The sequence below is a fragment of the Halichoerus grypus genome, chromosome 1, assembly GCF_964656455.1.
Source record: "Halichoerus grypus chromosome 1, mHalGry1.hap1.1, whole genome shotgun sequence".
NCBI classification, from domain to species: Eukaryota; Metazoa; Chordata; class Mammalia; order Carnivora; family Phocidae; genus Halichoerus; species Halichoerus grypus.
This window is the reverse complement of record NC_135712.1, coordinates 28,447,994-28,592,172: the sequence shown is the minus strand read 5'-3', so window position 1 is coordinate 28,592,172 and position 144,179 is coordinate 28,447,994. Positions and strand designations below refer to the sequence as shown.

General features: G+C 37.0%; 1 protein-coding gene, 1 long non-coding RNA gene and 2 other non-coding genes across 9 annotated transcripts; 2 read left to right on the top strand and 2 right to left on the bottom strand.

The window, feature by feature from the left end:
* Positions 1-36,399: 36,399 nt before the first annotated feature.
* Positions 36,400-133,904, bottom strand: NRIP1 (nuclear receptor interacting protein 1). 6 transcript variants are annotated; one of them, XM_078057755.1, is made up of 4 exons: positions 133,616-133,904; positions 114,631-114,712; positions 85,026-85,148; positions 36,400-43,711 (listed from the first exon to the last, which is right to left on the bottom strand). In XM_078057755.1, exon 4 carries the CDS (start codon positions 43,358-43,360, stop codon positions 39,890-39,892), a length of 3,471 nt encoding a protein of 1,156 aa, XP_077913881.1. In that variant the 5' UTR covers positions 43,361-43,711; positions 85,026-85,148; positions 114,631-114,712; positions 133,616-133,904; the 3' UTR covers positions 36,400-39,889. The 6 variants fall into 6 exon arrangements, with proteins under 6 accessions (XP_077913881.1, XP_077913924.1, XP_035948554.2 ...); XM_078057798.1 differs by having other exon boundaries at positions 133,755-133,898; XM_036092661.2 differs by lacking the exon at positions 133,616-133,904 and adding an exon at positions 133,479-133,613.
* LOC118535997 (U6 spliceosomal RNA) lies at positions 91,647-91,753 on the top strand. The gene has a single exon (XR_004917455.1). It is a non-coding gene; the product is annotated as a U6 spliceosomal RNA (small nuclear RNA).
* On the bottom strand, positions 108,880-109,032 carry LOC118535998 (small nucleolar RNA SNORA62/SNORA6 family). The gene has a single exon (XR_004917456.1). It is a non-coding gene; the product is annotated as a small nucleolar RNA SNORA62/SNORA6 family (small nucleolar RNA).
* Positions 132,606-137,383, top strand: LOC144379416 (uncharacterized). Its single transcript, XR_013442341.1, has 2 exons — positions 132,606-133,213; positions 133,556-137,383. It is a non-coding gene; the product is annotated as an uncharacterized LOC144379416 (long non-coding RNA).
* Positions 137,384-144,179: the final 6,796 nt, after the last annotated feature.

Sequence of the window (144,179 nt, the reverse complement as noted above, 5' to 3'; positions counted from 1 at the left end):
ATATTTGTACATTTTCCCCCTATGATCGATATGGGAAATTTTTGACACCAAATACAGTAAAATAATGTTTTACTATAAATTCTAGAACTTGAATTCGATATAAAATCATTCTACTAGCCTTTAAATTATATCAACTCAACCAAACTTATTTATGCAAAATGTTTCTCCCTACCACTGTGCTCATTGGCAAACACTGCTAAGTTGGGTGTTTTGTAGCTTCTAAAATAATTATTCAATATGATATTAGGTTATGGAATGTGGGTCACAAATCCCTGACACCTAGAGAGGCCCTAGGAGGTGCTTTCCACTGTCTTTCAACTTTACCATGCTCATGCTTGAATCTTATGTCTTTCCTACATACAGGAATATATGTTTTCTCAAATACAGAATATAAGTTTCAAAAGGCAAGCTGTACCAGAGTCAAAAGTGGGAGGAATACCATAACTGCAATACAGTGAAAACAGGCAGTGGAGGAAGAGGTCAAAGGCTAGCCCAAAAAATAGACATGGCTACAATACCGTAGTGGACTTACAGGCTAAGTTCTCTTTCTTTCATCATTGAATGAAATTTAATCTAGTGATTTTGCCAAAAGACATAAAAGGATATCATTTCTGTGAGATGTAGTCTCTAGAGCACGGGTGCTTTACTTCAGCACTATCAGCATTTGGGGCCAGATAATTCTTTCCTGAGGGTGGAGTGGATTCTGTGCTGGGCACGGTAAGATGTTTAGCAATACCCTGGCCTTTGCCCGCTAGATGCCATTAACATCCCTATTCCCAAAAATGACAGCCAGAAATGATTCCAGACATAGCTAAGTGCCCCCCAGGGGACGAAATCCTCTTTCCCCACCACTCCTAAGTGAGAACCACCCCTTCAGAGCAACTGTTTTAGATATTTAGAAGACGTTTCTGACAGTAAGTTATAGAAGGTTTACATCATGTCGTTTATTATTCATGTTAGTTTAGTGTTTTGCCACACATAACTTAAGGGTCAAGAAAATACATCCTGATCCATGTAATATAAATTCTCACCAACTATGTTCCCGTGTTCTTAAGTTCTTTTTAAACTGAGAACCTGTGTTTAAACCTACGTTTCCTGCAGTCGTCCCAAATGGTCACACGTCAGAAGAAAAGTGTACTGTTAAGACAATAAAACATTTAATATGGCCGAAGATAGCACATGCTAGCCTTGTAAAGTGTATCTCAAATATTGGCAGCATTTCATGCAACAAAAGTCGCTGTAGAGTAAGTGGGTCAGAATTACCATCAGCGAAGTGGTACCCGAAATACCTTTGGGTTATTATAGGCCAGGCCAAAGCAAGCAGGGCTCGTTAGATTTGAGAGGCAGCCCTTGGAGGCAGTTAAAACATCCCCAATCAGACAGCATCTGCAAGAAACATAGGTCTGAGTTAACCAAGTGGGCGCCTGGTAAGACTTCAAATACTCTGAGAACAAGCCTGATTCTGTATGTTATACCAGCAGAAGCTTCAGGTCTATTCTTGCCCAGCCCCAGGAGCTTAGTAGGCAAGTGACAAAAAAAGACAAACTTCAAATTTCAGTCCAAGAAGTAGCAGGCTTTATGGAACATAAAACTAACTCGGGAGCAAAGTAAGCACTTGAATAATGTACAGACTCTCATAGCAAGTGAATTAAGGCACCCAGAGTGGCCTTCCAATTTCCTTGGCAACCAGATAAAAGAGCAGAAAGGATCAATGAGTTTTAAAATGCATGTGCACTACACCTGAAACTAAAATACACTGTATGTTCACTAACTGGAATTTGAGACACCTGGGTGTCTCACCTTTAGCGTCTCCCTTTGGCTCAGGTCATGATCCCGGGGTCCTGGGATCAAGTCCCACATCGGGCTCCCTGCTGGGCGGGGAGCCTGCTTCTCCCTCTGCTGCCGCTTCCCTGCTTGTGCTCTCTCTCTCTCTCTGACAAATGAATAAATAAAATCTTAAAAAAAAAAAAAAAACTAACTGGAATTTAAATAAAAATTTAAAGAAACAACAATAACCAAAAGAAAGGTTTAAAAACCATATGACTATCTCAATAGATGCAGAAAAATCATTTGACAAAGTACAACATCCGTTCAGGATAAAAACTCTCAACAACGGAGTAGCAGAAAGAAATTAAGAAAACAATCCCATTTACAATTGCACCAGAAAGAATAAAATACTGAGGAATAAACTTCACCGAAGAGGTGAACGACCTGGAATCTGAAAACTGTAAAACATTGATGAAAGACATTGAAGACGACTTGGAGAGTTTTTTCACGAATCGAAAGTATGGAGATCAAAGTAGACATGGAGCTATAGAAATGTACGATGCCATCTTATTAATAAAATGGAATAATAAAAGTAAACAAATAAAAACCAATCAATAAATAAAACGCAGATGCATGCACACTTGATGCTCACAAATACCTGAATCATGATGATGGTAATCCTACTGAGTGACAAAGTACAGATACACTCACTCCACTTTGCAAATACAAAACCGGTTATTCTACTCTTGATGTTTCAATAAAGTAGGGCTTCTCATGTATAATAAAGGCCACCTTGAACTGTGTGAAAGTTTACAGTGCCTGGGGAGGGGGAAACTGGCCGAAGATTGGAGTCAACTGAAGAGTTGACCCCCTGACAAACTCCTAAGTTTCTGAGAAGACGGCTTTACCAAAGGTTCGAAATACGGAACTGTGGTGTGTGTGAATGCAAGCTATGTGATGCGTGTTGCTTTTACATTCCAGCTGTTGCCAAAGCCAGCTGGGAGATGCAGGTCACACAGCGAGCTGAAGAAGCACAGAAAACCTGGGCTGTTTGAATCACCACATCCTTAAGTTGTTTACTCAGTTCCATCTGAATCACATCTTATTTGCATCTGAGACCTGGAAATCTTTCTCAATGGCCTAATATTTCTTTTCGAAACAATCTTTATTTTCCTGTGGCATTACTCTTTTTTATCATTTTTTGGGTGCTGCGTATTTTGTAACCATTTGATCCAAAACTGAGCATTACACATAGTTATAATCGTACACATCAAAAAGGTAGGAAGTAAGAGTGAACTGAAAAACATGCAGGAGTTGGAGAAGGAGGGAGAGAGGGAGAGGGAGATAGAAGAGATTGAGAAACCTGTGCTGATTATCCTCACTCCTTCATAGAGATTCTGAAACTGTAGGCATTAAACGTGGCATTAAAACTACATACAAATTCCTTTCCTCAGAAGTAAATTACATTGTTTTATTACTACAATATGTGGCTCAAGAGGCAAGTAATTATTTTTAGTGGCTGGGAAGAAATTAGCTCCACAATAAGGGGTAGTTTGAAAAAATTAGAATCATACTACAGCCAACAGCAAGATTATGATTCTCTGGGCTTCCATGTAGAAATAAATCCTAAAAAACAGGCCTAAGCTCTCAGAACCAGTCTGCAAATTTTGCACTCTTTCTGTGCATTCTTACTAATATCACCCTTCACACACATCTTTTTCCCCCTCCTCCTCTGGGCACTTCAAATATCTCCAGGACAAGAAACTGTAAACAGATGCCTGAAGCCAAAAGCACAAAGTTTTATGGATAAATGTTCCTGCACTCAAGCAAATGGAACAAAAGAGAGGCAGAAATGTATATTTTATATTTAACAGCTGTAGTCTTTCAAATTGCAGTTATGCATAAATTATTTTGTGATTAAATCCTAATCTGGTCATTTAAAAAAAAAAAAAGCAGAGACCCAGCTCAACCTCATCACAATCCCACCTTAAAAATGTAGTATCTTGGGGTGCCTGAGTGGCTCAGTTGGTTAAGGGTTTATCTTCAGCTCAGGTCATGATCTCAGGGTCCTGGGATTGAGTCCCGCATCGGGCTCCCTGCTCCCTGGGAAGCCTGCTTCTCCCTCTCCCACTCCCCCTGCTTGTGCTCTCTCTGTTTGACAAATACAATAAATAAAATCTTTTAAAAAAATGTAATCTCTTTACCTGACTGTCTTCAAGTACTAATTTCATTTTCTGAAAATTCTGCCACATGTTGCTATTTGTCTGACATTTAATATATTTTAGTTAGAATTCCTATCCTGGGTAAGTGGTATCTTTAAATCATATGTGTAGGATTTCTTAAAAAGTTTTCACAACTATCCATATAAAGCATGGATATTCATTTTAAGACACAGTTTGAAAGTTTAGGTGGTAATTTGATAAGTAACAGTTATTGGATAGCTGAAGAGAATAAACACATACAAGTCTTCCCTTTGTGTTTGATTTAAAAAATATTAACATTTCTTTCATGGTGTCTTCTTATATTACATTTCTTGGGGTCAACAGATCTCGATGCTAAAAGGGCAGAGGAAAGAGAGAGAGGAGACGAGCTCTGAACCGATAGTGAAAACATATGGTGTCCATCTTGCAAGCAGAAGGCTCCCTGGTATTATTGTGACTCTCCCTGTGTTCAGAAAAGCTGGAATAAGCCAGTAGGCAATCTGCTGTCTAGTCAGAAGAGTGCCAGAAACAGGTGGTGCCGACCTAACCTTTTCCTTCCACCTTAGCAAATACTCTTAGCAAATCCTGCACTGGTCACCATAGTCTTGCTTTAAAACATTTATTAGATGAAAATCAAGTGTTTTAAAAAAAATGACAGTTCATAGGGAGTCATGATACCTGAAATTGCTGTTGCTTTTTCCCTTTTATCTTTTACACTTTTACAAATTATGTAATTTTAAAATTCAAAAAATGCACATATTTCAAGTGTTCACTTGTGTGAGTTTTGATAATTGATGTATATACCAAGGTAATACCACCCAAAAACAAGATACAGGGGCGCCGGGGTGGCTCAGTGGGTTAAGCGTCTGCCTTCAGCTCAGCTCATGATCCCAGGGGCCTGGGATCAAGCCCCACATCGGGCTCCCTGCTGAGTGGGGAGCCTGCTTCTCCCTCTGCCCCTTCCCCCTGCTCATGCTCTTGCTTGCTCTTCCTCTCTCTCAAATGAATAAATAAAAAATCTTTTAAAAAAACAAACAAACAAAAACAAGATACAAAACATTTCAGTTACTCCAGAAATTTTCCTCCTGCCCCTTTTCAGGCAGACCCCACTGGACTGATTTCTATCGCCATAGGTCAATTTTGCCTGTCCTTGAGGTAAGACACCATATGCATTGTTTTGTATCTGGCTTCTTTTGCTCAGTGTTATGTTTTTGATTCATTCATGTTGTGGCAGATACTACTAGGTCATTCCTTTTCACTGCTGAGTAATATTTCATTGTATGAATGTACTACAATGTGCTCATCCATTTTCCTGAATATAGATACTTAACATCCAGGTTTTCTCCGATCATTTTTTACAAGCATTTTTGTGGACATCTATTTTTATATCACTTGGACAAATATCTAGGAATGTAACTCCTGGTACATAAATGTTTAATTTTTAACCAACTGGAAGGTCATTCTCCAAAATAGTTGTAACATTTTCTGCTACTGGTAACAATGTGTATTTAAGTTGCTCTATATTCTTGCTTGTATTTGGTGTTGTCAATATTTTAGCCATTCCCATGGGTATGAAATGCTGTCTCATTATATTTAAATTGAACCTTCCTGATGACTTATTATGTTGCGTATCTTTTCATGTGGTCACTGGCCTCATTCCTATGTGGGATGGCTCATTCTTATAATTTCTTTCATGAAGTATGTGTTCAGGTCTCTTCCCATTTTTTATTAGTCTGTTTAACTTTTTACTGTTGACTTGTAAGAGTTCTTTATATGTTCTGGATCTTATTTATTCATGAAAAAGAAATGATAAGAATATATTTCCCAGTCTGTTGCTTGCCTATTCCTTTTGTTTTTTCATGAGCAGAAATTTTTAATTTTCATGAAACCCAATTATTCTTTTATAGGTGATATCTTTTCAATTCTGTCTAATAAATCTTTGCATACCCCAGGAAGGCAAAGATATTCTTACTTGTTTTCTTCTAGAAGATTTTTTGTTATGGCTTTTATATTTAAGGTCGTGTAGGAGAGGCAAAACTTTACCTCTACCTTCTTAGGGTCTCTGGCTAGTTCTGAGAATTAAATTGACATAAGACATATTAACAGGAGAAAATCAGCATAGAGAGTTTTACATATATGGGGGAGCCCCATAGGAAAATGAAGACCCAGAGAATTGGTTAGGCCTAAGTGTTTATATACAAGGTTGAACAAAGAGAGACAATTGTAGAAAAGTAAATGTATAGGGAGAATAAAGGAAGATAAGAGTTATTTTAACAAGGTCTGTTTGTGCATATTTCTCTTGGGCTCAAGCCCTTGTCTCTGGTTATAAGAATATTTCTTTCCTCCTGGTGTAGAAGGGCATCTTTCACATGGAAATTTCACCTCTTACTTTTAGATAGAAAAAGGGAGGTCAGAGTGTTCTTCTTGCATCTGCTGTTTTTCAAGCGTCTTTAACTCAAAATAATCCTTATGCCAACATGGGGTGGCATATTTTGGGGTAGCATATTCTGCCACCCTTCATTTATGATCCATCGCCAAATAACATTTTTGTGTATGGAGTGAGGTCGGGTCAACAAATTTTTTTCAAATGGATATCCAGTTGTTTCTACATCATGTTTACAAGAATTATCTCTTCCTCATCATTGATTTGACTTGCCACTTTGGTCAGATACCAAATATTTGTGTATGTAGATATCATATATATGTGTGTGTGTGTCCCATAATGTATATATATCACATATTTGTGTATGTGCCTATTTTTGGATTTTTAAATTCTGATCCATCAATCTATTTATCTATTGTTATGCCAATACCATACTGACTTGATTACTGAGACATTGTATTAAGTCCTGAAATCAAGTAGTATAAACGCATCACCTGGGATGCCTGGGTGGCTCAGTCGGTTAAGTGTCTGCCTTCGGCTCAGGTCATGATCCCAGGGTCCTAGGATGGAGTCCCACATCGGGCTCCCTGCTCAGCGGGGAGCCTGCTTCTCCCTCTGCCTGTGGCTTTCCCTGCTTGTGTGCTCTCTCTCTCACACACAAATAAATAAATAAAATCTTTAAAAAATAAAAAAAATAAACGCATCACCTTTGTTCTTCTTTATCAATATTGTTTTGGCTACTTCAGGTTCTTTGCATTTTTAGACTAACTTGTAATTTCTTCAAAAAGGCCTGCTGATATTTGCATTGAAATTATATCATATCTATAAAATATTTGGGGGAAGATGGACATCTTAACACTATTGAGCTTTCCAATTCATGAATATGGTATTATTTAAATTCATTAAACTTTCTTTCAGTAATGTTTTGAAATTTGCTCCATCTTTTGTTAGATTTCTAGGTATTTATAGTTTTTTGAGGGTATTTAAATGGTATTTTTATATTTCATTTTACAGCTTTTAATGATACAATGCAATAATAATACAATTGATTTTTGAATATTGAACCTGTGTCTGAGACTTTGCTAAATTTACTTATTAGTTTCAGTAGTTATTATTATGTATGGTGGATTCCATGGAGTTTTATACACACACTATTATGTCATCTGTGAAATATGACAGTTTCACTTGTTCCTTTTTAATCTTTATGTCTCTCTCTCTTTTTTCTGGCTTTGTCGCAGTAAGTAGGACTTCTGATACAATATGGAATAGAAGTAGTGACAGCCATTCCAATATTTATCCATGTATTTCTCTTTCTGGTGCTCTTACTTCTTTTCTGCATATCCTAGCTTTCACATGGCATAATTTTTCTTCATTCCAAAAAACTTCTTTAAATATGTGTCATGGTACAGATCTGCTGCAGATGAATTCAACCTTTTTCCTCTCGGAAACTGTCTTAATTTCATCTTCATTTTTGAAGGCTATCTTTATAGGATACAAATTACAGGTGAATAACTTTTTTATTTTAGAATTAAATGTAATTATTTTCTCTTCTAGCCTTCACTGTTTGTGATAAGAGGGCAGCCGTTATTCTTATCATTGTTCCCGTTTGTTATTGTCTCTTTTATTTTTCTATTTTAAAAATATTTAAAAATATGACTTAGGTGGAGATTTCTTTGTATACAATGCACTTAGGATTTTTTGTACTTCTTTGATGTTTTTTACTAATTTTGGAAAATTCTCATTATATCCCTAAATATTTCTTCTGCCTCATTCTTTCTCTCCTCTCCTGGGATAGCAATTACACATATGTTAAATCGTTATATTATAGATCTCAGATACTCTACTTCATTACTTTCATTGTTGGTTTTCTTTTCTCTCCATTTCATTTTGGATAATTTCTACTGACTCCTTTTTAAGTTCACCAGTTCTTTTCTGTGCCCAGTCCAGTTGTCAATAAATCCACTGAATGAATTCTTAATTTCCTATATATTTCATTTCTAGCATTTCCATTTGCCTTTTTAAAAATGTTCACATCTCTAATAAAATTCCCATCTGTTCACCCATGTCATCCATCCTTTCCACATATTGATCATAGTTTCCCTAAAGTCCCTGCCTGGTAATTCCAACACTGAAACATCCCGGTATTTGCTTCTATTGACTGTGTCCTCTCTTTAACATGCATTATGTCTCCTTTCACCACTTGCCTCATAATTTCATTTTTTTTTTTTTATTGTATTCTGGACACAGTGCATAAAAGAACAGTAAAGACTAAAGTAAAACATTATTTTCCCACAGAAAAATCATACCCTTTCCTCTGTAGGAGTGTTAAGTGTGGTGTGCTGGGTCAATCTAATCTATAATCTAGTTATGTTTGGACATTTTTATAGGTTTAGTTAGACTCAGTTTACCACTGGCTTCAAATTATTTGAGAATGGGATCAAAAATTTCCCTTCATTTGTGCTTGGGAATCTCAGTACCAATGATACTCTGGAGAGTATTTGTAATTTTCATCCAACCTCCAGCTTTTCTGAACCATGGGCCATCTCTTTTTTGATTTATAGACTTGTTCCTAGATTTTTGAGTCATTGGAAAATTCTCTTTGCATTTCTGCCAGAATTCCTGAAATTTAACCTTGGACCTACCAATGACTGAGTGTATGACTTGGGTGAACTTACTGAACTTTTCCAATCTCATTGCTAAAATAGAATAAGAATCATTATTCCCATGTATATTAAGGAGTGACTTAACATTGAAGAACTAACATGCATATAAAAAAGGCCAATGTGTTCTGGTTGAACTGAATATGAAAGTCAAAGTCAATTTTGCTATAGAAAAACAAAAATATTCTTTTTAGATCAATCTCTATCATTCATATTTTGAATCTGATAGTGTTGCATCAATTGCTAAATCAGCAAGTAGGCACATCTCCTTACAAATAAGAAAGTATTGAGTCAGTTTGAGTTACTAGAAGAGATGGTAGAAGCACCCAATCAAACTAAAGACTATATGGAGTCCTGAAACTTTTCTTATTATTGGTAATTTTCTAGTGATCTCCCAAACTTTAGAAAATGTGATATGTTAGTGCAGAAACATGCTGAAAGACACACAACATGGATATTCACAATCTGCTGTGAGAAAGAAGTAAATAAAAAGAAGGAAAGGAGATTACTCTAGAGTTAATATTCAGCATTATTTTATCAACCATCTGCAATGCCTTCTCATTCATCACTCTACGATTATAGCCACATAGAGTAGCACAGAGGGTTTCTGAGCTCTCTATCTGTAACTGCAATTTAAAATAAGAAGTTTGCATTGTTGAAATTAGCCCATATCCACTGCCAAAAGTACATGATCTAGTGGCTAACATGTAATGATACTATTTCTGAAAACTGTGTTGTAATTAAATGTCACAGTCTTGCATATATTTTAGACAACTCAGCACTGAAGTCAAGTCAGGTCACTGATAGAAAGTTATTGGTCAATGATCCCATTAAGCAAGTTAAAGGATGCTCTATATTCAAAATGACTTCATCTTCTCTAAGGATAAAACCACCACATGATCCCAAAGGATGTCTCCTTGTCCTCATGAGAACTCCATTAAAAATTAATATCTCCACCAATTACAATAAACTGTAAGGAGATTTCACATTTATTGTGGTGAAACTTTAGTGTGATGAGAACATTGCTAGGAAAAAATATCCCCAAATAGCAGGGTATAAGGTCAAAAAAATAATTGAAAGAACCTTGTCTTCACCTTATTGTCTCACAAAAAGACCTAAGAAAATATTTTGATCCAAGATTGCTTGTGGTATATAATTTACCATGCCCATATTTGGAAAGTCCTGTACTGAAGAGCAAATAAACTCTTGAATTGAAGTAATTCCTCTGAACTTGAGGAAAATAATTTTACTTTTGTAATCTGTTCTTGTAAGAATGATTTCTTATATAGGATAGACTTAGCATACCTCTATTACCCCACCCCTACTCCAAAACACATGAAACAATAGCAAAAAAGTAAAAGTATAGAAAATATTTTTTAAAAGTATTAAAAGTAGAATCAATGAACCACAGATTTTTTGGAATTTCTGAGATTTAGAAAGCATATACAAGCAGATCTTCAGCAAAACAGAACTGGAGGAAACTATAGGCTTCCAACACAGTTAGGAGAAGCCTGCTGTGGAGGTAAGAGGTTTGAAAGTCTCTAAGCCCAGGGTCAACAATTCCAAGAATTAAGGGAAAACCCTGGGCATTTAAAAGGAGACTTAATTGGAAAGCCGCATTTGGAGCAGCAGGCTAGTTAGTTTCTTCCTGTCTCCTTCTTTTGTGCTATTTTGGCTTTAACAACTGGCTGCAGAAGGGTATTGGGGTTGGAGAAGTCTTGCAGTGGTCAAGTCGTTACTGACTTCCAGGAGTGATGGAAACTCACACTTGGAAGACAAGCTTCCATTCCAAATGCTTCCTCCCTATACACTGAAGCAGGTCATAGAGATGCAAAGGGCACATGAGTGATGAGTCTCAAATTCAAAGCTACAGGCAGCCAAGAAGCACTAAACATTTTAAGAAAATCAATAATATAGAAGCTAGGCAATAACAAAAAGAATAAACCCCCCAGGAAAGAGTTAATAAAGCTAACAGACACACCTAGAAAGTAGAAAGATTTGAAAGTACATTGCATCTATGAAATGTATTTCCTAGAGCTCTTAGAATAAAAAAGAAACAGAAATGAAAATCTCAATACAGAGGCAACAAGAACAGTGGTCCGTACTGTATAGTGCAATACTGGGTTGAAAAACTGAGCTGAGACATTCTCACACAGAGCAGAACATATGGATAAAAAGAGGGAAAATGTAAGTGTAGAGTTCAGTAATATGAAGAGTAGATCCAGAAATTTGAAAATCTAGATTATAGAAATTACAGAATAAGAAAAAAGAGAAAATGCAGAGAATATGATCAAATCAATACAAACCAAAAAATTCTCAGGTCTGAAGAAAGGCTGGATCTTTAAATCGGAAGTGCTAAGCCAGAGTTTATTTTTTATTTTATTTTATTTTTTATTTAACAGAGAGAGAATGAGAGAGGGAGCATGAGAGGGGGGAGGGTCAGAGGGAGAAGCAGACTCCCCGCTGAGCAGGGAGCCCAACATGGGACTCCATCCCAGGACTCCAGGATCATGACCTGAGCCGAAGGCAGTCGCTCAACCAACTCAGCCACCCAGGTGCCCCTAAGCCAGAGTTTAAAAGAGCCAAAGCCACATGCATCATTGTGAAATTTCAGAATTGCAAGGATTAATAAAATCCTAAGTCTTTTTAAAGAAAAAAAGAGAAAAACAAGCAACCTAAAAAAAAAAAAATCTGAAAAACCAGCCTGCCATCAGCATAACTTCGCACGAGCATAATTCAATACTAGAAGATAGAGATTACGATCTTCCAAATTAAAGGGAAGAATTCTTTCAAAACTATAATCCTATATTCAGCCAAGCTGGCATTAAAGTGAAAAATAATATAAACAAATATTCAGAAAATCAAAGCCTCCGAGTGTTTACCAAGCTAATCAATCTCTGAAAAAATTAGTTGAGGATACACAGCAACAAATAAGCAATGAGTCACAAAAAAGGGCATGATATAGTCCCAAATATACAAAAGAGTAGTAGCACATTCCTAGTAATACCTAAATAATTGTTGATGTGCAATGCAAAACCCAAAGCATAATAAACACTTGGAGCAAAAATTTCAGTTAAATTGAATATGAGAGTGCTGGAGTTGGTGAAGAAGAAAATGAAAATGAAGTAAGATTCTCATCCTTTTGGGGGAGCAGATACAGGTAGTTTTAATCCTAAATATCAAATAGAAAAAATAACCTTTAAAAAGTGTCCCAAAATTGTAAGAGAGTATTGGATGAATAGGATTTATAGCTTCTAACTCCTAATGCAAAAATAAATGGATCTTAGAAAAAGTACTAATTTGAAAATACCATGCTTTCAATCTTCCTCTTGTACCTTTGAGGTTAATGCCAAATGTAGTCACTTCTGCCAAGAATGCACTACCTTTGCTGAAATGTTTTCTAGCTATTTGTCTATTAGTGTATTATTTTACAATATATGCTACATCATGTCATGATGCCAAGAATTCCCTGACAACTAACAATTCTCTGGAACTAAAGGCTGCCACGTGCCTTCAACTTTCTTCAGACTGACTCAGTGTAATCAGTGGCTCCCCTGGATGCACTGGAGAAATGACTAAAAGAACTCTTATTCCAGGCCTTAGAGGAGTATTGGGCTCTAGCACGTCATCTTGATTTTGCAAAGGTCCGGTTCATGCGCTCTGGAATAATAAACTCCAATCTGAAAAGTATCTCATGCTTCTCATAGATGAAGCATGTATCCTGATATGTAGAAATTAGTCTTCCCTTAAGTCCATTTAGATATAAGAAAAAGAAATTCAGAAAGGGAAAGTCAGAGACAGGTTCAGTAGCCTCACATCATAAAATGCAGCCATTTACAAAAGGAGCTCCAGCGAAGGATCCGAGGAAGGTGGGAAAAAAGTGAACTTGAAAGAAAAACTAACGGTACCCAGAGGTACTATTCACGTAAGTACATCATACCTGAGGGCTTTCTTGACACAGTGACACATTTCAAGGTCATGTTTTTGTTTTTTTAAAGATTTGTTTATTTATTTGAGAGAGAGAGAGAGTGCACGAGCATATGAGAGCGAGTGGGGGGAGGGGCGGGGGGCGAGGGATAGAAATCCTCAAGAGTCAGACGTTCAGCCGACTGAGCCGCCCAGACACCCCTCAAGGTCATGTTTTTAAAGTTTTGAGAGATGGTTGCTGTTTCACAGATGTATACTTTTGAAGTTATCACCAGACCATTATTTGATATTTTAGTAAATTTAGCTTTTCATTAGCTGAATATTCATGGGTACCATTCATGCGCACACTGTGAATGGCAAAATTATATGTTCCAATTTCTCTATAATTTGCATCATTTGTTTATGAAATCCATGTACAGCAAAATACAAAAGCTCCCCAGTGGATTTAATCTAGAAATCTAAGGAATATGTTGTGATTTGCTTCAGACATGTGTTGAAGAAATCCACTTAACATTTAGTTCTAGCTATTATGAGGGCTGGAAATTACTTCAATAAAACAGGCAGTATGGAGTTTGCAAGAATGAGCAAGTACTCAGCTTAGTCCAACAGCACACAGAAACCCTCTATAATAGAAGATTCTTCAGATATTGAATCCAGTCCTTGGAAAAGAAGAGGTACGACTAGAAACCTGGTTATTGACACTTCAGCCAAGCCTCACTCCTAAGCCCAAACTCTTCTAGGACAGCAGGAAACAATTTCATCGGAGAGCAAGAGCGCATAGGCAGGTGGTAATGACTGACTGGGGTGACATGGGGACTTAGGTGTGTACTTCCCATGTGAAAACCACAGGGGCCGGGGGATCCAGCATGTGATCTTACCCAGTACCAAACTGTGAGCCCTCTTGCTGTGCGTGGAAGAAAAACAGAAATTCTGCATTTAATAGCACCACATACGGTGCTTGAAACACCTTGCTACTTTGTTTTTGTTTTGTTTGTTTGTTTTGGTGGGGGGTGGGTAGTTGGTTTGGTTTTGGTTTTGGTTCTTTAATAAAGCAAAAGAATTATGTAAGGCCCATTAACTTGTGAAAGTAGGCCAATGGTACACAGTAAACATTTGCTTTTTCACAGTTCTCTGATGGAAAAGTGAGCAGTTTAAATTCAGAAAAAAAAATGAATATTTTGGGAGTCTACTTTGGAGGGTTTTGCTTTGTCTCGAGCACTGGATCTGCTACGCACATGCACACAGACACACACACAGTGTGATGTTGCCTCACTGGATCTATCTGGAGCTCCAGTCCATATTGCACAAATGCTGGTGGTGACTCCCCAAACAGCAATTATTTAGATCTTCCTAGGTGCCAGACACTATTCTAAGTGATTTCAGCATACTAACTCAATCTTCAGAACAGCTGTATTATTTTCCCTATTTTTTTGCAATAAAACTAAGGCTCAGGGGCACCTGGGTGGAACAGTCTGTTAAGCATCTGACTTTTGGTTTCAGCTCAGGTCAAGATCTCAAGATCATGAGATCGAGCCCCAGGTCGAGCTCCTCACGCAGTGGGGAGTCTGCTTGAGGTTCTCTCTCCCTCTCGCTCTGCTCCTCCTGCTTGTGCTCTCTCTCTCGCTCGCTCACTCTCAAATAAATAATCTTCAAAAACAAAACAAGAACTAAGGCTAAGAGGTTAAGGCACTTATTCAAGTTCACATAACTAGTAAGTGGAAAGCCAAACCTTAAACTCAGAAGACAGGTCTACAGTCTTGCCACTATACTATCTCTCACTGTGCTGAACAGCTTCTCAGCAAGACTGTGGAACACATACTCCATAATTTAGTCCCTAAGCAGTAGACAAGAACTAAGACTCGTATTTTCCCACCATGGGAACCAGTTCAGCGCCACAAAAGCAGCCATAATGTGGATTTTTATTTTTACCTTGTGTCTTAGAGTAAGGACAGAGTACAAGCTCTTCAGTACTGAAACGTGTCCAGATGGGACTCACATTATTTATGTGGGGTTGCACCATTAAACCAGGTCCTCAAATAAGGTGGGTCAGTTCCAAGATTTAAACTTTTATATATTCATTGGATTTAATCCTTAAAATTGTATTTTTCCTGCTGGGAAATTAGCCAATTAATTTAAAAGATCTCTCCTATCTTCCCCGGTGATCCACTCCTCCCAAACAACTGTAAGTCTATGGTGGCGTGTGGAGCACAGAAGGTTGACAAGCCTGGATCCTCTCTCTAGCTCTGCTGCTACCTGATGGAGGCCACGTCCTTTAACCATTTTGTGCCTCAGCTTCATCATCTGTAAGTTGTAATAATTTCTCCCGCATCTAAAACTGATATTCTAGCTCACTACATCCTGTGTGGACATTTCCATAAATTCCACGAGCATTCGAATAGAATAAAAATTTCTTGAGAAGAGGGATCATGTTCATCTTAGTCATCATTGCATGTGTGGTTCTTGACACTCAGTAGTCTTTAAATATCTGTTGGGTATTTGGAAATGTGAAAATATTTCACATACGTAATAAACTAAAACAAAAATAAAAACCAAGCTTCTTTACAGAAAGAAGCTTTGTACTGAGAACACTAACTAGGGAATAGCCAGAAGTATTTAATTTACAATTTATGCATTTTCTGAGAAAGATCTGATAGGGTTCAGGACATGCTATCCTAAAATATGGCACCTTGATATATTGAATATCTTAAGCTGAAGGAGTTTGAGAAAATGGCAGAAGGAGGAAGGTCACTCTGACATGCCCCCAATGTCCTTCTTGCCTAAAACAGGTCATAAAACTCCCATGTGAAAGGTAACCTCCTTGTACCAGGAGGAAGGAAGACATTCTTATGACCAGAGACAGGGAATTGGAGGCCAAGAAATCTATATAAACAAACTTGTTAAACTAACCCTTATTTTCCTAGTTACTTCTTCACCATTTACTACTCCTAGCACAAACCCCCTCTGTCTTATCAGTTGTTTGCAAATTTAGTGTTTCTTTGTCTAAAGTGTATAAAAGTTTTCTGCTCTGGTCACTTCTTTAGCTTTTCATTCTTTTGTGAAGCCTCCCATGTACATGTACACATTTAATAAAATTTGTAGGCTTTTCCTGTTAATCTGTCTCTGTTAATTTAATTTTCAGACCCTGTCAGGGACTCTGAGAGGGTTGAGAAAAAACTGTTTCTCCCTTACAGATCTAATAATAAGTCCTTCTTCTCAGAGACTTAACTCTAAAAAGCTTGCAAATGCCTTTGCTTCTCCTGCAGTTTTTATTTAATTCATTATAGCTTGAGAGTTGCCAATAAATATATCCCATACATATAAGAAAAGTGCTATTACATCACTGTCCTTCCTCTTACAGCCAAAGTTCATAGAAGACAAAGGACAACTAGAATGCTGTCTAGACATATGCATTGTCTTTTCAACAAGCACCCACGTCTCACCAGTACCTACGCTTTGTAGATAGCTCACCCAATTTGATTTGTCAACATTAAACTTGGAAACACACACATACACACACACACACACATCATTATTACCTTGAAGATCCAAGATGACCAATGATTGGATGCTAAGAAATGTTCAAAGTTTTTCTGCAAAATTTCTTTCTTTCTTTTTTATTTTTTTTTTTTGTTCTGCAAAGTTTCTAGCTCAAATCCAAACCACTACCACCTACTTTCTGGCAGGTGTTTTGCCCTGAAATTATGAATTTGAGTTCTTCCATTTTTCTCCACACATCTTGTCTAAAAAAATTGCTGTTGCCACTAAAAGTTGACTTAGGTTCAGTCAAATTAGTTTTAAGAAACTAGCAAAAGGGGGCTGGGGGTTAATTTTATGCTGTTGTATTTATGAATTGTTCCTTAATAAGTGAAGTCTTTTTTTTTTTTAAGATTTTATTTATTTATTTGAGAGAGAGAATGAGAGAGAGAGAGAGCAGGAGATGGGGGAAGGTCAGAGGGAGAAGCAGACTCCCCGCTGAGCAGGGAGTCCGAAGCGGGACTCAATCCTGGGACTCCAGGATCATGACCTGAGCTGAAGGCAGTCGCTTAACCAACTGGGCCACCCTGGCGCCCCAGTAAGTGAAGTTTTATGTATGTGAAGTTCCTATGCCTACTCAGGAAGAAATTTTGATAGGATTAAAAGAGAAGAATGGGATAACTTCTTTAAAAATCAATAAACATTGTGAGACAGGAATCCATCATAATCCTTTAGCAGAACACAGACAGCAACCTCTTCTACCTCAGCTGCTGCAACTTCTTCCTAGAAACATCGCCAGAGGCAAAGGAAGCAAGGGCAAAAATGAACTATTGGGACTTCATCAAGATAAAAAGCTTTTGCACAGCAAAGGAAACAGTCAACAAAACCAAAAGACAACAGACAGAATGGGAGAAGATATTTGCAAATGACATATCAGATAAAGGGCTAGTATCTAAAATCTATGAAGAACTTATCAAACTCAACACCCAAAAAACAAATAATCCAATCAAGAAATGGGCAGAAGACATGAACAGACATTTCTGCAAAGAAGACATCCAAATGGCCAACAGACACATGAAAAAGTGCTTAACATCACTCAGCATCAGGGAACTACAAATCAAAACCACAGCGAGATACCACCTCACACCAGTCAGAATGGCTAAAATTAACAAGTCAGGAAATGACAGATGTTGGCGAGGATGCGGAGAAAGGGGAACCCTCCTACACTGTTGGTGGGAATGCAAACTGGTGCAGCCACTCTGGAAAACAGTGTGGAGGTTCCTCAAAAAGTTGAAAATAGAGCTACCCTACAACCCAGCAATTACACTACTGGGTATTTACCCCAAAGATACAAATGTAGTGATCCGAAGGGGCACGTGCACCCCAATGTTTATAGCAGCAATGTCCACGATAGCCAAACTATAGAAAGAGCCTAGATGTCCATCGACAGATGAATGGATAAAGAAGATATGGTATATATACACAATGGAATATTATGCAGCCATCAAAAAAAAAAGAAATCTTGCCATTCACAACGATGTGGATGAACTAGAGGATATTATGCTAAGTGAAATAAGTCAGTTAGAGAAAGAATTATCATATGATATCACTCATAAGTGGAATCTGAGAAACAAGGCAGAGGATCGAAACCAGAGAGGGAGACAAACCATAAAAGACTCTTAATCTCAGGAAAAAAACTGAGGGCAGCTGAAGTGGAGGAGGGTGGGAGGGATGGGGTGGCTAGGGGATGGACACTGGGGAGGGTATGTGCTATGGTGAGCACTGTGAATTGTGTAAGACTGATGAATCACAGACCTGTACCCCTGAAACAAATAATACATCATATGTTAATAAAAAAAATCAATAAACATTGTTTGGCTATAGGGTATTGCCTGCTATGTTACATTTCCATGTTAGATGAAACCTTTTTCCATAACTGATTGTTAAAGTTCCAATTAGTTGACTTGGATTAAAAACTAGAATTTTATATTTATTGATGTTTATTCTACGTTAACATGTATTTATTATCCTAAAATGATAAGGCTTGATCACTTTCACTCAAATTCATTAGGAAATTGTGTTCCTGCCTTTAAAATACATTTAGAAGATGAAAACTTTCTCCACTTCATTTTTGTTGGTACTTTCCTAACCCAAGCAAGAACCATTTATCTTCTGGATTATCATAATAATCTCCTTGCCCTTCTCCCTACTCCCTCCCTTGATTTCCCCTGTATTTATTTTCACCAGAGCCGATCAGGTAATCTTGTTAAATGCAAGCCAGACCATACTATAATTCTTTTTTTTTTTTTTAAGATTTTATTTATTTATTTGATAGAGAGAGAGACAGCTAGAGAGGGAACACAAGCGGGGGGAGTGGGAGATGGAGAAGCAGGCTCTGCAGACTCCCGGCTGAGCAGGAAGCCTGATTCAGGGCTTGAACCCAGGACCCTGGGATCATGACCTGAGCCAAAGGCAGACGCTTAACAACTGAGCCACCCAGGAGTTCTGGGACCATACTATAATTCTGTTCAAACCCTTCAAGTGGCTACTCATTTCACCCAGAAAAAAAGGCTGTCTTTACAGTAACCACATGATTCCGCAAGATGCACGGCACACACGCACACATGGTCCCATCTATCTCCCTCACTTCACACCAGCCACACTGGTCTCCTTGCAGTTCTTTGGGCAGACTTCGCTTGCTCTTGCCTTCCAATCTTTGTACTGATTACACTGAATGTCTGAATTGTTCTTCCCCCTGACTGTTGCAGGATTTTTTCTCAATTGGTGCCCGTGGTTCTTGATCACGCCACTTCAAAGAATGAAGAGGTAGACTAGACAGTGGTGGGCAGCAAAGCAAGGTTTATTGAGTGATAGCGAAGCAATAGTACAAAGCTCCCGAGGAGGGAGGGGACCCGAAGGGGTTGCCATCGGGGTTTCTAAATCTAGGGGGTTTTATGGGCTTGTTGGTGGGCTGTTCTAATCTGATTAACTCTCCCTGAACCTGTCATCCATTCTGATTTTTGTCACCTATCTATTATATGGTAAAGGGTGGAGGGCTCCTTCCAGGGTGTTGTAAAATCCTTTTAAGGGTGGTTTCCTCTTAGGGCCTTGTCCCTGCCTGCGTGCCTTCCAACCATCCTTCATCAAGACCATACGATTAAATCTCTCACCTCCTTCAAGTCTGTGCTCAAATGTTACTTTCTCAAGTTCCTACTACCCTGTTTGAAATCACATCTGACTCCCCCAGTGTGGACTTCCTAGTCCACATATCCTGCTCTTTCTTTTCTCCATAACATGTAGCATTTTCCAAATTGTATATGTGGGAAAATGTGAGGTTATATTCAAATCAGAAAGACATGAGGGTATTTATTATAGCTACTGCTAATTTTCTGTCTCTTCTCCCCTCCTAGAATGTAAACTCTGTGAGAGTATGAACTTTTTGTATTTTGTTTACTAATGTGTTTCATGCACTATGATTGGGATATGACAGGTTCATCATCAATATTTGTTGAATGAATGAATGAATTTAAAATTCTAACCATTAATTAAATAAAAGTTTCTCAAAAAGCGAAATTCCAGAGGTACATTGATGTCATTGGTTTTGTCATTTAACAAAGTCAGGGCCCTATGTCTCTGAGATTTCCTTGGTCTTTTCCTCATCTTGGTTGCCTCAATAGTTGCCATATGGCTGTTGCTATTCAGGGCATTTTATCTGTGGTCAAGGCAGGAAGAATGAGAAAGCAAAAAAGGATAGTTCTCCTCAAGAGAACAAAAGCTTTCTTTCCCTTAATCTCCCCTGTGGACTTCTACTAGCTTATATCTCACTGATCAGAACTAGGTCATAGGCTCAAGTTCAGCAGTAGAGAACCTGAGAAAGGGGAACAGGATTTCCATAATTGATTTAGACCAATCATGACTCTCCAGTTTTAGATAAGAACATAGCCAGAGGATCCATTCAGTTGTGCCTAAGGGGAAGAGATAGGGGGAGGCAACTAAGAGGTTGCCACGGTCAAGCTCACGTGAAATCTGCAATCTACTTGCTGAGTCTAGAGTTAACACAGAGAGAGAATAAAACTATATAAAAGAAGACACAAAGTGTTTATTTCATTGAAGTTCAGGGAAATCAAACAATTTATATGAGTTGGTAAATCAATAAAGTTATGGTAAAAGAGGGAGTTCTTGGAGTTTGTCCTTGGATTGGAGAAGCCTCATCAGAAAGACGTGAGGTTGACAGTGGGAATGGAGTTGGGGCATGGAAGTCAGAAGATCAACTCCATCATAAACAGTGACAAAATTCAAACTAATCAGTTATATATATATATATATATATATATATATATATATATATATATACATGACATATATATTAAAGTAAAATTATGGCAAAGTTTTATGCCAGTTTTTACAGAAACGTGTGGCAAAAAGAGAAAAACCACAGAAAAAACAAACCATATGGCACTTAACATCTCCTGAAAGGCTTTGGGGCTTTTAGGAAAATGGTTGAACACCAGTGATCTAATCCAATGATTTCATTATAATCATGAAGAAACTGAGGCCCAGAGATGTTCATTGATTTCTCTAAGGTCATGTGGTAGCTTTAATGGCCAAGACAGGACTGCAACAGGATCTTTCTATTACATCATTACATTTCCTGAATTTAATTTTAGCATGAATATCTTCCCTTGACAAACATCACCAAATAGCAATTTGTTATCAACAAATAACAAGATCCTATTATTCTCATCCTGGTCTTACTGTGTCCAGCTCTAGCTGAGTTGCTAGTAAATAACAAAAATTTGTTCAAGATTTGGATGGGCCATTGTAAAGAAGAGTGCTTAGATGTGTATCAACAAACTCAGGGGGAAAATTGGATAAGAAAAGGTCAGTGTTTACACAACTGAGTATAGCTTTCACTGTTGACTGGACATCTGTTAAATCTAGAGCTTTGTATCCCAGAAAAATATTCAATTATCAAAAGGGCATTCACTCACCAGCTACACATTGTTAAGATTTTCTAATATTTAGAAGTCATAAAGGTTACCATACTTAAAAAGATATTATTGAATGTTACTGTTCCTTCACAGAAACTGATCCTTTTACTATTTATTCAAGTATTCATTCAGGTGAACTTGCGGAGGAGAACTGTACTGCAAATATTTAAATGGCTTTTGTTAGACACAGAGTGTATCAGCCCCCAGTAGGCTGGGGGGCTCCACTGGCACAGTCCGAAAACAAATATTCAGAATAAAGAGCCCAATTTCACATCCAGGACACCAGCCTCAAGCAGTTCTATTATCAACAAGTCTCTCTAAGTGCTCGTTGTTTAGTGAATTCAAGACATGGAAAAGTCCCATTTTAAACTTAACAACTACAAGTAAAGTATTAAGAAACTGGTGAGGGGAGGGCAGGGGCAAACCCTAAGTCTGAAGCATTAGGAACAGCCCAGTTTTCCTTCCTGACCTCAGGCACACGGTTGACTTTGGAGCGGACAATGACCTGCTGATGTTCAGAGCGTCAAGTGCTACCTGGTTTCATGTCACTGAACACTTAACAAAGCACAGGAACAGAAAGGCTAATGTATTGGGGGAAAGGCACATATCCAATTACATTCTGAAATCTCCATCTTTCTCAAGCAAATGTAAATATTTAGATGCATCTGAATCATTCATTTTGAAAACCCAGCAGAGCCTTTCCTGCGCAAGTGGGACACATTAGGGCAACAATAACTCCTGCTTTGTTCAACTGATCTTTAAGATTGAGCTGACCAAACTGCTCTTGCAGAAACCCCACTTGCTTCCTTTCACCTAGAGAATTAAAATGTCCCTCTTGGTTACAGTGCCAGAGAACCACAGCAGAAGGGCTGGAGGAATCCTTGTAGAGGTGAAGAACCCAGAGCTGCAAAGTCTGATTGAAGTCTGATGATCATTTTCATATTGAACTAATCATCTGCCAATGTCCAACGTCACCTGTAACTGTGGCTCATCATCACATTGCCACCAGCCCATTTAGCCTTCATGTGGTTACACATGTAGAATTAAAGGGCTCAGGTTTTCTTCAATTGTATTGACACATTCACTTGTTCACTCACTTAATTTCTTACTCCCTCTTCCTTCCCTCATTTATCCACCCAACAAACTTGTATGACTAAAACAGGCAGGCATGATGGTAACTGTTGGAGATGTGAAAGAAAACATATTTTACACAACAAGGTAGTACGTGTGCTTACCATATGTGGAAACAGAGACAGTGGTGCAGGCTGAAATTTTGCCTGGGAGAGTTGAGAAGACTCCACTGGATCACTGACTTTGAGAAGTGGTGGCAAGAAAGAAAGGAATTAACCAGGAGGAAAAGGCATTCTAAGTAGGGGGAATGGTAAGTGTAAAGGAAAATTAGCACATGTCTTGCTACGCTCAAAGAAGAGTTGAAAATTTCAATATGTCTGGGAAGTAGAACGCATAGGCAAGATTGAAAGGGAAGAGAGAAAAAGTAACCAGGAAGCTGGAGGAAACAGACCAGTAATGTAGGTCACTGTCCAAATTGCTTCTCTACCTAGAGGTTCTTCAGCCCAATGTAAAATGGCTTCACCCCCCACCACTCCTCTGAAACTATGTTTGCCAAGGTCACCGATGACTTTCTTATGACTGAATACATGTGTAATTTTCAGGTCTCATTTTTCTTATTATCTAGGCCAGTAATGTACCAAAGGCTGGGCAGTGAGAATAGAGACCATCTTGGGTATAGGCAATAAGGGGAAACAGTAAAAACTTAAAAGTGTGTCATTTTTTATTATCATCACAATGCACCAGCAATTCCAAACAATGTAAACAATAAAATACTCCTTGCCAGAATTCTTTTGTTGATCTAAGTTCTATGCAATTGTCAGTTGCTGCTTCGTTTTAATAATATATTACTATACATGTATATTATCATATGGTATATTGTATGTATAAATGTGTATATGTGCAAAATTAAAATAAGCATGCTTTTATTAATTATCCTTTAACAAATATCATATTCAGGAGTCTGCAGCAGTTACACAGCTCACCTCAGATGCATATGGACTCAGCTACATATATTTATTTCAAGGGTAAATCCATAATGATTCAGAATCATTCAGGCTTGCTTTGGGCATGGTTTTTGTCTCTAGCCATACGGTCTACATATTCCCATGTTTAATCAGTAGCTTCAAAATAAGCCATGACAACACAGGGATTGTAAAGACAAAGAAACAGAAATTGAGTTATTTTAATTCTGTCATTTTATGTTACCACATGTTAGGAGTTTTTATTTGTATTTAAAATTGGGGACTACTTGGCTGGCTCACTCAGTAGAACATGCAACTCTGGATCTCAGTGTTGTGAGTTCCAGACCCACACTGGGTGTAGAGATTACTTAAAAAAAAAAAAAAAAAACTTTAAATAAATAAATAAATAAATAAATAAATTGAAAACAGCAAAACAGTGTGTGAACTTTGAGGTGTTACTTGCTTTGTAAGTACAAATTTTAATCCATATATGAAATAGTTTACTGAGGTTTTTTTTTTTTTAAACTTTCTTTCTTTCTTTCTTTCTTTCTTTCTTTCTTTCTTTCTTTCTTTCTTTCTTTCTTCCTTCCTTCCTTCCTTCCTTCCTTCTTCCCTCCCTCCCTCCTTCCTTCCCTCCCTCCCTCCCTCCTTCCTTCCCTCCCTCCCTCCCTTCCTCCCTTCCTTCCTTTCTTTCTTAAGGCTCCCTAAGGAGCAGGGAGCCTGATGTGGGGCTCCATCCCAGGACCCTGGGATCATGACCTGAGCCGAAGGCAGATGCTTAAGCGACTGAGCCACCCAGGGGCCACTATTTATTTATTTATTTATTCATTTATTTTTAATTTTAACTTTGTTTTTATTTCTGAGTTTGAATAGTACCTTTAAAATTAAAATGTATTCTTTTAAAATTGTGCTCATTTTAAACTTATCAAGAAAATAAAGATGATTATGATCTTACATTATGATGACTACAAATAATTTTGCCATATGAAACAGGGACTCTGCCCTGGTATTAAGTACACTGGATACTGATCAAGGCAACAGTCAGCATTTGTGACCATGGCATCCTTCTTCAAAAACTCTTCTTTTTGGCCTCCATGATATATACTCCCCCCAGTTTTTCTCTGACCTAGTAGTTTCTTCTGCAGGATTCTCTTCCTCTCATCCCATGAAACATCGTATTTCTCATGTTCTGTCCCAGGTGTTCATCTCTTCTTAACCTATAAGGTTCCCTGAGCATCCTCTTTGGCTCCAGTAGCTTCAGTTATCCACTGTATGCTGACAACTCCCAAATCCATACCTTTGGCCTGAATCTCCTGAAATAGCTCGCTTATCCAACTCTCTGCTGAACATCTTTCCTTGAACATAACTTAGACATCTCCAATCCATTCGTCTGAAACTGAGCCCATTAGCTTCACCTGCTGCTTGGTGAAGTCTGGAAAACTAGGAGTTGTCCTTGATTTAGCCTTCTCCTGTTGCACCTCATGCCTACTCAATCACCAAGGTTGACAAATTTATCTCTCCTAAGTATCTCTTGGATCATCCACTTCTCTGCTTCCTCACCACCACGACCGCTGCCTAGGCTGCCATCACCTTGCCCTGAAATAGCTCTGGCAGCCATCTTGTACATTGTAGATACAGAGCTATTTCTTAAGGGTAAATTGGATCACATCCCTAACTTGTCTTTATTTACAAGATCCTTTTGAGGGGATCTCACTGTCCCTTCAGAGCTTCATCTTCCAGCCACTGTGATCCTACTTAAGTATTTTAATATATTTCAAGTTATCTCCTACCTCCAAGCCACTGCTCATGATGTTTCCATCCTTGAAGTTCCAAGGAAAATATTATTTCCTCTGCAAAGCCTTATGACCAGTCAAGTTGGAATTAGATGCTTTCCTTCTGCACTGGATCAGGGAACCCAGTGGTGACTGCAGTTTGTCTCTCCTGTTAGTTTTGAAAATAATTAGACTTTAAATTCCTTAAGAGCAGACACAAGATCAGTCTTATTCTTCATTGTGTTTCTAGGAGCTTCCCCAATGATGTTATAGAGTGGGCACTAATAAATGTTTTGTTAAATGAATAAATATATGCATGAACCATTTTTCCCCTAACGAGAATTTCTTTATACTCTGGATCATGGCTGCTTTGTCTATGGCTTTACAGTATCTGTAGTTCCATTTTGACTTATTTCATTCCTAGAAAACTTTTCCTATGCTTTATTATTTATAATCACATTAATGATTTATTTCAGAATATATTATAGTATAAAAAATGATACATGCTAAATGAATGCTGGCAGGTGTTTTTTTTTTCACCCTCAGGGAGGAAATGTGGATGATAAATACATTGAAAATCCACCATGTGGGGATGGAATGCAAGGCTTCTGGCCAACTTTAGAATTGTCCTTTCACTTTTAAATCCATGTACCAACAGAGATGATCATTTTAAGTCTCTCTTGGTTGTGGGCTTCAAGGGAGAATGTTGTAGAGACAATCTTTTCTGATTTCAAATGAAGAGATACACAAAAACTACTGAAGTCAAGGCACGTCATCAAGAAAGAGGTGATGCTTTCATCACTGTAGAGGCCCATCTAAAGTCTAATGCCAAGGAAGAGGAAGAGAGGGGCCTCGTCCTATTCCCCAGCCAGCACAACTTTCCCTTCACGTTTATATCAACAGCAGTGGCTGTCTCCTGGTCTGGTGTTTACATAAAGATGAGAGGCAACTGGATACGCTGGCTCCATGCTGGTCCAAGGCAGAGCTGGAAGCAGCAGGTAACAGGCACCTGGACGGGTCTCCCCACGGGCCATCAGGGGTTCTAATCAGCTTCTCTTAGCTGGCAGATTTTGAACAGTGGGTATGTTCCAAATGTGTCAGGGCATATTTTTCAAACATCACTGCAGATTCATTTGTTACGTCTTGCCTTTTTTTAGACCTTGACAAAAAAGGGACATTTTTAACCAAGGAAGGGAAAGAGAAGCTAGTGCACATTGATGTTTTATGACATGCTAGGATCCACAGTGAGATTAACCTATTTCTTTGAGATCTTCGGGGCCCTATTATCTGTGACTCCTTGTTATTTTCCTCCCCACGACTGCAATTATATCTCCAGAGGGGGAGGATTCAAACTACACTTTCATGTTTATGTGCTCTGAATTCTGACATATTTCAAAGTGTGTACCTCAAGGTGGACTTTGAGAAAACACAGGGCTCTGTACTCTGCTCCAGGTGTGTGTGTGTGTGTGTGTGTGTGTGTGTGTGTGTGTGTGTCCTACTTAGAATATATATACCTCAAGCACAAGAACCTGATCTTTGCTTTATTACTCTCCACAGGACAGTAAATACTTGATATTTAAGTTTTTGCACACACATGAGAAAGACAGAGATCTCTAATGTAGTTTGTGCATGTTTACTGGAGCCTGCATCTACCCTGGGAAGATATTTGCGGAACATTAAAATGGATTCCTTTGTCTTTCATTCATTTCCTACGCAGTAGCCCGGGATATCTAAATTTCCTAGGGCTGCTATGACAGATCACCACAAACTTGGGGATTTCAAACAACAGTAACTGATTCTCTCATTGCTCTGGAGACCAGAAGTTCGAAATCAGTTTCACTGGGCCAAAATTAAATTAGCGGGGCCACCCTCCCTTCAGAGGCTCTAGGGAAGAATCTGTTTCTCCCTTCCTCCGGCTCCTGGTGGCTGCTCACACGCCTTGGTTTGTGGCAGCAGCACGCCTGCTTCTGACTCTATGGTCACATTGCCTTCTGTTCTTCTGCCTGTGTCAAACGTCCCCTCCGCTTCTCACCTATAAGAACTCTTGCGATTGTATTTCATACCTGCCTGGATCATCTGCGATAATCTTCTCATTTCCAAATCCTAAACTTCATCCCAAGAAGTTTCTGTAAGGAAGAGGAGAAGTTTCTGGGGATGGACTGGTAAAGGAGTACTCAATTCCAGGAGCTGTTCATAAATAAAGGATTTTCGTAAGGTAGGTGCTGGTAAGTCAGAAATTGTCAGCAAATCCTGAAAACAAGCAAACAAAATAGGTATCTACTTAAGAATTCAAGAGCAATTACATAAATTTGCAGTGACCTAAACCAAAACTTTTTTGAGATGAAATTTGCTTCAAGATGTGTTTAGGTTCAAATGGAATATCCCATTTTGGAAAGAGAAGAGAAGATTTAATCATACAAACTGAAAAATAAAATAAAATATTTTTAAAAATTTTAAAAAGGAGCACCTGCTTGGCCCAGTCAGTTGAATGTCTGACTCTTGATCTCAGCTCAGGTCTGGACCTCAGGGTTGTGAGTTCAAGCCCCTCATTGGGCTCCACATTGGGCATGGAGCCTACTTAAAAAAAATAAGTGAATAAAATAAAAAAATCATATACACTGAAATAATAAGATCGATCAATGTCTATGAATAGACAGTTATGTGATACCACAAGTGAACATCTCTCTGTTGTTACACTGAGCCTAGGTGAAAAGAACTCATCCTCATTCATGTTGAGTCCTATGTCTGCAGTGCCGAATCTATCAGTCATGCTCAGACTCCTGCTGTCTTCCTTACAGTAAGCCTTTAGAAGCTTGTGTTACAACGAGAACACTTCCCCTTGAAGTAATAAATATTGTTTGAGCCCTTAAGGCTAATTAATTTTAGCTTCTAGCCTATTGCCTATAGCCTGCAGAGGGAAGGTAAACATTAAAATATAATCAAATTAAATTTAGTGATCAAAAGATTATTGTTCTATGCTCACACAAATTGAAAAATAAAAGTTGATATTGCTGAATGCTCATCAATATTTCTGATTCTTCTTCTAGGTACAGGATGCAACTATATTTCCTATACCCCTGAAGTTAAGCTGACCGAAGCTTTGTTTCATGTAATGTGAAGTGTTAGGTCTTTTAAAAGTCAGTGCTCAGTTCACCATGTTCTTTAGCTCTGCCATGGCAACCATTGACCTTTCCGGATAGTGAAGGCTCCACCACCCTGGGTACCACAGTAAGCATCATCACAAACAAAGCCCTGTGCCAACTCAAGTCAGGCATGTAGCAAGAATATGAAATAAATTTTGTAGTTTTCAGTCACTGAGAGTTTAGGTTGTGTGATACTGCAATATAATTCAGCCTATCCAGTTGATACATCCAATGAAACTGACGGGCTTGGAATTGATGGTTAAGTACTTTTGGTGCACAGGAATGGTGGGAAATTTGAATTACTGAAAGATAAGCTCTATCTCTGAAAACACATACCAAAAACAAAAGAAAAAGAACTTAAGTGCACACAAAAACCTGTGCATTGATGTTTATTGCAGCTTTATTCATAATTGTTAAAACTTTGGAAACACCCAAGATGCCCTTCAATAGGTGACTGGATAAACAAATGGTGATACATACATACGACAGAATATTATTCAGTGATAAAAAGAAATGAGCTATCAAGCTGCAAAAAAGACATAAAGGAAACTGAAATGCATATCGCTAAGTGAAAGAAGCCAATCCAGAAAGGCTATATACTATATGATTCCAATTTTACGACATTCTGGAAAAGGCAAAACCATGGAGACAGTGAAGTGATTATTGGTTGCCAGGGGCTGGGGAGAGGAGAGGATGGAAGCAAAGGTAGACGAGAGGGGCAAAGGAGGATAGGGAATGTTTAAGGCAGTGAAACTGGTCTGTATGTTACTATTATAGTGGCTACATGTCATTATACATTTGTCAAAACCCATAGAAGGTATGATAGAGTGAACGCCAATGAAAACTATGAAATGTAATTAATAATATATCAGTATTAGTTCATCAGTTGTAAAAATGTACTGTACTAATGCAAGGTATTAATAATAAGGGAAACTGAGTGAGGGAGTGTGGTATGTTGGTATGGGGGAATATTTGTACTTTCTGATCTATTCTGTAAACCTGAAACTGCTTAGAAGATTAAGCAAGGGGAAAAAAAGAAAAATTAAGAATAATTTTACTGAGTTAAATTCCAAAGAGCCATTTAAATTATTATAAGTTGAATATGTAAGTGTTGGCAGGTTGTTGCATTGAGGTTGGTCTGGTGGATTCAATTGTGGAACATTTGATGGGCAAGAAAAGTTATGAATCTGAATATTGTCCTGGCAGGATATGAAAAAAAAAAAAAATGAAATGAAATTCTTGGAGAAAAGAGAATAGATTTAGGTAAATTATGGATAATGAGAATGAAGAAAAAGAGTCTTTCAAAACAGTATGTGCCAGAAATGTGCCATCTTATGGACAGAAATAAAGCTGTAGCACAATGTTGCTTAAGCAGGTAACTCTGAAGGAATGTTGCTTTGAATAATTTGGTGATTAGAAATAGGATAAGTAGGAAGGATCCACTTCAAAAATGGAAGCACAAGGCTCTCTACAGACCCAATCTTCAGCAAAACAACATAAACTGATGATTTTTTTTTTGGAAAAATACTCTGAAAATTTTCCTAAGGGCAGTGAGCAAATGAAGAAGACATTTGTGCAAGAAAATCTCTGTTAAATCTTCATAAGAACAGTGAGAGTCTATGGCATTTGAGCCATGACCTGAGCCTTTTCCTCTGCCACAGTTTAGTGTGATGCAAACCCCCCTCAAGTTCGGTGTGGCTGAGAAGATGAGAATCCTCTCCCGAGCTCCTCGTTTAAAGTGTATCTCTTGGAAGGCCCAGGTCACCAGCATTTCTCATCTCCTGCAATTCTCTGTGTTAGTTACAGAAGCGAAATTTCAGGCAAGTGCCAAAAGTCCAGCACCAGTCCTTGACTCTACACAATCCTTCCTCTACACAGCTTCCACTCTAAGGGAAGATAGTCTACCCTCAGTGCGGCAGGCCAGCAATGGTTGGCTTTGGTTGCCCTAACCCTAGCTCGCTCACAGGGTAGGAGTTTCCCACCAGAAATGTTGACCCGAGAACACTAGACACTATCATCTCCACCCAGTACCCTGCTTCCAAAGCAGGACTGTTAACGGAGAGAAGCAGGCCACTATCTCTGCCCCAGTAATGGAACAATGGCTCAGAAATTTCGCCCAGGGGAAGAGGCAAGCCCTAAGCACAGAGAGTTCTGAATGTCTCCCTTCCTTTAGAACAGAGTTGAAAAAGTTCAAGCCTAATGAGTTCTTGAAAACAATGAGGACCTTGGCGGTAGGCAATCGATGGGAGGCTGGTAGCTCCATGAGAACAAGAAGCTAAGCCATTGGCCAGCTATTTACCATAGAGAACCAGGGAAAGAGACGGCTAGGAAGAGCCCTCCTGGGAACAGAACGAATCTCAAAGACTGGCCTCAAAAACTACTCTTGCAAAAGGACACAAATTTAATTAGATCAGACAATGGAGCTATTGATGCCCCAGGGCATTGTCAAAAACAATAGAGCAAGGATCAGGCAATTAGTGGAGCCTAACAGCTGGGTGTGACACCAAAAGAAGCAGACAGTTTAACAGATCAGGGAAAGAGACAAAGAGAGCCCTACTCAAGCCATCATCCTAGGGTGCCGATGTTGAAAGAAATTAAACACTGCAATATATGCAAACACACCCCATGTTCGTGGACGGGATGAATTAATCTTGTTAGGATTAACAGTTCTCCCAAAACTAATCTACAAATTCAATACAATCCGAATTCCACCAATCATTTTTGCAGAAATTGACAGTCTTACTCTAAAATTCGGGTATAGGGGCGCCTGGGTGGCTCAGTCGTTAAGCGTCTGCCTTCGGCTCAGGTCATGATCCCAGGGTCCTGGGATCGAGCCCCGCATCGGGCTCCCTGCTCGGCGGGAAGCCTGCTTCTCCCTCTCCCACTCCCCCTGCTTGTGTTCCCTCTCTTGCTATGTCTCTGTCTGTCAAATAAATAAATAAAATCTTAAAAAAAAAAAAATTCAAAAAAAAAAATTCGGGTATATAAATTTACAAAACCAACAATAGCCAAAACGATATTGAAAAAGAAGAACAAATTTGGGGAACTCATACTTCCTGGTTTCAAAAATGACTACAAAGCTATAGTAATCAAGATGGTGTGTTACTGCAGAGGAAAATCATATAAATCCACGGAATAGAACTACAGTCAATTAACTTTATACTGTAACAATGCGCATATGTGGCAATATCCAAACCAAATTTTAGTTGGTTGTCCATTTTCTTTTTGAAGAGTGACTACTACAACAAAGATCATAGCACAATTATTCATAATAGCTAAAAATGAAAACAACCCAAATGTCCATTAACTGGTAGATAAGTAAAATGTGGCATACATAAAATGGGAAATTATTCAGCAATAAAAAATATTGATGTGCTGATACATGCAACAACATGGATAAACCTTGAAAACATTAAGCTAAGTGAAAGAAGCCATTCACAAAAGATCATATATGATTCCATTTATATGAAATTCCATTTATATCGTATATGATTACATTTATATGAAATATATATATCCAGGATATATAAAATCTACAGAGACAGAAACTAGATTTAGTAGTTATCTAACACAATGGGAAGAAATAGAGTTTCTTTTGGGGGTGAGGAAAATGTGTCTAGAGATTGTAGTGACTATGAATATACTCAAAATCATTAAATTATATACTTCAAACCGGTCAATTATACAGTATTTGATTATACAGTATGTATTATATTTTAGAAAGAGAGAGAGAGGGAGAGAGAGATTGAGAAAGCAATTTGATAAATATAAATAGGATGCTCTGGCCTATATTCCTGCTTGAGTGAGTTCACTTGGCGATCAGAAGCTGCCTCTAAGTACTATATGATCCCATTCACTTACTGCCATCAATGTCATCATTATTGTAGAAAGCTGCACTTTGATTAGTGCAAGACCCTGGGCTTCTTGGAACCTTCCTCAGATTACTATCAGTTACAATTTGGAGCAAAAGAAAGCCCTGGAGTATAACTTTAGTCTGATCGCCTCATCTTTAAGACTCTTTTGCTAATCCTTGAGGCCATTTGGACATATAACAAGCATGATTTCAACTAAGACCTTATTTCTTTTCTTGGGGCTGGGAACAGGAAATGCAGTTTTTCTGAATAAAATGCAGTAATTAAAAATTAAAATGTTTATTACATTAATTTTATATCAGAATAAAAGGAAATTACATCTGTCTGTCCAGTTCCACACGAGATGAATTTCTGCTTTCGTATCTATTTAACACACTTTTATTCAGCACCTAACAAATCACTGAACGTATGTATTACTTTTCTAATACTCTTAAAACCTGGCGATTTGGTCTTATAGCTAAGTTGCCACCATCAAAGCCCTCTGCTGAATGCATATTCATTTTAGCGGACTAGTTCGTAAGTGGCGCTGGCTTCTTGCATTTCCACAGCACAGGGACCCAGACTTCCTTGAGAATCTGAAATAGCTTAATGCTAATTCAGCTCCTACCCTGGTAAGGGTCTTATCATCAAGGAGTTAGTCGTACCACACTCCTCAAGACAGCACGTTCTGCCTGGGTTTGATTTTGGATAGTTCGGACAAATGTAGCCCTCTGGAACATAAACATATTCACGACCGGCAGGAGAGGCCATGAATTCTTGCCTCAGGCCTATCTCAGCACAGTGGTGTTTGGAAGGGCTGACAGCTTCTTTGCTAAAGGGCAAAACTTCTAAGATGCTCACTGCTATTTGTAAGAAGATGTGGTACAACAGGTAATTAGACTTTTCCTGGCAAAACCCCCAGTTTCCATTCTGCTTTCAAGAACCAGCTCCTCAAATCAGGAATTTCCTGGCAGGTCGCATTTCTGTGGATTAGGGAAGGCAGAAGGGAGAATGCGTGGTTGGAGCACAGAGATCACGAGCTCTAGGGCTACAGGTGGCTGAGGAGGCTGGCCATTCCTTCAGAGAAATGGATGTGTCCCTGCCACATGAATTACTTTGTTCATGTCCCGGACTGGTGAGGGGAGGCAGCCTTTCATTTTTCTTGTGTGTGTATGGCAAAAAATGTATTCGTGTATTTCATTCGTTTTCTGACTAGGCATACATTTATTGAATTAACTGCTTTGTATCAGGATTTGGACTTGCTACCGAATGTCAGATTTAGAAGACACATTTCTTGCCTTCGGAAGGAATACAAGGTATGTTGGTAACTACCCTAATGACTGCAACAAGGGAGGTCCTCACAAAGCCTTACGGGATTACAGAGGGCTGACCAGGCTCTGCCCAGAGGAATCGCAGACGAAGGGCTTCTTTGAGGAGGTAATCTTCGTTAAGTTTAAGACAAGTGTAAGTTTACAAAGCTGGGAATGGGGACAAGAGGGCAAAGGAAGGAGGTATTTTAGGCAATGTTATATGATTGAAGCACTGATGCCAAGAAGGCAGATGTGCTCCGTAAACAGTGAATTCTTCTTGGGAAGGTATGAACATTGGAATGTTCTGTGATGATGGGCAGAAAGGTGTTAGGTGGTGGGAGAATGAGCTAAAAATGGGAAAACGAAGGCAGGGCCAGAAGTCGGAAGGCACACCACCAGATGTGACAAGGCTGGCTGGCACACCCAATGGGGTGTTGACAGTCTTACAAGGATTTGCAGCTTGCTTATAAAAAGATTAGCTATAATGGCTGCCACAGCAACCCTTTTAGTCTTTAGAGAAAGCTGTGGTTTTCTAAGAAAACCATCTAACTGTTGTATCCCTAAGTTATTTCATATTAATTAGCTAAGGGAAAGTAAAATCTTAGCGTATTCACACTTCGGCTCTCCTCTGTGGTCCTGTTGGTGGTTTTTGAAAAATAGAGGATACGACATCCACACGGGTTACGCCACTTCCTTTTGCAGAAGTGATCTCACAGGGGAATGCTGTATCCGCAAAAATCAGTAAAACAGACTGTCCAAAATGGTCATAAATTTTTCTCAAAGTTTAGAGCATCTACCAACGAAACTTGGTAAAAGCCAAACTGGAAAATAGAATTTGTCTAGGTATTTGTGTCACTGAAAAGGCTGCAAGACTGCTTGGCATGGTTCAAAAATCCTCTTGCTCTGATGCAGAAATACACTATTTTTTTAAAAAAGATTTTATTTATTTGACAGAAAGAGAGAGAGAGCACAAGTAGACAGAGCGGCAGACAGAGGGAGAAGCAGGCTCCCCCTGAGCAGGGATCCCGACGTGGGGCTCAATCCCAGGATCCTGGGATCATGACCCGAGCCGAAGGCAGACGCCTAACTGACTGAGCCACCCAGATGCCCCAGAAATACACTATTTTAAAGCTCAGGTTTATAGATTTACTCTTAGACACTCGGAGGAGCTCTTAAGTACAGCAGCGCTTCCTCAGGACTGACATTTATGAGATTTGGATTTTATTTCCAATTATTCTGCTAAAACTAAAGAGTACATTAACTCTGGTTTTTTAGAGCGGGAATCTTTAACTTACCGATAAAGACGGCATCCTTAAAAGGCTGTAAATATTACTGTACCAACCACTGAGAGAAATGTAGTTCATGCTAAATGCCAATAGATCCCTCCACCAACCCTTACAAGGTGCATGTTAGATGCTCCCCTAAGCTTCATGGAATAAACAAAAAGTGACTTGCTTAATAACATTTAAAACCTACTTTTTAAAAAAAATATAACCAAATAGATCACGGTTTAGTGATATCAGTGGTAGAAAAAAATTCTGATTATTATTTAAGTCATTGGCCCTATGTTGTAGTCAAGAATTACTGACTAGTTCTCTTCTTAAAAATCCCTTGGGGCACCTGGCTGGCTCAGTTGGAAGAGCATGCAGACTCTTGATCTTGGGGTTGTGGAGTTCAAGCCCCACGCTGGATGTAGAGATTAAGTAAATAAACTAAAAAAAAAAAAAAAACAAAAAACCCCAAACTCTTACTAGGCAATTACTCAGTACACTTATTATGCATTTTCACAATATAAATCAATAAACAAAACATGGCCATGCTTCTGATTCTAATGATGGTGTCTATACATTATAGCAAAGTGTAACTTCAATATTTTAATGATGTAGAATAGCTGAATGTGTTTCTGCTACTCGGTTATTTTTTAGACAATGCTTATAAACTTGTTAGGAGAGTAGCTGCAACATTTTCATTATTGTAGCAGACCTATTTTAGTGCCAGAAAACAGACACTCATTTTGGGAAAATGGCTTCCTCCTAAATTATCATTAATAAGATTTATGCAAAATAAAAGTTCCCAGGCCATCAGTTCACAAGAATTGGTTTTTTCCTTAATAAACTGGTCTCCATTACTTACTATATATTTTGCTTATCATTGTCATCTACTCATTACCTATATACATACAGTATATATTTACATACGGATGTGTGTGCACACATTATATACATTTAGTTTTGGAAGATGACTGAAGACCTTTATTTATTATTTATTTAAATATTTATGTATTTTGAGAGAGAGAGAGAGAGAGAGAGAGATATCAAGTGGGCAGGGGGAGGGGCAAAGGGTGAGGAAGAGAATCTGAAGCAGAGTCCCGGCTGAGCACAGAGCCCCACAGGGGGCTTGATCCCATGACCCTGAGGATTAGGACCTGAGCCAAAATCAAGAATCGGACACTTAACAGACTGAATCACCCAGGCACCCTGACCTTTTTTAAATTTAAAATGAACATAACACTCACTGAAAATTGGATAAAAAACCTAATAAAATCTTATCTTAAAACAAATGTTTATCAAATCTTTATTTCTGAACACTGTACAAATTCTTTCCCACTTTGAAAATCTACAGTGATCATTCAGTTACACACCAAATAACAGAATCGAGGAGAGGTAGGCTGACTGTCTCTTTGAGCTATGCTTCAATTGCCCTGCCTCTAGATACATTAACTCATGGGCCACCTTCTTCTTCTTCGCTGTTCTTTTTTTTCTTTTTTTTTCTGAGAAGGGTAAAGCATCCTTGAAGACTTGCTATTTTCATGACCAGAGAGTTTTATATTTATGGAAAACCTAAAAACCAGAGAAAGCCCCCAAAATAACAGTCATTTGAAACCAAAGACAATGCATTTTTTCTCATTTATTCAAATTCACTGCAGGAAGTAAACACTAAAAGATTAAAAAACAAAACAAAAAAATTCACACTGCAGTATGTACAGTTTCATGACATCACATGAAGAAATGAAATCTCTAATAAAAATGACAAATTATATTACTAAGCAGATCGCATCAAAATTGGTTGTGTAAACCCCAGAATTCATATCATGAATGGTAATGTGCCGTATTCCAGTATCCTGGGATACGCCTGGTATAATAGTACATTTCCAATGGGATTAAAAAATTCATGAAAGTAGTTGTGTGAACTCGTTATGTTGAAAAGTGGTTGACTTGATTTTAAAAAGTTTTAAGACCCTTGGATTCAAAGCACATTCTTTCACAAAGCTTAAACCACAGAAGTCATATCCAGAAATGGAATACTGTCATGTTGGGATAAACATCTGATCTGACTTGTTAAGACATTTTGCCAAATGCACAGATGCACAGGGTCCCCCATGCACTTTTCATGCAGCAGGTAATCACAACTTAAATAAAAGGTTTATTCTATACATTTGTCCAGACTTGCAACTGTATACATACATGCACAATTTTTAAACCTGTCTGATTATATTTACACTTATACATGGAATATACAGAAACCAAAGAGATTAAAAGGCTTTTCTGTTGCATTAGAACAATACAAAATATGTATTTTTCATTAAGGAAATCACTATTTACATCACCTTTAAAAACTGATTTTAACATCTTCATGTAACAAGTCAATATATATATATATACATATTATATATATATATATATATATATATATAAAATATATACTCTCACCAGTTTACTCTTCTGTAACATGTACCAGAGAATAAACAGGTAATGCTACCTTACTGATGTCAATGAGAGCTGCAGTACCCTTTCACAAATGACTTCATTAGGAAGAAATTGTCTAGATATCTAAAATAGTCCTTGAAAATGTGTATATGTGCATCCTCATATCTACATATGCATAAACAAAGTGAATTCATGGATGTATGCCCTTTCTCACTGGTTTTTCTTTAAAATCACCCTAAACTCAAATTGGGGACATTCTCTAGTAAATCAGAACGTCATTCTTCTGGTCATGTTTATCTACGTATTATATATCCTCATTCCTTTAACTGTGAACGATGACAACAACAAAAACAACCAACCAACTGAAGAAACAAACAAAAATATAGCGATGCCGGCCCTTGATGTTCTTTTCCCTGACCTAAATTTCACTCCCTTGTGAAAGCCCATTTTCCCCTGACCAAAGGGGAATACCAACAATTTTTTTAGCATATCTCTAAGGCTCCAGACCTTTCATAATGGCAGGAAAAAAAATGACTTGCTTAAAAGCTTATTTATATAGTGTAGACAAGAAGATTGTCACAGAATCAATATGGGATGAAGTAGAATATATTCACTGGCCAGTGGGATTTTCACTTCAGAATAAGCGTACACCTTCATCTCTCCATGATATAGCATAATATTCACTCCTGACTATTGTTTTATAATATATCCAGTAACTATTTACAAATCATTTCGAGAGAAAAATAATCATTTAGGGTTTTAGATCGTATTAGGAAATAACGCCCATTTTTAATATAAAAATCTTAGAAACGACTTCAAGTAGAACAACTTCAAACAGATTTCCTTCTAATTAATAGTTGATTATATAACAATTTTTTGATAGGTCAGTTGCAAACCTGGCTCACTTTTAAAAAGAAAAATATTATCTGGTCAATGAACTGTGGACTGTGAAAGCTGAACTTAAACATATGGACTTGTTTCAAGATCAAAACCTCATGTGGCTCAATAATAAGTTCTTCCAAGATAACATCAATGTTTACTTCTAATTACAATTTTAAAATAATAGGTCCAATGGAGTGACCGTGTACAACTCTGTCATGTATATGTGCCCTTTGTATTTTTCTGTTTAGTCAATCTGAGTTTAGTGCCTTTCTTGGGTTTGAAATAAATGTTTTCATCTTTGTCAGCAATGTTCTTAGGACAATGATTTTAATGGAAACTAAGGATGTATTCAGGAGAAATTTCCAAACCATCCTGGAATCACCTGAGTTTGGTAAGTGGCCCTGTTATTCCATCCCTAAGGCTAATTAAGTAGATGTTACTCATTAGAACACATAAATAATCACAGATTTTCCTGAGATGTTGAGCCAGATATGAAAGTTGTCCCCTCCACCCAATTTTTTTTTTTGTCATAAAAAGTATTCTGAACCCGATTTTCCAAAGACATAACGGTTATATATGAACTATAATATTGCAAATTTTGAGTTGATGTATAACTGTACTTGGGAAAATATAGGCATCAAATAGTTTTTTTTTACAATCCTGTGTTCTGAGAAAAGTCATAAGCAATGGTTCTCAAACTTGAGCGTGCAGAAGAAACATCTAGGGAGTGTGTTTAGATGCAGATGGAAGATTCTCAGGTCCACTTAGCAGAGATTCTTGATCTGTAGATCTGAGATGCTGCCTAGGAATCTGCATTCTAAAACAAGGGCTCCAGATGATTCTAATGCAGGTGGTCTGAGTCCAGCTTTTAAGAAACCCTGGTCATAAGACTCACAGGTACCACAGAAATGGTGAGAAGTAACTTTTACAAGAGATGGTGAAAATTGTCCAAAGAAAAGCCATTTTGCTTCTGTTAAAAACAACTTCTTAAATATTCAACTGTTCAGGAAACCACCTGAAGGTAAATGGTTAACTTTCCTAATTCTGTAAAAGGAGGAATATTAATTTAGTAAAGTAGCTAAAATACAAAAATGGAAATCTGCCTTTTTTTAAGGATCTATCAAACTTCCATCAATTGTAATCAATTTTTACTAAGTAGTACAAGGTTTAAAGAAATATATATTGAAAAGGACTGGGGTGGGGGAGACACGTTGGGAACCACAAAACCCCTTCCAAGAGTTAAAAATAAATATGTTTTTTAGCAAAAGTGAAAAATGTAAGCATATTTTTTTTCTAATTTATTTTTGAATCAGATAATGAGAAGTGAATTAGGTTTTTTTTTTAATCCAATAATTAACATTTAAAGAGTTATTTAACAATTTGGATTTAAAAACAAATGTGTTATGTAGGCTGACTTCTGAAAAGCAAAATAAAGTACCCTAATAAAGGCAGCAAAATGCGTTAATCCACTATGGATGGAGGTTTACATTTTCATTTATGCCTATTATCTGATTATAAAAGAATTTCATTCATAGGCTACTCACAGTTGTTGTCTGATGCATACAGAGTGTTAAACAACCAATTGCTAGTTCGGTAGTTTCCTCATGACATCTAACGTAAAGCAAAAAGTAGTATGCATATTTAAACATCACCAGTAACCAAGACTTTTCAAAATGAAAAAAGTTTCAATTTTATCATGCTTTGCTCAAATCATGCTTTTATTTATACAGATCTCAAGTTCATACTAAGTAGTTTTAAAAAGATCCAAAGCTGTATGGCAGGTACATTTTATTCTGATTCCTTTTTTATTGTTAGCACGTTTCCCAGAAGTCCATAAACTTCTCCATTTGCGCTGTGTGGGCGAGAGACGTTACTTCCCATATGGCTATTATAAGGGCTTCTTAGATTAAAGAAAGAAGCTTTAGTTTCTGCAGCAGGAAGTAACTCTTCTTTGATTGTAACCTGTGAGACACTTTCAGCAGATGAGGGCTCCCTCCAAATGTCCTTGTCCTGTGTTTCTCGACTGGTAACAGCATTGCCTCCTTTCTGAAGCATGTAATACAGTATTGGGTTAGTTTTGGTCAGCCTTGGACAGTCTTTTTCATACTCATTCTTATCCGCATCTGTGATAACCCACTTAATGGGTCCTTTCTCACTGGTCACGGAACACCCATTCAAAAGCCCAGATTCTGGTCTAGACCCTGCACAGCCCAAGTGCTCAGAAAAAGGAGGACTCATGGGATCTTTTACCACTCCTGGGTATGGAAATGTCCTGTTCTCCATGCAACCGCTGGGCTGAGCGGAACTGTACATCAGTCCATTTAAAGAAGAAATGCTGAATTCAGGTTTGCTATTGGTCACATTATTTTTGTGTCCTTTCTTTTTACTCTCGACGACGGAGTTACTCCTGTGCTGGGACAAATCTCTTACACAGTTTTCTGAGAGAAGCAGCTGCTTCAGAACATTGAAGCTTTTGCTCTCTCTGGCCCAACTCCTATGTTCACTTTCGCTGGCTGAACCATGACTGGCAGGGTGTTTAAATTCAAGATCATTTTTGCTAAATTTCAGCTCTTGCTGGTTAAGCAAGGACCCATACAGTCCTTCCGGAGCACTGTGACTGTTTGCAGCATCAACTATGTTATTTTTCATCTTTTTAAAAGGGCTTTCTAAAGGCTCAGTATAAAGCTTCCTTTTCTTAGGGACCATGCAAAGGTTCTTTGATTCTAGAACTGTCAGTTCACTGTTTCTGTGACTGTTGTCCAGATCATCCGCCAGGTAAGTCTCTTGATTTTGTCTGAGCAGTCGACTCAACAGACCGTTCTTTGAGAAAGAAAAATCCTGAGGTGAAACGGGCTCCGATTTAAAGTCCTCGGACACTGGTAAGGCAGCTGCGCTTCTCTGCACGGGAGGCGCCAGACCTAAGAACGGGGCACCCTTGGCATCATGGCTCAAGTGCACATTCGAACTGTGAATATGTAAGTCATCGCAAGGCTCAGATTTTATTTTTACCATCAGTATTTGTTCACTTAAAGCTCTATCTGTATGTTCCTGAGTACTTTCATCTCTTAAAGAAATCTTCTCTTTCTTTTCACTCTTCCCTTTGTTGGGGTTTCCCAGGAGCAGCTGGAGGACAGTGCGCCTTTCAAGCAGATTTTCTATTTCAGAACCAGAAAGTCCTGATTCGGGACCCGTTGCTTGACTGCTAAATGCCTTGTTTTCCTCCACTGAGTTTGCTTTATTTGTGAGCAGAGGACTATTTAATCTATCAACCATGCCTACAGGTCTATCTGTGTTGACACTTAGCAGCTGTTTGCTAGGTCTCTGCTCTTCTCCTGAGGGGGACGACTGCATTCCACACTGAGCTAAATTCTGTAACAGTTTACTGGCACTGAAAGTCGCAGAGTTTTGGGCGCCTTCGTTCTGGACTGGTTTCTCTCCTTGCGATTCCTTGCTCTTTGTAAGGTCCATCAAGTGGTTAGATGCAGTATTTGCGGGCTTTTCAGCCTGAGAGCCACAGGCATATGGTGGGGACTTCCATCTGATGACCACAGAGTGTTGGGAAAGATTGATGGGGGACTCTGCTTTTGTGGATCCAAGGAATGGAGGAGTGCTCACTGGGGTAGTCCTGTTTGTACTGGGGCTTTCTATTACAGAAGTCCTCGTGTAATTCTGGGTACTGAACTTGGTCACATCGCTGTGTACTTCCTGAGGACTGTTTCTTTCTACGTTTTCTTCATTCTTATGGCCAAGTAGCAATTGAAGAAGTGTTACTTTCTGGTGTGAATTTAGCTTAGAATTCCTTGAGGTATCTTGATCTTCTTTGATGTCTACAGTGGTGGGGACTTTGGGATCCCAGGTGTTTAGCAAGGACTGAGTTAAATTATCGAGAGAAACAGGCTGGTCAGGTTCTGGTTTCTCGATTCGATGTTTGCAAGACAAGTCTATGGGAACACAGTTGGAATAAGAACTTTCATCGCCACTGCTATCATCTGTAAAACTAGGATTGTTATCTGAGTACTCATCGATAGTTGTAGGTGTACTACTATCCTCAAAAATGCTTCCTCTCTCACTATGATTATGTCCATTCATTGGCTTTGGTATGGTCTGGCTTTTAAGAAGATGTAAAAGCAAACTATTATTAGCAGCTTGTTTGATACTGTTTCTTTCCAGTGAGTTCTTACAACTTGCATTTTTGGGGGAAGAAGGAACGACACCCATTGGACTCTGAAAGGTGGTATTTTTGCTTGCCATTAGTTTGCTTGATGGTGTTCTTGCTTGACCATTGAGATGGCTTGACATTCCTTTCGAGAGCTGGAAACTGCCAACATCCTTTTGGCCATTTTCTTGTAATCTGGCCATGGCAGCAAGTCTTTCACTTGCCGCTTGATTTGCATTTTGTGTTTTTAAAGCATGTTCTCGAGAATACTGCTGCAAATGGGCTTCACTTGAAAGGAGTAATGCTAACTGGCTACAAGCGACACTAGGTTTGGGTGAAGTGGCCGGACTAGCCCTTTTTTCCACCATGCTTGCAACGGCCTGTAACCTGGCAGCGCACGACAAGGGTTCACTCATGACCTTTGTTCCACTTTGTCCAACATGATGTGGTGACTCTACGAACCTGTCTCTGATGAGGTTTTTAGTTACGTCAGGAAGATTGGTATCAGGCTTTTGATCTTTAGCTTTGCTTTTCTTCAACAGAGTTTTTAAGTGACTCGATGCAACACCGTAGCACCTTAAATCTTTCTCCACTTTTAAAGAATCATGACTGAGTGCGTATCCTTGCTCCTTGAGGCTCTGCCTAATTTGTTGAGACAGAGCAACGGTCTGCAGCCTAGAGCTGAATGACTGAAGCAAAGAGGCCAGTAATGTGCTGTCTTGTTTGCCTTTAGGCACATTGTCAACCATGCCAGCTAGCAAAGCTTCCTTCTTCACGTTTAAATTTACGATGGAATCAGACAGCCTCTTCCGCTTCGCGGCATTCCAGTCCTCAGAAGACTGCAAGAGTCGGGCTTTTTTGAGATGCAGCATGCCAGATCCCTGATATGAATGTGTATTGAGAACTGGACCATTACTTTGACAGGTGGGAAATGCATTTCCAGAAATGTTAAAGTTCTGATCTTCTTCATTATGCCCAGCAGACTTTTTGTCAACGGCAGTACCTGATCCCTCTGCTGCCTGATGCATTAGTAATCCTTCTAGGTAAGTTAAAACAATAGAATCCTGGTGCACATCAGAGCCAAGCTCTTCTCCATGAGTCATGTTCAATAGAAGTGTTCACAAGGGCTTGGTTTCTATTCACGTTAAAGAATGGTTTTCTGTGGGTGAGTGAGATGTAACTTTAATAAGTGAGTGTCAGTTTATCACCTTCCATAGTAATCAGATGGAGATGTCCTGTTACATTCCAACCAGGATTTCTCTGGCAATGACAAGATGAAAGACAGGCAAATTCCAAAGTAGTATGACCACAGAGCTGATCAACTCCTACGCAAGAAGAAGCAAAAGAATTCCTTAATACATAGGTCTGCAGCAGCAAGCAGATAGACTCCTTAGCGAATATACTGCTTCTCCTTCTTCATCTTTTGTTTCCAATTAAATGCAAATAGCAGTGTTCTAAAAAAAAAAATAAATAAAAAAGTTAAGAAGGGACAGAACTAGCATTATGCTATGATACCGATAAGCAAAAGAATCTAGTATTTCTATGTAGGTGTGTGTGTATATATATATATACACATATGTAAAACATAATGTACATACACATACATATATGCATTATAGATACTTCTTTAGTAACATATTTTGCCATTCCTATTAAACTGGAAATTGCTACTGGAAATCCTATAAATTAATCCATATTGCAAATCAATTAGAGAAAATACTTTGGCGTTATGTAACTGTCTTCCAAAGCACACCAAGTTTCTGAATTTTCATGAGCACTTTACGCAGAGTAATATGAATGCTAAGTCTCTTTTATAATGATGTAGCTCTATAAGGGAGCTAGAATTAGCTTTCTTATATTAATGGAAGCTTATGAAGGAACAAAAACAGATGTGCAGGAAAAAAAAAAGAGATGCATATGACATGGACTCATCTGATGAGCTGTGTGTAGGGTTGAGTACTACAGAGCAGATTCACTTCTGATAGCATCCTTGAAACATCACACATTCCATAAGTAATTTGTAGGATTTCTGTTTTCAAAGAAATGGAAGACTGACAAATATCTTGTAGGTCTATGCAAAGTGTGACAGTCTTAGTCATATTCATAAACACTGAAGTATAAAACTTCATTTCTACCATGACCTATTAAAAACAGAAGACAGTGATTCTCTAGATGCTGATCAAGTCTATCAGAGGTTTAATGTATCCATTTTTAAATCTTCACTCATTTGCTCTATGTAGAAATTTTAATGTGAGGTCCATTCCTAACAGATGAAGAAGACAGGTTATGGGTAAACCTGTAACTCTAAGTTTCTAGGATGTTCCTCATAGAAAATACTCTTTTCCCCACCCATGCTATTTCTTTTTGTGTGACTTCGCTATCAGTATAAAGTATAAATAAATTAAACTATTATATGTGACTTGAAAAAATTTTATGATTTTAAAAGAAAAATCATTAATTTAGAAAAATGTGTTAAGGTACTTGTACCAATTTTTGGTTTAGAAAATGTGGTTACCATAATATGTACAAATATAACTATGTGTATACAACAGGCAATCACATCACCCTGTAGAAAAGTGGGCAGGAAACAAATTTAGAATTGACCTGACAGGAAGATGAATAATTGCTTCCAGAAAATTCTAAGTCCATGTGGTTATTTTTCATTAATTTTTTTGAAAAAAATTGTATAAACAGCACCATTATGAATCAGGGAGGAGAGACCTTCTTTTAATAGGAAACCTGTTTTTTTTAAATAAGATGAATCTGTAAATCAAAGGCTGTATTTCCTGAGATGCTGCTTCAGGAGGCACTCAGTGGCAATACCTACCATCGTGCTAGCAAAAAATGAAATGCTGAAAAAAGTAGGAATTCTGAGACTACTTAAGGCTTGAAGTCACTCAGATCCTACTAGTAAAAGCTCTTCAGGGAACTGAGTGAGCCAAATTTCTTCAGATAACTTCCTTCTCTTTCCTTTAAATAACTGAAGCAGGAGAAATCATTAACAATCCCTTCCTACCTTTCCCAAACCTTGCCTTTTCACATTTCTAGAATAAAGAACAGAACTTAATTGAGAAATTTAGAAAAAAAACAAAAGGAGACAAGGTGATTGGATACAGTACAGCTCACTGAGACTACAGATATTAGGGTACAATGTAAAATATTACCATCACCAAAATAGACTTCTTAAAGTTAAAATTATTTAGAGTTAGTATTATTAGCCTGACTCATTTTCTTTTAGCAAAAAGACAACCACATTATTTTTGAATCACCGACATACAGTTTGCTTCCTTTTTCATTTTATATACATATTACTTAAGAATGTTGCCAGATGCTTAACACTACTTGAGTATATTTGGCAAAAAAATATCTAAATGTCAACATACTATTAAGAATTAGGCTTCTTGAGAGATTGGCAAGCAGTATATTTTAAAACTGGAATATTTTACAAAATACTGTGATTTAATGCCTTATCAGTGGATCTACTTGCATGTTCAAAACTTCGACAATGATTTTATTAGAGCCTGTGTCTATTTAAAGATACTCAACGGGCTCCTCATAAACGCAGTAAGGAAGAGACTTTACTTATATGGCATACACTTGCTAAGTGATTTTGCAAAGGGAACAGAATTATCCACAACATTTGGTTTATGGGGGGTAAAAGAAAACAAAGAGAGTAAAAGTAAGGAGGGGGGCAGGAAAAAAAAGGTAGAAAAAAAATTACAAATGAACAAATGAAATAAGTTTTGTAACTCTGAGATTTTTTTTTTTTAAAGATTTATTTATTTATTTATTTGACAGAGAGAGACACAGCGAGACAGGGAACACAAGCAGGGGGAGTGGGAGAGAGAGAAGCAGGCTTCCCGCCGAAGCAGGGAGCCCAATGTGGGGCTCGATCCCAGGACCCTGGGACCATGACCCGAGCCGAAGGCAGACGCCTAACGACTGAGACACCCAGGTGCCCCACTCTCATGAGATTTTATAAGAAAAATTTTAGTTCAGAAACTAAAATAGGTTATATTAATATCCTATCTTTAAACGTTAGGTTGGTAGATATGACAGGCAAACCCAAGAAAGATTTAACGAACCCTAAAAATACATATATATGAAGGAAAAAAAAATAAAACCTGATTGAACAATATTTGTTTCAACTCAGTTGTCATTTTTATAAGGTGGTTCCATAAAATTTTTAGAAAAACTGATTTTAACAAAAAGTTTAGTGTAACCTTTAATAATATATCAAGAGGTGACTTAATCTTGATTTTAGATTTATCATTCTAAATCAAAATCAGCTCTGTAATTTTAATGGATTTGTTTTAACCCTCAGTATACCAAGAAAAACAGGCATCACCATTACCATCTGGGTCCAACGAACATTTTAATATTTAAGTCAATTTATGAATAATTAACAAAGTAAGAATGAAGGGATAACATAAAACAACATCAGAATTTTAAGCAAGAATTTACATAATTTACACCAAGCCCATTCTTAATTCCTTATCTTCCTGGTTTTGAAAGATAATGGGCAACTGACAGCTCATCAACTGTCATGCAAGAACCTGGAAACATCCTTTAAGTACCAATTCCAGATTGGTACATGTCTAAGAGGTAAGCTTTATCATCACGTCTGGGTCTTCTTTTTGTACTTGTATAATTCAAAATGTGTTACTTTGGAAAACTCTGACAGCTCATAATTATGCTGAAGAGAGGAGGGAAATCTTCCTTGTTCCATAATTGCAAAATATATATTTTTTATTTTTAGATTTACTAACACCAATTATAATGATCAACCCAATGGATTATTTCATATCCGTGTCTCTGTTTTCTTCCAATCTCTTTTATTACACACCAGCCTTCAATATTTGCCCTTATGAACCATTTCAAATAAATTTGGATGTGCCAACATCATAAAAGAAAGAATACTGTCATATTTCCTTTGAGCAAAACAGGACAGCTGAGCTTCTTGTCACAAAATAGTGAGTGATGAAGCCCTTCTTATTGAGCAACTGACTAGATGAAAGAAATACTGTATTTCCTTTTTGTCTTTAGAACTATATTGTTATGGGAACAATGTGAGGTGATGAGTGTATTAACTAACTTTATTATAGTAATCATTTTCCTATATATGTGCATTATCAAATCATCACACTGTAGACCTTAAACTCTCACAATGTTACTTGTCATTTATACCTCAATAAACCTGGAAAAAAATAAAAGAACTATAATGTTGAACTATATTGTTCACTCATTGATTCCTGAGTTTGAAAAAATTCGTTTAGGATGTTGTCATCTGAAGACAACAGTCAGAGATGTTGCTTTATAAAGTCAATGTCACCATCATCATTCATGTCTAGAGTACTACCATCATTCTCTTGCAGTCATCCTCTGATTCATCTAATTGAAGCATCTTCCTATGCCAACTTTCTTTTCTTTGATGTTACAGATGGAAAATGAGAAATACTGAATTCTCTATTGCGTTTACTAAAAACTTAAAACAGACTAGGAAGACTACAAAGACAGTGTCTCCAGACTTTTTAAACCTTCATGAAAGATGATATAGAATTAATGGGCTATGCAATAAGGAAATTGAAGATTATATAATGATGACTTATTTCACTACTGCATCACCCTTCTAGGCACTTCCATTATTTTCTCTTTGCTTATTCTTTTCAGTATTTGGCACAGTTGGAAATAAATAATGAATTAATTATCAAGATCAGAAAATGGCAAAATACTTAACGATATGGGAAAATTAAGATCACTAACGTTCCATAATGTATTTTTGATTTACAAAAGGTTCCATTGGGCACATATAGTAATAGCAAGATAACTGTTCTTTTCCTATTAAAAACACATTGATTAAAACTTTTAAAACGAATAAAAGTCATGTAACATAATCCTTCCAACTAGTTAGAAATATTTAAAAAAAAAAAGAAAAAGGTTTCAAAAACTAACACCAGGTCCAATGAACCCTGCTTGACAGTATATCAAGGGTTAATGCATTTCATGACAATTTAATAAAATTCGTGTACAACTGTTATAATGTTAAAATTATAAACTGAATCTTCTTTTTATTGATTTAAAATTGTTTATAAGCATGAAAATCTTTTAAATTTTATAAAATTGACATTTTACTGCTCTAGCTAGCATACAGTAAAAAAATTATTGTTAGATCTAAAAAAACAATAAAATCAAACTAAACCATTGAAGGATTCCATGGAATCTTGACCATATGCATAGATTTGGGGAAGGATCTAAGTTTCAACACATAGGCTAGTTTAGTTAAATATTTAGTAAAATGCGTGAATTCAGAGTGTATTTTTTTTAAAGCTACATTTTCTTTTTTTTTAAGTACCTGAAAAATATGAAATTATGTTGAAGTCTAAGTTTTTTTTTTTTTAGAACTTTAGTCAATAAGATAGTTGTAAATAATTTGCACGTTAACAGATGGCTTCACTGGTGTTATACTGATTCTTTGAAGTAAACTATTTTCATTGCAATGTGTTTTGCACTTTCTATTTGGAAATGGCTTATTAAGCAAAGGGAAAATCTACTGAATTTTTAAACAATCTTTGAAATGGCAAAATAAAATTGTACTTGGATAAATGAAGGATGAATCTAATAGAATTCTTGTATGTGGGACTACTTTTGGTTGACAATAAATAAACAATGAGAAAGGTCTTCCTCCAGCTGTTTTTAAGGAAAGGATTCAGTATCTTACTTAAGATCAAATTCTCCATTAGAAACACATTTCAGTGATTAAACATCTATGAAGTCACTTTGTATGGTATTTAAATTATGTCTAGTAAATACCTCATGACTTCCAATTGTTTCCATGAAATCCCTTCTACTTTCTTCTCCATTATCAAGTAATACCTGCTTGAGTATTGAATTTAAAGGTATTTCTCCGATACCACTCTCATGAGCATTTTAATTTTGGGCTCTGCTTCCTCAAAATGCAAAAGTAACTGAAAGTCTACTTAATTGTGACATTCAAGAATAACTCCTATTGGACACTATTACCTAATTTCCACTGTAGATTATTTTAGGGATGCTTTTTACACAAAAGGCTAAGAAAAATATTAAGATGTTTCATTAAGGATTAAAAGAAAAATATCTAAGTACTAGGAAGATTCTGAAGTCCTAATTACTGAAACTTTTATTAAAGCAATACAAATCGAGGTAAATAATTTAGAAAACTCTCGGTGTTCTCTAAGGTGAGACTCTGAAAGGAAGTTTTAAAGTTGAAAAGGAAACAAAAATCCAAGAAAAATTTATCAAGAGGGCGTAACACCATTTTATCCAAATGTATGAGATTAAGCTTTCCAAACAAGGGCCAATGAAAAGTTGCAATACTTGAAACTCAACACTAAATTTCACAGAACAGGAAAGAAAAAGTAACATTTCAGATTAAGGGTCCTAGGGCTTCCTTAAGAAGTGAAGACTATAGTGAACCCCCTATTATAAATTAAAAATTATTTTTTACCCAAGTCAACAAAAATTATAAATAAAAAAAGGAGACATTACCATTACTAATACCATATAAATGAAAAGGATCATAAGAAATTATTATGAACAACTATACTCCACAAACTAGACAACCTGTAAGAAATGGAAAATTTTCTAGAAACATACAACTTTCAAAGACTGAATCAGGAAAAAACCAGAAAATCTGAATAGACAATTACTAGTAAGGAGTTTGAATTAGTACTCAAAAATCTCTCAATGAAGAAAACCCCAGGGCCAGATGGCTTCACTGGTGAATTTCACTGAACTTTGAAGAAGAATTAACACCAATCCTTTTCAAACCCTTCCAAAAAAATCAAAGAGGAGGGAACACTCCCAAACCCATTTTATGAGGCCAGCATTATCTGGATACCAAAACCAGAAAAGGGACACTACTAGAAAACAAAACAAAACAAAACCCAAAAAACTACCAGTCAATATCCTTGATGAATACAGAGACAAAAATTCTCAATAAAATAGTGGTAGGGGCGCCTGGGTGGCTCAGTCGTTAAGCGCCTGCCTTCGGCTCAGGTCATGATCCCAGCGTCCTGGGATCGAGCCCCGCATCGGGCTCCCTGCTCAGCGGGAAGCCTGCTTCTCCCTCTCCCACTCCCTCTGCTTGTGTTCCCTCTCTCGCTGTGTCTCTCTCTGTCAAATAAATAAATAAAATCTTTAAAAAAAAAAAAAAAAAATAGTGGTAAACCAAATTTAGCAGCATATTAAAAGAAACATTTACCATGATCAAATGGGACTAATCCCTGAGATGCACAGATACAATTCAACACCAGCAAATCAATCAATGTAATCCATCACATTAAGGGAATGAAAGAATGATGATCATATCTCACTAGATACAGAAAAGCATTTGACAAAATTCAGCATTTATTTGTGACAAAAACTCTTAACAAATTTGGCAAAAACTCTTAACAAATTTGGCAACATAATAAAGGCCGTATATGACAAGCCCACAGCTAACATTACATTCAATGGTGAAAAGTTCAAAGTTTTTGCTCTTAGATCAGGAACAAGACAATGGTGTCCAAACTTGCCACTCCTATTAAACATGGTACTAGAAGTCATAACTAGAGCAATCAGGCAAGAAAAAGAAATAAAAGGTATCAGAATTAGAAAGGAAGAAGCAAAAATTGTCCCTATATGCAGACGAAATGATTTTATATATAGAAAATCCTAAAGACTCAACCAACCAAAAAACTGTTAGATGTAATCAATAAATTCAGTAAGGCTGCAAGATACAAAATCAACATACAAAAATCAGTAGCATTTCTACGCACTAGCAACAAATTTTCTAAAAAAGAAATTGATCCTGTTTACAATAGCATCAAAAACAAAATACTTAGAAATAAATTTAAGGAAGTGAATCATCTCTACTCTGAAAACTACACTGATAGAAAGAAAAGAAGACAAATAAATGAAAAGGTATCCTGTGTTCATGGACTGGAACAATTAATACTGTTAAAATGTCAATTCTACCAAAAGCCATCTATAGATTCAATGCAATCCCTATCAAGATTCCAATGGCTTTTTTTTTTATAGAAGTATATAAATTTTAAATTTATATGGAACCATAAAAGACACCGAATAACCAAAAAAAAAAAAAAAAAAAAAAAATGCTAGGAAAGAAGAATAAACTGGAGGAAGGTGGTTTAAAGGTACAAACTTCCAGCTATACAATAAATAAGTCCTAGGGATGTAACATGCAGCATGATGACTACAGCTAACACTGCTGTATGCTACCTAGGAAAGTTAAGAGAGTAAATCCTAAGAGTTTTCATCATGAGAAGAATTTTTTTTCCTTTTTTTTTTTTTTAAATTGTATTTATATGAGAAGATGGGAGTGAGCGAAATCTATTGTGGTAATCATTTCACAATATACATAAATCAAGCCACTATGCTGTACACTTTAAACTTATAGTAATGTATGTCAATTATTTCTCAAACTGGAAAAACAAAAGAATTCTAAGTATTTGTAAACATTTGAAAAACTGAGCTATTTTGTCTAAAAAACTGTAAATATCATTTGTTACTCTCTTAATTATTGTAACTATTGTTTTATTAAAACTAAATCTAACAGACTGATCACTGCTACAACAGAAGCATAATAAATCAGTGACAGAAATGGGAAAAAGTCAGTTTTTGAAAAAAAATTAGGAAAAAAAAATAAAAGAAACATTCAATTGCTGCCATTTCAAGGGGAATAACAAGGGCATGGTAAAAGAGGAAGCCTGAAATTTCATTTCTTAGAATATATTTCTTATTGAAAAAAAGGAATATTCGTTATCCTTTAATATAATTTGAATTCCAAGATAGTACTTTTCTTTGCAGTATTATTGTTATCAAAAGATGGATGTGTGGTTGTACAATTTGATGGGTGCCAGGAAAATAAACTTATCTAAAAATATTTTGCTCAACTGGGGGCCTCAACATTAAACTAGAACATAAGAGCTTTTTGCCCTCTCCCAGGGGTTCTCACTTGAGATGTAAATAGTCTTCTAAGATTGGTAACAGAAGCCCCTGACACGGTAGTGAGTAAAACGGTTGCCCAGATGCTCTCCATTGCAGCCCAAGGGACTTTCTGCCCAAGGCCAAATTTGCTCCTAACTTCAGGTCCCTCAGCTTTAACTTGCTGTCAGCTGCTTCCATAGGACTAAACAGTGTCACTCACATACCCTATTAAAAGCGACTCACTAGGACACACTAGTATTTGACTTACTAATGTCTTCAATAGAAGGACATGTATCTGAAGACCTCTTCAACTCTATAATTTTATTTCTGTGATTCCAAGTAATTTATCAAATTGTAGTTGATAAAATGATAATAAGCATTTTAATCAGAAAGATGACAATGCTATCATAAAGTTGTGGAAACAGTCCTGACCAATATGCGTTACAGTCTTTTTAGCGAATTCTGAGGGAAGGAAGTGGTTTTGAAACAGCCATATACCCTGCCCATCCAATACCCCCCAAATTATTTATCTTCACTGCTTTCTTTAAGGGGGAGGGTGTCACGGAATTTCAAACATGTTTATTTAAAAGCTAAATATGAGCTAATATTCAAACTGGAGCTTTGGCTTAACTCACAATGACTACCTACTAAATAAAGTGCAACAGTAAAGATTTAGGATCCTTGATAACATAGATAAATGCATATGAGAGAGAGGACAATTATTTGTCCTGGCAACAGAAACAAATATCCCCTATAACTGATATAGCAAAATAAAAAAGAGCTTCTTTGTTCTGAAGGCTGATATATACTGAGAAGGCTTATGTATATGACTCAGATTCAATAAAATCCACTATCCATTTTACTCTGCCTCTACAGTTTACAAAAAAATTAATTTTAAATAAAAATTAAGATGAAAAAGTTGGAGATTTTTAAGTTAAAAAAGGCTCACAGAATGAAAGAAGCTAGAGAAAGAGCTCAATTGCCCAACAATTTCTATTCCAAAAATGTAATGCTTTCCTGGATGCTGTGTTGCATTAGCTTGAAAACACAGAATACTAGAATATTGTTAGCTAAAATGAATTCTAACTACAGCTTTTAAAAACCTAGAAGAGAATCATTATATGATAATACATACGACGTTTATTTAGCATTAATATTAATGTCCGTTCACTGCCTCCTACTGTTCTTGAAGAAACTACAGTTTCTCTGAAGAAACACAAAATATTCATTAACAGATTATTTTGGTAGCACATAAATGTGGGAAAAAAGGGTTTAAATATAAAATAAACAGAAGGTATAGGTTCTCTTAACCTTTTTCAATAGCTCTTCAAAGTACCGGTGCTTGCTTTCTATCAGTTTTCAAAAGCATAGTATTTTCCAATCCCTACCAAAATATAAAGTATAATGAAAAATGCTGCTTTCTTCTCCTGGAATTGAGGGCTTACAGTGTGTGTATGTATATGTATATAAATAATATATACATGTATATGTGTGTACATGTATATGTATATATATGTACATGTGTATGTATATGCTTCATCCTTTGAGATTGGAGCATAAATCCTATTAAACTCAACTACGGTCTCCCCAACCCGAGAATAGATTTGACATACAGATACAAGCACAAGGTCAAGGTCACAGACCTGTAAGAAAGATTACCAAACAGAACTGATACAACAGCTGGTATTTGATCAAAGCTCCTGGGGGTTTAAGTACACTTACCAGATACTCTGCATTTACTCACAGGGTACACTCTGTTTTAAAAATGTTCCCCATCTTTGAAGACAAGATCTTCATGAACTTTTTGTTATAAAGCATTGTATTTCAGAACTGTAAGTTTTTAATGTGTGTATGTGCATATGGATGCTTGCATATTAATTTGTTTGTTATTACTGATCTTTGCTATGTGACAATTTGAAATCAATTTAACTTGCAGGTCCCCCAACCCTCCATGTCTTTGTACCAGCTGAAATGGAAATTAATTGTATATTCCTTAATATCTTGGGCCACTTCTTCCCAAATACACAGATTTAACTGCTAAAAATTGGTTCAACCAGGAAAATTTTAGAATGTATCCACAGTCTTCCATAACTTCCAAATTATACTTATAAGAAAGTTTTGTTACTGACAACAGCAATAAAAGTGATTCTTAATGGAATATATTATTGAACAGTGCAATTATCTAACAAAACCATGCCTTTTGTTTTAGCTGTTCAAACAAAGTATTGAATTTACCTTACATTACATTTATGAACCAAGGGTTATGTGATGAGTGTTCTTTCTAAAAGTGTTCTGATCAAGAAATCATCATTTTTAAGGATACATAATGCTGTTGGGGTAAATTTATAATATCAAAGTTTTCCTTGTTAAATCAAGTATCACCTGCTATAGCTTTATATAATTTGCAACTTATGATATATGTACATGTAAATGTTCTCAATTATCAGATTTTCATTTTGCAAAATTATTTTTGATATTTAAATAGGTTTAAATGAAAATACCAGAATTGTACTATCCTAGAAAGACTGGGGTTTCTCTCAGGGGCGCCTGGGTGGCTCAGTTGGTTAAGTGGCTGCCTTCTGCTCAGGTTAATGATCCCAGGGTCCTGGGATCGAGCCCCACGTCAGGCTCCCTGCTCAGCAGGGAGCATGCTTCTCCCTGTCCCTCTGCCTGCCTCTCTGCCTACTTGTGCTCTCTATCTCTCTGTCAAATAAATAAATAAAATCTTAAAAAAAAAAAAAAAAAAGACGAGTTTCTCAGTAACAAAGTAAAAAGAAAAAAAATATGTATCAAATTAAATACCACAAAAAGTGGAACTTCCTGTACTAGGCAGAAAAATAATGTGGGTATAGTAAAATTACCAGTAATGGATACTAATTTGTACATCAAAATTTGATCACAAAAATCTACTGACATTTATTTTCTTTTAAAACAAACAGAGTTCCTTATAAAATACATGATTAAAGTCTATTTGGAGGAATCATTTATCAATTAAATAACCAGTTATTCAATTAACATTCTTCTTAATGTGCTGCCTGGATGAAAGTGCTGCTTTGCCATGAAAGGTCCATGAACTCTGACTTGATTTTCCAGAAATGGTAAATAAACATCACAATATCATTCTTGCCCGTACTGGCCCAGAATACAAAGCTTTCCAGATTGAAGGTTTTAGTCAGCCTGAGGAAGAGAAACACCACTACTGACACAATCCCTGGGCAGACAGACATAATGACGGCATCTGTAAAAAGAAGACGTCAATAACCTGACAGGGTCCCACCCCAGGGGATTAATAAACAAAAAACGAGAGTATGCACAATGTACCTGGAGAATTTCTGCCTTTAAATATTGAAGGGTAACATTAAAATATGTTCTTCAACTAGGAAGATGAAGCTACTGGCCTACCATCCGTCAAAAGGCTATTTATTTAAATGGTTTCATTTTTATTGAAGAAACTGCCACCCGAACTTTCCCCTGACCTGTCTTTTGCTCATCTGGGCATGTAAGCAAATGTCTGCAGTCACCATCTCAGTGACTTTGGCAGTCACTACCAATATGAGGCCCAGCTCTGCTGCTATCCAGGTCTTGGGTCTGTTCAGTCCGTTCAGGGACAGCCTGCTTGTGGCCCTTGCTGGGGCACCTGACACTCAGACATGAATACAGACCTAGGTGGGGGGCGGGGTAGGAAGGAGGCTTTCGAAGAGGCTCCTCTTGAGCTGGAGAAGAAACGAGAAGGACAGCAGTAAAAGAAGTCAGGGCTTCTGACTGAAATCCTTACATCAATATTTCCTACTATTTATATTTTGCTTTGTTGTTTTGGTCCTTTTCGTGCTTTCAATTATAGCATTTATAAAAATAATTGGTTTTATATTTAAATTCTTGTCATTACACATAAGACAGAACAGTGGGAGAAATAATGTATAGAACGTAAAGAACCTTCTGCTCAGTGCCCTTTCCCCCATTCACCCACACAGTCCCTACAATCATCCTCATTTCATAAAATAGATCAGACATAAAAATGCATCAGGTAATGCATTTTTAAAACATAAAATAAGCCCTGCTTGCCTACAATCAAGCTAAAGGAATAAGACATCTCTTTTATTCTGTAAGCTTCAGCGGAGGACTTACCCCTTGCTTAGACAGCCTTCCCTGAACCCCACAGGCTGAGGATACTTTTTCATGGCTGGGACTCCACAGCACTCAGTAGACCTTTCAATCATCTCATTGCAAAATTGTATTTTGGTTTGTTTATGTCTGGTCCTCAGCTAGAGGGTAAACAACTTATAGGCAAGGATTACATCTTTGTCATCCTTACATCCCAGCACCTGGCAGAGGTAGGGGTCCCAGCAGAACATGCAACAGGTCAAACTCTCAGAGCCTGAGACTGTAAAATGAGGGGTAGACTGTCATAATTCTAAGGTACTTTAAGATTTAAGATGATATGGGCGCCTGGGTGGCTCAGTGGGTTAAAAGTCTGCCTTTGGCTCGGGTCATGATCCCAGGGTCCTGGGATTGAGTTCCGCATCAGGCTCCCTGCTCAGCAGGTAGCTTGCTTCTCCCTCTGCCTGCCGCCCCCCCCCCACCCCACTTGTGCTCGCACTCTCTCTCTCTGACAAATAAATAAATAAAATCCTAAAAAAAAAAAAAAGATTTAAGATGATATGATGCTATTTATAATGTTTGGTTTTGAATTCAAGATATCCTTTTTTTTCCTTCACTCTGAACGTTACCAAAAAAAAATCACAAAATTAAAGAGTAACAAAGTATTTTGTCCTATGCAGGAAGTTCTGTGTTTGGAAGACAGTGTGACTAGTATTCTGTTAGAAAAATACAACATTTAAACATTTTAGAAATATATATATATATATAGAAGATTTTAGTTTTCATAAGAAGATCTTTATTTTCAACATCTGTTTCTATTAAAAAAACTGATCATAGTCATTGAATTTCCTTTAATTAGTGTCTCCCCAGTTAAGGTTTATAAGATCTAATATACCCACGGACTTTATCTAGAATGGGAAAACGTTTCAGAATACTGGTATCATAAAGCTTTTTATCACTTTTCCCCTCTCAAACTACACACTCTATAGAAAATTGAATAAAACCTATTTAACATTAAAATATTACTTTGTTAAATTTTCATATGATGATGTGTTAAGAAATGAAGTTAATACATTGATTTATTCCCCAAAACCAGACAAATCAAATCCTAAAAAACAGTTATGATAAAATGGGGAAAGAAAGGCTTTATGAATTAACCTTATACTGTATCAACCACAATTGAGAAACTGTTTCTCTATCCCCATTTTAAAAATCAATCACTGAAGTAGATAATCATCATATAGTAAAGAACTTGAACCCTTTAAATTATGTGATAAAGATTAAATCAAATTGGTCAAAGCTATTCTTAGGATAATCTTTTTCATTTGAACCTTTAGAGCTTTAAGTGTGAGCTTTCACTGTGTCTGGCTCAATAAAAACAATATCCTACCAAAGTGATTCAATTAGAGTATGTAAAAGTAATCAAATTACTTTTTGAAGACCTAAACCTGAAAAACTAAAAACCAGTTCAATAAAAACAAACATTATCCAAGCAGGTCTTGAATACTGATGCAGGGAGAATCAACGTGTTGCTGCTGTGCCTTTTCTATTTTTCACCCTATCTGCCTGGTGCTGTTGGTAGTGATATAAAATCAGGACATTCACTCCTCTGACCCATGCCGAAGGGGTAAACTTCAGGTCTCTTCTTGCTTCCTGGCATGGTGTTAAAGCTAAATAACGTTTCTCAGGTCCGAGGAGGCTAAGAAGTCACGTGGGTCCAAAAGGTATCTAACTTTGATGTAGAAGGGTAAGATTCTGAAAACCCACGTTTCCTAAAATGAACAGTAAACCACTCTTTAATATATATTTAAAACGAAACGTATCTTACTGTATTCCAAAAGCTATTCAGTCATTTGTCTTAAAGATAATTGAACTTTCTAATCAAATTTCCTAGTCATTCATTATAAAATGTGTTTCCCCCCACCCCCGGCACTTTATTCACTTGGACTAATGACTTCTTTTTAGAGCTAAAATGACCAACATCATAGTCTGCATAATAGTGGGAAAACAAATTTATAGAACTTGTATAAATTGGCAGTGGAGTTAATTTTCAGAAACCTATTTTCCTATAATGACTCTACCACCAGCTATCATTTTCCTAACAGTCTGTCTTGCAAATTGATTCTACATACACAACAGGATTAGAATTTAAAGGTTAAAAGAGAAGTGAAAGGTCATCTGCCTAACCAATCATCCCATAGAATGCTTAAACCCCTTTCTAACCTATTTGCTAACTCTGGTTGTCTAGTTTTTTTTCCAAAGACCTCCAGTGACCATGGACTGTCTTCCAAGGTGGTATCTTTTGGAATCACACAGCTCTGGGTTCAATTTCTAGCTCTTCCACTTACCAAACTGTTCTTACCAATTAGTAAACTGTTTGACCTTGAGTAAGTTAACTACTCTTGAAAGTTTTATTTATAAATGTACAAAAACCTGTCACAGAGCCTCTGTGAGGGACAAATGTGCCAGTGTTCATAGAGTGCTCAGCACAGTGCCCGGGCACAAAGCAGGCACTCAGTAAAGGTGATCCATTATTCAGAGAATTCGTTCCACATTGGCACAAGTGCAATAGCATAAAAATTCTTTCCTGCACTGGGCTATCATCTGTCTCCTTTTAGTCTGATGGCTGGTCCTTTAGAGGCCTCAGAAAACAAGGCTAATCCTTCAATTATCCCTCAAACACGAGAAAAGAGCTGCCATATTCCACTGACTAAGTCTATCACCTTGTTAAGTTCTAGATAAGATAGTTAAATTCCATTGCTGACAGGAATCTAACAAAGGACAAACAGAAGAAGACAAATGTTCTGGGGCTCTAGTCTGTGGTGGGTGCTACAAAGATGCAATTTTTTTTTTTTAAGATTTTATTTATTTATTTGAGAGAGGGAGAGGGAGAGAGAGAGAGAGCATGAGCAGGGGGGAGGGAAAAGCAGACTCCCTGCGGAGCTGGGAGCCTGATGGATGCGGGGCTAGAATCCAGGACCCTGAGATCATGACCTGAGCCGAAGGCAGACACTCAACTGAGCCACCCAGCTGCCCCAAAGATGCAATTCTTTACAAATTCCTGGCTGGCCAAAGCAGTGTCTAAAAAGCTCCTGGGAGCTTTCTGCCACAGACTGTGGACTCCTGCATTGTTTACTGTAAATTAAAAAGGCCCTGCTTTTCCCCAAGTGCTTTAAGCCGTATCTCCTCCTCAAATGAAATACCAAGATATATTTCCTTCATTTCTCCTTACGGAGTTGGTTAATAATATATTATCCTCATTCACATTTTAACGAACAAAGGTACTAAATCTAAGAGTAATTGAGTGAGTGGTTAAACAGGCCACTAAGTAGCTCATCCAAACCTAAGTCAGGTCTTCTAGGTTCTAGCCTTTCCTATTAGTATGTAAAACTGCCAAAGAGTAAAGCAAAAGTGAATTTGGAAACATTTGGTAAGGCAAATACATTTATATCACTGAAAACTTTGGGTTCCTTTTTCTACTCCAAAATCTTGTCTCTGCTGTCCTAAGTCTCCTGTTTTTATTAGAAAAGCCACAAAGCACAGTGGTTCAGAGAACAGTCTGTGCATTCCTGACTCTGTCATTCATCAGCAGGTGACTCTGGTCAGTCACCTATCCATCCTGGGGCTCAGGTTCTTTAGCTGTAAAATAGGAATGACAGTATCTACCTCATAAAGATGCTGTCAGGTTCCCAACGTTCATAAAGCTGTTGTCTTAAATGAAATATGTATGTAAAACACTTAGTATAACATCTGGTATTTTTTAAGCACTTGATTAATGTTAACTATTCTATTAGTCATGGCCATAGCACCAGACTTTTGCAAAAAAAAAAATAAATAAATTTTTTTTCTTCATTTGCCAGTCACCGCACATAAAGCTCCTTGAGAACTGAGATTGTCTTTTGTTTGTATTCTTGTGCCTGCTAGATTAGAGGCACTCAAAATTATCTGTTGAATGCTTTAACATATTCTCTATAAATCCTGGAAAGCTAAAAAAAAATACTTTGGATCTATAAAATAATTTAATAACCTAGCTAATTAATTCTTTAATTTTGTAGTATTTTATAAGACATGTTTCCATAAAACAAAGAGTAATTTTAGGTACAAAAGATAGCTATCATTTCTTTCTTCCCTAGACCTTTTTCTTAAAGAATCTGTTCCCAGTCCACTAAACACAGGGGAATGTGGGAACATTGGGAACCTGACTAAACTGGATCAATTCATTTCTTCTCTTGGGATCTGAAATTCAATGAGATGGAAAACCTTCATTTTGGGTCGCTTTAACGAGGCCACATCGCACAGATGACAATACCAGGCAGTCAGTATGCTGAAAGAAAGGAATGAAGTAGGCACATACAGAGAAGCAAAGATGAGGAAAGCAAAAGGAAGAAAGAAGAGACAGTCAGGAGTTGTTGAATGGTTTTCCAGTTTATGGAGGTGCTACACACTCTTATCACTGGGTTCCTGAAGAGCTTACTGCATGTCTCTAGTGAATCCCCCGTACGTGAGCTCTGTTGTGTGGGCCTCTGTTCTGTGCAATCACAGCATCCTTATGATATTATAATAATACTATATAAGACAAACTGTACCTTTTATTGACAGTCTTAAAGAGCCCTGCAAATATCAACACTCTCCCTTACTGTTCCTACAGTGCCTTCACTTCATGTATGGTCTAAGAGCAACACGTTATCTCCAATTTTCAAATGGGGAAATCTAATAACACAAAGAGGTAAATAAGTTGTCCAAGGTCACACTTAGAGTTTGTAGGGGCAGAGCTGATAACAGAATTTCAAATTCTTATTCCCAGGAGCTTGAACTAACCAATAAACCAGCTGCCTCCCTTGACGGAACTAAAGTATGCCAATTATCCAAACTGTGTAGGAAACATTGACCAAAACAGGGGTTAATTGGACATTGGTTGTTTTAATTCCATAATCAGCTCTTTCCCTGAGCTACCCTGGGAGTGAATAACATATCTTTTGCAGGAATGGGAAGGAGGCCAGCACAGGCCATCTGGCTGAACATGTCCTTTCGTCAAGTTATCCCTGCAGCTGTGTGAAACTTACTGATGTTGAAGAACTTTACAGTTTAATTTGTGTTATCATTTTCCCCTCTACTCTATTAAATTTGAAAGTAGATAAATCTCTATTTTCATATTAGCCAAGCAGTTTAACTGACTCTGAAGTTACTGAATCTACATGAACTTATGTATTGTGTGTGTGCGTGCGTGTATGCGGGCAAAGAGGATTGAAATTTTCTGACGTTAAAAATGACTTCTCATATTCAAAATGAGAGCAATTCATTTAAAAAATGGCCACTAGAAAGAAAATAAAGACTCACTGTTCTTTTCACGTGCAAAGTGAAACAGAATATTCATCTTCCACTCAATCAAGAAAAAAGGGAACCATGATAGAGCACATGCAGCCTACACTTCCTCGTCCACGTTCCTGACTTCTTCTACTTTGTCATTTTGCTAAGATGACCACAAATCTGGACTATTAAACTCAAGAGCAGTTCCTAAGACCTCAGAGTCAGATTCACATCCATCAAGTGGGTTCCAATCATGAGTCTAGTGTCACCAGCCTAAGGCAATATGTAGGAGCTGCTCCAGCTCTTAGGCATGTAGTTTTTTCCTCCCATTCCTTCTTTCTTCTTGCCTCCTCCACCTCTTCCCTCTTCTCAAGTGGTTTAGTCTCTCTTCTTTTTTTCTGTTAATTCTCAAGTCTTAAATTACTTCTACTTGTTTTACTCATTAATGCTGCTGGTATTCACAACTCCAACGGCTGCTGGTATTGACAGGAAAGTCACATTCTCTATGCTGGGGACTGGATATGGGAGCGGGACAGGGTGGATTATTAATACTTAATGCAGGTATTAATGCCTAACTGTGACTCAGACTAGGGTTGTCCAGGCCCTAGATGCTGAGCCTTGAACAAGGTTCAAGGCCTTGAGAACGGATGTTTGAAAAAAAGGCAAGCTTAGAGGAAATGTCTTTACCCAGTATACAATCTGGGTATTTTCTCTCAATTTGAAGGGTAAGGGCCCATGCCAGGGAATTACAGTAGGAATCAGACAAGAGGTGATAAAATCTTAAGGAAGACACTTGTATTCAAGCTATATGTGTGAGTAGATGTGGAAAATGAATTCCTAAAGTAGAACCAAGCACTAAGGGTGGGTAGATGGGTTATTTTGAAGTTGGCAAGCAAATAAAGACCAGATGGTTCTTGCTCAGAGGGCTAGATAGCAAAATATTAGATAAGGGGATGTTGATTCAGCTAACCTCTACCATCTCTAGAAAAATATGCCCCCTTTTCTAATAGGAAATAGGTATGGCATCTCACAGTGAGCGGCATCACACCGTGGTAGTGCCTGCCGTCACACTTCATCAGTGAAGTTGGGTGAGAAGCAGGGTCACCCTGGGTCAGGCGAGGCCAGGTTGGACCTAAGGGCTCCAGATGCTTCTCTTGTTTCACTTGCTGCTGTCAACTATTGGATTTCCACCTGTCTCCAATTCTTAAATAAACTGTGGTGGCTCCTGATCCTAAATTACAGCCTCGGCCAAAATGTTTTGACAATAACTGCCCAAAGGAAGAGTCAGAAATAACAATTATTTCATGGTGGGATAAATAAGAAAAGAGGCAGAAGGTTCCGCTCTGACAGTTCTCCAACTACTTCTCACTCAATTCCTTCCTGCATATCATGTGGAATGCCTCTTCTTGTTAACAGGACCAGGGCAGGATCAACAGAGGGGGATACTGAATTTGGCCATCTGGACCAATTCCTGGAACTCTGGAGCTACAACAGACACTGAAGGGGGAAAAAAAAGTGACCTTGTGTTATTCTCTTTTTGTGCCTCACTTTACTCATTTAAAAGGAGAAGGCTCAACAAGATCCTCTTTAAGATTCTATCATATCTCCCCAGGCTCTAGCTATTTTAGCTCCTTATTTTAAAGTTCTCCTTGAGAATGTTCTTAGTACAGCTAAGCCTAACCACTCTGCCTTTCTTTCTCTTCTCCATCTTTTAGAACTGATGCTCCTTTCAGGGGGTAAACATGTATTCCCACTCTAGAAGGAAAAAAATGCCTTCTTTCATCTTCGTTCTTCCTCACAAAAGGGAGGCTTTTCTAAGTGTCACTCTAATTTTTTTGCAGTTGAGTTTTATAGATAATTACCATGGATATCAAAAGGAAATACAAATACTTGCATAAATGATACCAAATTTTCAAAAAGTGACCAGAATAAAAAAATAATATACTCTTTTATGCGTATCATAATCAGAGGAAACATGGTACCCATTGCTCCATTTACTTTCCCCACAACATACTCTAAAGCCCAGGCATGTGACTAAGATTCCCAGTATTAAAGTGGAAGAAACTATAAATATTGTCCATTTACATCTGAGATGGTAAGAAACCACATCTAGAATTCTTTTCCTTTAAGAATTTTTCCTCCTCTCTCTTACTTGCCCCGCTTCTCTGACGAATGTTTTCTCCTCTATTTTGAATGTCTTACAGTACTTAAAGAAACCCAGTCTATTTTTGAAATAAATTCCAGAGGCAAGGATAACGCGTAAACAATTTAACTTACAAATTCAGCTCAAGTGAGTACAGTGGTTTAGGATATACTCACAGAAATGGCTGATAAGTTTCTGTATCCATTTACATAAGGATACCATTCAAACTTTTAAAAGAAAAGACTTAGTGTTTAAAAAAAAAAAGTTTAACCGCAAACATGGGTTTGCTATAAAATAGTTACCAAAGTTGTCTTAGTAAGTACGGTGTCCCCTCACCCGCCCAAAAGGTATGCACTATAGGAATACTCTCAAGAAGAGTGACACAAAGCGGGGAGTGGGGTGGGGGGACTCCTTCAATATACTAAAAACATTGGAGCACCTGGGTGGCTCAGTTGGTTAAGCGTCTGCCTTCGGCTCAGGTCATGATCCCAGGGTCCTGGGATCAGCCCAGCGTCGGGCTCCCTGCTCAGCGGGGAGTCTGCTTTTCCCTCTCCCTCTGCTGCTCCCCCTGCTTGTGCTCTCTCTCTCTCTCTGTTAAATAAATTAAAAAAAAAAATCTTAAAAAAAAATACTAAAAACATCTTCAGTGTACTAAAAAAAGTCCCCAAATTTAACAATATTTTTGTTCTAAATATTTTACTCAACAGCATAAACATTATGAAGTAAAACTGGTTGGAATACAAGTCAGAATAAAAGGGCTATGTGGAGTTGTGTATAACCAGCAAAATGGAAGAACAAAATTATACATTAAAGGCTACATACTGGAAAAAAACTAAGTAAGAATGTGCCCTGAATTTCTACTTTTAACTACATAATCAAGAAAAATGGTCATCAGATAGTTGATACTAGTCAAATCTTCTTAGTACAATTATGACTGAAAAGGGGTAAAAATGATTAAACCTCCTTAAAATCTGTTCAATACCGGTTTTTAGTTACAAAAAAAAAAAAAAGCCAACAGGAGAAACACTTCTACAATTGCAGAAGATAATCTTTGTATTTTGCATTGTTAAGTATTTATACCTTTGCGTTAACTGTGATGGGCCCGGGGACAAAAGAGGATTGGAAGTAACCCACAAAAATCAAGACCAGTAACAAGAAAAAATCAGGACTGAGAAACTAAACTCCATGAACTATTCTACTGTATTGGCTACTCACAGGACTAGACATCACTCTAATCCTACCAGCTTTCAATGCCAATAATTATGAAAAAAATCTAAGAGTCAGATTTTCCACAGTTCACTTCGGAAAGAGCTTCTTTCACACCTTCAAACAATTCGTATCATCAAAAATTCCTTCCAGTTTTCATTTATAAAACATACTGTGAGCTTCAAACACAGTAGCACTGGGGCTCATCCACTAGCTCTGCAACTCTGGGTACATCTGTCTGAGCCTCAGTTTAATATGTAGGATATCAACTTATCTAAAGGGACAGTTGTGAAGACTGAATAACGCATATATAACATCTAACACAGCAAGTCCTTCAGAGATGTTAATTTAGTTTCCTTCTTTGTGCTACTTATCTCTCTAGGAGATACTGCTGATAATTTACATAATTGTTTTAATATAATTTTATATTAATTAGGCAAAACCTATCCTTTCCAAAATCAATCACTGTAATAGAAACTAAAGTAAGTTAGTACTGTATTGCAAATGTTTTGGATACTCAAGCATTTTCAACAACCTTTGATATAACACCACATAGCTAACAGAATAGCTATCTAACTAACAGAATCTGAAATCTAAAGTAGAACCATATAATATGTATTTACTGTGACTTGGTACGTTAAATTATAGGACAGTGCTTAATCACGGTACTGGGCCTATTGATTCCATTATCCTATTGTTTATAAGATCATCCATTAAAAGCAAACTGCTAGATTTTTATGCTGTACAGGGAGAACTTAAGTGTCACCTGATTTACCCTCCTTTATTTTCATTTAATTAAAGGAAAAAAAACTATTAGTTTACTGAAAAGTATCAGCCTTGTCAGTGATAACCCTGGATCAACTTTAATTTTGCTAAAGAAATGTGATTTTTTAAAAAGATTTTATTTATTTATTCGATAGAGAGTGAGTGAGTGAGAAGGCACAAGCAGGGGGAAGGGCAGAGGGAGAGGGAGAAGCAGGCTCCCCGCTGAGCAGGAAGCCTAATGTGGGGCTCGGTCCCAGGACTCCTGGATCATGACCTGAGTCGAAGGCAGACGCTTAACTGACTGAGCCATCCAGGTGCCCCCAAGAAATGTGATTTTTAAAAAGTTAATGTTTAAATGACCTTTGCTTTTTACAGTGAAAAATTCTGTTGACAGTGTAAATGCTCCCTAACAGGGATACTGAGAAGGTAATTGTTTCAAATATACCTAAAGAAGTGGGTAACATACCAAAGCTAAGAATTTGGGCTTTGAATCTTAGTTTTCTGGGATTCTGGGAATAATGTTACCTATTTAATAAGGCTGTAAAAAGGATTTAATGACATAAAACAAGCAAAATACATAGTATTGTGGCTGGTATCCTCTAAGTACTCATAAGTGGAAACAGATTCTATAGTAAATAAACTGTATTTTTCCCCCTAAAGCAAAAACAAAAACAAAACAAACCCAAAAAACAAAAAAAAAAAACCCAAACTATATTGACATATCTTACATTTTTTTTCAGTACTACGAAAAATAATCTAAAACCTGTACCATCAGAGAATAACAGTAAAAAGCCAAAGTTATGAATCATTCTGATGTTATATAAATTAAATAGTGGTCCTACAAATACAGCTTCTGAGCCAAATAAAATGAATGACAAATCTAACTCACATTTATACACACAAATACACACACTACAGAAAAGGAGCAATCAGGTAAGAGGAAATCACAACACCTATCTGAATGATCTGAGTTTTAGCCCGGGGTTTGTCACTTACTACCTTATAACCTTGGCAGCTTGCTTAATTGCTCTAAGTCTCAAGTTTCTTCATGCACGAGAGAAGGAGAAAAAGCTCTACCAAGAGAATAGTTGGGAGGATTAAAGGCCGTGCAGTCTGATGAAGCTTCTTAAGTTTGAGATCCGAGGCTGCACAGACAGACCTGCAGGATCCGTGATGTCAGCAGCTCCCACCAAATCATCAAGTAATTACTTGAACCCCAAAGTATTAAGAAATGTTTCAGGTTTGTCAAAACTCTTAAAAATCTTTAAAGCTATTCATGGTTTGAGGTATTACTATTTCCACGAATTAGGGTGCTCTGGGAAGCTGGCAGAGATTTAATTTTGTAAGAATTTTAATATTCCATGAACACGAGGAAGGAAAATTCTTACACCTGTAAACCTAAACCAATGCCTACATCCATAGCTTAAGAAATTCCATCAGTAAGACTGAGCAACTCATTTATGATTACAGAGGCTATTTTTTATATAACGTTATCTGACAGCTGTTGGGATAACTGCTTTAGCTGTGTGTGTGTGTGTGTGTGTGTGTGTGTGTGTGTGTGTGTGTGTGTCCGTCCTACTGTAGGAGCTTCCTAATTGGCCCCCCTCCAATACATTCTCCACATTGTAGCCAATGCTCTTTGTGAAAGGTAAATCCCCTTGGCTAAAAACCCATAATGGTTTCCTATTTCACTTCAAATAAAGTCTGAATTCCTCTCTGTGGTCCGCAAGGCCCTGTATAATCTGACTCCGGTGAATCTAACCAATTTTATCTCAAATCATTTAGCCCCTTGCTCATTACACTCTGCTAAGCTGCGGTCCAACAGAAATATAATGAGAACCAAAAATGTGATTTAAAATTTTCTAGTAGCCATATTTTTCAAAAGTTAAAAAAAGGTAAACCTAATCTGAATAGATTTTACTTAACCTAATATATCCAAAATATTGTGATACCAATATAAAAATCTTAAGATATTTTATAGTCTTTTCATCACACCAAGTCTTCTAAATTAGTATATATTTTACACTTAGAGCCCATCTCGATTCAGACAAACCCTGTGTGGCCCACGGCTACCATACTGGACAGCATCACTTGCGCTACACGGACTTCCTTCGGTGCCAGAACAGTTCTTTCCAGCCCTCTAGCCACTGCACATGAGGTTCCCTCTTCCTACAAGGCTCTTCCTTTGACTGCTCCTTTGCCTCCTTCCCCAACTCAGCCTGTGTGTCACCTCCTTTCCCACAAGCCTTTCCCAATGGCTTCACGCCCTAGCAAAGCACCCAGAAGAACACAATTGTCTTAGGACTTCTCTCTTTCCATGATTTCTTTTTTCTTGCTTGCTTTTCCTTGCTTTTTAAGTATTTGTTTAACGGCTGCCTGTCTTCTACCACTATGCTGTAATTATTGCTCCACAACGACAAGGATTAGTTTTATTCTGTTTGCCACAGGCATGTCTGAGACACTGAATTTTTCCTGGGTAAGTGGGTATCTACATATTCTTAGTTTCTCTCTGACCACATAACTCTCATACTGAAAAGCAACTTGCGGCATAAAAAATACATATACAATCACTTAAATTTATCATGTAAGACAAATCAAGATGTTTAAAAGGTATAACTTTAAGAAATTCTTTGATTTTTGTGCTGTTATAAAGATCAAAAGAAATAATCATTTCATTTAAAATTACAAGTACTACCCAATGAAAAAGTTAAATTTTAAACTCAGATCAATCATGAAGTATTTCTAATATTTCTCTTTTCTGTGCCTTCCAGAGAAAGTATTGTGTTAATTGCAATTTATTTGGCATCCACGTTTGTACACTTAGATCCCCTAAAGATCTACAAAATCTTATAATTGCTAAGTAATTCCTACGACTAAAGGGAGAAAAGAAGAGTCTGGAAACTATAAGTGTCACTGGACGAAAACTAAACTTTTTAGCTAAGATTTAAACAAATTAAACTTTAACTTATCTCTTCTACCTTCTCATTTTCCAAATTACTTCCTATAATTCTAAACTGAGATCCATGATTTACTTCAGCATTTTACACTGTTACATGGAAAGGTGGTCATTGAAAATTACTTACAGTTTTTATACATATTTTAATATAATCAATGCAAATAAATATCACATAACTGACCTAGTATGTACTTTTGAGAGGGAATGATATTAAAATTACAGACTTTTTTTTTTTTTTAATGTTGAAATCTGAGACTAAATTGACAGGTAAAAAAAAATCGGAATAAGAGTTTATATCTAACTTCACTATGCTGCATATAAAAGACTGTGTCATTCATTTTGAAATAGCTGAAAGTTCTATTGCCTCATATTATGTTTACCTCGTCAGGTCCTCTGTTATCAATAGTAGCATAAAGAATACATCTGCACAGGATATGGCTGTCTTACATCGAGACACACAAACCCCATACACAAAAAACTATCAAATATTTATATAATGGTCCAAGCACTATACATGTGTCCTTTCATTTAATCTTCATAATAACCTCAAAAGGTAGATATATAATAGAGCCCATTCTGAAGATGGGCAGACTGAGGTTTAGAGATGTGAAACAGTTTGCTGGTAAACTTTGTTCTGCCCAACTGTTGAATCAAAGAGCTAGGAATGGAGATTTTTTTTTCTCCCACAAACAGGAGAGAAAGGCTTAGAAACAGTTTACTGCAATTCCTATGACTTGTAAGCTTTATAAACTTGAATTCTGAGCATGAGACATCCAAGTCCCCAAACCACAACTCCAATGCCTACTAGTTTCCCATGTTTGGTCAATTTGGTTTCCCATCAGTTCCCTAGTTCCTCGTTCATTTCTCTGCTAGAAATAAAATGAGGTTATGAATCTCAGCCTAGATGAAGGTGAGTATACTCTTGTCAGGCACGGATTTTTGGATAGACCTTCTCATTCTTTATGCACTGCTGGGACCTATCTGCAAACCCCAACTCCATCCCCAGGAGTCTAATGCTTCCCAGAACAATTAGAATATTTCTCAAATTTGTCAATTCAGCATTTAATTATGCTTCAAGGAGGCCACGCCTGGCTGGTATTTCCCCTTGGAGGTTCCTACTACCCAGCAAGAGTCTCTGTTAGCTGTTCTCTTTCTCTGCTCAGCCATTATTACACTATTAAGGAAAACACTGCCATAAAATATTAAATATCAATAGACTATTATGTGTTTATTTGTGATTGTACCATTCACAGATTTATTCTAATACAGACATGATAATTTTATATAAAGATTTTTCCCTAGCTTTTAATATCTTTTTTAGTGATATCAGTATTTTCTCACTCTTTCTGGTATAAAAATACACTGGGTCCACATTCATGGGGAGCATACAATTGCTGTGTGTATAAAATGATACATCAGTTTGCTTTAATTTATATCCTACTTGGATATGAATTCAATTTTGTTGTGGCTATAAGATTTCTCATTTGTTAAATGTACTTTTTATATTAACTGATTTCTAAGGTTCCTACTACTCAAAAACCCTGGTCTAAGCCTAGCTAATGGACACCAAATAATAAAAACATTAACTCATTAACTGAGCTTAGACAACTGTCACCCACATATTTAAAGTTGTCCTCATGAATGACTTCCATTTTATGGCCTAAATTAATAGTCATGATAACATGCTAAACGTTTTGTCTTCTCCATATGTTTCATGCACCTAGAAATCTCTGACCAAAGTTAACATGCAGTTTTCTTGGATGTTCAAAGTAATTTGTTGATATTGGTTAATAAGCGTAATGTACCTAGATTCACAAAATGAATCTAAATAAGAAACAGATTTCATAGCTTTAAAAAAATTCAACATCATAGATCAGTAGATGAGGAAAAAAGATGGAGTCAGTTTGAAATGAAGAATGCTAAGTATGTTTGTACCTCCCTGTCCAGTGTTCAGAGGAAGAACAACGTAGTCACCTGAATTACTCTGACTATAAGAGAATTCTATAAACATGGTCCCTAGGTTGGTTCTAAAACAATGAACCCCTATTCCTTCAACACAGAATACTTTCAGAAGAGAAGCTGATACTAAGGACTCACTATAGTCAGCACAGCAAAAATTGAAACTGTAAATAGACAAGAGAGAAAAAACAAAGTGTGTGTGTTGGGGGGGTGGTAGATTGGTTGAGCATTCTTTATTCATCTGACCAAGAAATATTTACTGAGCAGTTGTTATGTGCCAGGCACAATAAGAACTGTGGGTACTTTGGTAAACAAAAACAACCTCCCACTCCACCAGGAGAAGAAGAATGACAACAATGACAACAAAAGAAAATATAAATATCAATTTCTTTTATTTGGTATTCCCTTCTCTATCTTCCCATTCTGAGTTGGCTGAACATTATATATATGCATGTCATGCATTTCTTTTGAGAAGGTGAAAGATCCTGAAATTTTCAAAGTTTGTAAAGTAATTACAAAACTAAACACTAAAATTAAAACTAGAAAAAGTTTAAAACACGTTTTATTCTGGAAAATATTCTGGTTCTTAGTTCCATGGTTTATTTTTCTTCTACATTATCTCAATTTACATTTTTTCAATAAGAAAAAACTACAAAACTAAGTATATAAGAATAGAGCAGTAATCATTTTGATGGCTTATATTCAACTTTGAAAACATCTCTGATAGTCTTAATTTTGCCATCGAGTTTAAAAGTTCCTTGAAAACAGCCCTTCCCTTTATGGATAATAAAACCTTAAATTTTAATCACATCAGGATTTGGTATATTTGTATTTGTTATTTAACAAATGCTTAAAAATGTTTCTCCATTCACCCATTTTCTATAAAAGTATCTGAGAGCAAGTGGTAGACCAACGTCCATGACCTCTGATTACACTGATCTTCTGTATCAGGATGTTTTTGTGGTATAAATTAAAATTAGTATATGCAGAACAATTACACTTTTAAATGGAAGTGAAATGCAGTCTAAAAACTGTAAAGCTATATACTAATTTCAGGAATGTAGAAGTAAACAATGGAAAACAACTTTAATTCCATCAGTGAGCTATTCTGCTTCCTCTCTTTCCGAAATCAAGGTTCTGATTATAATCGAAGGATCAGAATGGGGACAGAGGAGGCAAAGGGCACTTGCAGTTCACATGTGGCAAGAGGCTTAGACAAGAGGAATTTCTCCTCTCCTTTTCACAGTACAGATTTATACGTAACCTCAAAAGTGCAGCTACAACATTTCAAGAATGCCTGAAAATGGCAAGGGGTCAAATCCCAATCACAGGTATTTCAACCATTTTGTGAAATACTTACACATTTATTTAATTCATACCAAGCAATCCTAAATTTTACACTATAAGTATCTGACAAACATTCACATCATTGAAAAAAAAAAAAAACAACTTGAAAAAAATGTTTCAATTTCCTACAACAGAATCAAACAGTACAATGTTTATACAAATGAATGAAATCAGTAAAAGAATAAAGCAAATAAAACATTTCTTAATTTACTTAATATAGTTTAAGGTGGTACAGCGGCTACCTCTTTTTTTTTTAATGAAAATCTCATTTCTTATTCTCTGCACCACCTTATGTAGGACCTTTAACAATGTAATCTACTGAAAAATAATTAAAAATCATTTCCTAAACCAACCAGGTCCTCCATGACTTCTCTCATTCATTTTGTGGTTAAAATCTTACAATATTAGCTTGAATTTCATCTCTGCCTGACACGTTTCAAGCAGTGAAGCAGATTAGTGCCTCAGAACACTTTATAGGGTTTCGTTATCAATCAGGTTATGTTCCTAGTGACGCTTTCAGCAAAATTATCTTATTCTAATGAAATCCCATGGATTGAAGTAAACAAAGCTGTAGCCCACTGCTCTCGCACACTTTCCATTCATTTATTTCCTTTTTCTTTACTTAGACTTAAAGCACGTGCCATAGAAAGAGCGCATGTTAAATATTCCTGGAGTGTCACAATATGTAATACAATAAAACAAATTACAACCCTACCTTTCTTTCATAGCAGTGGTGCCAAGCTCAGGTACACCGGAGCAATCAATCTGTTCTGCAGACAGTAAGGCTTTCATAGAATACTAATGTAAAATCTCTTTTCTTTCTCCTTTGCCTTGACTCCCCAATGCCCGGGTCCCGACCAATACTAGGAGGAGGGCGGTATGTCTTCTGCTGAGATAACCACAACTACTAATCAAGTCTACGTGTACAAGGGCACAGGATTAAACCTCCACCAAGCTTGAGTCAGGGTTTGAGAGCAGCTAACACATGCACAGCACGGTCAAAATTAAACACACACACACACACACACACACACACACCCATGCACATGCCATGAAAATACAGATGTGTCTACTTCAGTGAACTAATTCATCACACTTTACCACTGATAGTTTTTTTTTTTCTTTTTCTTTTCTTTTTTTTTTTTTTAATTTCAGGATCACAAAATTACCTCCTGTTGGACTGGGGGCTTAGATCCAACAGTACCCAACAATAATTATGTTTTCCCAGAAATGAGAATCATGATCAGTACTCTCTGCATTACACTGTTTAGTTTTTTTAAACGGCATTTTTCTAAATTGGACTATCCAATACTGTTTACATGGATTTATACTTTCAAGTATTAACATAGGGTTAATGGACTCAGCAAAGATTCTTAAGATTTTGCACTTAAAAAGGTAATATAGTAGCTCACGACCACTTCTTCAAGAAAAGCATGTGCATTACCAATAGTGAAAAGATGTCCAAAAGATTTTCATTTATCTTAAAGTTTTCATACTAAGTATAACCACAAGCTATTTAAAAAAATATTTTCAGGTCTCAAAATTATTTAAAAAACATCTTTAACACTTTATAATTATGGTAGCATAGTGGTAATTTTGAACTCATAAATTCAAAATACTGAGGCTCCTTTCTATGAGGCATTTTTACTTGGCTTATTCTTCTTTTATCCAAAATGTGAAAAGGTATGCCAAATCATTGAGTAGGGTGATGACAGAAGTTGATAAATTTTTTTTTAACAACACATATTACCTCATTTTAATTTGCCTGCCTTAATTTTCAAATAACTCCTTAAAAGTACTGATAGTCAAGGGGCTGCAAACTAAGCAATAATTAAGGACAAAACACTCTAGATGATCAAATAAACTTAACAGGAAAGGCTTCCTAAACCAGTTCTATTTTCATGTACACAGATACTTTAACACTGCTAAAAGACATGTCGTATTTTGCACTCTTCTTAAAAAAAAAAAAACCCAAAAAACAAAAAAAAAACGCAGCTGGAACAATTAAGAAATACTAGCACCTCCAATGAAGTATTGCAATAATGTTTAATCGATACTGATGCATTTGTCCTTGACACACTGACCATGTCATCAGGCTACTGTCATGTGATATCATGTCATTTCCCCACCTGGCTCATGACCTTGTCCTCTAAATGACCTAAAGCTTCCCTCAAGTTGCAGGAGGCCCCTCCCCGCTGTCTCAGCAAGGTCGAATGGGTCAGCGTGTCCTCATCTATAATCCACCACCATTTGTCAGCAGGGAGGCTGGAGGAGGCAGGCTTGCTACAAGGGGAGAATGCCCAATTAGGCAGCTGTCACACAAAACATAGGCTGCAAAATTATCCCCTGTCAAAAGAAAGAGCAGCTGCGGGTGCCAATTACAGCAACCTTTCAACCCTTTAGGTACTGGAAACTACACAGAAGTAAATGAAGAACAATTAGCGATAACAAATCGATGAATTAGGACAGTGAATTAGAAATTACTAGCAGGTGAGCCTGGGTCATACATGACATAAGGGCATCCCAGACTCCAGGCAAGGGCAGGGATGCACAGAGTCACACTAACTGTTTTCTTGCATATAGATTTTTCCCTCTGGCATTTTCTTTTTGCAAACCTAAAATCCTTTAAAATACCCAGGACCTCAAAGTACACATACCTTTTTACTTTTCATGGAAGACCCAAATAAATTGTTTCTTGACTAGAAGAAAATCCTTCAGAACAGTAAGTCTAGTTAAGTCTAAATGGTTCTTATACAATCTATCATGCTATTCCCTCAAACTTAAATTTAAGTGTGGCCCACAGAATCTAAAATATCAGTTCAAATAGTCGCACTTAAAATATTGTCCATCTTCCCCAAGTACTTGCCTGATTCTACTTTAATCACACTCACAGGGAAACATCTCCAAGAAAGTAACCGGATATGAATTCTGAGAAAACTGTGATGCTGATATCATTATGTCGATGTTAAATTTCTGTACATGGTGTGATTCTGTGTGTAGCGAAATAACTGCAAGTGTGCTTCTGTATATGACATGTATTTAAAAAATCAACTATAAATTACTCAGGTTATTCTGCTCCTACAGAGGTGATAAGCATAGGAAGCCAATTCACTTGGACTCTACCCAACGAATGTCTTTGGTCGTTAGCACTGGGAGGCAACAAAGGAGGAACAAAATGGGCAAACAAGCCCCACAATGGAAAGGAATCCAATATGGCTTAGTCTTTAGGGACATGGTTTCATTGTGCCTCAAAAAAGTTACGTATATTCAGAAACAACTTTCTGAAAGTCCACTTTAAACTAACACTACTTTTATTTTTCCTTAGGAAAGAAGCACGTATCTTCCTATACTGATTCTTTGAGAGTTGAGAAACCTGAATGATCTGTGCTATAATTTCTAAAGAAGCAGGGATAAATTGCTCAACTAGAATTCTAAATCACAAATGGGCAAAAATGAAGGAGACAAGGTGAGGCAATAAAAAGCCCTTTGCTCATCCCCTACAACACATTATAAATAAATCACAGTTGCCAGAGGGAAAAGTTCATAATTCCTAGCTCCTAAAACAAGTCATTTGATGAAATTCCCAGAAGAGAACTGTCACAGGAAGAAAACTTCTCCATTAAAAGTTTATCTAAGAATTTGATTCATAAATTATGTTTCACCTTGTTAAAAAATGGGCATTTACACATTTTCTTTAGTTTAGAATGTAAGTCAAACATAAGAATTCAAAGAAAAAAATGGCAAGTAGACCGGAATGAAGGAGTTAATGCCTTTAGAATTCAGCTTCCATCATACATGGGTGACTATCTCTTTAAATAATTTAAATCCTCTCCATCAACTACAAAGCTGTTTTGAAGCCATTTAGCTTTGTTCTTTACATGTGTTCTAATTAAGAAATGACCTTGTCATCACACACACCATAAATCCGGGATTATTTCCTACAGCAAAAAATTCACAGAGTCCCCAAAAAAAGAAAAAGAGGGGAAAAGAAAGACTTCTTCCTCAGTTCCTCACTAAAGGAAGTTGTTGGTTGGCTAAACGCTGAAGCAGTTTCACCGCATAATTTTTTGTTGTTGTTGAATGTCACAGGGCGGGTTAGTGTGACCTTGAGCTGCATCAGCAGCACAGCAAGGGTCGAGATGCCTGCAGGCGCCCTTGTACTGGATTTGCAAGACAAAAACCTTCAAACTGGCTGAAGGACATCTTAAATCTCTTCAAAGGTTTTCCGAACTAATCTGGGCTGCTCTTAGCAGGATCTGTGCCAGTGTGAGAGGCAAAATTAAAAACAAGGTCTTTGACAGGATGTTGTCTCCTCTTAACCCTTCCCAAGCAGAACAGAACAAATCACAAGCTTTCTGGAGAGATAGTTTACCTAGAAGCATTCTTTCATAACAAATTATGTAAGCAAGCAATCACAAAGGATGGGGCAGCTATTAGTCCTCAAAACTAAACCTCCCATTGCACTTATTAAGAATTTGGGTCAATTTTCTTCTTGCCCAGGCCCATATTTTAGTGTAGTGAATGTAAAACTTAAAGCTCTATTTGTTAGCTCTTAGATTTGCAGGACAGTCATAGGTTAAGAATAAGGAAACATTTCTATCAACGTTAATCTCTAGAATTTTCTTTCTTTCTTTTTTAAGAATAAGCTTCTAGTTGGTTAAGTCACAAACTTCATGCATATTACCTACAGCTTACTAAAATTACAACAGGTAAAGAAAATTACATCATACGTTTACAAATTTCTTATATCTAACATGATGGATACACTGCTAAGAGAGGAAAAAATCAGAATAGGAAAAAACAGAAAATGAACATACATAAAACAAAGCCATGTCAGGCTTGTTACAAAAAATCAGTGTGACATGCTGTTACTGTGTTGTAGTACTTCCAATGCATGAATCAAGAGAACAGTATCGGTGCCAGCAGAGGGTGTGAGTCTTCCCTGGCAATGCTCTCGAAGTTTAATTTAGTAGCTATGCTCCCAATAGTCTAAGGGAACAAACACTGTAACACTGATTGTAGGATACTGCATTTTAAGTATCTCTCCATCTATAACATGTTAGTTTGTCATCATCAGATATAAGGTATATCATAATTAGTTGTAAAGAGTATTTAGTAAAAGGCACAGAATTTATTAATAGGTTTCAAATTACGCCCTTAAAAAAAAAAGACTAAGTAAATTCAAGATTATGCTGAGTAACAACCATACTTTCACTTACTTGAATTCTGATACGCTTTCCTAAATGGGACAGGAAAAGGGTAAAGTAATACCTCGTAAGTAGATAATGCATGAGAGTGAACCATACATGTGAATTTCTTCTTTAGTCCCTGTGCAAAAGAAGACAAGAGTATATACTGTGCTAAATGCTATGTTGAAGTCTGTAAAAAAAGTACTCTAGGAACGCAGAGTGAACAGTAACTAGGTTTTCAGTTCACAGGTACATGTGCCCTAGGTGGTCAGTGATGGTTAAAAAACAAGGGCTGGCCAGGGAGAAGAGAATGGCGCCACCCTAGGTTACATAAATAGGCAGGGAAGAGCTGAGTGTGATACAGGAAGGGGGTGGTCCAATGTGACTAGAGATTAGGCTGAAAACAAAATTGGGACCAAGGACTTTGAATCAAGGCCATGCCAAGGAGCTAGCCTTTATCTGGTGGGCAGTGGAAGGTTTACAGGCAATGGTATGATTAAATGCATGTCAAAAACAAAAACAGAAGTTGTAGAGTTGTTGATGGCTTGAAGGGGAGAAATTGAGATGAATTAGTGCAGAGAAGAAAACATGGTCAAAATAAGGCAGGGGCAGGAATGTTGAAGAAAAAGATAACTGAAAAAACAATAAAGGCTGGTCTGAATGTTTAGAAAGCAATTTGTAGAACATAAAGAGTGCTGTAAAAAAAGTTTTTTTTTAAAGATTTCATTTATTTATTTGACACAGAGAGACACAGCGAGAGAGGGAACACAATCAGGGGGAGTGGGAGAGGGGGAAGCAGGCTCCCCGCTGAGCAGGGAGCCGGATATACAGGGCTCCATTCCAGGACTCTGGGATCATGACCTGAGCTGAAGGCAGACGCTTAATGACTGAACCACCCAGGTGACCCCCAAAAGGGTATTTTTAATAGCAAATTCATTGTCAAAAAAATAATGAAAATAATTATTGTATCTCAAGCCCAGGTTTGTAAATCACCTTGTTGACATGATTTGTACAAAGTTTCAAGAAAACTAAGAACTCCTACAGAGGTATGTAACAAAGAGTCAAAATCAGAATCTGTTGTAGATTTGAATTTTCTACATTTCAAGTAACAATCTTCATTAAGTATCAGGTAAGGATTTTTGCTTATTAAGGCAGCAATGTGTACCTTTTCAGAATAGTGTGAAGGCATATTTCCCTTGGCTATAAGAGAGAGATGTCTGGCTTAAATCATAATGTGGTTGATGAGGCTACCACATTATGAAGAGTTTCATCAACACTAATGAGCATAAAATTAATTCAGCAAACATTTATTGAGTATGTACTATGTTTATAACTCAGAATTAAAAAATAAAAAATCCCCAACATCCTATCAGCTTTGTGCTTTTAGTGTGTCACTTATAATGATAAGTCCCTAAATTATAGTTCACACCATGACACCATTACACAATAAAAAGCCTATTAGTAAAAACAATATTGAGTTGTCAGGGGATTAGGTCTCAACTAGCAGCCATCTTGGTGTTCCCATGCAGCTGACAAGGTACACAAAGAAATCCCAGAACTCTCTGGGAAGACCCAGTACCCATGCAATTTGAAGACAGTCGTCAAATACTCTAGAGACTGACTGTCCTGCTAAGACCTCAGAAAGAATTTAACAGAGTATCAGCCAAGGTAAGAGGGTAGGGAGTAAAAAAGAACAGGACTCACCAGGGCCAAGAAACTATCTGCCAGAGAGCAGACTGTACTCTCAGGAAAGGAAAGCCAGCCTCAGGGATCAGGTTGAGGCAAGTGGAGGGGAAGGTCAAACCAAGGAGAGAAGAAGAAAGATTCCGAAGGGAGTATTTCTCACTTCCCTGAAGAAGTAAACTTTACTCTGTGAACTCATTAAGAAATGACCAAATCTCCAAGCCCTCTGGAGGAAGAATCATCATCACAGGAGATGTATTTGGAGGTTCACAAGTCATAAAAAGGTCTAGCAACTGAGAGCCAGTATAGTGATAGGGCACAACTAGAAATGACCTTCTTAAGTATCTACAAATAAAATGACTTCTTGAGTAAGCATCTCCATCCCACCGGTACGTTTCCAGCACACTGTATGTCTAGACATTAATATGAGGGTGGGTAATATGATAAGACTTGCAGATACTAAAACAAAACAAAACAAAACAAAACAACCAACTTATTAACCTACAAACACAAAAGCTAGGATCCATCATTGAAATAAAAATAACAGAATATTCTGTTGGCAATTAGACAAGTAAATTCCTGTAAAGCAGAAGTTCTTAAGGCGTGGTCCAGGGACCCCAAGAGTCTCCATGATCCATTTAGGAGGTGCATAAGGTCAAACTATTTTCATCGTACTAACCTGTTATCTGTTTTGTCTCTCTCTCTCGTGAGTGTACAATGGTGTTGTCCAGAGGCCATGTGATGTGTCATGGCTAATGTGTTAATGGCTAATGGAGTGTAGCCTTGTATATTCTTGTGTTTTAAAAATTTTCTCGATTTTAACTTCTAGTATGGTAAAATATTGGTTGATATGACCCTCATGAAGAAAAGCTCTCTTGGGTCCTCAATAATTTAAGAGTCTGAAGGGGTGCTGAGACTAAAAGTTTGAGAGCTGCTCCCAGTCTACTGTAACAGAGTCAAGAACTTCAATCTTGGTTTTAATCTTCAAACAAAATCTCTACTTTCTAATTTTCAAGAATTTATGCTATAACCATGCCAGATAAATACTGTTCTCTATGCAGAAATGTTTCAAAGACCTGGGTAGGGGAAAGAAAAAAAAATGACCTTTTAAAAAAGAAAATTAGTAAGCTAAAGATGGTACAAAACATCTACCACCTTTGCACAGTCACTACTCTTCTGAATTCACCATGCCAGAAGTAACAAACCCACAAATATTTATAAAAAAGCTGCTATGTGTTGAGAACTGAAGATAGAAGGATAATTAAGTGATAAACTGGCCCTTAGTAGGCTCACCCCTGTCAGGAAAAATATAATCCACAATGTAGTGAGATCCTAGTATAAGAAAGGCATGCAAAAAGTGAAAAGAGCATGGAAGGGCAAAGTCTTGGGAAGAAGACAGGCAGGGAACAGGTTTTTAGTGAAGGCACTCTGCCACACAGGTGGCATGTGGAATGACGAGCAAAATCAAGGCTTTGCCAAATGGAACATAAGTTAAAGAGCGCTCTTCAAGCAGGGGGGAGGAGCATCAGTCCCAGCAGGAAAGCGCAACAGTACACAGTATGTTTTAGAAACTTTAAGTTTCTAATAACAGATATTTGAATTCTGTTCAAATATCAGAAATTGTGCGTAATTAAGAAGTTTTATAGAATGTGATAATGTAATTTGTTATCAGTTGAATTCAATGACGAAAAATTTGGACTTGTAATTTGTAGGCCTTTTTCTTCATTTCCAATCTGTCATAGATAGCAGCTTTTTAAAAATACAATAAAAGTAATTTGTTAAAAAAAAATGAAGTGAAAACAAAAACTGGTCCTTCACCACAGATATTCTGAGAACCTTAGAGAACAAGCTGCAAGATGGCGGGATGGAGGAAGGACAACTGGAGAGAAAAGCTTCAAGCCAGAGCTTGCATAGGTTGTACTCAACCTATCAATAATCTATTTTGTTTAGAAAAAGAGAGAGAGAGGGGGCATGAGTGCACATGCCCGCATGGCGGCGGGGGGAGGGGAGAGACGGGGCGAGAGACCGAGGAGAGGGAGAGAATCTTAGGCATGGCTCCATGCCCAGTGTGGGAGCCTGTGCTGGGGCTCAATCTCACGACCCTGAGATCATGACCTGAGTTGAAATCAAGAGTCAGACACACCCAGCTGAGCCACCCAGGCGCCCCACCAATCATCTTTCTATAAGTAAATGCAAAAATAAATAAATAAATAAAATAAATGGGGTTTGAAAATTACTAGTATATCTCTAATCTAGAATGAGGAAATTCTGGTTATCCATATAAAATGCATAAATTGTACTGTCAGCATCACACTAATTTCAGATGTGCAAACCGCAGGCCATGTGGCTGAAGGGCAAACATAGCAGAGAATCAAGGAGAGTATCAGGTTCACTACAGTTATTTTAAGTGAAAAAGACCAGGGTCTGAGTAAGAAGAGAAAGTGAATGGACACTCTTAACCAAGACATTTTAAAATTATTTTAATTATTTCATTTGAAACCTTTCATGGGAGAGAAAAAAACCTGAGTTGACATGGAGGCTTGGTATAGTGGGGAATTTTCCTCTCAAAATGATGTTAGTTGTATCAATTAAGGTACTAAGTAAAAGACTTTTAAAAAGTCAATTCTTTAATGACACCAAGTTCAGCAAAAAGTTAATTATATTAATGTTTCCCATTGTAACAGTGAATTAGGATTAAGGAAGCCCTGTTACTTTCCTATGGTGGTTATGTTACTGGGATCACTGAATTGTTTTATCAGAGAAGTAACAGAAGCAAATTGGAAGTTTTAGGAAAATGTGGTGGTTGTGGAGACAAAGGCATAAGTAAGGAGGCTTCTAGAACAAGCATTCTAGATGAGAAATGCACTCTGAGACAAGATGCTGGCTGTGGGAAAGGAAATTAAAATGTGGGTAAAAGCAATGTTGGAAATTAATGCTTCATTTGGGCCCATCACCCAAATTTTCTTGCCTAGGTTGTCCACAAAGCCAGGGAAACATCAGTTGAGAAAGCCAAGTTAGTTTATGGGAATTAATTCCAACTAAAATAACTCACCCAGATTCTGGATTGATCTTGCTTTCACCAGTACCACATTCTCAACTGATTATCTTGTGTAGGAGTTTAAACACTTTTTCAAAGTGTTCTTTCTTTTTTTTAAGGAGGCTCCACGCTGGGTGTGGGGGGGGCTTGAACTCATGACCCTGAGATCAAGATCTGACCTAAGATCAAGAGTCAGATGCTTAACCGACTGAGCCACCCAGGTGCCTCTCAAAGTGTTATTTCTTAATTAAAAACATTACTTTGAGAAATGTTTTATAAAGTTTGGGGAAGGCATTCCATGTAGATGACTAGACTCACTTTACCAACCTGGTGACCCAATCTGTTAGTACCAACTGAATCACTGGCCATTGTCTCTTCATACAGATACTTCTATATATGATAGGAAAGTTCTAGCACTTAAAACGTGTGTTGAAATAGTCATGTGTATTGAAATAGTTATCAATAATGTAATTGAACTAGGAAAAAAACATACATTAAAGAACTCTTCCGAGTGAGAACTCATGAGATACAACAATAAAAACTCCACTTAGTGAGAAAATGAGTATATTCAAGTGTTTACGCTAAACTGATTTATGGCCAATTATCTAATTCTACCTGAGATAGTCACTGTTTTCTATATTAACAGTATTGTCAAAATCAACTAATAAATGTTGCACTCTGAAACAAACAGAGCACAGGAAGTATATGGAGTTCTAAAAAAACACAAAAAAAGGTGATTTTATTTTATTAGTTATATGGGATGTCCACTTTTTTTTTTCAAAAGAAGGAGGTGACAAGTGAGCAAAGGAAATCTGGCCTAAGGCACTGAGAAGCTTTATAAACACTTCAGGCTTTATATGGTTTGCAATATTCATTTACTCAAATTCTACTCCTTTTTTCCTAATCACCCTCTTTGGCCTCTCATTCAGGACATTACTCTACTTAAAAATATGATGTACCGGGGCACCTGGGTGGCTCAGTGGGTTACGGGTCCAACTCTTGATTTTGGCTCAGGTCATGATCTCAGGGTCGTGAGACTGAGCCCCATATAGGGCTCCTGTGCTGGGTGTGGAGTCTGCTTGAGATTCTCTCTCTTCCTCTCCTTTCTCCCCTCCCCCTTCTCTCTCCCTCTTAAAAAAAAAAAAAAAAAGTGACGTACCTGTTTTCGGAGTGTAGCTGTATGACAGACAAGCTACAGTAAAACCCCATGGAATATATTAATTCAGAGTCTTCAACTGTTTTCTATCAAATACTAGTCTATATAAGGCCCTCTTTTTGGAAACTGAGAATCCAATAGCTGGCTAATGGAATGCCTACTGAAAAGATATTTCATATAATGACAACTTCGCCAAATTTATTTGACCATGGACTCTCATTCAAAACATAATTTAGAAAACATATACTTAACAAATTCACTTTTAAATCTTGAAAAAAAATTAAATATACATAAATGATAATCAAGAATAGCTCATTCTTATATGCTTTCAAAACTATTCATTGTACATTCTAAATAATCTGTCTTTTCTATCTGGGAGAAAGATCTAAATTTGATCATTTTTCAAGGACAACTTATTGGCTATGTAAATTTGCCAGCTGGCTATCTATGATTTATTTATCCAACTGTCATAAGTGGTGGTTGGTACTTGGTAAAACAAGGGCGTTGACAAATTAAGAACAACAAACTAATTATATCTTGTGGGTCACAAGAAAATGCATGATTATAATTTTCATTTTAATGAAATTAAAAGTTGGGAATTAGGGTGCAATAACAACGATGCTCATCAAATATAAAAACAGATTTCAGACTATCAGTCATTAACACATAATTATACCTGAATGAAAGAACTCAGCATTTAACAAATAAGTGTGGTTGATTTAAAATCTTAATTTAGGGGAAAAAATAATATGTGAGTATGTGACGAATGACTAGCAACCAAATAATTATTAGTAATTGTAATTTTTATTAAATAAGATGTTTTAAAGATTTTCTTGCTTAAATGACAAGAAAGAATACACAGAATGATTAAAATAAGAAATAAGTAGAATGATTAAATAACTTAATCACTAGGTTTTCTGAATATAATCAGAATAGTGAAGAAAAAGGAATTTGTATTATCACTGTGCCAACCATATGACACCTAAGATAAGAAACAAATTTGGCTCCAAGTTGCCATCCCCCTTTAGAAACATCAGGGTCCATTAAAACACCATGAATTTTAGGATGTCCTATCTGCTTTCTTCTAACAAGAGTTTTCAGCTAGCTAACTGAGAGTGAACTCTTCACAACTAATTATGAGCACAATAATTAATCACTATGTCCTTTCCCAGTTTACTTGGAGTGCTTCTCTGCCCAGGCGTAAGCAGCACAAAGTCCAAGAGCTTAAGACATGACAAATTCATTTAGGTTGTGGCTATACTAGGTAACAGGAGTGTTAATCCTTGTAGAATTAACCACTCACCCATCTCTTTCTGTTGTACCGCCCACCTACTTGTGTTAATTTAATCAGACTATTTGATCACTTCTCAGAAATGCTAATATACTATTATATACTATTTGCCTTACAAGAGGTAACCATTTTACATAATTCAAAAAGTAATCATTGACTTAGACTATAATAAACCCACAATAACCAAACATGCTTCTATTTTTCCTCAAAACAATAATTAACTTTTTATCTGAAATCAGATTGCTATTTCAGGTTTTATATTAACTGTTCATTTTCTCTGGTTTTTGGTAAAAACAAATTAAGTATCATCAACACAAACACTATTTCTGATTTCAAGCTTCCCAATCCCCCTCTCCAGAAGTAATCTACACCTTTGAATTCTGAAGAATATTTTTTGTGTCTTTCTTATGGCATTTAAGCTCTTTTTACTGCTTGACTAAATTTATTTATCTGTACTTATCCTTAAATTCCTTAGGATTGTATCTTATTCACTATTCACTTTTTTTGTTTTAAACCACACTGTGCCTAATGAAATAATTTGCACAGATAAAACACAAAACATAAATCTGGTGATTACAAGCTAATTTATCACTAAGAAAGGATTCTCCAAAATATATTAAAATCACCATGATTAAGCCTTAAGAAGTCAGGAAAAGTATTCTCACCATCTGTCTCTGAGGTCTGTCTCTACTTTCTGAGAAAGGAAATGGAGAAGGCTGTTGAAAAGGAGCGCTGATGTCATCTGGAGTCTTTAGATTTCCCTGTTCCTCTTTCGGGCTAGTGTGCACCTGAGGAAAAGGAAAACCAGATTCTGGAATATCTTTTGTGAAGTTCTGTAAACTTTTCCCAGTATCTTTTCTTGTTCAAGTTCAATGTAGAAGTAGTCATTTAACAGAGAAATATGGTTTTATGAAGTATGAATCATTCATTAAAGGAAACTACGTAACTTTTGCTTTCTAGACAATACATTTGATCAAAGTAGATGTTTCAAGACAACAAACTGTGAATAAGGTTTATAGTTGCTAGGATATGCTTGTTAACCTCTGTTAATTTCAAGTTTCCGTCAAATTAATCCAATTAAGTTACATCTAAAAATTCTAAATCCTCCCAAAGGTATATTTCAAAAAAAAAAAAAAAAAAAAGAAGAAAACTAAAAAGGAAAAAGGAAGAATAGATTTTCATATTAAGCTTTTTCTTTACAAAAAACCTTCTAGCACAAAATTTGTAATAAATATCAAATGCCTTATGTCCATAGACAGACTTGTACACCAATCTCCAAAGTAGCTTTATTTTAAATAGCCCAAAACTGGAAACAACTCAAATGCCTATCAGTAAGTAAATGAATTATGGTATACCCATACAATGGAATATTTACTACTCAGCAACAAAAAAGGATGCATGATTGATATAAGCAAGAGCATGGATGAGTTTCAAAATAATTACGCTGAGTGCAAGAAGCCAGACAAAAAGGAATACATAGTGTGTAATTCCATTTGCATAAAACTGTAGAAAATGCAAAGTAATCCACAGGGAAAGAAAACATTTTGGTGGTTATCTGGGGATCGAGGGGCGGGAAGGTACAGGAAAGAGGGATTACAAAAGGACCTTACCTTAACTGTGGCAATGGTTTCATGGGTGTATACATATTCAAAATGATCACACTATAAACCCTAAACATGTGCAGTTTATTGAATGTCAATTATAACTCAATAAAGCTATGAAATATTAAATTTCTTAAAATGTTGCATGCCCCTTGATGTAGCAATTCCAAGTCTAGGATTTATCTTAATGAGAAACAAAATGAGGATATATACAAGTATTTAGATATAAGGATGTGACAATATACATTATTTCTAATAGTAAAAAAAACTTGACAACAGCTAATAAATGTCAAAATCACAAGTTTAATAAATTCTGGTATATTACATGGTGGGATACTATGTAGCCACTAACATATATAAAAAATTATAGCATATCATTCCATATAATATATATTAAGTGATAAAAATAGGAAACAGCCTTATGTTCAGTACAGTTGAATTTGTTTCAAAAGTATATGAAAATAAATGTAGCAATTATTTCTTCATTTAAAGGTAATTTTTATTTTTCCTTTTTGCTGATTTATATTTCTTAGCTTCTTTATAATAAACATGTATTACTTTGGTAATAAATAAAATGAATTAAAGGATAAAAATACCAACAGTCTACAACTGTCTGCTTCCTCGTACAAGTGAAAGACTCCTCAGAGGTGGTGCACATTACAGAGTTCTGAGCTCTGAGCTCCACCAGTGACCTACCTAACAGTTGTGAGAAAGGGGCAGGTCTGACAGGATAAACTGGAGTAATAATTAGTAAGCTACGTGCTTTACAAAGCGCTTTCATGGACATGACCTCATTTGATCTTCATAACTCAGAGAAACGAGCAGAGAAGGCATTATTCCATTTTATAGAGGGGAAACAGACAATGAGCAAGGCCAGTTAAGTGTCATGTCCCAAAATTGCAAATCTTGGGTTTAAATTGAGCCTTGACTATAAATTCTGACAGGAATTCTAAGAGGAATAGGGAACAATCACTTCTGATTATTTATAACTAGAAGGCAGTGATTTATATGTGAATTTAAAAATAACTGCATTTGCAATCGTATTAGTATTCCTATCAGAATCTGCTGGGGGCCCTAGGGATTTCCTAAATCCCCAGGGCCCAACCTCAGAAGCTATACCCTGGCAACCCTATCTTGCCCCTTGTCAACATTACCTATTAAAGCACTGAAATTCAAGTAGAATTTAATCGTTTAGTTTTCAGTTGCATTTCTTTCCTTCTTGAAAAAAAAAAAAAGTATTACCTTTTATTTTAAAGCAGGTAAAAGAAAGTAACCATAACTATATTTATGAATGCTACAAACATGACTTACAAGTTGATGTCAAAAGATCTAACTTAATGGTACTTTAAAATACCACCTTTGGGGCCAAATCTTTTTTGGGACATGTGCAGACAAGAAACAGTCTCTAGACAACTCCGAGTATACTCAGTGAAGAAAATGACCAATTCCTCACAAAAATATCAGTAAACATCTTCAGAGGCACATTATTAACAAGCTGGTCAGCATCTGCTAATGAAGCCTTGAAGCATAAGGAACCCTGATAGCTAGCACTCCTACCAACACTCCCATGACGACCAGAGACTTAAAAGGTGATTAATGGTAGCCCTTGTTTTCTGGGCACTTAGTGTGTATCAGACCCTCCACTAACCTCTTTATATATATGATCTTTAAAACAACCCTATGAGATGACTATTATCAACCCCACTTTATAGATGAGGAACCTGAGTTTAAGTTGCCCCAAATCATAATACCAGTAAAAGCTTAAAGTGGAATTCAAACTCTGGTATATTTTACTTGCAACAAAGATGGGGCGTTGGCAGTTCTCTGGAACAAACATCTGACTTCTCTAGTGTAACCCACCTACAATGGTCTTAATTCAGGTAGTACAGAACACTTGGCAATGGTATATGAAGTTCATGAGTCTATATTTTTCCATGTAAAGAGAAAAATATCTAGAGCCCACAATTTGTGTCTGATATTTTGCCACATTCTAGAATAGTTTGTTTTAATGACTGGTCTCTATTAAAGCCCTGTTTTAACCCTTTTGAGCCAACATGATCACATGAAAGATAAATTAAAAGAATATTTAAATAAAAGTTAGCAAAAGATGATATTAAAGAAACTACTCACAGATTTATTAATATCTTAAAACTGTCTTATATTAATAAATGAGTAAATCAGTCTTAAATCCAAGTCAATGGAACTGAATTTACCAGATGTTTTGGATCATGAAGACAGGAAGCATTTCTATGAATAAAACAGCATTTAAATAACTGTTATAATTATAGAAATGCAACATTTCTATAGAATATTATGTGATCATCAAAATATATAATTTCAAATAATATTTAATGACAGATACGGTAAAATGAATGCGATGCTAAGAAAGCAAGACATTCAACTATCTATCTGTTAAGCTAAACAAATTTTAGGGGGCTAGGCACTGTGCTAGGTGTTGGAATTATAAAGTGAACAAGAGAAGCACAATCCCAGGTGCTGAACTAACCTTCACTGTATGTTCACTTTGCCTGATTAGGACCTTCAGGTTGTTTAGATATCACTTTTAATGTTATTTCCTCAGAGAAGCTTGTCCTCATCACTTTACATAAAGTAGCTTCCCCTCTACCTCTTCTTTTGTTTAAACTATTTGTTTCTGTTTCCCTGATTTTCTTTTATCTGCATCTACCGAGATACTTAATGAGGCTCTTGTCCTTTTATTCTATTAATAAGGTATATTACATAATTGATTGTTTCAGTGTGAAAACAACTCTTCCTTTCTGAGACAAACATCTACAACTAACACCATACTTAATGGTGGAAGACTGAATGCTCTGTCCTACTGCCCTATAATGCTGGTAAAAAGGCAAGAGGTCTGCTCTCGACACCACTATTCAACATTCTACTAGAGAGTTTACTCACTGCAATAAGACTAGAAATTGAAAGACACATAAATTGGAAAAGAAAAGGTTAAATTTAAGAAACAAAACAAACGAGTAAGGAAAAGAGAGAGAGAAAGAGAGAGGGACAGGCCAAGAAACAGACTCTTAACTATACAGAACAAACTGATGGTTACCAGAGGGGAGGTGGATGGGGGGATGGGTGAAATAGGTGATGGGGATTAGGGAGCGCACTTGTCGTGATGAGCATGGGGTGATGTATGGAATTGTTGAATCACTACACTGTACACTTGAAACTAATATAACACTGTATGTTAACTATTCTGGAATTAAAATAAAAAAAATAAAAACATTCTTAGCAAAAAAAAAAAAAAAAAAATGGCAAGTCTCCCCAAATTGATCTATCAAAATCCCATGGTTTTATTTGGTAGAAATTGATTCTAAGATATACATGAAATTGACTCTAAGATACATATGAAAGATATATATATATATATATATATATATATATATATACACATATAATATCTTATATATCATATATATGTATATATGAAATCTAAATAAAAATTGAGACTATCCAAAACAATTCTGAAAAAGAAGATTAAAGCTTTAGGACTTATACTACCTAACTTCAAACCTTACTATAAAGCTATAATAACCAACACAGTGTGATATTGGCATAAAGACAGACATAACAGATAATGAAATAGGATAGAGCCCAGAATAAACTCTCACATTCATGGTCATTTGAATTTCAACAAGTGATGCTGCAACAGGTCAATAATCACATGCAAAAATAGACAAGTGTAAATCTTTCACAACATACAAAAATAATAACTTAAAATGGACCATAGCTGGAATTATAGAACTAAAACTTCAAAACTTCTAGGAGGCATAGGAAAAAATCTTGTAACCTTAGGTTAGGGAAAGAGTTCTTAAATATGACAACAAAGGCACAGTCCATTAAAAAACAAACAAGAAAAATGGAAAAATTGGACTTCATCAAATTCTTCAAAAGACATAATTTAGATGAAAGACAAGCCCCAGAATAAGAGGAAATATTTGCAAATCATATACATGAAAAAGAAATGGTATCTAACATATTAAAATCCTCAGACCTGAAGAATAAGAAGATAAAACAATTTTTTTAAATGGGCTAAAGTTATGAAGACATTTCACCAAAGATACATGAATGTTTGGTAAACATACAAAAAGATGCTCATCATCATTACCTAATAGAGAAATGCAAATAAAACTACAATGAGATTCCACTACGCAACTCACTAGAATAGGTATAATTATTTTTAAAATTGAAAAATTCAAAGTTTGGGAGGATAGGGAGAAACTGCAACCCTCATACATTGCTGATGAGAATATAAAATGACACAGCCACTTTGGAAGACAGCTTGGCAGTTTCTTAACAGCATACTTAACCACATGACCCAGCAATGTCACTCCTGGGTATCGAACCAAGAGAAATGAAAACATATGTCATTTGTATGTAAATGATCATAGCAGCATCAATCATAATAGCCAAAAACTGTAAACAACCCAAATATTAACTGGTAAAGGGATAAGCATAAAGTAGTAACCAAAAAAAAAAAAAAAAGAAAGAAAGAAATTAATAGTTCATGCAACAAGGATAAACCTAAGAAACATAATGCTTAGTGAAGAAAGCTAGATATAAAAGACATATTTATATGATTCCATTTATATGTAAAATGTCTAGAAAAGCCAAAATTAATTAGAGAGAAAGCAGATCATCTCCTGGGACAGGAGAAGGGAAGAGAAATTGCAACAAGCATGAAGGAACCCTTTGGAGTGATGAAAATGTTCCACAACTGGCCTGTGGTGATGGTTGCACATCTAAATAAATTGACTCAAAATCATCATACTGAATGCTTAGAAAGGGTGAATTGTATGGTATGTAAACTATACCTCAATAAGACTATAAAAAAAAAAAAGGATATATTCTACATAGAATCATAAGTTGCTTTAAAATGAATCCGATGTTAAAATAAATTGCCATTTCTCCCATCACTTAAAATAATAATCATAATTAAAAATAAACCTAATGTATAACAATTACTCTGGAGAATGCAAAAGTAGTTTTAAGATGACTATTTGCCTCTCTCATATATGGCTGGTGGAAGGGTAAAATGGTACAACCGCTAAGGAGAACAGTTTGGCAGTTCCTTAAAAGTTAAACACAGAATTACCATATGACCCAGAAATTCTAACCCCTAGGTATAAATAGAAGAGAAATGAAAACTTATGTCCATATATAAAATCTGTATATGCATGCTCATAACCATTATTCATAATAGCCAAAAACTGGAAACAGTCTAGGTGTCTATCAACAGATGAATGGGTAAACAAAATGTGATACATTCAACAAGAAAATATTACCCAGCCAAAAAAAGGGATGAAATATTCATACAGGCTACAACACAGATGAACCTTGGCAATCATTATACTGAGTTAAAGGAGCCAGTCACAAAAAAACATGTGCTATATGATTCCATTTATGTGAAATGTCCAGAACAGGCAAATTCAGAAACAGAAAATAGATTCCTAGCTGCCTAAGGGCTGGGAGTGGGAAGGATAGGAATGAGGAGTGATTGATATTGGGTATGGGGTTTCTTTTTAGGGTCATGAAAATGTTCAAAAATTAGATGGTGGTTGATGGTTGTATACCTGCGAGACTATAAAGAACACTTTAAATGGGTGAATTTTATTGTATGTGAACTGTATCTCAATAAATCTCTGTAAAAAGATGATCATTGTGCTCATTTAGACAGCACATATACTAAAATTGGAACAATATAGAGAAGAATAGCATGGCCCCTGAACAAGGATGACACGCAAATTCGTGAAGCGTTCCATATTTAAAAAAAAAAAAGATGATTATTAAACTAGGACTTATTAAAATATCAAAAGTAATTTCAGAGTAAAAATCTGGACTTCTAATCTTGTTTATCTGCTTTTGAGCATGTCTAACACTTGTCTAAACAGGTATGTTACTGTTCAGTTCATTGTGGGTAAATATAAATCACTTTAAAAAAAATCAACTGCAGGCACCTAGGTAGTTCAGATGGTTAAGTGTCTGCCTTTGGCTCAGCCCATGATCCCGGGGTCCTGGGATGGAGCCCCACATCCAGCTCTCTGCTCAGCAGGAAGCCTGCTTCTCCCTCTCCCTCTGCCCCTTCCCCTGTTTGTGCTCTCTCTCTCTGTCAAATAAATGAATAAAATCTTTAAAAAAACAAACAAAACCACACTTACAAAATATCAACTGCATTTTTACTCACCAGTTACAAACAGAAAATAACATTTTAAAAATATCCAACAAAAATGTACCTAAAGAATAAAAGTTAGCTTGAAAATTTATCAGAAGACATTAAATACAACCTAAATAAACAGGAGGACATACCATATTCATGACAGAAAGACTCAGTATCATAAAATGACAATTTTCCCCCAAATTCAACTGATTTTAATGCAATGCCAGTCGAAATTCAAAACGTTTTATAAGTTGATTCTAAAATTTACAATGGAGCAGCAAAAGCCCAAACAGACAAGCCTTCCAACCAGAAACAGAATACAGTAGGGAACTTGCGCTGCCTATACTGAGATTTATTATAAAGCTGTACTAAAGAAGTTAGTGTGCTTCCAGAAAAGAGACAAACTGACTGCTGGAGAAGAAATAGACCTTTGCATATAACAAAAACAGTATTTGACAAAAGTCACAACGTTGCAGATCACTGAAGGAAGGAGGAAGCATTCAACAGTGCTGAAAGAATTGGTTATTCATTTGGGGGAAAAAAGAAACTGGACCCCTCCTATATAACATGTAAAAAATAAATTCCAGAAGGATTAAAATTTTAAGTTGAGAAGACAAGTCTTTAATATTTTTAAATAAAACCTCAGAGACTATCTTCATGAACTCAGAGTATGGAAGGCTTAAAACTTAAGGCACAAAATAGGGTTAACTATAAAGCATATGATTAATAAATTCAACTACATTATAATTAAAAACATCCATTCCTCAACAAATACAATAAGGAAAAATAAAGATTAACTACAATACCACAAAGCACATTGCCAAAAAAAATTACAGTACCCGGAATATGTGTGTGTACGCGCGTGTATGTATCCTATAATATTTTATTTAAAAATAGGCAAAATGCAGAGGCGCCTAGGTGGCTCGGTCGGTTAAGCCTCCAACTCTTGACTTCAGCTCAGGTCATGATCTCAGGGTCATGAGATCGAGCCCCTGTGTAGGGCTCCACGCTCAGCGGAGACTTTGCTTGAGATTCTCTCCCTCTCCTGCTGCTCCTCCCCCTGCTCATGTTCAGGCGGACTCTCTCCCTCTCTCTCAAATAAATAAATAAAATCTTTAAAATAAAAATAAAAATAAAAATAGGCAAAATACAAAAAAGTATCCCTGATTGGGGTGTGAGGGCCTGAGCAGGATGAGGCAGGTACCTGTGTAGGAAGGGAGGGAACAGTGAGGCGTGGTGGTCAGAGTCCAAGCTTTGGCAGAGTGCTGTGGGTTGAGCAGGACCTGCAGAGCCGTGATCTAACAGCAGATGTCAATGACTGATCAGGGGGAGGAGGGTGCTCATAAAAAGATGCACTGTGCTGTATGTGTAGGAATGCAGGAATCCAAACAGGATGAAAGGGGCTTCCACATGAAGGGTCTTCAAAGCTTAAATAGAATTTGGGCAGGAGGGTGCAATGGATATGGCAGACTGAGTACATACAGCGGAACTGGTCAAATTAAGTAAATAAATTTAGGCTAATGATAGGCAAGTTTCTTACTGTTAGAGAAGGGGATATTAAAAAAAAGGGGGGAGAAAATGTGATTAAACTCGATAGTGTAGGAATGAAATTGGAAGTAGCAGCATGACTGATGAATGACATGTCAAAAGAATGCAGAAGCCAACTTTAAAGGAATCCCACTGGCTAAATCGGGGCAAGGTGAGCATCAAAATAAGTAACAATAGTTACTGATGATAGCTCACTGAATAAAAGACAGACTCATGAACTCATACTGATATAAATTAATTAAATGAAAGTTTGATGAGGAAGGAGATAGTCACATAGTTTTAAAGTACCTCTGCACAAAGTAAGTATTAAACACAGAGGGAAAATGAGTAATTTCACAGTAGAGAAACATGGCAGATACCATCTTAATCAAGTAATCAAGTTAACATAAATAGTAATGGGTCAAAATGAAAATCGTGTGTCACCTGACAAGATACAAAGAGAAGACAGAAGACACAGCGTAACGTCTGTGATATTCCTGCCAAATATTCATAACTTGCATGTAATCATTAGGAAACAGCAGAAGAACCTAAAGGAAGAGACATTCTACAAAATAAGTGGCTTATACAGTAGAGTCTTGAAAAGTGCCAAGGTCTTGAAAGTCAAACAAAGACTGAAGAATTGTTCCAGATTGAAGGAGACTGAAAAGATGTGACAAGTAAAATGCAAGCTGTGCTTCTAAACTAGATCCTTTTGCTATAAGGGACATTATTGGACTACTTGTGAAAATTGAATGAGATCTGAGGATTAGATGGTAGTAATGCATCAGTGTTAATTTCCTGATTTTGATGGCTTTATTGTGGCTTATAGGACAACGTCCTTGTTTGTAGGAAATATACACTCATTTATTCAGGGGTGATGAGGCATCACATCAAATCTTCAGGGGAAAATTTTTCCTCTTTATTGTGTTATTTAAAATTTCTTAAATTTAAAAAATAAATATATTTAATGCATAGTTTTTTAAGTATATAATGGACAAAAGACATAAACAAGCAATTCATGAAAGAAAAATAACAATGGTGAGTAATCACATGAAAAGATGTTCAACCTCATCAGCAATCACAGAAAAGCAAATGAAGACACAGTAAGATGTTGTTTTGTAGCTACTATATTGGGAAAAGTTAAGTAGCCTGAGATTTCCAAGTTTTGGCAATGATTCGGTTCACTGGGAGCTTCTGTGTTGTTATTGGTGGTATATAAACTGGTCCAATGACTTTGGAAAACAATTGGCATTCATTTGTATAATTGATTAACATACTCATATAATACTCAATTCTCTACACTCTACTCTTAGGTATATATTCTAGAGTCTTACATGTGTGCACTAGAACACATATAGAAGAATGCAGACATTAGCGATGCTTATAATAGCAAAAATATATCTGTATCAACCTACAGATAGACACCAACCTCAATACAGAGATACCAAAAACAAAACAAGCAAACAAAAATACCCAACAGCAACAACAATCCAGAGGTCTACTAATGGGACAATAAATAAATTCATACAATGAAGTACTACTCAGCAGTGAAATAAATGAACTACAAACTACATACGATAATAAATAAATTTCAAAAAAACCACAATGAACAACAAAAGCAAGTCTCAGAAGACGTTATGCAGAATTAAACAGCATATTACTTAAAGACCCATGTGATAAAAGCAGAATTATTAAAAAGTAAATGATAAAACACAAAATTGAAGAGTGATTGGGGGGATCAGGGAGGGCAGTAAGGGCAGCACCACAGGCAAGAAGAGGCCTATGCTGGTAGATGCATACTTTATCAGTAAAGTTCTGGTTCCACGTTGGCTGGTGGATTCTTGGTAGATCATTTTAATATTATGCCTTATAATATAAATATATTCCTGTTTGCATAATAAAAAATAAGCTGCCACGTTATAGCAAAACAGAGTTTTACTTTGACAAGAATATTGCTTAGGTAAGCATCTTAATTCACACACATGAACAAATGCTAATTGCTGGGTAACAGATTTTCCTAAATCTCCTCTTCAAAAACAAAAGCAAAGGAGTATACAAAGCGATACACTCCACAGAACTGGAAGGTAGACTTGTAGATAGAAACTTAGAGCTTGGTCAACCAAAGAATGAGGCTAATTCATATCTACCATCAATTTGGTCTCAAAACTAGCATAAATGCTTGCTTAATTACTGCAAATTTGCAGAACTCTCTCATGGGAGATGGGCATTTTGCAAAAATTACTTAACAGGAGAAATAGGCAAACTGAAGTAATTCAATATACTTCAGGTTCCGACTAAACAGTATTTCCCCTCTAATTATAAGCATTTCCCCTCATTGGTCATATAGGCTAGTGGTCATGTACTCATCCTGATTGGCCAAAAGTATGATGAGAAAAGCCTAACCCATCTTAAAGAACAAAATTTCTTTCCCCAATAAACAATTCCTTATATTCATTATACAATACTTTTATCTGACAAAACCCACGACAATTCAATTTTCTCAACAACCTTGCATTATAGGTAAGGCACATATTATCAAGCAACACTTACTTCATGCAGCATAATATTTTTAAAAGTTTAAAAATAAGTTAGAGGGGCGCCTGGGTGGCTCAGATGGTAAGCGTCTGCCTTCGGCTCAGGTCACGATCCCAGTGTCCTGGGATCGAGCCCCACATCGGGCTCCCTGCTTGGCAGGGAGCCTGCTTCTCCCTCTCCCTCTAACGTTCCCCCTCTCTCACCCTCTCTGTCAAATAAATAAATAAAATCTTTAAAAAAAAGTTAGAAATGTTAATGATGTTCTAAATCAAATTTTCTATCTAAATATTTATTGAGTACCTATAATATAAAAGGTACTTTATAAGGTGCTTCTCAGCATTTTATGTGATATACACAGATTGAAAATCTTACCTATGTGCTGCATCCTTGTTAAATGCAAACAAATATAATAATCTGATTAAAAGGCATCTTGGACTAATTCTTCTTCAAAAGAAAAGCCACTCATCCTGATAACATATATAGGTGTGTGTGTGTGTGTGTGTGTGTGTGTGTGTGTGTGTGTAACAGAATAGCAATTCCTTTTCCTGGCTTGGATCACTACTGAATATTATGCCTGAGCCTTAACTCTAGGCTGCACAATACTGAGGAACCTGGGGTGAGGATCATAGCCTCTTGGTGAACAACCGACGTCCTTTAGAGGAATTGTTGCATCATGTTATAGAAGGAATGAACAAAAACTAAATCCATACCATTGGTCCTTGCGGTGCATTTCACTTTTCATGTATATTTTTGACAAAGGTTGGGGCTTCAGGAATGAAGTACTGATTGAAAGAATAAATATATTTCTTATGCAATTTCTGAAACTAGAATATAGTAGGCACTAAATAAACGCTCAGTGCATAAATGCTTCTTTCATTAGTCTATTTTTTTTTAAAGATTTTATTTATTTGAAAGACAGAGACACAGCGAAGAGAGGGAACACAAGCAGGGGGAGTGGGAGAGGGAGAAGCAGGCTTCCTGCGGAGCAGGATGCCCAATGTGGGGCTCGATCCCAGGACCCTGGGATCATGACCTGAGCGAAAGGCAGACGCTTAACGACTGAGCCAGCCAGGTGCCCCTCATTAGTCTATTTTAAAATTACTTCCAATATTTCCCTGTATTTGTTCAATGGAACATCAAATATCCCTCCCCATATAGACTTTATTTCTGTTTCCTATTCTCTCCTTATTGTTGTTTTTTAAAAAATTTATATTCTTTTAAAAGACATTCCCTATTATTAATGACCAATGTCATCCTTTTAAAAAATACATATTGATCCATCTTCAAGAAGTATGAATATATCCAATTTTTATTTGACATCTCCATCTGACATCTATAAATTGTTTATTTGACATCTCAGATTTAACATGTCAATAACTGAGTCCCTGTTCTTCCTGATCTCAGCTAATATCAACTCCATTCTAAAAACCTGGCTGCCATCCTAGATGCCTCTCCTCTTCTCACAGGCCACATCCAATTTGTCAGCAAATTCTGTAGGCTTTGCCTTGGAAATATCTAGAATCCAACTACTTCTCACTGCCCCCATTCAAATCACCATCGTCTCTCTCTGGGATTATTACAATAGCTTCCTGACTGGTTTTCCCGCTTCTGTTTCTAATGCCTTTGGTCTACTTAACACAACTGCCAAAGTGATTCTGTGAACACGTTTTATTGTGTCACCCCTTTGCTCAAAATTGTCTAGTGGCTCCCCACTCTGACCTCACTTCCTGTGACTCTCCCTCATTCACCCACAGGGGCTTTGACTAGAATACCCTTCTCCCCAGAGAGCTGTATGTATCACATCAATTCATCCTTTACTTAAATCATATTCTGGGTGAGACGTTCCCTGGACATAATCTAAAATTCCATATACCCCTGCCCAAAACCTTCCATGCTCCCTTCTTTGCTTCAGTTTTTACTTAGCACGGTTCGTAAGATACCATGAAGTTGAATTGTTGTATACTGTTTGTCTATTTCACCAATAAAACGTAAGCTTCAAGGGGGCAGTAGTTTCCCCCCTTTTTGGTCACTGCCCTATCCTTAGGAGAGAATAACTGGAATACACTAGATACTCAATAAACATATATCGAATGAATCAAGGCATGCCTGTCTATATTTTGTGATCCCATAAGGAAGCTTGCAGAAATTAACAAAACTGTGCCCTTCCCTAGCTGTGTCGTTCACTGCGGTAGCCCTCTCAAAGACACACCTTCCCCTTCTCACTTGCTGGCAGAACTCTTAAGAGGTGAATCCTGATTAGCTCGAGCCACTATGACAAGTAATGTTTACTCTGCCAATCAGGGGTTTAGGTGCAAGCATATGATGCAATTATGGCCAATGAAGTTTACTAGGAAATGTTTCCTCACTTAAAAAAAAAAAAGTAGCATGGAAAAATGTCCACCTTGTAACCAAAGGTTGCCAGAACACTCAAGACAACAGAGTAGAAAAATGGAAAATAGCCTGTGGGTTCCTGATAATACCATTATGGCAATTAATTAGCTACCTGTACTCTAAACTTCATGTTGGGTAGGATATTTATCCCTCATTTTTTAAGTTATTTTAGTAAGGTCTTTAATTACTTATATTTTAATTAACATAGAAAAAAATTTTAAATAGTCACAGTTTCCTGCAATGTGTTAATCAAACTAAAATGAAGATGGATGTCAGGTGTTTTCCCCCTTTTTTATACTGCATGCCTACAGAACATGTCATATGACAATAAAACAAGATCTCTCAATATGAGTCATATTTTCTCACAGAAATTCATTTATAAACAGTGTGTTCTTAATTAAGAGTTGAAAAGAAACATATGACCAAAGCAAAGGCAATCCAAATAATAGAGCTTTGAAATAATTTAAATAGTAAATTGTGCTCTAAACCACTATCTGCCTCACCAGGTTCTGCAGAACTATCAGTACTTATCCAAAGGAAGGAAGAAAGGGAAGGAGAGAGAGAGGAAGTCAGGTGGTAAGGAGGGATGTGGGAGGTCTCAAGGCCACAGAAAATCAGGACATGATGAATTTTTAACATAAATAATTACACTTTCTTTGTGTGTGTCCACACACTGGAAGGCAGTTAGGGGACAACTTCATTCATCTCAGACGCTCCCCCTCACTTGTGAAGTAATTCTAGATTTACAGGGAAGGGGGGTCTTGTGACTCAGTAATGGTTTGAGTCCAAGGGCTAACAGTCATCAGGTTTTGGTTTTTAACTCAAAGCCAAACCATTAGTCAGTAACAAAGCCAAAGCTTTAGCTATCCAAAACTCTAACTCTTCAAGTTCTCACTGTAAGAACTTACCAAACTATAGTGTTTCCTCACTGAAGTCTTATAAACTTAGAAAATTCCTACAAATGTAAAATCCCTAGACTATTAAATAACTTCCTTTAAACACAATGGGCACTAACTTAACTCTATACTTAATATAATGCTTATAATATATGGTAACTCTTTAATTGCCAATCTTCTATTAGCTGTCACTTTGAAAAATTACTGGATGAAATTATGGCTCTGAAAAAAAATTATTGAAGGATGGTGGGAAAAGTAGAGATTTCCTTTAAAATCTTCTCAGCATGTTCTACAATAGTGAAAAAGCAATGAAAATTATTCTATTGGTAATACTTCAAAAAGTATTTATGAATCCATTTAGCTGAGGACTTTAGTCCTGAGAGTACACCTGATCATGGTAAGGCTGACCATCTATTGACAATCCGGCCTCCTCCCACTCCCCCTGCTTCTCCTTTGGGTCACTCTCATGCAATGACACAGGGAGGAAAGCAGAAACATGGATAAAGACTGGATTAAAAGTATAGAGCCATAAAATTGTTAAAAAAAAATGGATGTTGTCCTAGTCCATTCAGGCTGCTATAACAGAATACCATGGACTGGGTGGCTTATAAACAACAAAAATTTCTTTCTCACAGTTTGGGTGGCTGGTAAGTCTAGGATCCTGGTACATGCAGGCATGGTATCCAGGGAGAATCTAGCTATACCAAAGATGGCAGAAAGGGGAAGGGGGTCTCTGCAAGGCCTCTTTTATATGGAAACTCATCCCACTGTGAGGACTCCACCTTCACGATCTAATCACCTCCCAATGGTTCCCCCTCCTTTGGGGTTAGGATTGCAACATATGAATTTTGAGGGCAAAATAAACATTCAGATCATAGCAGATGATAGGTAAAAATGTGTTTTTCCAAATATAAATTAAGTGCTATTTGGCTATAGGAGATTCAAAATATTTTAGTATTTTATCTTCATTGAAGTCAACTAGATAAACATTATACAAATGGGGAAAAAAAAAGTATTAATTCCAAAATTCCAACATTAACTATGACATCAAAAAAATTCAGGCTATATTTCTCACAAGTACTCAAGGCCATGTCCAAAAGGGTATCTATGGACTAACAAGAATAACCAAAACTTACTGTGCCAAGAACTACGTTAAGTGCTTTCTATGGTTTCATTCTTTCAATTCTCAAAACCAACCCTATTAAGTTATCCCCATTTTACAGATGAGAAAACTGAGCCTTAGGAGGTGAGATTAGTCCAAAGTCAACAAAGTAGGTGGCAGAGTCAGGATTCACACTTGTTCAAAACACCACACCAGTGTCTCAATCCTTGTCAAATTCAATCTATTAGTTATAAACACTGCTTTGATTCTAACGTGGTTTCCTAAAGATTTTAAAGAAATCTCAAATATATTTCTATACTTTAATGACTCTCAACATGGAATGCAAGCTTTTTTAACTAAATTTTTTAATTCCAGTATAGTTAACATAGTGTTATATTAGTTTCAGGTGTACAACATAGTGATTCAACAATTCTATACATTACTCAGTGCTCATCGTGGTAAGTGTGCTCCTTTTTTATTTTTTATTTTTTTAAAATTTATTTATTTGACAGAGAGATAGCACAAGTAGGCAGAGTGGCAGGCAGAGGGAAAGGGAGAAGCAGGCTCTCTGCTGAGCAGGGAGCCCGATGCGGGGCTCGATCCCAGGAGCCTGGGATCATGACCTGAGCCGAAGGCAGCCGCCTAACCGACTGAGCCACCCAGGCGCCCCTGTGCTCCTTTTTTAAAAGAAGATTTTATTTATTTATTTATTTGAGACAGAGGGAGAGAGAGCCGGGGGGCAGGGGGAGGAGGGCAAAGGGAGAGGCAGAAAATCTCAAGCAGAGACTCCACAGTAAGCCGGAGCCCCATGAGGGGCTCAATCTCATGACTCTGAGATCATGACCTGAGCCGAAATGCAGAGTCAGACACTTAACTGACTGAGGCACTCAGGCGCCTTAAAAGTGTACTCTTTAGAAACGCAAGTTTTTAAAACTACTATTTGGAGGGTTAATTCCCAGCCATTATAATTAACTTTTATTAACTAGATGGCAAGTAAATGCCAGTTTTTTTACAATCGTACTAAGTCATATATTATCTCACTTAATCATTATCTATAAAATAGATACTACTCAACTTTACAGATGAAGAAACTAAGGCTCAGAGCAGTGGAGTGACTTGCCCAAAGTCGTACAACAGGTAAAGGATAGACCTGGGATTCAAATCCAGGTCAGTGTGCTCCTATAATGCATTGCACAAACCACTACTGAATGAAGCCTCCACAGTGTGAGAACAATTGCCTTGGTCAACCCATCTGCTGATCATTTCATGAAAGACTAACAGTCTGTTTTTAAATTACAGGTCAAATTTTCTATACCTGGAGCTGTACAAATATAAATACTTGTCCTTTCCTCTTTAAACAAAAATACATCTCTAGGATAGTCTGGCTTCTGGCAATTTCTATAAACAAATTCACCAAATACATTGCTTTTGTTACTACCATGGCATAAGCACCCTGAATTTTCCTTACTGGAATAAAGCCTGTCAAGTCTTTTTGCAGGAAAATCTCTAGGACTTTTGTAAGCATCAAAACGCTCAGGAAATGTTGATTCGTTAAAATAAATCTTGACCCAGTAAAAACTGGCACTAGGCCTTTTATTTTCTTGCAGTCAGCAAAACTACAAACCTATAAAAATTCAAATAGTAGTTAAGGGCATGCATTTTGAAGTACTTGCATATGTGGTGAGTCACTTCACAAACTCCTACTTTATACTGAAAACTTTTTTAACCTGGATATGTAGGCAGAAATCACTTTAAAAACCTCTAATACTATACAATGAAAGAAAAAGCAAGTCCATTCGGGGTTTACCAGTTGTTTTCTCTGACAACTGTCTTCCTTAGGGGGAAAAAAAAAGAGTTTTATTACTTACTGGATCCTCTGTACCTTGCACTTTATAGTTCAAACACATTTGGAAGCTGCTGTTTGTAACCCTGTATTAATCTAGATCTTTGGAAAAATCAAATGGAGGCCAATTTAATCACCCAACAAAAATAAGCAAGTGTGTATGGGGAGAGCACAGCTGAAGGAAGTAGAGAGAACTGGGTCAGTAGGTGGCAGATGGTAACTGGTTCAAACTTGAAAGGAGTTCAAAAGCGTGGAGCAGGGTTTGTGAAAACTCTTCAAGTGAAACAGAAGCAAAAAAAAAAAAAAAAAGAAAAATGCATAATGTGTGGAAGAGAGGTCCTGATTTAGAAGGGTGTGCTACTGAGTAAAACAGTAGTCATCCAAAAACCTATTTTAATTCATTTGGAATATATAGAATTAAAATATTGTCAATAAAACATTATCTTTCTAGAACATTACACTGGTGACAACAAACTATTTCCTCATTTACTTTGCATAATATTCCTTTGATGTAGGTTATGTCCCCATTTTACAGATTAGGAAACTGAGGCTCAGGTTAAACAGTCTGTTTGGTGAGCTAGTTCAAACATCAATCTTATGACTCTAACCACATTTTTCATGTCACTGTATTAAACTGTGGCCATTACAGAACTACTCTTGGCATCTACATAAGGGGTAAAAGAAATGCAACTGACCCTTGAACAACATGAGTTTGAACTGTGTAGGTCCACTATCTTTCAATAAATATATTGGAAAATTTTTTGGAAATTTGCAACAATTTGAAAACACAGATGAACCATGTAGCCTAGAAATACAAAATAAATTAAGAAAAAAGTATTATTATAAGACTACAGTATATAATACATATAGCTGTTCATGTTATCAGGAAGGCTTCCAGTAAACAGTAGGCTATTATTAGTTAAGTTTTGGGGGAGTCAAAATTGCACACAGATTTTTGATTTTGCCAGGGATTGGTACCCTTAACCTCCGTGTTGTTCAAAGGTCAACTGTATATCCTTTGGTTTTATATATATATATATATAATTATGTGGTCACCAGACTAGGTTTAAATTGTATGTGACTTTCCAACAAATACTATTCACCCTTAACAGAAACCCATGGAAGTACTTAAATAAAATGAAAGTGTTATTTATCCATTTCTTATTTCCTGAAATTACTGTGAAAATAGCAAATTAGCATGAACTCAGTATTAATACAAACTCCGTGCACAAATTTTTAATATACTTGTCAAAGTAACATTAATAACATTCACTGTCAGGTTCAGGTTATATCCATTTCTATTAGGAAAAACACTTAGACTTTCTTTCAGAATTTTTGTCTGTAATATAAAATAAAACCGAAGGGTCAAATTTTTAGCCACCATTAAAAAAAAGGCTAAATATTTTCTATTATGACCTAGGTAATAAATAAGGGCTCTGTATACTAACCACCTAAAATATATCTGGATGGCCTTTAAGGTTAACTTCTCAAACCTATTTAGTTGCCAAAAGAATAGTATCCAAATTGCACATCACATTTTGTCATGAGTAAGGAAGCCTTAGAAACATAACCATTGCCTCCTCCTTACAAATTCAGTCTCTGTTACCAATTTGTGTCACCAACATCTGAGCACTTAAACACACAAGACAATATGGGCCCACATTTTCAGGGTCTACAGATGATGACTGTATTCATGGTTCAAGATGCTGGTTCTATAAAACTGTTTCCTCCCTGAACCTCAACCTCTTTCTTTCTTTGAACTAATTCCACAGCTATAACCCAGATATACATGATATCCAGATTTTGTTTTTGAGAGAAAAAAAAAAAATCTCTGAAAATCAGAAACTTATTCCATTCCTAGATGCTGTTCTTAGCACCAGAACTATACCCCAATTAAAAAAAAAAAAAAAATTCATTATCCTGATTTCAGTCCCGTTTAGAACGTCCACTAGCCTGGTAAGCTATTTAATTTTAAATACTCCTAGGAAATAGAATTGACAGGGATGGGGTCACCTTTGAGAAATTTATGGAAATCTGTGAGATGATGACCTTCAAAAAATGTATTTTACTCCATGTAATTCAATATGATGAATTAAGGATCAATTTTGGAAAGTTGTTAACAAAACTTTCAAATTCGCTCATCTCTCAAATTGTTGCATTCTACACAGGTAATTTATTACTTTCACCAAAGGCATCTCTATTTTCTTTCTTGTTTCAGATGAATTGTAAAGAGACTTATTACAGTAAACATTCAGCTAACATATTAAATCAATCGTGTCATTAGTCAGGTAAGGAACATTAAAACAACATTCTATATATTTTACATGAAGACAAAGAAACTTATATAGTCCACAAAACACAGTTTGAGAACTATCACCAATGCTTTGATCACACTTAGGAACCTACAAATTTCTAACCACATGTAAAATCTTCACACAAACCACATGTAAAAATTGTTGCACCCTAAGCTTAAGTAACTTGTGCAACACGGTACAGGATGAATTTGTATACTTTTCTTAATTGCTTCTAAAGCTCCAGGATATACCCTGGAGTTGCTGACTCATCAACATTTTGATTTATCACCCTATACATGTAAGGCTTGAAGCTGGGTGCTTTACAAATCACAGAGTTATAAAAGATATGATCCCTTCCCTTTGGAAGTTTACAATCTTGCAGAAGAGATGAATAAAATAAATGCAGTGTGAACGGTACTCATCAACTACTAAGGGAGAATAGAAGAGGGCACTTCAGGGTGATTATTCAAATCACAGAACAGGTAGCGTTTTAGTAAAAGAAAATGAGCAGGGATCACAAGACACCTGTGATCAAGATGGTACAACCCGTGAGGCAGCATATGAAATGTGCGGTTAACGTCTTTGAGGGCGAAGCAAATGGAATATGATGCTGGGATAAGTAGGAGCCAGATAAAAATAGGACTTGGCCTTTATCTTGTTAGGTGAAGGCCTTTGTTCAGAATTTTAACACTTCCTTCAGAAAGGTTTATTGTCCTATGGTGTGTAGAATGGGTTGAATAATAAAAATGAAAAGGCAAAAAGACCAGTTAGAAAGTGACTGCAGTAACTGTCTAACAAGCATGAAGTACGAACACTTGAATTTGGAAAACGGCAGTGGAAAGAGAAAGAAATAAACCAAAACTTATAGTTCTTCCTGTTCTCATGAAAATGATTACTGAAATAGTCATATATGTCATGTGTTGATATATAAAGGCATAAAATAAAACCAAACACTTGTAAACAGACTTCCAAGAAAAACTTTGCTTAAATTATCGCATAAAGTTACCTATTTTACTTTGGAAAAACCATTTATTTTTTTTAATTAAAAAAAAATTATTTTTTACATTTTTTACAGCTTTATTGAGATATAATCACATACCATACCATTCACCGTTTTGGGAAAACCACTTATAACAACTCCTTTTAATGTATTCTAAGGCAGCATACACCATTTCTTAATATGTCTTTGATTACATTTTTGTACTATTTTAAAGACATTTATTGTAAATGTCTTAAAAATAAAACTTTAAAAACTACAACTAGAAAATGTCTACTAAATTGAAAGGCAATCTATACTTTGCTACATATAAATTATTTCTTAAAAACTATCAAGGTCTGTTTGATTCATACTAATTTTATGATACCAAAATACAATGTGTATCTCTATATTTCACAAAAATGAAAGAAGTATCTTATAAATACATTTCTCTAACTGATTACCAACATTATTTTTATGACCCAAATGGAAAAATAAACATATAAATACCCAAAAGATAAATTACTTGACCATAATAATAAACTCTATATTTTGGAAACCTCATATTTACATGTTACCTTTCATATAGGTATATACATATCAGTTTGATGAATAAACTATTTTCAACTAATTCAAATTATCAAAATGTATTATTATATATACAACTGAAGATCTTTGTTTTCTCTTGCTTTAAATATTCCCTGCCCCCAGAAAATTCCTAAAGGCAAATTTCCAGGAGTGGGGAAAAAGTGTAGTTGCTCCATGCATTCAAGAAATATTTAGTCAATAAATATTTATGAGCTCCTTCTAAATGCCTATCATCAAACAACAACAACAATTTTTAAAGGAATAATTGATATACAAAATGCTGTATAACTTGATGAGTTTGGAAGTAAGTACACACTCGTGAAACCACTGCCATAGTCAATGCCATAAATACATCCAACACCTTCAGAAGTTTCTTCCTGCCCTCTTTATTTTTTGTGTGATTAGAACACTGAACGTAAGACCTACCTCTTATCAAATTTTTAAGTATAAAATACAGCATTGCTAACTATAGGTACTGTGCTGTACAGTAGATCCCTAGGATTTATTCCTCTTGCATAATTTAAGTTTATACCTTTTGACCAAAACCTCAGCTTCCTCTTCCTCCCAATTCCTGGTAACCACCATTCTATTCACTGCTTCTAGGAGTTTGACTTTTTGGATTCCTCACAGAAGCGAGATCACATAGTATTTGTGCTTCTGGCTAGCTTATTTTACTTAGGATAATGTCCTTTAGGTTCATCTATGTTGTCACAAATGATGGGACTTCCTTCTTTTTTAAGGTATGGAAATACTGCATTTTCCTGATGCATTCACATGTCGATGGACATGTGGGTTGCTTTCATGTCTTGGCTACTGTGAATACTTCTGAGAAAAATATAGGAGTGCAGATAGCTCTTCAAGATCCTGATTCCAATTTCCTTAGATATATATACCCAGAAGTCGGATTACTGGATCAGATGGTAGTTCTTAATTTTTTGAGGAACCTCCACACTGTGTTCTATAGGAGCTGTACTAACTGAAACGCAGCATTACTCTTGGTTCTTTCAGATGTATTAGTGATGAACACAACATAAAAAGATTCCTGCCCTCAGACAGCTTTCACTTTAGAAGAGGAAAATAATCAATAAACAATAATTTTAAAAAATTAATGTCATGGTAGTTTTAAAGGTGATAAGTGCTGTGGAAAAAGAAAAGAGGAGACAGGAAAGAGGGGAAGCCTCCACGCAGAGTGGAATGGTTGCCAGGCAAGGCCTCATTAAGAAGATGCGATGGCCTGGTCAGCAAAGACAGGAACTTTAAATTTTACTACAACCAAGATGAGGGCTTTTCAGCAGAGGGAGGATTTTCGTCTTTAAAAAGTAGCCAATAACATGTACTGTTAGCATTGGATGTCAAGGAAGTAAAGTTGATTTCTTTTAAAAAGGAAGAGGTAAGTACTTTAAAAAAAAAAAAAAGTTAGTGAGTAGGACTGTAAAACAGCTACCTCAGATCTAGAAACCAAAATAACAGCTAACATATACAATTACAGCAGGTGTTGCTCAAGGAGCCCTATCCCTCACAACAACTCCATGTGTGACCACATTCAAAGGTCAATGGTACCTTATCCATATTCCAAACACTAAAAAAGCTTAAAGCAAGCCATTTTGGTAGTAAAATCTGACCTAAGTTCATATTAGGTAGCATATGGTTCTTGATTTATCCTACTTGGCAAATAATATACATGAAAAAACATTAATTAACCCTCAAAATGTAGGTAACCTTTAAATATCCTAATTAATGAAAAGTCATAGGTACATCTATATGTATACATATAACCTTTTTTTAACTGCCCTATTTTATGCAGGAGATGGTGGAGTTACATCGTTCAGGTTATCACATTCAAATTAAACCAGCCATGCTTTAAAAAGAAAGGAAAAAAGAAACATACAGTAAGATTAAAATTCTATCCAGCATATAACCTAGAGTAAGATGGAAGATGTTACTCATCTGCTGTTACAGGTTTTGATTTTACAGATTAAAGATACGTATTTTTCATACAAAACATCCCCTAAACATTGGCTAATTGCTTTATCTGATGTTCAACCAAAGAAAATGTTATTTATTCCAACAAATGAAGGAAAAACAGGCAGTTTGAGACCCACTCAAAGATGGTAGATTAGCGTCCGACATGGCATCTTTCTATTGGATTTTAAAGGATAATTTTTTTTTAAAGATTTATTTATTTATTTGAGAGAGAGAGCACAAGCAGGAAGGGCAGAGGGAGAGAGAATCTGAAGCAGACTGCGCGATGAATGTGGAGCCCGACAGGAGGCTCAATCTCAGAAGCCTGAAATCACGACCTGTGCCCAAACCTAGAGTCAGCCGCTGAGTCGACTGTGCCACCCAGGGGCCCCTAAAGGATAATTTTAACTAGATATAAACTTGACTAAAGCCTTGTCTTTTAAAAACCCAAGATGTAACTCTATAGCTGAGCTGTCCAATATGGTAACCACTAGACACATGTGGGCTAGGGAGCACTTGGAAAGGGACTAGTCTGCCTTTTAAAAATATTTCTATTTTATTTTTTTAATTTTTAATTTTATTTTTATATGTATTTACACACACACACACACACACACACACACTCTTGTAGCAAGAATTACTATCACAGTCACTGATCGGGCCAGAGCCCCTTGTGGCGTTAGCAAAGACTTGCTCCTCGTCATGCAGCATGACCTACACTTGTGAGTTCACCGGCCAGGCAGTGGCCTCAACTCCAAGCTCCAACAATGTACAGGAAAGCTGATTAGTTTGAATTGAGATGTGCTATAAGTAAAAATAGACATTGAATTTCAAAAACCTACCATAAGAAAATAAAGGTAAGATATCTCATAATTTTATATTAATTATGCGATGAATAATATTTTGCTGACACTGGGTTAAATATTTTATTAATTGATCAGTTTCTTTTTCCTTTTTTAATGTGCCTACTGGACAATTTAAAATTACACGTGCAGCTTACACTACACTACTACTGAATGGACAGCACTGCTCCACAGTAAAGACTGAGAAAAAGACCTGACAAAAAAATTTCTCAAGTACTTATGTTCTAGAACGAATAATTTCACTTTAGATCATCAAAAAGATTAATACAACACAGATAAAGGTAGAAAGATATTTATCAGAAAGGCTAAGGTAAGTTTTTTGTAACTCAAGAGTGTATTATTTTAGATATTCAAGAGGTATCCCAAAATCAAAGAATAAGATAAAAACCTCATGTATAAAATGTCTGATTTAATTTAAAATTAATTTTCAGTATTTCCACAGTACTAAGTATATATAGGAGGGTTTTATGTCCTATTTTCCTTCAGAGGGTTAGGATAGATCTAAGTTTCATAGATCACATACATACCATGATGGCATCAGAAAACAGGCAACTTATTTTTAAGAGAGGGAAAATTTCATTCCTCCTAAAAAAACAACTTTAGAGTTTACATGAAGTTGGAGAAAAATAAATCTGTATCACAGTATGATCTATCATCATGAAAAGATACACCGAATGACATTTCCCAAATATCCTTAAAAGCACTCCAAGTATGTATTATACTAAAGTTAGACATACACATACTCCACGGTTCAGCAGTTCTGCTCCTGTGCATATGCTCATCAGAGAGGAATGCTCAGTTCTACCAAAAGATATAAAAAAATTCATAGCAGCCTTACTTGTAGCCCCAAATTGGAAAGATATTCAATATCCATTTACAGTAGAATGAATAAATGGTGGTATAATCACACAATGGAATATAGACAATTGGGGGGGGACAAATAATACACACATGGATGACTCTCAGATACATAATGTTGATCAAAAAACTCCGACACAAGAGTTCATATTACATGACTCCAACCATATGCAGTTCAAAAACAGGCAAAACTAACACACAGTAAAAAATGCCACAGATTGGTTTCTGTTAAATAGAGGTAGTACTGACTAGGAAAGACAGCCTTCTGAGGTAGGGTGTTAGTTACGTGGGGTATGCTTATGTAAAAAGAAAAAAAAAATCACTGAACTAGCAAGTAAGAGTGTCTGTTTGACTACATGAAGTTATAATTTGGTAAAAGGTTTTTTGTTTTTTATTTTAAAGGGCCTTAAGTATCATGAGTTAGTTTCAAAAGAACTACTTAAAACCAATTCCTATTTTAAATTTACATTCCTATTTTGAATTTACTTAATCCTACAACTAAACTTATTTGCAGTTTTTTTTTTTTTTCAAGATTTTATTTATTTATTTGACAGAGACACAGCAAGAGAGGGAACACAAGCAGGGGGAGTGGGAGAGGGAGAAGCAGGCTTCCCGCTGAGCAGGGAGCCCAATGCGGGGCTTGATCCCAGGACCCGAAGATCATGACCTGAGCCGAAGGCAGACGCTTAATGACTGAGCCACCCAGGCACCCCTATTTGCTGTTTTTTAAAAAACAGCAACCAGTTCAACTTTATTCAAACATACTCTTAATTTTGAGGTGACATGATAAATTTTCATAAATGAATAATTCATAATGACTTTAAAAGTGTAACAATCCTTGTTTGTACTTCAAATATTTAATTATAATACTTAATTCCTATCTTCAATTTAAAAAGATTACTTTTCATGCTCATGGATTAGAAGAACAAGTATTCTTAAAATGTCTAAATTACCCGGAGGCAATCTATAAATTTAATGCAATCCCTATCAAAATACCAATGACATTTTTCATAGAACTAGAACAACAACAACAAAAAATCCTAAAAAAAATTTTTTTAAAGATTTTATTTATTTATTTGAGAGAGGGAGATAGAGCAGGAGCTGGGGGAGGAGGGGCAGTGGGAAAAGCAGGCTTCCTGCTGAGCAGACAGCCTGACTTAGGGGCTCAATCCCAGGACCCTGAGATCATGACCTGAGCTGAAGGCAGAGGCTTAACTGACTGAGCCACCCAGGAGCCTAAAAAATCCTAAAATTTATACAAAAGACCCCGAATAGCCAGAGCAATTTTGTAAAAGAAAAATACAGCTTGGAGGTATTACAATTCCACACTTCAAGTTACATCACAAAGCTGTAGTAATCAAAATAGTATGGTATTAAAAGAAAAACAGACACAGAGATCAATGGAACAGAATAGAGAGCCCAGAAATAAACCCACAATTATATGGTCAATTATTACTTGACAAAGGAGGCAAGAATATGCAATGGGAAAAAATCTCTTCAACAAATGCTGTTGGGAAAACTGGACAGCAACAGGCAAAAGAATGAAACTGGACTACTTTCTTACACCACATACAAAAATACACTAAAAATGGATTAAAGACCTAAACGTGAGACCTGAAACCACAAAAATCCTAGAGAAGAGCATAGGCAGTAAGGTCTCTGACACAGGCCACAGCAATATTTTTCTAGATGTGTCTCTTGAGGCAAGAGAAATAAAAGCAAAAATAAACTATTGGGACATCAAAATAAAAAGCTTCTGCATAGTGAAGGAAACAATCAACAAAACTAAAAGGAACCTAGTGAATGGGAGAAGATATTTGCAAATGACGTATCCAATAAAGGGTTAGTATCCAAAACATATAAAGAACTATACAACTCAACACTCAAAAACCAAATAATCCAATTAAAAATGGGCAGATGAAATGAACAAACATCTCCCTAAAGAAGACATCCTGATAGCCAACACATACATGAAAAAGTGCTCAACATCACTCATCATCAGGGAAATGCAAATCAAAACTGCAATGAGATATCACCTCACACCTGTCAGAATGGCTAAAATCAACAACACAAGAAACCACAAGTGTTGGGGAGGATGTGGAGAAAAAGGAACCCTCTTGCACTGTTGGTGGGAATGCAAATGGTGCAGCCACTGTGGAAAACAGCGTGGAGGTTCCTCAAAAACTTAAAAATAGAGCTACCCTATGATCCAGCAATCGCACTACTGGGTATTTACCCCCAAAATACAAAAACACTAATTCAAAGAGATACATGCACCCCTATGTTTATAGCAGCCTTATTTACAATAGCCACATTATGGAAGCAGCCTAAGTGCCCATCGACTGGTGAACGGATAAAGAGGATGTGAGATACATAGATAGATAGATATCAGAATAGAGAGAATCAGGGTGCCTGGGTGGCTCAGTCGGTTAAGCGACTGCCTTCGGCTCAGGTCATGATCCCAGGGTCCTGGGATCGAGTCCCGCATCGGGCTCCCTGCTCTGCAGGGAGCCTGCTTCTCCCTCTCCCACTCCCCTTGCTTGTGTTGTCTCTCTCTGTCAAATAAATAAATAAAATCTTTAAAAAAAAAAAAAAGTTACTTCATGGTTTTAAAAAAAAAAAAAGAATAGAGAGAATCAGAGAATCAGAATATATATACATAGAATATATATACATACATATATAGAATATATATACACATATATATAGTGGAATATTATATATTCCACATAAAAAGAATGAAATCTTGCCATTTGCAATGACATGGATGAGCTAAAGAGTATAATGTTAAGTGAAATAAGTCAGAGAAAGACAAATACCACATGATTTCTCTCATATGTGGAATTTAAGAAACAAAACAAACGGGCAAGAAAAAAAAAAAAGAGAGAGAGAGGGACAAGCCAAGAAACAAACTCTTAACTATAGAGAACAAACTGATGGTTACCAGGGGAGAGGTGGATGGGGGATGGGTGAAATAGGTGATGGGGATTAAGGAGGGCACTCGTGATGAGAATGGGGTGATGTATGGAATTGCTAAATCACTACATTGTGTACCTGAAACTAATATAACACCGTATGTTCATTATACTGGAATTATAATAAAATTAAATTAAATTTAAAAATAATAAATAAAATACCAGTAAACCCCTCCCAAAATAAAAAGATAACTTTGAATTTCACAAAATCCACAGTTTCTGACCATATCATTTCCTTCACTGATAAAGTATGCATAGTCAAGATTAAAGTTGATATTTGGATTTCATTTACAATTTCTTTTATAGTCCTAATGTGCTTATTTAAATTTCTTATTCACTTTCACTCTCCCTCTCATAACTGACAAGAGAAAGGAGAAAATGCTACTTTGTCAATGGTGAAGAATTTTAAACACAGAAAGTTACTACATTAAAAGTTCAATATACTGTGCTACGGAAACATAAAAGACTGTAAATTTATAAATTTACAAATTGTAAATTTATAAATACTAGAAATTCACATGGCTTGACAAGTGATTAAAAAAATCCATAATACTGATTTCTGTGTTATCTCATGCGAATATAAATAATAAATATCCAGTTAATAAGAAAATATGTATTTAAAGAAGTTGGCTTATTCACTACAACTTCAACAAATACATTATTTTATTAAATATTTCTATTCCAAGCAAGACAGCAGGCAAGTTTTCTAAGGAAAACACAAAACTTAGGGGAGGTTTAAAGGTAGATATTAAGAAGGAAACTTTGGATAAGGCTAAAGGGGACTGTGTTCACCACTGACTTTAGTCAAATCATTTGGTACATCCACATGGGGTCTTGGGGTTGCAAAAGACAAAAACACAAAACATGTAAGTTTCTTCCTTTCTTCCTAGTAATACATCACATGTCCTGAGACCCAGGCTCTGCAAGCAGAGGAATTGTTATGCTACACCCATCTAACCACAGGTGATAATGCAGATAGGGATCTTAGTCGATGGACAGAGGCTGAGTCAGGTGTCCATGGATCCTGATGAAAGATTGGCAGAAATGTAGATGGCAGCTGATCTCTATACTAGAAGGTAGAGTTGTCAAAGGCAGGAAGGACTTTAAGCCTGCCTGATTATCTAATGTATATTCCATACTGTCTTAGATAAATAAGTGCCTCAAATATCTCATTTTCAATTCAAAACATTCTTTAAAATAGTTCTATACTGAAAAGGTAAAATGTAAATACTTCAGATGCTTAAAATGGGCAAAACTGTTTTTATCTAAACCAGATTTTTAAACAAGATTTATTTATGAGAGAAAAAAAGAGAGAGTGGGGGAGGGTAGAGGGAGAGAGAGAATCTCAGGCAGACTCCCTGCTGAGTGAGGAGCCCCATTCGGGGCTTGATCTCATGACCCTGAGATCATGACCTGAGTGGAAATCAAGAGTCGGACGCTTAACCAACTGAGCTACCCAGACACCCCCCTAAAGCAGCTTTCACTGACTTACCCAAAATTCATAATTACCAACACTGAAATGTATCCCTTTCCTCTGTTATAAACATCAAACAACTAGTTAATCAATATCTGAAACTTAAAGAAAAATAAATAACAAAATGCAACATAATATTCTTTCTATAATTGGAAAGGCTTAACTACATTTTAAAAGAATGGAGCAATAGACAAAATACAATACCTTCTGGATGTGTTTCTCCTGACTGTTAAAATAACAGGTCCTGAGAACAGAGTTCTGAAATAGCTCACAGTCCAAAAGCTCCCTGAAAATTAAGAAAAATAAATATTACTTCAATTGCATCTTATCTCAAAGAATTTCAATGGCATGTTTTACAATGGAATCTTAACTACTGACTAAAATAAATTATCTCAAAAAAAAAAAGATGTAAGATAAAAAATATTCTTCATTATACATGCTTTCCTTGGGCATAGCTGTTGACCATATCTGATGAACAATCTGCATTATAAAATTATTTACCAAAATACACTGTCTTTATACTACACAAACACTATTACCTATTCTCAAGGTGAGAAGTTAATGGGGATGAAGAAGAATTCTGAGAAAAGGTATTAGGATGATTTGGTAGTCAATACAGAGTTTGAAACACCTCTTTTCTCTCTCTCTCTCTCTCTCTCTCTCGACCACTAGGAACAAAAAATGTTGAACTGAGAATAAGAAGCCTTCTGATACAGAATGACATCAACATGTGGGAAAGTTTATACCTTCAGGAATAAAAGAGTGGGTGAAAAGTTTTTGACCAGCAAGAGACACAGTGTATACTTTAATACTGTGGTGGCTGAGGGGACTTTATATGGATCAATAGGCTAATGGACAGGCAGCTAGTTGGTGATAAGGAAGGAGTGATGCAGACACCCTGATTCCACTATAGCAACTTCAACTTCCTAAAATAAAGTAGCTACTTTTCATCATTACTTCATTTTACCAGTGCCTGTCAGTTTCCCTAAAACCATAGAGAGGTACCAAATTTCTTTGAGTAATGCTTTCTCAACACTCTACCAAAGCAGGCTCTTTGACCATTATGCTTCCAGATCCCTTTCTCTGCATCATGCTAATTATTATTCTCACTGTGACTGTGAACCCTTCATTCATCTTTGAATCCTCCAATACCTAACATGGTGCAAGGCCCAGAGCTGATGTGCAGTAAGTATCTGCTCAACTAATCAGTGGATCTTAGAGACTTCTTCAATTAATATACCATGCTGAAGTAAAAATAATACCATGAAAGGAAAGAGGGGAATTATATGGGCCAACGACAATGAAGAATACTTGCCTTTCTTTTAATTACTTCTCTCTCTCTCTCTCTCTCACTCACACACACATACACACACACACACACACACAATTTCTTCATCAACAAAACTCTTCTAGTATCTATGTCAATGCTCTCCCAACCCTTACAGACAATCAGCCTGGTAGGGTAGCAGGTCTCCTTTCTGAACCAGGACTCTAATCCTGCTGTCCGAGGTCCTGCACCAACTGGCATGATAATTGGACATAAACACAAATTCTCTAAGCACATACATCAGCTGCTCCTAAGCAACCCTCCAACAGCAGCAGGAAATGTCACCTACATGCATGAGTCAAAGATACCCAGAATCATAACTAAGGGCTGAATGTTCCCAAAATTTTAGAAGTAGACAGAAGGTATCATCTTAAAATAGAATTATAACTATTAGAGAGAAATAACAAACAAACAAACAAAAACGCTGAAAAGAGCTCCCAGTGGTTTAAAGGAAAAAAAAAAAAAAAGCATTATCATTTCCTATTAGGACATTACTTTTTCAGCAGCTAAATAAAAACATTACCAAATCATTTTATGTAATAAAATTTAACCTTATTTTGACCTTCCTCATAAAGCAAACAAATCTCTCTATCCAATAAGGTTCCATCTGAACTATGTAAGATGATAAGCAATACCTTAATTGCATTCATTTACATGACTTTGGAACTATTCTGGGCTGAAGTCACTGACTGCAAGGTCACAGAATATGAAATGTAAAATGTACACAATTTACTGAGGAGGAATGATCCACTTACGGTGATAGCACCTTCTCCCACCTCATTAAAAGATACCAAATGCTTAATGCAATCAACAGGTGCAGAGTTCTCTTTTTGAAACATATCACACATATGCACACTGGCTTTATAACTATAAATACATAGATATACTAAGAATATACATTAGAATAAGTTCATCATATATTATGGCTTGCTTCTTAAAATCAATCTGCCTGAATAGAGGTAAAGGACAACTCACTAGTGTTTAAAATCAAAAGATGAAACAGAGCTATTATTTTTTCCATTATCTCATGAAATTTCTAACAACTAAAATTCAGGTTACAAAGCTATAACAATTTTTAGGACAAGAACTGCAAACACAGGATCTTAAGCATACTAAAAGTTTCTGCTTTCTCCTTTTATAACCTAAACAAGCATATGTCCAACTATTCTGCATGTCTCATGCAAAAATTTTACATGTCTCAAAGTCAGTAATACAATATTAGTAAAAGAAAGGAAATACAACAGACAGAAATTGACTACCACAGACTATAAGAGACAATGCATATTCTTTGAAAACTTCAGAATATATCAAACCACACAAAAACAAGTTAACCCAACAAAATATCTCCCTTTAGTTTTGTAAAATTCTAACACAAACTAGATAATAATGGCGCTTGAATTTACTGGAGAAAAAGGAAGGAAACTAAAATAGGACGTAGGGGGTACTTTAAAAATGTTTATATTATTAGTACAAATGTAGAGCAACAAATATTTGTTTTATGTTTAACATAACATCACCAGAATATTCATTTAAACTTCTATCCAGGGGTGCCTGGGTGGCTCAGCCAGTTAAGTGTTCAACTCTTGGTTTTGGCTCAGGTTATGATCTCGGGGTTGTAAGGTGGAGCCCCACGTCGGACTCCACACTGGGCTAGGAGCCTGCTTGGGATTCTCTCTCTCCCTCTGTCCCTCCCCACCTCCTCTCTCTCTCTCTCAAAAAAAAAAAAAAAAAAAAGTTTCTGTCCATTAAATTAGATAAATCTCCCACAGTTAATTTACTAACCAAGTACTTTTATACTCCTCAAGCCAAACTTTTGTAACTTAAAAATGAGTTAGTGAAAGAGAAACAACCTTATTATAAAATGTATGTCTCTTCACCTTCTCTATCTTTACAGAAGGGCAAGACTTTTTTCCTGTAAATCTGTGTTAGATCCAAATTGTTTCAACTGATGCTACTCCACAAAGAACACAAGGATGAATACATATTTAAGTACTACATTCCTAAATAAACTCCAATACCATAATGTCACTTTGTCCTTTTTAAATGAGAAATAAAATATCTCCTTTTTTCTCTCTAAGTTAAGCCAATTCACTTTGGAATAGCTTACTAATAAAATAAATGCATACATATATTTTTAAAAATACTAGTTACTATTATGATCCATATATAACTTTCAGTGACCATGTCTTCTTTAAATAAATTTTCTTTCCATAAGAAGCAACTGAGGGTCTAACATGATAAACATAATTTGTATAACTATGTAACAGGCAATTCATGGTTCATAGCCTTTGACAAGGATAAAAGCATGGGGGCCAGTCAGACTCTTCCAATACTGTTTCCAGTGTTCTTGGTCACATTGTTACTTAAATCTCAGGTTGACAATTATTGCCTGATAAAGATGATAACTTTTTGTTATTTCTAAAACACTTCCCTCGGTCCACCCAAATGACTAAATGCCTTTTGTTCCTACAGCTCATTGATTACAATCACAATATCTAAAGTTCTATTTCATCCACATAAATTTAGGATTTTCCTTTCCTTGGATATCAGAACATGTTAAAACCAATTTTTATAGCCACAATCTAGCCTTTGTGTAACTTTAAATGGGCTACAACCTTGAACTGAAAATGAACTATATTAATGGCATCACTCCTCCAGCTCTCAAAGAAAGAAAGAAGTCCGAGTCTAGGTTCAGATACACTTCATTTTAACAGCATGCATCAATCTCAGGTGAGCCTAGTAAATTCTACTCACAAAGCAAGTGTGCATGCATGTGCACGTGTATGTATGCCTCTTTCCATTTTCTCTTTTCTTTTCCCTTTCCTCTTCCCCAGGAAGTTAATGAACAAAATATTACACTTTTTAAATATATATAATGATATGGAGATAAACTATCCATCTGGTAGAAAAAGAGTTACCTAAATAAAGAAACTTAACAATTCTGTATGCAAAATTAAATCCTGGACTGACAGGGTTGTTCAGATAACACTCAGAAAAGCACAACATGATTCAAACTGTAAGGAACAGGCCAAAAACACTCCATGAAATCAAGTCTATCTAGAATACGCCGTATCTCCATTTGAAACACCTGCTAAGAATACCTGAATTCACGATTCTGTCTAGGAAATATTTTTCTTCCCCTCTCACCTGTTCCCCCACCCATCTTGCATCCAACTCCATAAACAGCAGTAATCCACCATTATAAAACAGTTGACGGTTAAAACAATGAGCCAACGGAGAAAGTACAATATTCCATAACTGACATTTACTGCATTGGCCTTGGACTTCTAATCTTTACCAGACGGGCACACAAATCAATCCATCAGCTCATAAAGGTGTGCTTTTTTAACCTCTAAAACAGATGGGATTGGCCAGAAGTGTCTGGCATGTCAAACTGCTAATCACTGCTGCCCTTTGCACAAAATAACCCACTTAAGTTGAGGCATGGTTGCACTGTAACCGACATTAGTCTGTGGGAAACCCATTTAACTGTCACACACTCCTGCCACTCCTGCTCTCCCTTAATTAAGCCTAATGCCTTATGCTTTGACCTTTTGTTCTAGCCTATTAACCCTATCTAGTACAAGTTCAATTATGTTAAACTAAAAACTTTGCTGTAAAATATTAAATGCCAAGCTCAAAAAATCATAAGGGACATCCTCCCAGCCCTTAGTTCTATGCACCCTGTTACTCCATACATGCAACAGTAAAACCTCATTTTTGAAGTGATACTGATTCTTACAGAGGTGAGAAGAACCAAATATGATTCTAGCCCAACCCCTTATTTTACCAACTGAGGCCAGAAGAACATTAAATGACTCGCCCATTTTATAGCTTCAGCTGAGCCACATTGAAACCTATCTCATCTCTAGCTCTAATCCTTTATTCTCCACGATATCTCTGATTAATAGTTAAACCAACCAACAGTGTGTTAAGGATACTAATGTTTTCACCACAAATTTGTATCTTTCACCACCTCTAGAATGCACTACACAAATTGGCCTAAAGCAAAATAAATGGGCATGTGAATAGACCTCAGAAGTAATTTCCGCGTGCACACAAAACTTTCTATCCCCTTGCTATTTCTTTTTTACTTTTTAAAAGTAACAATGGTCATCAAGAACAGCTAGCTTCTGCAACACTCAAATATAAGGCAATATGTATGAATACAATTTTTTTTCTTTCCTGATGCTTCATTTAAGTATTCAACAGAGAAAATGACTTAAGCTACAGAAAGCAATTACAACTCACAACTCCCCAGTGGACAAATTCACACTGGCTATCTTTAAAAATACCTCTTTTTTTAAACCTATATGCATATGGATTGCTGTTCACATCTACCAGAATTTCAAAATATAAAAACAAAAAACTTGGAAATTCACTGTAAAATAAAATCAGATGTAGTCCAAACTAACATGCTGTCATCACCGGGGTATTTTAGTTGTAACAGATAGCAATGAGTGTTATTACTCCTCTTTCATTTTCTTCATACTCCTAGAAAATTTTTTTACTACTCTCACTGTAGCACATGAAAACAATTTAAAGATCAAGAACATATAACAAATTTTGGATTTCCATCTGGGATTCTTGTGAGAAAATGCATATTAATTTTAGATTTTCAAAAGATTAAAAGTCAGATTTTAATTTTATCCTTATTGTTGACTGCCCAAAGCCCACTTTACCTCTTTTAAGGATTAATCAATGCTGTCATTTTACTGGAACCTTACAGGTGAAGGTAATATGTCATCAATTGGAATGTACAATAATTTTTAAAAGAAAGATCATTCAGAGTTGTACTAACATGATGAATAAATCCAATGACGGAATTTATTATGTTTTAAGGGGTAAGAAAACATGGCATCAGAGTTTTAAACTCAAAGTAAATGTGTTCATGCTATTAGAATGACACCTCAAAGGAAAGTGTCACTTGGCATTATCAGAAGGAATGTATACGAGAATGTATAAAATGTAAAATACGTGGATGGATGAGTAGTCAGAACTAAAATAAACACTTGTAGTAGGGACAATTACCAGCAAAATAATGATTCAGAATCTTATTCACCTTTTTTACCGCAAAGTAAAATGCTGCTAATTTAAACGAGACATCATGTCTTAGTTACAAGAGTCAGTTCATGAATATAGAAATTAAGTTTGGGTCTCTGTTGAGGAATCCTACTTTGGAAAATTTATACTAATGTATAGAATTCATGCATTCTCTAACATATTGACTGACATTAAGGAACAATGAAAGGCAAAGACAATTCAGTTAATCAGGATAAACAATGATGAAAGCACAAAGTAGAATATATCACATAATTAGTAAATGTGCTAATTTTTCTACCCTTCTTTTTTGGACCATAGTCCATTGGCCTGCATACCTTTTTTGCTATGATTTATAAGCATGTGACATAAAAATAAATATACGAGCCATGAGAGGAGATGTTCTTTCTTCTACAAAAGATATCCATTTCCAAGCATGCCTGAAGTTTAGTATAACACTTCGTCTTCACAAAGCAAGAAACTGGGTTAAAGTTATTTTAAGAGCATTTGTGAAATCTCAGTGTTGTAAATATATATCCCAGATAATCTATACATTTCCTTTAGCATTTGAAAACTGCTAGTTAAGAAATTTCTGAGCTCCATTTTAAAATAAATTTTTTTCTACCTTAGCATTATTAATCTAGTTGAACATAATAGTGTTCTAACAGAAAATTCACCTCCAGAGAAGAGCAATTACTAGTTAAAAAAAATAATAACAAAGGGACTTCATATACTACTTAAGTCCTATAACTTAGTAGGGTTTGAATCATCAAGTCATTCTTGATGGTCTCTAACTTTTAGATTACTGAACACTAAAATTAACTCTAGACATGAGATTTCAAAATGCCTCCATCTTCCCAACCAGTCAAACCCAATGTGATTAAATGTGTCAAACTGGTGTTTTTTTACCACTACTATAATACTTAGCTTCATTTCTGAAGCTAAAGAGAGTATAAGGCTCTATAAAAATTTTGTTTCCTTAAAAAATAATTAAATGTTGCCCCCAAGGTTTTGCTAAATGTGTTTTCTAATATATTGTAGCTTGTGTATTTTTGAAGAAACCGAGCATTACAAAACAATTTTAAGTGCCAAGTAATTATAATGTCACCAACAGTTTCACTTTTTCCTTCATAATTAATATACCTAGAAAGATGATGACAAATTTTAAGGAAGAAATAGTATCCCTTTTAGAAGTCCTAATTTAAATAGTCTAAAGAAAAAAACTGTAGAACAGTAGCTACTATGAATTAGCTACAGATAATAGTTAGCAGCTGTTATATATAAATACATAAAGACTCCATTTCTGGCCTCAAAAAGCCAGATTTTACCAATAATTGGGATTGGTACGGTTCATTTCAACAAATGTTTATAAGAGCCCTCTATGTGCCAGGCACTACACTACCAACAGTACACTGATGAATAAGCTCCTATTCATGGAGCTTACGGTCTACTGAGAAACACAAACATTAACCAAGTGTGATACTGCAATCAGGAGTACCGAGGACTGTGAGAGACAAATCTGATCTTGTTGGGAGGCTTGGGGACTGTAGTGAGCATGTACACCCTCTTGCCCACTGTCCCAGGAGTGAGAATATTCCTTCCCAATTTCCTTCACCAAGGTTAAAATGTGGTCAGTCTGTGCTACCATTAGGTTTCTTCTCTTGCTCTCATTCTAGAGGGGTGAATCTAGATGCACTTGGTTCTGAGCATTATCACCACTAGTCCACACAGTGCCTCTCATCTTGTTACTTTTTCACAGGAGAACACTGAAATGGGGGCCATAACCTTACCTGACAGACCCAACTACCTGCACTAATGATTTTAGAACATTACTCTTCAGTAACAACTAGAGCTGACCTGTGAGTATTTTGATCCCACTAGTCAACTCAAGGTACCTGGCTCTGTTAATCTACAAAGAGAAGTTTCCCTACTGATTTTTAAGTAGAACTCAAAATGTATATAACATGTAGGAAAAAAGCTGCTACATGAATAGATGTGCACCTCTACTGTAAAACTTGTTTTTAAATTCTCAGCCTAGAAAGTACATTCCAAATACTAGAATACATGAATCATAAGACTGTTCTGAAGACCATATTGCAGTCCCAGGAGAAGAAAATAGGCTACAAAAACAAGGGGGATGTAATTGGCCCTGTCTCACTCCACTTCTCATGCCTGTCTTTCTGGTTATCATAAGGTCAGCTTGGACTTTACTGCTGGATCCATCACCAAAGGTTAATAACTATTTCTTAACACCTGGTACATAGCCCTCTTGCTGAGACTGCCTTAATAAAACAAAGTGTGAAATAAATTAAGACTTGATTTCTTATCCTGGGTTTACCCAACTGCTAGCTGTATGAGTTTTAAAATTTACTGAAATTCTCAGGGGTTCAATTTCCTCCTCTGTAAAATGCAAACAAATGTTTTGGAAATTTTATTTTATTTTTTTCAAGTTTTTATTTAAATTCCAGTTAGTCAACATACAGTGTAATATTAGTTTCAGGTGTACAACACAGCGATTCCACACTTCTATACAACACCCAGTGCTCATCACAGCATTAACAACAATGACAATAATGTTGGAAGATAAGCAAGTAGTTTTACCCCGTTGCATCACCAGGTATACCCTGGCAATAAAGGGGGGAAAATAAAAGGACAAGTGAGAAATTGGGAAAACAGGAAAAAGAGGAAACAAAAAAGAGAAAGGATCAAAAGAAAAAGGTGTATAAGTGATAAACAGTAGCATTTATTACTATTTGATTTATAGTTCATACCAACTACCTATCTTATGTGCTCTTCCATTAAGGAAGATGCCTCTATAAACCAACCTGTTTGAAAATGGGGAAGACAAGATACCTCTAGGACAAATATACTTAAACCTGGAGCATCCTTAGCTTTTATCAAATTCCCTTCCAATCTGAAAATCTAAGGATTCTATGAAATTACTTCAATTTGTGAAAGCTGAAGCAAAAAAAGCAAAAAAAAAAAAAAAAAAGGAAAAGGAAAATATGACGTTGATTTAGGTGAGTCAAGGATTACTAGGATAGGTAAGAGCAATGTTTTACTAACAAAGTAAACAATGCATTGCTTTGAGTTTTGCCTCAACAACACCCAACATCTGGATATTGGGAAAGAACCAGATGGTGAATACAAAATTTCTATCTTCAATCCCTGGCCTCATGGAGATTCAGTCTATTTCAATTAAATTTTTTAAAAAGGCATGGATGGGTTAGGGAAATAATATAAACACATACCTGAACTCTAGAAAGTTCACTTATACAGTTTCTTTCTTACTTGGCCATATACAATATATTCTCTTAATAAAACATCATAGTAAAACATTCCTTTGCAGCTTTTATAGAAACCCTTTTGTTTATCCAACATTTACTTGGCAATTCAAAATCCAAAGCACACTAGAAAATATTATGTATATGAGCCTTATTACTCATCCTTGTGTCTCAAATGTAGTTTTAGTTTGACTGTACCTTTTAATGTAGAGGGAACCAGTGGGCGTGATTCTTTTGGGTTCAAAATTCCATAAAGTTTAAATGGGGTAAGTAAAAAGAGGTAGAGGTTTATAACTACATTTCTCATGACCTCAACAAGAAAAGAGTATGTCTGATGTATACTTAAAAATATACTACATGCCACAAACCTCCCTAAATCAAAAATCTCTTCTCTGACCATAGTCTACTCCCAAAATGAAGCCAAATACTCATCTTTCTATTTCTGCTTCCTTCTGATACATTCACATATTATTAATTTCCTCTTCGTATCAAAGAGCCTAGTTTATTAGCATAATGTAGTCTTTAAAATAAAATTATTGTGGGTGAAGATAGGGCAATAAAACAAAATTCATGTCAAGAACCATTACAGTCAAGAATTTTAACTTTTCAACTAGGAAGAGCTATGGGTCTGAATTTGCGGCAACTGCTCCTTGAGGTAGACAAACATCACTAGCCTTGGGAATACCTGGATTAAGACCATGACAAGGTATTTTAATGAATTATATCAAGAAACATAGTTGCTTTCTCTGCCTCAAAGAACACTACGGTAATTCTGTGGTATACTTCACAAGGCTTAGCATTTGAGGATGGAAAGGAGCTTGCATAGTTGCCGCTGGTGTCTACATTTTTCGGGCAAGCACAGGGAATGGGGCATCAGTTCTCTTGAGAATTAACATCAACTCCTGCAGAATTATCAACTGGAAACAGAGTGCCCTCCTCTTAAGACTGGTCTTGGAGAATCCAGGCTGGGTGGACTGGATGTGCTGCTTGAGTTCTGTGGCTACCAAGTTTGGGAGCAGGATTTTTAATGATGCTCTAAAAATCAAATAGGGACTGGTTTTCTCTTAGAAAGATGGCATATTCTCATGAAAAAGCAAATTATTATCAATGAAATTAGCTGCGTGACCTCAAGAATTTTTCAGACTAGAAAAGTAGAGAAAACGATAGCTTTATGCCACATGAAAACCGTAAAGCAGCCAGCTCAATGCCTGGCACAAAGCAGGTGCCCCCAAATCCTCTTCCTTTTCCTGATCTTTCTCCTAATAAAAAAGGAAAACGCAAAAAAAAAAGGCAGCTTTTTTTATATTTCAAGTTTTTGCCCTATCATGTCTACTCCTTTTAAAACCATAGGTTTGAAATCTTTACTATTTATGGACAACAGCATACATCGATATATAGAATCAGAATTCCAGAACTCAGAAATCAAACGAACCCCCTTGTTCTACAGTCTATTGATGTTACCCAGAGAGATAAAAGGACTTTCCCATTATCTGCAGCATACATTGTTTTATTTTGTACTTTTTAAAAGATTTTTATTTATTTATTTGAGAGAGAATGAGAGAGAGAGAGAAAGAGTATGAGAGGGGTTAGGATCAGAGGGAGAAGCAGACTCCCCGCTGAGCAGGGAGCCCGATGTGGGACTCCATCCTGGGATTCGAGGATCATGACCTGAGCTGAAGGCAGCCGCTTAACCAACTGAGCCACCCAGGTGCCCATACATTGTTTCAGTAGCAGATCCTAAGCTAGAAAAAGTATATGAGGGATAACAAAACAAATACTTAAAAATTTGTTTTTCAAAAATCAAACTTGAGCCTATATGACCCATTGTGCAAATACTCCTTTTACAGGAAAAAACTGAAACTGTGATTAATTCATTTTGAGGATGTTTCTTACTATATCCTATTTGGGAGGGTTTCATATGTTTTCTAGTACTTTTTCTTGGTGTTCTTCCCCTTCTTCTATCCTCCCTCCTTCCCTTAATTTGTTTCTTTTCTAGTGTATACATCCACCACTCTGTTGTAGATTACTATAAATTCATAAATTCAAGAATCAAAAAAAAGTATCTAAGAAAGTATGCTTTTCAAAAACCAGTTACCATCCCTTAAAGATTTCCTATCTCTCAAATTCTGGAGAGATCCCTGAAGAGAGAAAACCCTTTTTTATCTTGAACTTCTAATTCTCAAATTTTGATTATGTTCTGTCACATGTCAGCTCTCTTATCTACATTATGTCATTAAATCAACACAATTATAAGAGTATTCTCATTTTAAGACTGCATATAAACATAATTTCCTAACTACTGCAATGCTAAATTATCATCTGACTTTTAAAAATGCAGTAACATATTTAAGATGTTCACATGTTATATATACAGTATGGGCAAATTCAACAATTAAAAGCACACAACTACAAAGAGAAGCTAGTGTAGCCACTATGTGATTTCAGCTTTCCTCTTATCTATCTAAAGCTAATCACCTGACTTTTCACCTAGTATCCTCACATAGCTGGTACAGATAAAATAAAGCACCCCAATAACAACAAAAGCTCCTAACTCCTTAGTTCCTGATTTGTCCTCAATTCATTAGCAAATTACAGATTTGAAAATAAGTAGCCCTGACTGTCATTTAACAGGTGACTGAAAAAAGACTCTCTTAATTAGAAGTCCAAGGGCAAGAGACTCCATTCCACTGAAGCTCTGAAGCAACACCAACATCAGGTCAGTAAGAGTTGTCCTGGTCCTAGTGGTATCTTAAGCTGATGACTCAAGTTCCCAGCAGACTTCTAGTTTAATATTTCTTGAAACACTAGGCTTAGTCACAGAGTGACCTGGAATTTAAGGCAAACAAGGGTCTCTTCCTTTCATCCTTAAAGACATTTTTGCTAAATGACACAAAGTTAAAGAGGCAAGATGGGTTTTAATTTAGAATTTTTATTCCCTGAGGTATACCAAGTCAAAAAATTTCCTGGGAAGAGTGAAGCATGCTAGCTTTGAATTTCAAACACAACTGTTAACCCTGTCAGAGAAGCAATTCTATTTCCAAATTTCTTAACAAAATGCCCCCCCATCCTCTTTATTAAAAGAGGAAGGAAAGATGGAAGGAAGGGAGAGAAAGAAAGGTGGGGAGGGGAGGAGAGAGGGAGAGAGGAAGGGAGGGAGGGAAGGAGGGAGGGAGGGAGGGAGGGAGGAAGGATGGAAGGGAGGGAGGGAGGAAGGATGGATGGATGCATGGATGCATGGATGTCACAAGCATCCTCCTAGCCAAAGTTTCAACATATCCTGGAGTTATCCTTGAATTTATTTCAACCAAAAAACAAACCAGATGAATTATTCAAATCAGGTAATTATCCATAACATTATCTTCAAGAACAATCTATCTTAAAATCTGCTAAAGACATTAAGAAAAAGATCTTACTACTACTTAGTAAATACAGTGTAGTAGTCCTTTTTTTCATAACTGCATTTTTGAGTTGCCAGTCTCCTAATAAATTCTTTAATTCTACTTCTCATTATATTGCTCCTAGAGTTCTAGGCCAAATGTTATCCCTAGCATGGTTTAAGGTATTAATTTTAACAAAATGCTAATACAGTGGTAAAATGTATCATGTTTCACTCTTTCTTGTTCTTCTCAATGTTCTATGAACTTAAAAATAAATTACCTTGTTTCAGGTGTATTGATACCCTAAAATATCACAAGGTTTGTAATGCTTTATTTGTAATATTTGCAAGATAGTGCAGGAATCCATTTGAATTTCAAGGTTCATAATGCAGAGTATGTACTATTACAATGACAACAGTTAGTATAACATTATCTCAATAGCTGTATTTATTATGAAAAATTAAAACTGCCCTTCATAACTGTAGTAAAGTGAAAGGAAAGGTCTGTTCTAAATGACCTCTAATTTTCAGAATCCTAACTATTCAATATCCATCAAATTGAACATTAAATTTCAAGGAACAAAAAAACAGATGGGCATTTATACCATAGTTTGTGAAGAAACCCTGATAAGACTTCAGATGTCTCTTATTTGCAATTTTCCCCTGCCCTTGATAATGTACTTAAAGGAAACATTCTTCCTGTAATTATTTACATCAAGTTATCTTTATCAGCAATCCTATAAAAGAGGTCTCTAGTTCACCACCCAAACCTCAGCACTGTTTTCCATGTTCAGTAAGACCCTTAGAAAACACAAGATCTTAAAAGAATTAAGAAAAGGTGATCTAATATGAATTCATTTTCTTCCAAACTATAACTCCTGGTTCTATCCTGGTACCCAGTTTTGATCTTCTACCTTAGATAGATTTAAGAGATATTCAAAAGCAAAGTGTGCACAGGCACAGAAAGGGGAATTTGTCATTTTCCCCCTCCAAACATCCACTATTTATATAATATTGCTGCCCTCATAGGAGGGAATCCATTACCATCAGCAATTCATGTCCCTGCTTCAGCATCAGATGCAAACAGGATACGGAAACAAGATCTCTCTCCTCCATTTACTTTTTGTTCATTCCAACCTCTGGACATAATCCTCAGTTCCATTCCACTGGCCTGCTTCATCATCTGACACTCCTGATTTTTACCTTCTCAAGTCTTAGTGATCATCCTGAGGTTATATATTCTACAGAATGAGTTTGCTCATTATCCCCAGACAGCAACTTAAGGAAATGCATCTTGAACAATTCAATTCTCAGATTCACGCGTATTATCCTGAAGTCCCTCCCCCTGCCCTATTCTGTTGAGAATGTTTGACTTTTCAATAGTAATCAATGTGCTTTTTGGTAATCAATACACTTTTCATTAAAAATATTTCCTCAGTTGGAAGACATGGGTACAGGGGCTTTGTTAAAAGAGCAAATGCTTCTTTCCCCAGTCTTCCCCCACAAAACAGCAAATCAGTATTAAAACAAAACAAAATGCACTCAGATGGTGTATTAGCCCCATGACGGGGCATATGGAAAAAGCACAGGAGTAAAGGAACTGCACCCCACCACAGCCAAGAAGGGAAACTACAAATGAAGGCAATTTCATGAAAGAACACATCCCAAAATGTAGAAGCTATTTATTTTAGAAAAGGGGGTGAGAGAGGAGAGAGCAATACAGAGGTGTGTAGCACTGACAGATAAACTAGAATTCTTCTCTATTAACCTACACTCTAAAACCTAACTGTATCCGGCAATCTAAAGTTTAAAAAACAAAACCGATCCTATCACGATTTAAGCTGAACAATACTTCCTTGATGAAAATTAGACGTTTTGAACTTATTTTGGCAGAATTATCTTTTAACCTGATACACAAAACTAGTATCGCTTTTCCAAAACAACACTTAAAATATGAGCTTTCAAGTTTCTTACAAACTGCAAGTCTTAAAATTAAAAGTCTCATCCCTTTAACATCATATATCCTAAGCCACTGATTCAAAATTACTTTCTGTATCATTGACGCCTAGTATTGGTTTGCAATGAAACCTGTACAATTAATAATAACCTTCTTCCCTCTCATCTTTCTAGAGAGCCAAGGATGACATATCTTCTTATCTCCCTACTTGTTCCATTAGATTGACGTATTTTGCCTCATCTGTCACCTTCCATAAAACTCTGCTTTCAGATATGAGTTAATTCATTTTTAGTTGTCCTCAATGTTCTAAAATAGTGATGTTTGACAGAATTAATACAGTGCTCTAGTTCTCTCTGTTCAACTGGTACTTAATTAAAGATCTTGGAGGCCATCTTTCTCTCAGGTTACACCATTTAAAGAAGGAACGTTACTTCCTCCAGACAATGTGATAAACCACATGGCACTAAAGCTGCCATCCCCAGGTCTCCCATTTAACAGATTGCTTTACCATGTATAAACTACCAGCAAGACAGATTACCACTTTATTTCACACTGATTTATTTTTCACATCTCTGAACCCTAAGTCTACTTTGCCTACACTCTCTCTTGCCTTTTGAATCTCCAGAATTTCTGGAGTTCTAACACTCCTTTATACTTTTATCATTGCTTCTGTTTGAAACGCACCTCAGAAAGTCCTAATGACGTTTAATCTGTAAGATTTCTTGAATATCTGGTTAACAATGCAGAAAAGTCTTGAAGCAATCAGAGCGCAACCTTGGAGCACAAACTGAAAATTCCCTGTTTTAAATTCTTTTGAATTAATATCTTTTGGAGAACAGCCACTCCACTTGATATGTCATAATTTTCATTTCTAAAGGTAGCATGGATAATTTAAATTGGCACTTTCTATTTATTACACAAATAATTGTTCTCTTGGATGACCTTTTGAAAGCTAGCACTTCTTAATCATTTTCTGGCTATACTGGAGCCACAAGAGACATGTCAATTTAAGCAAACTTCAGGAGCAATAAACTAACAAACAGACTCTAGGTGGTGGTATAGGTTATTTTTTATCATGATGTTTTGCTCTTAAAACTGCAAGAGTCAGAAGAGCCTTTAGCCTCCTTTACAGACACTTCTTTATTACAAACTTACAATCTTTTAGGGTGTTTAAATTAGTAAAATCCAAGTTCTACAGAGTTTTGGAGACAAATTCAAGAAATGGATCTAAGTCAAGTTTTCCTGCAGACATTAAACCAGGGTTTCAATTGCTTCAAAAGCACTGCAGAGACCTCACTTTATGAGTAAAACTAACAATGAGCAGTCCTCTTTTTTTTTTTTTTTTTTTTAATATGTATTTACTCTTAGGGCACTTTCAGGGGTAAGTATGGAAAGAGGCGCTTCCCCACCAGAGTGAATGAAGCGGGCTGGAGGAACAGTCAGTCCCACAGTCTGCAGAGGAGTAGCTGTTCCAATGACTGATTGTTCTTCTTTGTCTCTAGGAACTAATTCCAGACAGAGAAAAGTTACTACTGCTGATGAAGCCTTACTCTCTGAACCAGCTAAACCCACTCGACATTACCAAACCGCCAGGCAAAACCAAAGCAACTTATTTCTAAGTTGAAAAACATTTCAACATACTCCAGGCAGCAACCTACTTAGGTGCCAGGCAATTGAAGCACTATATTTGTTTAGAAGTTCCACTTATTTCAGTGTCTCTTCCACGAAGGTGGCAAACTGGTGGTTAAACAATGAATAATCCACCAGGAAGATGCACCCACTTGCTAAACCTATGGTTCACTAATAAGCAGGTTCAATGTAATTCATAAGTTTAAAGAATGAATTAAACCAAAGCCCTCTGCTTCACAGATCCCACCCTCCCAAATGTAAAGAGTATTCATCGTATATAACCCAACACTATTTTTACTTTGGACACCTAGAGAGGTGTGTAGCACTGACAGATAAACTAGAATTCCCCTTTTTCCTGTTCACTTTTCTTCCTCTAAAGACAGTTTTTCAGCCCCGCACAATCTCACAATTTAATCATTTACATTACCGGAGACAAACTCCAACTTAGTTCCACCGACTGAGTGAAAAGCCCTTGTAGCTAGGAACGTCTTAATTTTTGTCCAAAATAAAATGTCCTATTAAGAAATTTAACGCAAAGTACTTGCCATTCTGTTCTTTTACTATCTTCAGAAACCAATTAAATCACTAATGAGATAGAAGGTAGAACCGCCTGTAATGCTTCAGAGATCAACATGTGTCACAGACTCCCAGCTTGTTTGCCTATGAGACACAGCTGATTCCTTTGTTCCTTCAGCCTGAACACCAACTCTTGGTTAAAAATTTGGAAACAACTTTGGAAAGGATGGGAGGGTTTGTAGACTATTTCCAGGGAAACTGTTCATAAAACAATATTCACTAGTAGTAAGGAGGACACAGATATAAGAGGAGAGAAAAGAAGCCTCCCAGGACCTCCACAGGGCTCACCCCAAATGTGAGCCCCGCTTCTGGCTCAGGAGTAAAGTGATGGTTGAGGCCTCGGGTCCAGAAAGCCTCGCCCTCGGGTCAGTGGGGTGCGGGGGGAGGACAAGGACCGACCGGTCAGGCCTGGGGGTCTGGTGGGGGCCCGGAGAGCCGTCCCCTTTTTCCTGTTCACTTTTCTTGACCCGGAATCCGGCGAGCACTGAGCAGGGACGCGCCGGGCGAGAGGCGGGTAGCAGCGCCCGGCGCCGCCCAGGTCGCCCCGGGCAGCGGGACCGAGAGCGGCGCGGCTAGAAGCGCCCGGCACTCCGAGCCGAGGGAGCAGACGAGCGGGGCGCGACCGGGCCGGGCCAGCCGTGCCCGGTCCGCCTCAGGGGACACACGCCGGCTGCCCCTCGGCCCAGGACTGCCACGGACCGGCCGGTGAGCCCGGAGCCAACTCCACAACTTGCCGGCCCGGCTGCCTGGGCCCCCCGACTTCCCGGGAAGATTCGGACCCGGCAGGAGGGGCGGAATATCCCCGGAAACAATTCCTCCCCGCCGCCGAACCCACCCCGCCGTCCGCGTTCGCTCCCGCCGGCGGCCGCGCGGGCCCCGCCGCCCCGACGCCCCCGCGGCCCTGCCCGCCAACGCCGCCGCCGCCGCGGGCCGCGCTCCCGGGCCATTTCCGGCGGCGCCCGCGGCCGCTCCCGGAGCCCCCGGCCGCGGCCGCCACTCACCCGAGGCCGCCGCGGCTCCGAGCCTCGGGCTCCGTCAGGCTCACTCCACGAAGGCGCCCCGCCGCCGCGTCCTCCCCCGGCGCCCCGGCGAGCTCTTCCCTCAGAGCAGCAGTGCTGCCAGCACAGTGGCGGCCCCGGGGCCACCGGCGGGCGTGCGCTGGCGGGCTGGAGGGCTTGGGGCCGGGTCGTCCCTCCGCCTCGGCCGCCGCCTCCTCCTCCTCCTCCTCCGCCGCCGCCGCCGCCGCCGCCTCCCGAGTTCGGGGCTCTGCTGCAATGTCTGCGAGGCTGACTTTGAGCGCCTCGCTCGCCGCCCGCCCGCAGCCGCGCTCCTCCCTCCGCCGCCGAGTCCGCCGCGGCCCAGTCCCTCCCCTCGCCGCTCCACGCCATTCAGCTCTTCAGCCAAGTTTCTTAACCCTTTTTTTCCCCTCCCTCCCATTGTCACCCGGGCAGGAGGAAGCCGCTCGGGTCCCCGCAGCTCGTGGGAGCTGAGGAGCCCCCCGCCCCGTTTTGTTGTTTTCCTCCTTGCCCGCCCTCCGGATGGCCGGGCGGGGGCTGCAGGGCCCAAAGGCGGCGGGAGGACCGCGTCGCCCGGGAGAGGTGGGTGCTCCACGCGCCCGAGCCGGCCCCCTCGGCTCCCGGCTCTGTCCAGCCGCCCCTGACCGCCGGAGGCGCCTGGACAGCTCCTCCCGGGCCCGGGGGCTTGTTCTCGTTACACAGGCCGAGGGCTCGCGTTTGGGACACAGCCTGGGGGCCGGGACGCCCAGGTCCCGCTTGGGTGCTAGCGCCTTGGCGTCCCCCTCCCATTTCACCCCACGACACGCATGCCCTCGGCTCCTTCTCACCCACCCCCAGCTTCCACCACCTTGTAATCTGTGTGTCCTGCTTTAATCTGGGGGGGCACGGGCACTAACTCCAGGTCACTTTGACCCCACGCCTTAGCACGTAGTAGGCACCCAGGAATAAATGCGGAGTGACTCGGAGAGGAAAACGGGAGGAGACCTGAGGAGTGCCCCGTTCAGCTGCTTGGACCGACGTAGGACCCAGGAGCAGGGTTTATCTTCAGCTGCTTTGTCACTGCGAAGTCTCCGGCGGAGTCTGTCAGCGAATCTACATCATCCCGGGAAGAATTTGACCCTACCAGACAAGGCAAAAAGAACAGGGCTGCCACTTCTTCGGCAGCTCTCCTCGGTTCAGTCTCCGAATAAGAAATAACAATTACATCACGAGGCCGGGGCGGCAGCGCTGTGGAGCCTCTTCGGTTTCCTGCGGCTTAATCTCGCTGAACCCGCCTCTAAACTGGGGGGGATATGGATTGGTGGCGAGAGAGAGTGGAGAGGGGAGAGAGTCCCTTCGAAACCATAATCCACCCCTTGCATTTGCTGTTTTAAAATCTTACCCTCAATGCTCCCCCAAACATCTAACTAGAACTATTAACACCCCTTCAACACCTCCCCAGATGTCAGGTTTCTTTTTGACTCTAGCATCTAGCATTTAGTAACTTGCCATGAAAAAAAAATTACCAGGGGAAATGAGTGCCGTTGCTGAAATTGTTTTTTGCTTGGTAGAGAAACGCCGAAGTACAGCTTAGCCTCACCCTTAACTCAGAAATGGCATGCCTGTGTTAAAACACTTATTACACAAAACAAATGAGTGGATGAGGCACTCCATTCTTATATATAGGTTTTCATATCCTTAAGAATTCTATAACATTTGAAAATAGAGTTGCTAGCGCACTTAAACAAAAACCAAAAAACCACTATCCTAGTCATGAAACAGTATTTATTCTATGCCTGTTATGTAATGACTGTATTGAACATTTAAAATTTCACTTCACCTTTAAAAATATGAAAGTTCTGTAATACCTTCAAATCTTAAAAGTGAAAGCAATGCTTAATATGCTTAATAAATCCACCACCTAGCCCAGTGCTGGGCACATTTAGGAATAGTTTGCTTAATGGTGATGGTGCATTTTAGAACAATTATTTTACATCACCTTAGTGATTCAACTGTGCAATCTGTTGCCATCTCATATTGTTTAAACTTCATATGATGGTTTATTGTGTTTATATACCACAATTTGAAATCTGCTCAAGGCAACTTAGTAAAGTCTGCTGTTCTATAGTATATCATTTATACAGGATTGATGCAAAGCAAACTGTTCCAATTAAGTGATGATCAGCAGAATTGGAATCTGGTCCTTTAAAAGTCAAACTTCTTTAAAAAAAAAAACTTTTAAGTGTTATACAAAGATTTTCTAAAATGAGTTATAATTTTTTTTTTCCTTAAGCGGTTTATTGGACTTCATTTGGCTTTTTCTTGAAAAGTCAGGGTTAGTTTTATTAAAAGTGTTTATTGTGGTAGGTTGTAGTGGATTTAACAAATACATCAAGTTTCTCTTCTATATCAGGCTTCTTCCTAGGTGTTGAGAGATGCTCCCAGGAGCATGTATACATAAGCTATCAATGGCTGCACTGAAGGGCTCTAGGATGCTAGGACTTAGTGGTTATTTCTGCCTTTTGTCGTTTCTCTCTTCCCCTTCACTAACTGACAATCTGTTGTCCTTATTCTCTGTTGCCACAGCATGCCTGCCTCTAGTATTTTCCTCCTCTTCTGATTGGCAGCTTCTAGTCTGGTGCAGACTGGGAATCTAGATGACCTCACTTGTCACAATTCAGTACAGTAAAACTAAATAGATCCTATGTAAGAAACTGAGTGCTCACCAAGGAGTAAGACACATGAACCTCAAGGCATAGACTTCGGGACAGATATCCAGACTACTCAAATGTTGCTTTGAAAAGCATTGTTTTTGCTCCTTAACTGGGTTTTGGATCATTGAGGCTTGTAGGTAAACAGCCTTCAAATAAGTGAGGTTACACAATTGACCCAGCCAGCAGAGTATTGGTCCTGCCCAACAACGCTAGTGTTAAAAAGTCTACAGCCATTTGTTAGATGACTTAACAGAGTTGCTCACCACTTACTAATCTATCTTCTCAACCCCACAAAAGTCCAATCACTGAAATCCTGAGCTCTTTTTGATAGTGCATTAGTGAAAGTAAATTACGTACCTTTTGTGGAATTCATTTTAATTGTGCTAATTCTGGTGGGGCTCTTTGGTTGTTGTTCTTTGTTTTTGAAAAATCAATGCCTAAGTTTCCTAGCTAAGAGAGTCATTGCAGTGATACTGGGCCTATATGTAATATAAGAATGCCTATTCAGTAATTTGTATTTTGAAGACAACTCTCATTTTAACCAATTGTGATGTGAAAAAGATACCCTTCAGTTTATATACTTAAACACAAAAGTATTTTTATAAACCCAGGGTTCCTATGGCATCAGACATTCATAGTTCAGGCTCAATATGATTATCCATCATCACTATTCCCAAAGAAGTAGTTTGGGAAAGGTGTGTTTATGAGGTGCTCCCTGAATCTCTGCTGTTAGTAGCATTTTTCCACACAATTTTGTGACTGTATCCCACTCTAATTGCAAGCACTGCTGGCAGAGGCAGGGTCCGTACCCCTCTGGTTCACATTTTGATCTCTCCACCACCTATCCCTGTGCCCAACAAACAGCATTCAGTCAGTATTGGGCAAGAATCTGTCCTGGCCCTGTGGACAGTGGTTAGCTCTACCTGGGCTACTGGCATGGGATGAGGGAGTTTAGGGAACATTTTACAGAGAAAATAATGCTTCAACAAACTATCAAAAGGTAAGAATTTGCCAGGTAGGCAAAGTAAGAAAGGGATTCTCAGGAAAGGAAAAAGACTGTTTGACAGTAGAGAGGTATAAAGAAAACAAACATTGAGAAGTATTGAATTTACATTATACACTATGAATTAGTGACTAACGAATTATGACAAGCGACAAAAATATTTACTGATGGGATTGCAGTGTAGCTACACTGTTATAGTCCCCTTAGCTTCTAGAGAAAGCACTATCCAATAAAAATATAAAGTGAGACACAAATGTGAGCTACGTATGTACTTTTAAGTTTTCTAGTAGCCACATTTAAAAAATACAAAGAAACAGGTGAAAGTAGTTTTAACAATATACTTAACCCAACATATTAAAATATTATTTCAATGTATGCACAACATAAAAATTATTTATTAGATATTTTTCTTTCTTTTATTCACACTACATTTTCAAAATCCAACGGACATCTCAATTTGAACTAGTCACATTCAAGTGTTCACTAGCCACATGCAGCTAACGGCTGCAGTACTGGACAGCAACAGCTCTAGAGGACACACGAAATATTTAACAATACAGTTAAAAGAAATCTCTTAGGGACGCCTGGGTGGCTCAGATGGTTAAGCGTCTGCCTTCCCCTTCGGCTCGGGTCATGATCTCCAGGTCCTGGGATGGAGCCCTCTGTCTGGCTCCCAGCTCAGCGGGGAGTCTGCTTTTCCCTCTCCCTCTGCCTCTCCCCCTGCTTGTGTTCTCTCTGTCTCTGTCTCTCTCTCTTAGATGAATAAATAAAATCTTAAAAAAAAAAACTCTTAAGATGAAAATCTAAATCTTACTAAATCTAAGATTTTATTTGTGTTGATTACTCATGTTTATACTGTGTTATAAAAACCACTTTCTTGTTTCTAGGCTTTTATGCCAATTAGAAAATCAGCCGAGTTTACATTTTATGTACTGTGTCTTCATTAACCATACAGTAGTTACAACTACTGCTATTTCTATTAACTCTGGTGGTGGACTGTAAACGTAAACTGGCTTTATGGCAGAAATAAAACACTATAAATTTGGGGTTGAATAAGCTTTAAAGAAGTCTTTCCTAGAACACAGAACTACCTCTATGCTCGTTACTGTCAAGCATTTTCCGTAGAAGCCCAGGTTTTGCTTTTCAGTTCTTCCATGCCCTGTTAGTTACTTCTGGACTATAAAATCCAGCCCAGCCTCTGTCTGAGACAGTCACCTGCCCAAAGCGGGTGGTAAGGAAGTGCTGCAGAGCCCTGGGTACTGAGAAAGATCTAAAGGGCTAAGATGAAGATGTTTAGACACCCTTTCTGCAGGTTACTGTGAAGTTTTCCATGAGATTGGAGCCTTTTTACTTTTGGTGGTGCTTGAATGCCAAGGACTGGCAAAACCAGGGCACTCAATTTCTACACTAAAATGAACCCTGAAAAACTGTATCTTAAAAAAAAGTCTGAAAATGATTGTGTACAAGAAGCTGAAAATGTGCAAGGAAAGGACAGATACTTCAGTGAAGTGCAAATGTGGATGAAGCCTTCTCATTCCCAAAACAGGAAAATCTCTGGTAGAGTTAAGGGGTCCAAAAAGCCAAAAAGTCTCAGTGAAGCTAAAGAAAACATGTCAGTTTTGATAATGTGTCAGTTTAGTATGTTTAAATGGTTGAAAGTATTACATGGAATCCTATCCTTTGAAATAGGTTATTTAGAGACACCTGGGTGGCTCAGTTGGTTAAGCATCTGACTCTTGATCTCAGCTCAGGTCTTGATCTCAGGGTCATGAGTTCAAGCCCCATGTTGGCCTCCATGCTGGGTGTGGAGCCTCCTTTAAAAAAAAAAAGGAAATAGGTTATTTAGATCTTATTAAGCAGTCCTGTTGTAAATGAATACAAAATTTCGGGATTTCACAAACATATATCCATATAATAAATCGAGTAAATCATGATCCTATTAATTTTTAGAGATCTTCTTCAGATAACCTTCAACTAAAGCAAAGTACATATCTGTTTTCCCAAATTATTCAGAGTTCTATAGAGAAGAAAGCTATAAAGTTAGAAATGTATGTTTACCATTTATTTGACCCTCAAAAGAAATAGACACAGACTGACATATCTGTTTTAGATTTGTTTAGTTTAAGAAACATGAAGTTCTTATATAGTTCATCTTTTCACAAAACTAAACTAAAATTACTTCCACCCTCAAACATGCACACACACACACACATGCATACACACATGCATATACACACACACACACGTACATATACACCCCTAAGATTTCACAAAATTCAATAAGGTAAGAGTAGTCTTTTCAATAAATGATGCTGGGTCAACTAGATTTTTACAGAAGAGAATGAAATTTGACCCCTTCTTTATACCATATACAAAAATTAACTCAAAATGGATCTTAAACCTAACTGTAAAAACTGAACTATAGAACTCAAAGGAGGAAATATAGTAATAAATCTTCAAGATCTTAGTTAAACAAAGCCTTCTTAGATGTGGTACCAAAAGCATAAGTGACAAAAGAGAAAGTAAGTATATTGGACTTAAATAAAATTAAAATCTTTGGTACTTCAATGGACACACACACACACACACAAAGAAATGACAACTCAGAATGAGAGAAAAAATTTGCAAATCATATATCTGATAAGAGACTCGTGTCTAGAATGTATAATTCTTACCACTTAATAATAAAAAGACTAATACTCAATATTTTAAAATGAGCACAGACTCTGAATAGACATTTCTCCAAAGATATAAATTAAGCACATGGAAAGATGCTCCTTGTCACTAGTCACCAGGGAAATGCAAATCCAAACTACAATGTTTTACCACTTCACACTTGCTAGGAATGTCTATAAACAAACGAAACAAAACAGATAGAAACAAGTGTTGGGGAGGATGTAGAGTAATTGGAACTCTCATACATTGCTGGTGAAAATCAACAGTGTTGTGGCTACTGTGAAAGAGTCTGGCCATTCCTCGAAAGGTTAAATATAGTTACCGTACGACCCATCAATTCCACCCCTAAGTATATACCCTAGAGAAATGAAAACTCTTTCTCCACAGAAAAACTTGTACATATGAATGTTCACACCAGTACGCTTCATGACATCAAAAAAGAGAAACAAACCCTAATATCCATCAACTGATGAATAGATTTGGAAATGTGGTCTATCCTTACAATGAAATACTACTGAGCAATAAAAAGGGAATAAACTGACACATACTACAATATGAATGAACTTGAAAAGATTATGCTGAGTAAAAGAAGTCACAAAAGACCACATATTGTATAATTACATTGTTATGAAATGTCCATAATATGCGCATCTAGAGAGTAGAATAGTGATTACCTAGGGCAGAGGCAGGGTTTGGGAAGAAATGGGGATTAACTGCTAATGGGTATAGGATTTCCTTTTGTAGTGACAAAAGTGTTCTAAAATTGATTGTGGTAATGTTTGCACAACTCTGGATATTCCAAAAACCATTGAATTATGCACTTTAAATGGGCGAGTTGTATGGTATATAAATTATATCTAAATAAAGCTATCATATATTTTAAAAAAATAAACACAAAAGAACCTTTCTATCTTCTCATTTTGAAAATAAAACAAAACTTTGACATCTATCAGAAAACAAAGTCTGTAAATGTTTAAAAAATGTTACAACTCAAAATTATTTTCGCTTGATATGATTTGCCAGAAATCAGCAAAATAATATATATCTCTATAAAACCAAAAAAAACCCATGTTGGAAATTAACTTTGGCTGCTTTACAATACTTAAATGACACAGTACAGAAGGACGGTTTTATCAGGACAGCCCAAGTGTCAATAATTTAGTGTGTACTAAGTGTGTGTGTATATATGTGTCTGTGTGTATGTGTGGTCTTTCAGCAATGCCAATATGGAATTCGGGAGGTTACTTAGGAAGAGAATCCTGGATAAACTGCATATACTGCTCATGTCCCACAAAACTGGCTTATATGATATACATAACTCAGTAATTTATAGCAATAACTATTCCTACAAAGCTAAATGATTACTCCTGTTAAGTAGTTCACTGTATTGTATTTCCCTAACAGTCATATCCAAGAAATATTCTAAGTTTCATCATCTAGTAACTACATTTGGTTGCTAGTAATAGAGGTAAGAACTAACAGCAACTAAACCAAGATAGAAGTTTAATTTTTTTCCAATGTAAAAAAAATCCACAAATGCATTTCTGGGACTGATTTGATGATGCCGTCATCTTTAAGCACCCAGATTGCTTCTATTCTGTCACCTTTAGCTCTTTCTTGGCTTTCACCCTAAAGATTGCCTCATGACGTTAATTGGCTGCTGCAGCTCCAGTCATCAAGTTTGCATTTCCAGCAGAAAGAATGTGGGTGACCCACCACCTTTTTAATGAGTTTTCCCGAAAGGACCATCCAATAACTCCTACTAACATTTCATTGGATGAATCAAGAGGGAATGTGGGGTATATAGTATTTTAGCTAGGAACAATACACAGGTAAAATCAAGGTTTTGTTTCTAAGAAGATGAGACTCAATATTGAGTGGGTGTATTAGTTATCTCATGCTGCGGAACAAACTGCCACAAAAATTAGCTTAAAACAGGAAACACTATTATCTCATAGTTTCTGGTAGGTATAAAATTCAGGAACAGCTTAGCTGGATTATTTTGATACAAGGTCTCTCATGTGGCTGCAATTGGGATATTGGCAGGGTCTGCAATCATCTGAAGGCTTGCCTGGAGCTGGAGTATCCCATTTCAAGAAGCTCCCTCACAAGGCTGTTGGCAGGATACCTCAGTTCCTCACATGGCTGTTGCGGAGACCTTGGGTTCTTGCTACATGAGCTTGAGTATCCTGAAGATGTGGCTGCTAACTACCCCCAGATGGAGCTATCCAAGAGAAAGCGATGATGAAGTCACAAAGTCCTTTGTGACCTGGTTGCCTAATTCACACAGAGTACTTCCACTTTATTCTATTAATTAGAGGTAAGTCACTAAATTAATCTACTCTTAAAAGAAAAATCATCTTGAAGGAAAGGGTATCAAATAATTTGTGGACATAGCTTAAAACCAATACAGCAGGCTATTAGCATTTTCTGTCATGGTCTGCCTCTTTGCTTCTCCAAACCAGCACATACACCTTTGTTTTCATATGTGCAGCAGTCTCACTGTCTCTCCCAGGGATCCAGACACAAGTCTTTTTCTGTGACTTCCTCAAATCTACTGCCTAAGATTTCTGGGTGATATGCAGCCCTTTCCAAGGAGCCCAGACACAACTCCCTGTAGGCTGGCAACCTTTAAAACCTTTAGTTTTAAAGACATGTTTTCAGCTATCAGCACATTTAAGTTTTGTAGAAGGAATGGATTATTGCAATAAACCTGTCCATTTGGAAAAGGTAGAATGAGAAACATTAGTCATTATTCCATAATAATTATCAAAACCTACTAAGCAGGAATAACCAGGACTCCCTGCCCTACACTGCAGGGAGTTCCTTGGTTGGCCAACATGACAGCTCCTGGTTTTTTCTCTTGAATGCTTTCCTTCATGTTTTGTCCTCTGCTGCTCCTGGATCTGCCCCTGGGAGATTCCTTCTTGTCAATTTTCCTCAACAAATACATGTGAGGTGGGCACAGGGGAGGATGCCCTTCTTGGAGACTACATGAACTTTAAAACACTGGGGCATAGAGATTGTTTTAAAGTTTTAACAACCACAGACTATTGTAGACCAAGTTGGGATTTCTTTGGGAAGATAATTCCTTCAAACATTGAACAGACTTGATTTATTTCCAGTCTGTTCTATGTATAAACTGCCATAGTCAAAAGTCTTGCTTAGACATGGTTTTTCAGCCTGTAGATGCTCCTCTTTTATTTACTAGGCTCTGTACTCTGCCCATTCCTTTGGCCCTAAATTAATGGTGGTTACCTTGAGAGCATCTGAAATAATAGGCTTAGTTGGGGAAGCAATACAATTCATCACCTACTGCCAGCAATATCCCTGCTGTTTTACAACAAAGCAAGAGTCTTACCTCTTGCTAAGACTATAGTTTCATGGCCACAGCTTAAAACTTCTTCAAGTTCAGGTACAGAGCAGATGACTTTTTCAACACTACAAGGCCCAAATCATTGGACTCTCCATCAGTGTCGTTTGCACGCAAAGGCAGGGAATACCTCTCTTAGTAAATCTTTCCTTCTTTCTACCTCTGCTTCAAGAAGGTTTGATTCTAGTCTGAGTTCATCTAAGGCATTAGATTTTGCTAAAAATAGCAAAAATTAACCACCACCTACCAACACTATAAATTTGTTTTGCTATTTCTTTTAACATTATAGCCTCAGTCAGCAAATAGCCTGATTTTTAAGGTAAACAAGTGACAGGTTCAGCAAATATTTGGCTACCACATTGAAATTAGACCCTCACCACTCACTATCCAACTGCTTCAACTAAATCAGTGTTATTTGTACTTTGTAGCATCTCATTTCTGGTACCAATTACTACATAGGTCATGGTTCTTGGTTTCAGAAAACAAAATTAACTCTTGCTAGCTTAAGCAGCAAAAGGATTTATTATAATGTAATATAATAGATAATTTTACAAAATTCTGCTGGGACCCAGGAACCAGGCGTGGATCCAGGAACCAGGCTTCGATGATACATAGAAGTGTCCAGCTGCATAATGGGAACAGCCAAGTAGAAACTCCATCCACCATCTGCCACTTAGAACTAATGAAGATACAGACTAAGTATTAGAACCTCCATTGCAGCTCTATAGAAGAACTAAACACTCAGCCACCTTACTTGACAAAACAGCCCTATACATTCTGCTTACCATGTTTATATCTACCTCCCATGTCTTATATAGGTGCATCTGGTTGGCAGAAACCAGGTCACATGCGAAACTCTAGCTTCACCTGAGTCTGAGAAATGTATGTAACATTCAGCTTTCTAGTCTCTAGTAACCAGAAAAGCATGCTAGATAGAAGTTAGAGTGGTATTTAGTGTATCATTCCATAGTATGGCCAAAGGGTTACTTCTGGTAGGGAGCAAGACCCAAACTTTCTGAGGCATACGAAATATTTCAGATTATAAAATAAACCATAATTCATCCAAGGATCATTAAGTTGGGGTACATTTTGCATTAATTATATTTCATTGTATTCTAGCTCTTGAAAGGTTTGTCAACCAATGTTAACCAGTATATTATATCTTGATCTTGATAGGATACAAAAAATATACTTGCACTTGGATAGGGTGTCTTTGGTTTTAAGGAAAAGAAACATACCAATTAACTTGAAAAGAAAGGAAATTCTGAGGAATAAAACACAAGGAATCTAAGAAAATGCTGTCCCACTAGCCCTTCCATAGACCATAGAACTTCATCCTGGTGCTCGACCAATAATGTGTCTTCATTCTCCACTTGTTCAGACTGTCTAATGGTCCAACTCTTCAAAGAGAAAATTGGATTGACTATTGGCCAGACAATGGACTACTTTTATGGGCAAGTGTCCACCCCTGGTCTAATCAGGTGTAGCCATGAGGGGAGGTGAGGGAAAGTTAACTTAATACAAGGGATTGGGGAGCCTGGGTGGCTCAGTTGATTAAGTGTCTGCCTTTGGCTCAGGTCATGATCCCAGGGTCCTGAGATTGAGCCCCACATTGGACTCCCTGCTCAGTGGGGAGCCTGCTTCTCCCTCTCCCTCTGCCCTTCCCCCTGCTTGTTCTTTCTCTCTCTCATAGATAAATAAATAAATAAATAAATAAATAAATAAATAAATAAAATCTTAAAAAAGAAAAATACAAGGGATTGACATTCCCAAGCCTGTGAACAGGGCGAGTAACACTAGAAG

Bases quoted from the DNA above. Each gene is read 5' to 3' on its own strand.
- NRIP1 (XM_078057755.1), bottom strand. From the start codon at position 43,360: ATGACTCATGGAGAAGAGCTTGGCTCTGATGTGCACCAGGATTCTATT.